The 121,896-nt window shown below is 44.7% G+C and overlaps 6 protein-coding genes across 12 annotated transcripts; 3 read left to right on the top strand and 3 right to left on the bottom strand.

The window, feature by feature from the left end:
• The first annotated feature begins 934 nt into the window (after positions 1-934).
• On the top strand, positions 935-28,091 carry col4a4 (collagen, type IV, alpha 4). Its single transcript, XM_041045471.1, has 47 exons — positions 935-1,050; positions 4,698-4,858; positions 5,203-5,242; positions 8,772-8,843; positions 11,269-11,403; positions 11,562-11,606; positions 11,716-11,832; positions 12,062-12,130; positions 12,585-12,620; positions 12,717-12,779; positions 13,106-13,141; positions 13,396-13,437; positions 13,687-13,767; positions 13,874-13,918; positions 14,048-14,110; positions 14,252-14,296; positions 14,547-14,600; positions 14,792-14,852; positions 15,265-15,369; positions 15,534-15,689; positions 15,853-15,942; positions 16,296-16,456; positions 16,534-16,606; positions 16,722-16,828; positions 16,973-17,156; positions 17,309-17,377; positions 17,461-17,568; positions 17,647-17,715; positions 18,194-18,343; positions 18,680-18,841; positions 18,975-19,142; positions 19,222-19,365; positions 19,575-19,682; positions 20,093-20,271; positions 20,449-20,512; positions 20,691-20,765; positions 20,932-21,039; positions 21,268-21,375; positions 21,875-21,946; positions 22,453-22,581; positions 22,719-22,826; positions 22,909-23,064; positions 23,232-23,480; positions 23,672-23,788; positions 23,886-24,074; positions 24,382-24,665; positions 24,962-28,091. Exons 2-47 carry the CDS (start codon positions 4,812-4,814, stop codon positions 25,199-25,201), a joined length of 4,983 nt encoding a protein of 1,660 aa, XP_040901405.1. The 5' UTR covers positions 935-1,050; positions 4,698-4,811; the 3' UTR covers positions 25,202-28,091.
• A 1,193-nt stretch (positions 28,092-29,284) lies between these two features.
• LOC121186807 (tumor necrosis factor alpha-induced protein 2-like) lies at positions 29,285-63,129 on the bottom strand. 2 transcript variants are annotated; one of them, XM_041045607.1, is made up of 15 exons: positions 63,090-63,129; positions 46,585-47,100; positions 46,139-46,377; positions 37,847-38,109; positions 37,491-37,757; positions 37,184-37,302; positions 36,767-36,881; positions 36,269-36,379; positions 35,663-35,763; positions 35,459-35,575; positions 34,896-35,031; positions 33,727-33,849; positions 33,341-33,496; positions 33,089-33,210; positions 29,285-31,919 (listed from the first exon to the last, which is right to left on the bottom strand). In XM_041045607.1, exons 2-15 carry the CDS (start codon positions 47,061-47,063, stop codon positions 31,628-31,630), a joined length of 2,640 nt encoding a protein of 879 aa, XP_040901541.1. In that variant the 5' UTR covers positions 47,064-47,100; positions 63,090-63,129; the 3' UTR covers positions 29,285-31,627. The 2 variants fall into 2 exon arrangements, with proteins under 2 accessions (XP_040901541.1, XP_040901540.1); XM_041045606.1 differs by lacking the exon at positions 63,090-63,129 and adding an exon at positions 57,726-58,050.
• A 2,440-nt stretch (positions 63,130-65,569) lies between these two features.
• Positions 65,570-68,445, bottom strand: LOC121186810 (claudin-19-like). Its single transcript, XM_041045610.1, has 6 exons — positions 68,305-68,445; positions 67,425-67,672; positions 66,700-66,864; positions 66,466-66,547; positions 66,263-66,376; positions 65,570-65,918 (listed from the first exon to the last, which is right to left on the bottom strand). Exons 2-6 carry the CDS (start codon positions 67,639-67,641, stop codon positions 65,822-65,824), a joined length of 675 nt encoding a protein of 224 aa, XP_040901544.1. The 5' UTR covers positions 67,642-67,672; positions 68,305-68,445; the 3' UTR covers positions 65,570-65,821.
• A 2,360-nt stretch (positions 68,446-70,805) lies between these two features.
• On the bottom strand, positions 70,806-75,017 carry LOC121186808 (presenilins-associated rhomboid-like protein, mitochondrial). Of its 2 annotated transcripts, none has more exons than XM_041045608.1 (10): positions 74,887-75,017; positions 73,726-73,945; positions 73,502-73,642; positions 72,802-72,850; positions 72,572-72,667; positions 72,217-72,366; positions 72,041-72,111; positions 71,618-71,719; positions 71,436-71,533; positions 70,806-71,036 (listed from the first exon to the last, which is right to left on the bottom strand). In XM_041045608.1, the coding sequence occupies exons 1-10, from the start codon at positions 74,961-74,963 to the stop codon at positions 70,913-70,915; spliced, it is 1,128 nt and encodes a 375-aa protein (XP_040901542.1). In that variant the 5' UTR covers positions 74,964-75,017; the 3' UTR covers positions 70,806-70,912. The 2 variants fall into 2 exon arrangements, with proteins under 2 accessions (XP_040901542.1, XP_040901543.1); XM_041045609.1 differs by having other exon boundaries at positions 73,726-73,942; positions 74,887-74,983.
• Positions 75,018-75,703: 686 nt separating this feature from the next.
• On the top strand, positions 75,704-83,105 carry LOC121187674 (protein MB21D2). 2 transcript variants are annotated; one of them, XR_005894614.1, is made up of 3 exons: positions 75,704-76,042; positions 79,192-82,319; positions 82,360-83,105. XR_005894614.1 is itself a non-coding variant. In XM_041047031.1 (2 exons), the coding sequence occupies exons 1-2, from the start codon at positions 75,796-75,798 to the stop codon at positions 80,454-80,456; spliced, it is 1,512 nt and encodes a 503-aa protein (XP_040902965.1). In that variant the 5' UTR covers positions 75,704-75,795; the 3' UTR covers positions 80,457-83,105. The 2 variants fall into 2 exon arrangements, 1 of the variants encoding a protein (XP_040902965.1); XM_041047031.1 differs by having other exon boundaries at positions 79,192-83,105.
• Positions 83,106-94,921: 11,816 nt separating this feature from the next.
• LOC121187083 (fibroblast growth factor 12-like) lies at positions 94,922-114,528 on the top strand. 4 transcript variants are annotated; one of them, XM_041046183.1, is made up of 6 exons: positions 94,922-95,120; positions 95,384-95,472; positions 108,373-108,483; positions 109,406-109,509; positions 112,023-112,221; positions 113,190-114,528. In XM_041046183.1, exons 1-6 carry the CDS (start codon positions 95,089-95,091, stop codon positions 113,339-113,341), a joined length of 687 nt encoding a protein of 228 aa, XP_040902117.1. In that variant the 5' UTR covers positions 94,922-95,088; the 3' UTR covers positions 113,342-114,528. The 4 variants fall into 4 exon arrangements, with proteins under 4 accessions (XP_040902117.1, XP_040902118.1, XP_040902116.1 ...); XM_041046182.1 differs by lacking the exons at positions 94,922-95,120; positions 95,384-95,472 and adding exons at positions 104,883-105,081; positions 112,706-112,708; XM_041046184.1 differs by lacking the exon at positions 95,384-95,472 and having other exon boundaries at positions 94,973-95,120.
• The last annotated feature ends 7,368 nt before the right edge of the window (positions 114,529-121,896 follow it).

The raw sequence follows: 121,896 nt of genomic DNA, 5'->3' as shown, positions 1-121,896 counted from the left end.
AAAACCAATGGGATATTGTGTTTTGCCGCCACTGTTGCACACCTCTGTGAAGAACAAAACTCAATCAGGGATTAAAAGACCAAATTCTGACAGCCAGGAGGACATGTCTTTGCTGTGGAGGAGGTCACACATTGGATTCGTGCCCACAGAGAGAAGATGGGCTTCTTAAGAGGAAAGGGTGCCTGTTTCGACTGTTTGTGTATTGGACACATCAGCAAAGATTGGAGAAAATGGATTTCCTGTGCAAAATGTGGTCTCCAACATCCGAGCATACTCCACATTCCTCCAAAGGAAAAGGAAAATAACTCCACGCGAGCAAAAATGAAATCAGAGGTGGTAGTGGACAGTGTGTGATAGCGATTGTAAACTCCCCATTGTTCCTGTGCAGGTTAAGACCAAGAAAAGCAACATGACCATTACCACATGCTGGGCTGGACTGTGAATGGACCTCTAAAAGTATTTTTGCGAAGTCGTTACAGCCACAGATGGACCTGAGTAACCTCACAGCTGTTTTTATCACACAGGGTTCTTTATTAATTTTCATCAGGAACCAATACTCAGATCATTTACTGAACAGAAAGTAACAACACTACAAAATCTGAATGCTCCATCTTGAGTACAGTTCTTGTTGAACAGAAGTGCAGTAGTGTAAAGATGCTCTGCTGTACACGTGTGTGTAGAAGTATTTACCATCATTCTGCTTTATTCTGCTGTTTTTTTACTGAACTGTTATTAATCTTATATTCTTGTTTAAAAAAGTGTGTCAGATTCACTGCAGCTTCTGTTCAGTGAAGCCTGTGTTAATATATTTCCTTATACTGTTTTTCTAGCAGTAGTCTATTCATCACAGAAAGACGGCTTTTATTTTGGCGGGCGGAGGCTCGGGGGGCGGAAGTGTTTGTGTCTCCTGCAGGTGTTTGCTGTCGAGTGTTGGGTTGTGCGTGCAGCGCTACGCTGCGGCTTCAGTTTAGCGGATAAAGTTGAGACTTTCCCGTTTGTGCGTCTCTGACATGAAAACCGTGTGAAGCTTCAGACGGAGCGGACCTTCAGGTAAGGAACACCTGTGTGTGGCTCACCTGAGCCGTTTGTTTCCTGCGTGTGATGTTTGAATCAGCTGTCGCAGCTCTGATGATCGATTCCCGATCAGCTTCTTAACCGTTAATTAACCGCTCACTGTGGTCTTGATTAAATGCTGACGCCATCGAATTGATTAAGGAGTTAATTAACTAATCAGCTGATAGGTTAATTAATGAGGCGCTGAAGAGGGGGGAGAAGTAACGGAGTACTTTTACTCAACTACTGTCGCACAGCCCAGTTCACTGCAGTTGTTCACATCCCGCTGACTTTATGCTCTGAAACCACCAGTTATCGTCAGTGGGAATGAAGAGTTGTTACAGGTCAGAGATTTAATTTTTCTTATTTGAAGAGAGCTTTGTTCTGCGGCTGTAAGTTTTTACGGAGTGTAAAAGATGATTTAATTTGTGTTTCTGTTGTTGAAAAAAAAAAAAAAAAAAAAACTCCATGTTTCCGCCCTCAGACTAAAAAACAAAACAAAACAAAAACGTGCAATGGTAAAATTATCTCGGTTTGGTGGTGAGGTTTGAGGTTTTATTTAAGTTAAAGTAGAACTGATAAAATACCTGCATTCATAGTTATAATCACATTAAAGTTTTGTATTTGAAGTTATGCAGCTGAATGGCTTCTGTCAGTTGTATTGTTTTATTGGATCATTAATACTGATTCAGTGTGTAAATTGTATTTTGCTGTAGCAGCTGATCATAACTGCAGTTAGATCTGTAAGACTTCTACATGTAGAGCAGCAAAAAGTTGTATATTTCCCTCTGAAATGTGGTTGAGTGACAGCAGATAAACTCCAGTAAAGTAAATGTACTTTAAAGTAAAAGTACTGACTCTCCAGCTCTGTCACCAGCTGTGAGTTTGTCAGGTTTTTCAGGTTGTTCATTCACTGTACAGAGCGATGTCTGTGTTTTCACATTCATAAGTTTCTCTGAGCTCATCTTAATTCTCACTTTAAAACCTGGACGCACCTGCAAGATTTATGACATCACTGCTATCTGCAGCCAATCAGGGTTCAGAACATACCTTTCGCAGTGTGATGTGGGAATTTGAAGCTTCCAGGCCACACAGTAGGCCAGGGCGTCATTTCCATGGGGGATGGGGGGACTGGGGCATGTCCCCCTCAGGGAGGAAGAAGGGACAGCTCAGGGGAGAACAACCAGAGGGAAGGGCTGAACCCCTAGACAGTGATGTTGGAGGAGAGACTTTTCTGGAGGGCAGCGGCGAAGGCAAAGCTCCTCTGGAGGAAGCACAGCAGGCCAGTGGTGGGACCCCGAGCAGGATACTGGGGTTCAGGGCAAGATGCAGATCAGGCAGAGGACTGAAAACTAGAGCTGGTACCCGGCAGCCACAGTATGGAGCTGAGGTGTCAACAGAACTGGGGGGGCCCTTCAGTTGAACCCCAACAGGTGGATGGCTGAGACGCCCTGAGGACCTGGGATGACAGACAGTGACTGGAATACAGGGCAGGAGGACCGATGGTCTGGTCGAGCATTGGTGGAGACGGCTGACTGATGGCGAGCAGAGATGTTGGCTGAAGCTGGCGAAGCATCGGCTGAGGAGGCCGACTCTGGAGCAGGAAGTACGTCGGTCATGCTGCTGGGCAGCAGAGGCTCGAGGCTGCAGTGCAGCTGACGGGCTTCACCTCTTTGTTGGCCATGATTCCTTCTTAGCTGCAGGTGGACTTCACTGCAAACCAACCAGCTGGGAAACAAGCTGAACCAATGTCCGGGGTGCAGGTTGGTCGTTAGCCAACTGGAAAGCAAGCTGGTTACTAGCAGCGCTAGTGCTAGCTTTTACCGTGGTCTCACCTGATCTGGAAGCAGGCAGAAAACTGCAAACTCATCCTGAGGGTTGTAGTGGCAGCCAAAAATTCTGTTACACCAGGAATCTCCATTAGCAGTGATTAAGAAAACAGTCTCTTATCCATCAGGGCCCTAACCCTTTTCTAAAGAGCTGGGGAAACAAGCTGCTTTAAATAGGGGGAGGGCTGATGAGAAAACTGGGAACAGGTGTGTGAGTGCCTGGGGAAGGTCAGGTGACTGGGAATGGAGGGCAAGTCTGGGGACACCTGGTGGTTGGATGGAGAATGGCTATTCATGGAAATTTCCAGAGGAAGTGAGGTTGTGGTTGAAGCTGACAGAAGCAGAATGAGTAAATTTAACAGGAGCAGGGCAATATGTTTTTTTAAAAATAATTTTTATAATCAGTATTCTCCTGAAAATGCTATTGAACATTTGAACATCAGTCAAAGATCAGACAGGAGGGAACAGAAGCAAATACAAAATTTAATAATAAGGTCTCTTTTAGTGCTGGTCTGTTGTTCTTGTGTCCTCCGTCTCCTTTTATACTTCAAGTCCGTTAAAAATGACACAGTGACCCTCAGCGATGCGCTCAGAACTGTGCTGTACAACACTTCTCTTTTTCCTCCTGTCTCTACCTGTCTTTCGTAAAGACAAACAAACAGATAATCAGTTATTTCTCTGTTGGCTCGCTGACACCAGACAGCGTAAATATACACATGAGAAGCATTAAAGCACAGACGGACCTGCTGTCAGTCACCGTGGTTTGATTTCCCCACCTGGGTCCTGATGATGCAGGATGACAAAAACTGTCCAATCAGTGAGTTTCCTGCCACGTGACTTGATGTTTACTCCTCGCGGATCCTTTGTCAAAGGTCAGTGTGAACACAAACCGGACCAGAACTAAAATGTAGCCATGGATTATTTTTTCTCTCGGTTTGGACTAAGTGAAGCGAACAACTGGTGAGACCTACGTCATTTGGAAACAGTGTCGGTAGAGTTGGGCCGGTATATTTTCCAGGATCAGTTCGCCACAGAGTTCACCTCAGCTTGACTTATCTGACTCTACTTCAGCCGGATAACCCTCTCAGTATGAATACTCTTTCCTCTGATTCACATGAAAACAAACACGATGAAGACAGAAACCACTTCACCCACAGTTGTGATATCTGTCGTCACTGATCCTGGTCTGAATGATGTGTCTTAACAGAGCTGCGTTATCTGTAATGATCATCATCATCAATCACTGATGTTTGGTATTTTATTGCATTTCTCACTCAGTGTTTTAGTCTCATTGTCTCTGTGATGTGAGCACGTTTTACCGGGGACATGTGCCGTGTCTCTCTGCTGATCTGCTGATCATTACTGTGGTGCATCTTCTGCCTTCTTATCTTCGAATGGTCTGTGATCTTAAGCTGCTGTCTTACAGCTGTTGGCTGAACTTAATCTCATTCAAAGTCTATTCATGAAAAGTGCTGTAAAAATAAAGTCTGACTGATTGATTGATATTCAGGAAAGATAACAGAAGTAAAAAAAATCTGAGTGGGACAACCTGAAGGCAAAATGTCTCTTTCAGTCAAAATAAGATCACGTTGTCTAAGAAGACAGAAGGACGCTGACAGACTGATCAGTTAACTGTTTCATGACCATTTGTTCGATCAGACGTCACGATGAATGTGATGAAAATTCCTGATCTGCTTCCTTTTCCTCAGAGGACGAACCCTTTTAGATTTCGATGATCGAATATTGTTGTTCGGATTGTGCGTGGAATGAACTCTGCTGTGTCTTCACTCTCGGTTTGCCTTTGTGTCTCTGCAGGACGACCACCGGTGTCGCAGCATCGGAGCGACCTCATTGGCTGAGATCCATCTGGAGGTGGAGTCAGAGTGAGGGCCGTGTTGTGGGCGGGACTTTCTCTGAGCAGGGGACAAGATGCTGCTGACTTCCTGCTCCGCCCCCAGCAGCTACTCCTGGCTCTGGTAAACGAAACAGTGAAAAACACGTAGAATAACAAGTATCGCACACAGACGCCTGCGTCCTGAGGGTCCTCATCACAACACATGTACACAAATATATTAGTGTACAAACAAACATGAACTTGCTTGTGGTTCTTGAAGATGTTTCACCCCTCATCCGAAGAGTGGTGGAGGACGGTCTCTTGGTCAACATCAAATTCAAACCACACTGTTATCACTGACTGATCACTGATCAGTCAGAGCTGCAGTCTGTTGGTCCAGGTCATAAAATAACCTGCTGGTGTCTTTCTCTTGTTGTTGTTGTTGTTCTTCTTCTTCTTGACTCACCTGTCTGTTTCCTCCTCCAGGTGTCTCCCGATCCTGTCATATATTTCAGCAGCTCTCGCGGTGAGTTCATCTCTCTCTCAGTTAAAGCTCATCTTTGGTTTCTTCAAAGGGCTTTTATTGTGAAGGAGGAGAGGGTTCAGAGTGATGGACAGTGGGTAAATTGTGTTGTGGTTTCTGTGAGCTTTGAAGGATGAAGACACTTCATTGGACTTTGTCGTCACTGATCAACTCTGTCTCTAATGTGAGCTCACAGTGATGTGGGTGTTTCCTGCTGATGCTGATGAGACTCAGCTCTGCTGCCTTTGGGGATATTGATCAGTGTTTCTGAGACTGTCGATAGGAATGACTTATTGACCCTTATTGGGTTCTGATTGAGTGAAATACTCAGGTTCTCTGATCCCTGCGTTATTTCTAACGTCAGCGTGCTGCCTGCATGTCATCGCAGTTTGTCTCAGCTGTTTTGTCGCTGCTTCTTGTCTAATACTCAGTGGAAGTGGACTGCAGATGAATTTGGTGCATAAATAAGGTCTTACTTTAAAACAATAATGAATTTGTTTTTTGTTCACTGATCAAAGTGTCAGACATTTCCTTTTATTTTCGACAAGTAAAAAAGTCCACAAGTAAACACCTGTAGACACTGTAACTGCATACGACCTCTAATGTGTGTCGGATGAAGACTGAGTCTGGTTTGGGAGAACCACCTGTCTGGGTCATTGCTGCACAGCGGTCAGGTGATTGACAGACAGGTGTCAGGTGAACTCAGGGGGGATCGACCTGCACGTGGGGGTCGGGGATCACCTTTGTGTCTCTGTTATTGTGGTGTCCCACAGGGATCAGACCTGGGTCCTCAGGTTCTTCATTGATTTACATGAAAGAGATCAATATGCAGAGGTTAACTGTGATGGAGGGATGATGGTGAACTGATCCAGGATGAACAGATGATGTAGAGATGTCCCTGCAGAGGTGAAGAAAGTTGGTTTTCTTGTCTAAACTTTTCTGCTCAGTCTCATCACCCTGTCGGGGTCGTCAGGTTCAGTCTGTCTGTGAACAGCAGCGTTGCCAGCCAATCAGCTGCTCCGCTGTCTGTTCAGCCAATCGGTGACATTGTGCTGTTTCAGATGGAGGGATGATGGAGGGGATGGTGGGAGGATTGATGGTTGATAGTGAGAGCTGGCTAGAGCACAGATGGTGAAGATGGAGGATGCATGGAAGACAGCGTGATCTCAGGGTCGCGGCAGCAGATAGAGCAGTGATGGAGGATAAATGGAGGACTGATGGAGGGAGGATGGTGCGAGCGCAGACTTTCAGAACAAAGTCGTGACAGCAGATAGAACGATAGCCACATTCCTGCTGCTGATAGCCACGCCTGACTGATAACCTCGTTTACACAACGCTGCAGGAATGTGGCTGCTGCACAAACCGTCTGGGGCCCACAGAAAAAAAAGCACTCAGTGTATCAACAGGGACCCTCGGTGTGGGACGTGTGAGGGGGGACAGTGTCAGGTTCTTGTTAACAGGGGTTCCCTACCTGGTCTGTGTCTGACGTACCCCCACAGCGCCATCAGACAGCGGTGGAAGACGTACTCTGATCCTTTGCTGATCTGATCTAAAAATACTCCATTACTTTCAAAAGTGAAAGTACGACAGTTTTGTCAGCAAAATGTACTTGGAGCCTCAAAAGTAAAAGGACTCGCTCTACAGCAAAACTTTATTAACAGTTAGTTTAGTCCAGTGTTTCCCAATCTGGGGGTCGGGGCCCCTCCGAAGGGTCCTCAGTTAAAACTGAAGGGTCGTCAAATGAATCATGGGAGAGGAAAGAAGAAAAGTTCTTTAGTCTGCTTTCTTTATAGACGATGGTCTAAACTTTTTTTGTGAAATATTGGATCATTTGAACACTTTGACGCATTAACACACGTTTTATTTTGTGATGCACATAAACATACGCGCGTGTTTTGCTATACAGCATACATTAACCAACAAATATGTTTTATTATATGACATACCTGAACACAGGAGCATTTTATTACAGGTTATGACATTAACACGCATGTATTTTATTAAATGGTGTACGTATACACTGTTAATGAACACGTGTGTTTTACTGTACGTGGTACATGAACAAACACGTGTGTTTTGTTTTATGTGGTACATGAATAAACTCACGTGCGTTTTGGCTCCAGCTGCAGCCGTTTGCTGAACAGTTTAAAGCTCTGATGGTTTGATTTATATCTGATTAACAGAGGCTGCGGCGCATGTCCTCATTCAAATGGTTCAAAGAGTGTGTGGGTCAGAAAAAGTGAAGCATGATTGTCACTGACGTTATCTGATAACCACGTGCACGCACGCACACACTTACACACACACACACTTACACAGTCAGCTGTCTGCTTCTTGAGAATCTCAGAGATGCTTGTCTTTCCCTGCAGTGTTTACATTCCTCACTGTCTGAAAACAGAAAATACACCCAAAACACAAAACTCACTCTGCTGCTGTCTGAACAGTTTTTGGACCCAGTCTGCTCCCACAGTACCTCCCCACTAGATAGTTTAGGGAGCACAGTCATTAACCTCCTCCAAGTCCACAAACCTCCGCTGTCCCTGGAACAGTTAGCATCCGGTCCACTATTTCAGGACCAGGACAGAATCCATATCACCTCTCCTTGCCCCTATTACTATACGGTTATTGACAACCTCAGCGACCTGTGACAGGGAAATGGAAAAGACTTCTCCCATTCTTCCAGCTCTGTCAGACATGTGGGTCAAGTTCAGGAGTTCCTTCCACCGTCCAACAATATTCTGTCCTTCTCCTTACCTGAGTATACAAGACATATGACTGCAGATCTGATGACTACAAACTCACTGCCCTTTGTCCTCAGGTAAACTTATGGACAGTCCACAGAGGTCTAATAGTAAGTCGGCACTCAGATCAGGCAGGCAGCTCATTGTCACAAGTCCAATAGGTCGGGTCTCCAGGTAGAAGTCCAACATGTGGCTTTATCTAGGAAGGCCTTTTGTTCTCAGGGAGAACTGCACACCCGCTCACCCACCTGCTCGTCTCAACCTGGGCAAAACCAGAGTCCAGCCCCTCTCCGGGAGTCTGGTTCCAGAGCTGGTGCTGTGTGCAGGTTACCACTGTACCTCCTGAGTAACTTGGATGATGGTATGATGTAGAGCTGTGTCGATAAAATCGATTCTCCTCATTTTATTTTGTAAGGATCGATTCATACGTGCTCGCGTACGAATTCGCGTCATCGAATTTACGCGCGTGGTGTGAAGCTACCAAACAATGAACATGGCGTCAGACAGTACGCAGTGCTTACTGTCCGACGTAATTTAGTAATGCCCAAGTTAGCACTTTTTTATTTTTAACGTTAACTAAGCATTGCTTACTGTCCGACGATGTTCATTGTTTGGTAGCTTCACACCACGCGCGCATGCGTAAATTCGATGACGCGAATTCGTACGTGAGCACGTACGAATCAATCCTTACAAAATACAATGAGAATAGGAGAATCGATTTTATCGACACACCTCTAGTATGATGTCACACTGATGTCATGGTGATGTTTGTGTTCGCTTTTGGTTTCCAGGGCGGCCAGACGGAGCCGTGCGCTGGACGGGACTGCTCCATCTGTCAGTGTTTCCCGGCCAAAGGAGCCATGGTGAGACTCTGCCCACAAACGCACAGCAGCCAATCGAAGGCCCGCTGCAGCGTGACATCATCATAGCTGCAGACCGCTTACTGTTAACAGACCTCTGACATCATTTCCTGTCGGCTCGTAAACCACAGATTGTGAAGACGCACACACAAAAACACATTCTGAACTAAGGAGCTGCAGGATGAAGGAGTGTTAGTGAGGAATGTGTTGGAGTTAAATAGCAGCTGTTTACCTTAAAGTGAGTCAGCAGATTCCACACACACACACGCGGACACACACAGACACACAGTCACACACACACACACACGGACACACACACACACACACAGACACACACACACACACACTCAGCAGTGTGATGTCACATGTTTCTTCTTTCTGTCCCTTAACTCAGAGCTTCTGTTTCCAGAAACATCTTTCAGATCATGTTAACAGATAAGGACAAAATGACCGAGTGACACATAGTTTCCACGGTTGTCATAACAACGTGGTCATGTCACAGCCTCGTCTAGATGTTTGTGTCTACAGTCAAATCTGGACCAGTGTGTGACAGACCAGGCTGTGACTAAAGACAGAAACATCTGGACCAGGCTGTGACTGTCCTTAGTCACAGCCTGGTCCAGGTGTCTGAGCTGGTGTCTGCTTATTGAAGAACTTGTGTAAACTTCAGTGTCATTTCAGTCAGGAGCCAATCAAATGGCTCATAAAACACCACATGACAGTCTGTTGTCGCTACAATCAGCTGATCGAGAAAACAACAACAACAACCAAATTTATCTGTCAGATTGCCGCCCAAGTCACAAACAGAAACCTGTGTGTGAGTGTACATCTCTTAGTGTGTGTATGTGTTTCAGTGTGTATCTGTGTTGGTGTGTGTGTGTGTGTTTGTACAGCTGGGGGCAGCAGACAGGCAGAGAGGATTGTGGGAAGGCGTCTGTCTCAGTGATTTCACAGTTCGGTGGTTTCGGAGAAAGAGGGACAGAGAGAGGACTAACAGAGATCACAGCTGTCACATCTCATCACACACACACTCAGTACACATCACACACACACTAACATGTGCTAACACACACATACACACATTAATACCCTCACACTTCACATCACCGATTCACACACTAACACACGCAGTACCAGAGCTCGACTGAAAAATCAGCAGGTTGATATTGGTCAACAGTGATTTTATCTCACCGCAGATTAATCAGTCGCAGTCAGTATCAGTGTGTGTGTCAGTGGATACACTTTAACTCCCCTAGTAATTATTAATAATCACTAAATGAACATATATATACAGGATCTTGTAGGTGTAAGCAGATATAAGGACAGTTTTATTAAAACATAACTTCTGTGAAGCCTCTGAAACTGAAGTTCATGATTGATAAAAGCTCTAATCATATTTAATGATAAATGATCAAACATCACATGAAAAAGCACCTGTTCAGGTAACTCAGTGTGTACAGACATTATAGACACACACACACACACACACACGCGCACACGCACACGCACACACACACACACACACACACACACACACACATACACACGCACAGCTGTAGGATCAGGTGCGCTGCAACATCTGGACACCAGAGACAGAACGTCCACTGATGTGAGACATTCAGCAACATGTTTTAATTTTAGGATTATTGTTCAGTTTTGTTTCTCGTCATCAGTGAGTTTTCAAACTGGATTTGGTTCATGTTGACACTTTTTTACCTAAAATTATCAATTAATTATTGATTATTATTATTGATTGAGCAAATTTATCTAACTGTGCTTCCCGTTCTTTGTGTGTGTGTTGTATGTATAGTGTGTGTGTGTGCATTTCAGAATAATGCGATGGCTGCTGATTTAAAGGAACATTCCATCTGATTTAACATCCTGACTGTCTGAGCTGCTGTTCAAACACACTAACTCTGTGTGTGTATGTGTGTGTGTGTGTGTGTGTGATTCTGTGCCTGTGTTGTTGTTGTTGTTGTGTTACACTGCCCTCCTGTGGTCAGATAACAACATTACACGTCAGAGTCTCTTTGGCGCACTAACATTCCTATTTAATTTATTGAGAGTATAAAGTCCTGTTAGCGTCCCCTACAGGCTGCAGAATTCACAACAGTTTAACTAATCCAGGCTAACATGCTAATATCAGGCTAAAATAATCCTATTAATTCTCATCCGGCTAAACGGGCTCCTTGAAAGCAGTTTGCAGACTGATTATTATCTTGAATAACAGTGTGCTCACATTTTGAAATAAAGGCAAAATGAGCAGAATTCATATCAGAGCATTCATATGATTATGACTATGAGCCGATCATGTGATTGCAGCTACCCTCCCGACATGCGCTCGCCTGTCAATGAGCTGTCCAAACGTGTCCTACCAGTTTTTTATCAGGTTCCAACAGGTTCTAACCTTGTTGCTTGTATTCTGCAGGGTGCTCCAGGTGATCTGGGGCCACAGGGTCATCAGGGCGTCCCGGGCTTTCCAGGTCCTCAGGGGCCTCCAGGAGAAAAGGGCCATAGAGGAGATGAGGGGCCGACAGGAGCTGCAGGACTGAAAGGAGACGTGGTGAATAAACATCGACAGTCTGATCTGTCCTCATGATGTCTGTTTTTATATTTCTTAAAGTTTTGTTCCAGTTTGTTAGTTTGTCGGACCAGTCCTGGTCTCCACAGCCTGCAGAACCCTGTGACTTATTTCATTTAACACTTTGTTTGATGTCTCAGGGAAATATCGGTGTTCCTGGTTTTCCGGGCTTAGAGGGTGTCCCGGTAAGAAACCCCGCCCCCCCCCCCCCCCCCCCCCCTATCCACCTGTCAGCTCCTTTGATTGGTTCATCTCTAGTGATGTCAGACTGTGAGTTTGTGTTTCTGTGTTCAGGGACATCCGGGTCCACCTGGAGGTCCTGGTTTTCCAGGTCTGGACGGATGCAATGGGACCAGAGGGCTGAGAGGAGATACTGGGCTTCCTGGAGAACAAGGACCTGATGGAGAACCGGTCAGTGACACTGATCAATCAGGAACAAACTCTGATTAGAACTGTTTCTTTCTTAAAATTTTCCTAAAATTATATAAAGTATCAGCGTCCACACAGTGTTTCCTGTGGCAGTAAAAACAGAAGTGTTAAAAGTGTGTACAGGTATCATGTCATCAGAGCATCAGGTTTTGTTTACTGTATGTAGTGCGGTATATTATGATCACCAGGGTAACTGTGTTATGTTCTGCAGGGTTTTCCAGGACTGAAGGGATTCCCAGGAGATCCAGCAGTCTACTTCATACAGTACCCTGGAGTACCTGTAAGTACACCTGTGCTATAAACAACACCTGAGACTAAGCCAACAGAACTGGAACTTGTGATTTTCCTGAGACTTTGTGGCTTTAAAATAAAGCAGGCAGCAGGTAGAGACAGACTCGACTCTGGAGTACCTGTAGTACTGCAGCTTTCGCAGTCGTTTAATCTGCTGATCGTTGTCTTAACTGATCAATGAAACATCTTCAGATGTCTTGATTTGTCTGATCAAAGATAATCAGTTTATTTACCTTTTTTTTTTTACTTCCATCACTAAAATAGTTGCAGTTTAACTTTCTGTGGATCAGTGAGTTGACTAATTGTTGTAGCTCTAAACTCAGTTAATACACACTCACAGATTATAGGGTGTTGTGATGTTCTTTACAGAGTAGTTATACTAATAATACTGATATACTGATATACTGATACTGTCAGTGTGTGTGTGTCTTTGTGTCTGACAGGGAGACCCCGGGCCCAGTGGACTTCCTGGCCTGCAGGTGAGACCAAGTACACAACAGCAACAACCACAGCAGCATGCAACACATGAACCTGTAATAACACTGACAGAGAACCGTGTGCCTGTCTGTATGCAGGGTGAGCAGGGTCTGCCTGGTCCGAGGGGAGTTGTGGGTCCAGCAGGACTGGACGGAACCAACGTGAGTCAAAACAAAAACAGAAGCACAACTGATGATAATAATAACAATAATCATTATTATCATTATTATTACTATTATTATTATTACACCTGATAACAATAATAATGATAACGTTAATAATGATAAGAATAATTCATATACATAAACACAGTTTGTACATGTCAACATAAATATTCATCATACAACTTTTGTAAATTCAGACTCAATAATCTTCAGACTTTATTTCTTTAAATGTTCTTATACAATTTGTAAAGTAATATAATGAAAAATAACATTGTTATTGTTGTTCTTACATCTAATGATAATACCTGGCTGCCTCTGCACAGGGTTTCCCTGGTCTGCCTGGTTCCAGGGGTACACCTGTAAGTATCATACCATATTATTGTGATTTCATTATTTGTTAATATGCTTTGTTCTGATGATGTTGCTTGTAATTAACACTCACCCTCTTTCACATGAACGCGCTCGTAGCCAGATGGATAAACACAGAGTTAACAGAGGCAATGTTTGGCTCCGTGAAGCCGGATAATGAAACATATCCTGGGTATGTTGAACTTGTTTCGTAGTTCAGGCCTCTGGTGAACCTCTGACAGGTGCTGATGGGTTTGTGTTTCAGGGAGAAAAAGGTCGATCTCTGCCCGGACAGAAAGGAGACGAGGTACAAACATTCAGATTTTAGACGGTTTTTCTTCTGACCACACCCCCCTCAGTGACACCTGCTGAAAAACACCTGCAGTGACGCCACTGGGGGCGTGGCCACGAGAGCAACTGTAAGAGGAGTTTTAAGCTGAACTGAGAGGATTTACCTTTTACTGTTACCAGTTCTTCAGTACTATATAGTCTGTAGTACTTCTACTCTGTACTGTATAGTACTGCAGCAGTCACAGTAGTACTGTATTATCTACAGGGGGATCAGGGCCTCCAGGGGCCTCCGGGACCATTTGAGTATGTTGACCCTCCAGAAGACCTGTACATCAAAGGAGAAAAGGTGCGCAGGACTTCAGTCTGTTACAGCCAATCACATTACAGCTGCTCTCCTGCAGTTCTGCTCCAGTTGGGTCAGGTTCTAATTGTGGGTTCTGTTGGTTCCTCAGGGTCTCCGAGGGGTTAAAGGAATCTGTGGAGTTCAAGGGCTGCCGGTAAGTTCAGATATCTGATCAAACCTCTGGAACATCTGGCTGAAGTTCACATGAACATAATGTGTGTGCACACCGCTGTGTGTGTGTGTGTGTGTGTGTGTGTGTGTGTGTGTGTGTGTGTGGTTTCAGGGGCTGGACCCTCTCCCAGGAATCAAAGGAGAGAAAGGGATTCTGGGATTCCCTGGGCTCAGGGTGAGTAATTATCCATCTGATCCATCTTCACATTATTGTTATTGTTATCATTATTGATCAGTATTGATCAGTCCCAGTCAAACTGTAGATTACAGGTTTTCATCAGTGTCTGTGTTAACGTGATACGTTTTTGTGTTTCAGGGATTTTCTGGCAACCCTGGGCTCCTCGGAGAGACGGGTTTCAAGGTGGGTCAACAAAGCACACTGTAAAAAAAAATGTAAAAGCTAAAAAACTAAATTAAAAAGATAAATATGTTACTCTGTCTGGTTTATCAGACCTTTTTAATCAGGTCCATCAAACCGAAAACAATTAAGCTTATTGGACGACCTGCAACAGACCACACAAGGCTTGAAATTTTTATTTGAAATGTTGATCATTCTCGTGTAAATTCAAACATTAAATGTTTTAATGGAGTGTGTCTGTTTGTGTTGTCAGGGGATTCAAGGAAGTCCAGGTCTTCCAGGTCTGATTGGACGAGAAGGTCCTAAGGTTAGTCAAACTGTCTGTCTGTCTGTGATGTTTCGGTGCTGACCAATCACAGACAGGTAAATCCAGACACCTGTGCTGCAGGGTTTTCAGTCTGCTTTGTTGATGTATGAGCCATGTTGGTTGATGTCAGACAATGAGAGATGAGCTCCGGCTGTGATCATACAGTCTATAATGAGTCTCTCTGTCCTCAGGGTGTGATGGGAGATCCGGGTCCTAAAGGGCTTCCTCAGGAGGCACAAATAACACACCCAGGTACAGATCAATACACACCAATCGATCAGCTCATTGATGATGATTGTCTGCTTGGTATGATGTCATCACTGTGGTCCAAAGACGCATCCTATCAAAGTTACTGTAATTGCCTGTTTCCCACTTGTGAATAGTGTTAACACTTCGACATAACATCCAAAGCCCCGCTCAGACGGGACGAGCCTCGCGGGGGTTCAGCATCATTTCCTGAGGATATCATTATCTCTGATGTCCATCCAGAATAAACCTCCAGAAATCCACTTAGAAATCAGAGGAAAGGAGGCTGCGGAACTTCATTCAGAATCCCCCTGTTTTTAAGTTTCCTTCAGTATCTTTACCAACCGTCCAGCCATCTCATATGATGGGGCATAATCTCATCATTCGGGTCAGATGTCACCACTCCGGTTTGTTCCAGGTGAGGTTGGGGAGAACGGGCCCCAGGGACTGAGCGGCCCTCCAGGAGACATGGGGCTGATGGGAATGCGTGGACCCCCAGGAGCCCCCGGCAGATCCATACCTGGTCAGTACCTGAAAACCTGCGAGGCAGCGTTGTGTGTTCTGATGTCTGGTCTGACTGATGAATATAAGACAGTGGCAGTGACGTTCAAATTAAACCCACAAAAGTTTCACAGTTTAATAAATGTGAAATGAGATGAATAAAGTTCTCTGATGATTCCTCCACAGGAGGGCCAGGTGCTGTGGGTCAGAGAGGAGCTCCAGGATTCAAAGGGGACAGAGGAGATCCAGGTCAGGTCTTTACAGAGGGACCCACACCTGGTGAACCTGGAAAACCAGGACGTCCTGGACTTAGAGGAATGAAAGGAGAACCAGGGATTCCAGGTACCAAAGAACTCTTGCTCACCTGTGGTCTCACATCTGTTCTTTAACTCCAGACACACCTGGTGATGTCATGATCTGAGGTTATTTAAAGTACATATACTTTTGTTATAATTAACACAGATTGCTTAATGCTGTCGTACTTACTACTAGTTTCTCTCCTCAGGTCGTTACTGTGTTCCTGGAGTCCCAGGAGAATCTGGAGAGCTGGGACAGCTGGGACCCCCAGGGTCTCAGGGCTTCCCAGGGTTTAAAGGTCATTGTCTGAACTCTGATTGATATTTTATGGACTAGTGACACATTGAGCGTGTGGTTTCATATCCGTGGTTCCCAGGTGTCCACAATGTCCCATCCGACTGACACCAGTTGGATTACTGGTCTTTTTTATTTGTTTTCATTGGAGGTTTCCTCGGGTTCTTTTTTTAATAGAACATTTAAAAACAGTCTTTATAGACTTTACAAACTGGGCAACAATCAACACACCCTGATCAGATGTCTTCAGAAAGAACAGAGGCTCCACAGAGTCTGTGAGGCTCTTATCCTCACAGACTCCACAATTTAACTCTTCAGGTTTCTGTTACTGTTTTTAAATCTACCTGTTTGTTTTAGGCACTCGTGGCGACTGTTCTTGTGGAGCTCCTATTATCCTGAGGGGCCCCCCCGGCCCTGTGGGTGACCTGGGGGATGCAGGGACTCAAGGACTCCCCGGGGCCCCAGGGCAGAGAGGTGAGAAAGGTTTACCTGGAGACACTGGAGAGCGTGGCCAACAGGTGAGTTATCGAACAACAGGGTCAGAGGTCATATAAGCAGCCCAGAGTTCGCTGACTGTTTTGGATTTTGTTTGTAGGGTCTGGTTGGATTTCCAGGCGTCAAAGGGTTCAAAGGTCAGAAGGGAGATTTCATCGTGGTGGATTTTAAAGGTGAGTTTATCACCTGTCTGCACACCTGTCTTGCGTCTCCTGAATTCACCACACTGACTTTAACCATAATGTCATATCAGTGTATCAGTGGCTTTGATTGGGCTTTTGTCTCCAGGTGAGAAAGGAAACAGGGGCCAGCAAGGCCCTGCAGGCAGACAAGGATTCACAGGGAGGAGAGGCCCAAATGGACTCCCTGGGGCCCCTGGAGACCCCGGTCCACAGGTCAGTCAGATGCTCCTGGTGAACACACAGCCATAACACATCCAAGACTCATACGTTCAGAAGATATCCTTATCTTTGATGTCCAAAGTATCATGATCCAGTCACAGGTGTCTATCTATAAATCTGTTCCCTGTTTCTTGTCAGGGGGAAAGTTTTACCAGCTCTCCTGGAGAAAGAGGCTTTCCAGGATTTCAAGGGCCAAAGGGACTTTCAGGACCACCAGGATACCAAGGAGCAGGTGTAGTTGGAGCAATAGGACAGCGTGGGACCCTTGGGGACCAAGGACCTTCAGGACTCCCGGGTCTCCCAGGGTTGAGGGGGGCTAAAGGTAAGAATCAACCTGAAGTTGACTTTAAATAAATATTGTAAAATCTGTGAATGTCTTTCATCACCTCTCCCAAAACTCATGGTTCTTTCCATGACTCCTCCACTTCCTGTTCGACTTCTCCACTTCCTGTTCGACTCCTCCACTTCCTGCAGGTGACACTCTGCCCTGTGCATCCAGAAACCCCGGTCCCCCTGGGGAGAAGGGAGACACTGGAGACCAAGGTAAAACATCTGTATCTGTTCCCCTATCCGATCATCTGTGTTTCTGACTTCCTGTTCAACTGTCTGTTCACCTGTCTCTCCAGGTTACCCAGGACTCCCAGGTCCCTCAGGTATTCGTGGCATCACTGGACCTGATGGAATTAAGGGAAACAAAGGAAACTATGGATTTCCGGGAATACCTGGAAAACTAGGTACCAGAGCACACCTGTCTGATATCTTTATGTTATCTATAACAGCATGTTTACATGTTTCCTCTTCTGCTCCTTCAGGACCTACAGGTATTGTTGGAGATACAGGAGAAGAAGGACCTGAAGGCTTCAGTTATGGAGGAGATCCAGGTACAGTCACTGTCATTACGTGTTGACTCCTTTCAAAGTGAAAAGTGGTACCTGACTCTTATTTCATTCGTTTTACACAACATTCACTCTGCACAAAGTCTCCTTAAGTGGAAGCCAATCACAAATGAATTCTGGAGTAATCTGTAATCTGACCTGAGATGAAATGACCAAGAAAATTAATCACAAAAAGATTTGCTCTGTTACAGACGACAGAAATCCCAAATCACACATCTGAAAGCGAACACACCTTAGTAAATAGATTACACATCAGTGTCTCAATAAAGCTTTAACTGACAGCGCTACAAATGAATGTTTACAAAAGTTATTAACACATACAGAGTCCACACATGGGAGGGTAAGATAAAATCCTGCTGGGTATGAATGTGATAACATTTACAGATGCTGATTCAGATGGTCTGGACTAATAATACGTCTTCATCAGCTTTGTTTACAGTATGTGTGTATGTGTGTGTACCAGGCTCTCCAGGGATCCCAGGCTTTCCTGGACTCAGGGGCGCAGCAGGGGACTCTGATGTTGGGCCCCCAGGACCCATCGGTGTCCTGGGAAAACCAGGTGCTCAGGGACCTAAAGGAGTCCCTGGACCCCCTGGCAAAGATGGACTACAAGGTGAATTAATGGACCTGAGATGTACATCAGAGTTTATTGATCCATGAGTTCTTGTTCTGAGACATGTATTTACTTTGTATACATCAGTATTTCAGGTTATCATCTTTCCGTCCTGGTGATCTGACTACATCAGGGTGGGGGAAAAAATGGTTTTGTTTTGATACAGCACATTTTTAAAATGTCTTTACTGCATTAGAACGTTATGATAATGTGGTAAAATGTGGGTCGACTGTGAGAATGTCAGAAAACACTGATCTGACCTGAATCAGTGAATCGGATTCACTTGCCGTGATTTCTAATGTGATACCAACTCTGTTATTTTCTGTGTTTGTCCAGGAGTCCTGGGTCTGGCTGGGGGACCTGGAGCGAAGGGCCAGAAAGGACAGGATGGAGCTCCAGGTATAACTGGTCCCCCAGGCCCCTCACCTAACCTCTGTGACATAGGAAAACCCGGTTCTCAGGGCCCTTTTGGCCCTCAGGGACCCATTGGACCCCCAGGTAAGCTCTTGATTTTACATAGTTACAGTTACAGTAGCTCTTTGTTAAAAATGAAACTCCCCCTATAGAAAAACAATAAATAAATAAAATATCAGCATCGCCCAGACTGTGATTACATCATATTTCATTTCAGGTTTTCAGGGGGAGAAAGGAGAGATGGGGGAGGTGGGTCCTCCAGGTTTTGGCCTCCCAGGCCCTGCAGGTAAAAATGGCTCTCCGGGTTTCCCAGGGTACCGGGGGACCCAGGGTTCCTCTGGCCCCATTGGAGACTCAGGACTGCCAGGGCCCAACGGTCCGAAAGGTGAGCTCCCACCCACCAACGTTCCTGTGTTTAAATGTTTGCAGATGACACAGTCACTGAAATGCTCTTTGTGTTTCAGGTTTGTTGGGGCCTCAAGGCAGGTATGGAGGGCAAGGGGTTTCAGGACAGACCGGTACTCCCGGTGCTCCAGGGAGGACAGGTGAGAGAGGGTTCAATGGACGGGATGGACCTCAAGGATGTGAAGGGCCAAAAGGAGAGAAAGGTAAATTTGTTAAACTTGTAAAGTAAATTTGTTCTATGTGAAATACAGGAGACGATGAAACATGTTCAGAGTGTCACAGTAAAACAGAAATCAGACCAAAATAAAAAAAATACATATTTATCAGTAACAACATAATTATAATTTCCAGCTAAAATCAGTCCAGACTCATCTGTTGCTGTTTTAAGGACTTTCCTGTGTGTCCCCTGCAGGCTGTAAAGGTCTCACAGGGCCTCCAGGACAGTTCACGTGCGTTCCCATCAAAGGAGCAAGAGGACAACCAGGACCCAGCGGTAACAGCGGCTTCCCTGGATCACGAGGTCAGAGCAACATCATGACTCTGTTACCATAGAGACTGGTGTCAGGGTGTGATGTCACACAGGGAGTAACAAGGTCAGATGCATTTAGGTACTCTGGGAAAATTGGAAATACCGTGTCTTTCTCTCTACACTGAGCTGAGTCGCGTCGTGTCGAGCTGCATCAGGTCGTGTCACATTCCCTCAGATTATGTTGAGTCAAGTCATGACGCGTTACGTCAGGTCATGTCAAACAGCATCAGATTATGTCGAGTCATATCAGGTCGTGTCAACTTGCATGAGGCCAACTTGAGTCAGGACGAGTTAACACTATTCAGGGTTGTAATGCTCAGGCACAGGGCGCGAGGCTGTGGTTGTGTGAAAGTAACAGTAACATTCAGTTGTGGGATGAACTGAACACATCTTCTCTGCAGGAAATCAAGGTGTGCCAGGAGCTACGGGTAAGCCAGGGCATCCAGGCATCAATGGACCCCGAGGCATCACAGGACCCCGAGGACCCTCAGGACCCTGCGGTAAGACAGGACCTCCAGGACCACCCGGATGTAAAGGACCTCCAGGACTCATCGGCTTCCCCGGGGAGACCGGAGATCCAGTAAGATGAAAACAGACTGCAGCTCATCACATGTGCACGCTGGACAGTCCACGGTCTTTGTTACTTTCATATTTCAGTTATAAGATTCAAAAGTGGGTATAAACAAAGAACTACAGCTTTGTTTTCTGATTGTTTGAAAATGTTAAATTATCAGTATGTATTTGATTGTGGCTGCAGGGTGACCCGGGAGTTCCAGGGAAAACTGGAATACCTGGTCTCCAAGGATGTCCTGGACAGAAAGGTACAAGGTCAACCCACCACTATGATCCAACAGATTTATTTGAATGAGGACCGAGATTATTTTTAACACTTCACACATGAAACAGAAAGAGACTGAAAAGATTTAATCTCTGACCTCTTCATTGGTTCTGCTCTTTTACTGTGTAGGTTGTTGTTTAAAGTTTGTTTTTGTGTTTCAGGTGATAAAGGAGACTCTATTGGTTGTCCTGGTATACCTGGAGAAAAGGGGCCTCCTGGAGACTTCGGGTCCTCAGGTGATCATCTGGTTCTGGCTCCACAGCAGTGAAAGGAGAGAAGAGAGAGTTTGTTATAAAATATAATCTTTACCTATTCAGAACATGTTTTGTAATAAAGACGATTTATTACAAAACAATTAAACAATCATTGTTTCTGTATGAATTAGCTGTTTGTCTTTCTCAGGATGTCCTGGAGATCGAGGAGATCCTGGACAACGTGGTTTTATTGGGGCACCGGGACAGAAAGGATGCAAAGGAGATCTTGGCCACCCTGGAGACCCGGGTCCACCAGGTAAACAGGCTCACCTGGACCTCATCATTATTTTACCTTTACTAACGTGGCTGAGTGATGCGACCTTGTACCAACCAAAACCACAAGATAAAGTGGGCAGATGTGCTGGTTTTCTCCAACATCCAGCAGACTGGGAGAGAGAGTTAGACACAGTCATGTTTAAAGCTGCACCATGAAATAATAGCTACTGTCCCTAAACTTGTTGTCTGTCTGTCTGGTTTATTTCAGGTGTGATTGGTCCCTCAGGTCCCAGAGGTCGTCCGGGTTGTCCGGGTCTTCCTGGCAAGGCGGGTGCCAATGGTCCTGCAGGACCACAGGGCTGCTCAGGACTCCAAGGTTAGAACTAAGACCAACTAAGACCTGCTGTCGTGTCTGCCATGTTAGAGTTTTAGCTCAGTGAGAATCAAAAAGCATGTAACTAATCTTTTTCTTCAGTGGATGAGGGGGAAGGTGGACCCCCATGTCAGACACAGCCTCTCTCTCTCTCTGCAAGAAAAAAAAAAGTTCAGTGCATCGTGCAGAAAAACTGAATATTATTTTCACTTTGGTGTTTTTACCTGTGCAGCTGCAGCAGTGTCAGGCTTGTCCGTCAGTTCCGTGGATCACAATGAAACTGCCAGTTGTGTGATGAATGCAATTAGAAGCCAGATGTGCTGAGTGAAAAAAAAAAAAAACACAGTTTTAAACTGTGATGCCATCAGAGTTTATACTGAATATGCATAAACTGATTCTTGATTTTATTTGTACAGTTTTCTATAGTTGTTTATTGATTACAGTGTACAGATGTGAATCTGATTACAAATTTTACTTTTTCTGAATGATTTCGTTGCATCAGGTCCTCCTGGACCACTGGGACTTCATGGACTAGACGGACTAAAAGGAGTGAAGGGAGACATGGGGACCAGAGGTGAGGTAGTCCTTCTCCTCACATATACAACCACTGAATATCATGTGACCAAAGTGGAGTTCAGCAAACCGGTCCCAACAACAGATTATGTGTTATTACCCTGGCAAGCTAGCAGTCAGCCTTTGTAAATCCCAAAGATTCAGGGAAGGCCAACACAGGTCACCGTGCTGTATTCTGTTAATATTTTCAATTTCTGAGAAAGTCTTTCCAAAGCAAACATATAACTTTATCTCGGAAGAAAAACATAACAGAAATGTAACTTCAGTCTCGAGTCAGGTTCAGATCTCAAATACAAAGTGGGTTACGTTGGGTTGGGCCTGAAAGGTGCAGGTATGACTTTTGGACTTTGTCCAAACCTTGGTGTGACAGCAGATTTAAACCCCTGGTTTGTCAGAGTTAAGTTGGAGACATAGGTTTAGGTTTTGACTTGATGTTTAGTTTGAACATTTCACTGACACAACAAAAAAAAACCTCTCCCCTAAATGTTCATCTGTCTGTGTTTTTAGGTCTGGGTGTGCCGGGTCCTCCAGGTCTCAAAGGTCTTCCAGGGGATAAGGGTCCTCCAGGTCATCCAGGTCCTTGTGGTCCATCCCAGGCTGGACAAAAAGGGCCGAACGGCACCCCGGGACGCAAAGGTCTGTAGCATGGTTATTCCCCTCAGTGATAGATGTGTCAGACCAGTAGTGATTTGAACATCACAGTTTACCCACTGATCCATCTGAAGATCCGAACTCCAATCTCTGTTAGTAATGTGTCTTTATGTGTTTTTTAGGACCTCCAGGTGATTGTGGACCTCCAGGTCAACCAGGACCAAGCTGTGAAGATCCAATCCCAGGCCCTTGTGGAGATCCTGGTTGTCCTGGACAAGATGGAGAGCCAGGTCAGACTTTCACATTCAGGTTTTGTAAACTTCAGCAGATAAATCACACTGTATGACCTCTGACTTGGATTTGGTATGTCAGGTTGTCCTGGGCTCCAGGGAGATCCAGGCCCGAACCCTTGTATACCTGGGGATGATGGGGACAATGGGGACAGAGGATGCCCGGGGCCACCGGGGCCAAAGGGATGTCTGGGGCCGAAAGGACCGCCAGGCTGCCCCGGGAGTCTTGGAGTGAAAGGTCAGATTCTGAGATATATGAAGATACCTGACCATCCTACTGCAGACAGATACTGATACATCCACACCTGTGTGTGTGTGTGTGTGTGTGTGTGTGTGTGTGTGTGTGTGTGTGTGTGTGTGTGTGTGTGTGTGTGTGTGTGTGTGTGTGTGTGTGTGTGCGATCAGGTGAGAAGGGGTCACAAGGTCTGATGGGAATACCTGGTAAACGGGGTCCTCCAGGTTGTTCTGGTCCCAAAGGGCCTCCAGGACCAAAAGGATTTGATGGGCCTGTGGGTCTAAAGGGAGAGACTGGAAGAGTCTCACCCTGCCCCCCTTACCCACCCCCTGACAAGGGCCCCAAAGGACTCCCTGGCCCATGTGGTAAAAATGGAGAGCCTGGCCTCAAGGGAGAAGATGGCCTGAAGGGACCCAAAGGTGAGCAACAGGAAGTGGACCGGGTCCCATGCCGACTGTCTTCCGTTTACAGTGTTTGATCCCCAAACCAGCTCAGGTTAATTTAGTAGGTTAATGAGCAACAGAAGATGAAGTTAAAAATAAAACCTTCTAATGTGAAACGACAAATGTCAGTTAGCTGATTATTAAGATGGTTGGTTTGTTTGTTTCAGGGATGAAGGGAGATCCCGGAAATCAAGGACATTTAGGCTTTGTGGGGCCCCAAGGTCCCAGAGGAGACCGAGGAATTCCAGGCCTGCAGGGGGAGACTGGAGTAAAGGGAGACAAAGGTGAGACCTCCACCTGCCAGAGTTGTTTGTACAGTTATCGTGTGTGTTATTTGTGTTTTGTTGATCTAAATCCCTGTTTGCGATCTTTGTGTCTCAGGTGTTCGTGGTCCAGTCGGTGAACGTGGTCGTGCAGGACCATCTAAAATCTTGAACTCGGGCTTCCTGTTGGTGAAGCACAGCCAATCAAAGATTATTCCCACCTGTCCATTAAACATGAAGGCCCTGTGGAGTGGTTACAGTCTGCTGTACCTGGAGGGTCAGGAGAAGGCTCACACTCAGGACCTGGGTACATATATAAACATATATACAGACACACACACATGCTAAGGTCCCCATGCTGTTACACTAAAAATTGTACTTGGCCTCTTTCATGGTTTAGTTTCACAGACAATTCAGTGTCTGCCAAAATCCTCATCACCTCAGTCAGTCACCTCACACCCGCCCTTTTCCATGCATGACTTACGCCTTTGAGCTGATGATCAGTTACCTTCATGTGCCTGAGCTTTTGCCCAATCACCAGGTCAGCTCCTTCACCAGGTGAGGTTGTTAACAGATTTGTATTTGATTAATATTTGTATTACTAATATTTCCAGGTCAGGCGGGGTCGTGTATGCGTGTCTTTTCCACCATGCCGTTCTCCTCCTGTAACATGGGAGCCTGCTCTTACGCCAGCCGTAACGATAAATCCTATTGGCTGTCGACAACGGCAGCCCTGCCCAGCATACCTGTGGGCGGACCCTCCATCGAAGAGTACATCAGCCGCTGTGTGGTGTGTGAAGCCCCCTCCTCACCTGTCGCACTGCACAGCCAGACCTCCAACCAGCCAGACTGCCCCCCCGACTGGATGAGCCTGTGGACTGGATATTCCTTCCTCATGGTTTGTACTGCAGCACTGAAAGTACAACTGACGACAGTACTGATGTTAATAATACTAATAATTCTACTAATTCTTCTACACCATGTTACCAATACTGAAAATAAATGATTAATGCTACGGATTGAAACAAGATAGCAGGTACTGCCAGCAGTAGTACTCTAAACTAAACTTAAATCAGGTGCTGTAACACTATTGTAATTGTTACTGCTGCTAACTCTGGGGGTTAAAATATGACATCTGTCGGGAGGAAGTTCGTGTCTCTCACCTGATCATGTCACTTCCTTTGTGTGTTGCAGCATACAGGTGCAGGTGATGAGGGTGGCGGCCAGTCTCTGACGTCATCAGGTAGCTGTCTGACGGACTTCAGGCCACAGCCCTTCGTGGAGTGTCAGGGGCCTCGAGGAACCTGCCACTACTTCTCCAATATTTACAGTTTCTGGCTGACCAGAGTGGACACGAACACGTCCCCCACACTGACCCAGGGCTGGCAACAGAGGGGGAACATCGGGAGGTGCAATGTCTGCATGAGGAAGTGAGGAGGAGGAACACCACCTCCTCCTCCTGCAGGAGGGAGTGAGGGGGACGCTTCGCCTCCTCCTCCTGCAGGAGGGAGTAAGGGGGCGCTTCACCTCCACCCTCTGCACGAGGGAGTGAGGAGCTCCTCCACCGAGGGGGTGCACAAGGCAGGACTCGGTTATTTGTCCCTGTGAATAGAGACTGTCATGTTAAAGAATCAATCAACCAATCAATCAATCAGCCAATCAAACACTCAGTCAGTCTTATTCAGATCAATAGGAGTGACCCAGAGCAGCACAAATGATCAAACCCATTTATTTAGTCTTTTTAGCGAACGTCACAGACAGATGTTTGAACTGAGGTTGTCTGATGTCGGCGTTTCACAGCAGAGTCGTGATGTATCGATGAACAGGTCATGTGATTAAAAATAAGCAGCTGGGCCTGAATCACCAAACCAGGTCGTGGATCTTAACAGTCACCTGTTTTCTTAGAATAAAGAGAGCTCCTGATCCATTTCATCACCTTTATGTTAAACTAAAAGAAGCGTTTACTGACCGTCACTGTTTCTCAGATGCACTGAAGCAGAATCAAAACCCAGCAGGTGGATTACTGACCTGACAACATCATCAGCGACTTTATTTTTAGCTGCGCGTGTCCAGTCAGTATTATTTTTTAAATTCCTGAATATGAACATGTTAATATTTGTATCTGGTGCAGTCTGTGCGCTGGTGTGATTTATTCTCAGTGTCTGACACAGTGTTTTATTTCGCCACAACAAAAACAATGAGCTGTTGTAAAAATGAAAGACGCAGCTGTTTTATCAGTATTTTTGAAAGGAGCTGTTGTGATGGATAATTAATAATTATAAATAATTTGTTGATGCTGTTAATTAGTCATCAAACATCTGAGTTGTTCAGGAGCTGATAATCCTCTTTATTGCTCGGCATTCACCTGTATTTGTGCCAAACACTCTGTTTCCTGTCCGCATCATCATTTATTTACAATTGTCCAAACTCATGAATTGAAAACTTCTTTTAGTCCCCGTCCCGCTTTGTCTTTTTTAAGTTCAGGGAAAGTTCAAGACCGCCGACCTACGGCAACATCCACTGAACAGTCACATCTCGGTTGTGATGTGGTTTTATCTCAGTCAGAACTCTGTAATATCTCAGTTATAATTTATTATGACTGATGATAATTTCATTTAAACGTTATTCAGCCCCAGTTTGAACCTGGTGATGATGATGTGATCAGTTTAACTGAAGAACTTTCGATTTGTTCCACGTAATATTTATTGTTTTCACTGTCGTCGAGTGAAAGCCTTGTTTTACCTGGGTCAGTTTCTGTGATGTCACACCCTGTAAAAGCCGATTGGTTGGCGTGACATTCTCTTGTCACCAGAGGACAACGACATACACCCGAGTGAACTTTAGCCCCGCCTCTAGCGCCGCCCACAGCCCAACCAGAAATGCACTGAAAGCGCACTCTGATTGGTCAGCTGAGAGGCAGTGACTGCGTGTCATTGGTCAGTCAGTATTTTGTGAATAAGTAGGGAAAGAATTGTGTGAGAAGCTGTGAACACATTTGACCTTGAAACGTATTCTTGTTCCAGTTTTATTTCCGATCAGACGAGTTTGGGATCCTCCTCTCGGTCTCTTTTTAAATGTTTCTATGTTTCAGTGTAAAATCACAACGTCACATTTTAACACAGAAATGATTTAACTCAAGGTCTGTTTAACACTAAACCGACAAGTAGTGACAATCTGTCGTGTTACAGAGTCGAGCATCTGAGCTGCAGCACAGAACCAGAACCAGGACAAGTTCAGAATTAGAGGTTGATGTTCTACGTTTTTATTTCCCACATTCGTTTGTTCTTAATGTTGTAGATTTTAATATTTCTTTGTGTAATAAATAATTTTCACTTGAATATTTGTCTGAAAGTTTCATATATAGACAAAACCAAAGGACACAAATCAGTGTTTTAATATTTACAACAGAATGAACTTAAGAAAATGTGTTTTTAAAAAAAACAAGTGACTTCCAGTTTAGGAAAAATCTTTTGTGAAATCTTCAGTGGTATTTGTCTGATTTCAGTTTACTTTCTATATCTGGTCCTGTTTCAGTTTCTGGTTCTGGTCCTGGTTCTGCCACTGTATTATCTCTGTGATTTGTAAATATGTTTGAACTCAACCGTTTTATATTTTTACTGTAAATGTCACCAGAGTATTTATTTAGCCTGAAATTAATGTTGGTGCTATTTGATGTTTCATTTGTTCGTTTTTATTTTATTTTGGTGAATGGTGACACGGGTGAAGCCCTGCCCCTCTCCATCCTCCGCCAAATTAAAATGACAAACATTAACGCATATTCCTCTGACTAAAGACAGACTGATTTTTATTCCACTGTTCTGTTTTTGCTTTTTATTTATTTAAGAATTTATCAGGACTGAACTTTTTTTAAACTGAACTTTTAAAAAAATCCTCGTTTTCTGTTCAGATTTTTAAATTAATGAGCAGTTGAAACATGAATACTGCAGCATTTAAAGATAAAACAAAGACTTTAACTACAATTCCCTTGATGCTTTGAGAGGTTTTAGTTTAAATGTTGAGTTCAGTTCAGCAGTAAATCCTTGTTAATGTGAGATTCTAACAGAAAACACCAGGTTAAAAGAGGATTAAAACAAAAAAGACTAAAGAGAATAAAATGAGAAAATCAGGTGTCGCAAGTGGGCGGGACTTCGTTATTACCTGAGGAGGATAAAGTGGGGGAGGTGTTGCTGTGTCTTCATTCTGTTTTTATTGTATTTAAATCTGTCTGGTATTTTAATCTCTGTAGGAGTAAAATTCCCACTAACACTTGTGAAACATTTTACTCTGTGGACGGACGACTTCAATAAATCGCATCAAACTTTCACTCTGACTCTATTTCACGTCACGTGCTGATAAAGTTTGTGTTTGTTCTGAGGAAAATCTGATGACGTGAGTCACAGTAGAATTTGGGTAGGAGACATTTTACACAATGAACTCAGTAAAACTTGACCACAAACCTCCAAAAAGTAAAATACTAAATTGATATCAGATATCATACTGATTTGAATCATCAGTAAGATATCTGATATCATGTAAAAAATATTTGTAAAATATCAGATCATAATTAGTAATATATCCAGAAAATGATCTGTAAAATATGCAAAAGATATTAGTAAACTACCCAAAATAAATAAATACATAAATAAATAAATAAATAAAAAAGTGTTTATAATAATGTGTATAAACACTACTACCCTGTGGTCACAATGAGTAACGACACCTCTCAACTATGACCACTCCATCCATCCATCCATCCATTTTCTACACCACTTGATCTGTCAGGGCCGACACGCAAAGACAGACAACCATACACGCACACACTCACACACTCACACCTTAGAGTTGCCGATTAACAGAATGTGCATGTTTTTGGGATTGTGGGAGGAAGCTGGAGTACCCAGAGAAAACCCACACAGGCACAGGGAGAACATGCAAACTCCACACAGAAGAGCCCAGACCGGGGTTTGAACCTGGAACCCTCTTGCTGTGAGGCAACAGTGCTACTGTGACCACTCATGATCAATAATAAATAAAAACCAAATAAAAATAATAAAACATAGACAAATAATGACAAAGGAAAAATAAAATCCAATGCAAAGAAAAGTTAGAGTGAAATACTTACAGAGACTTGACGAGATTTTTGGAAATATTATTTCCACATTTTTCAGACACTTGTGAGAAGTTTCCCTTAAGTAATGAGATTATTACAAGGAACTGGGAGTCAACCCACCGATCTTCCAATTAGTGGGTGACCCGCTCTACTTCCTGAGCCACAGCTGCCCACAAGTATTGTTCCCATCATGAGAGCGAATAGTCTGTACAACGTCACATCTGTTCAGCAGGGGTCACTGTGGAACAACACAAAGAACCGTTAGTCATTGTGGTTCACTACTGTTGAAAACAGTGGCGTTGCCTTCAGAATAAGAGCTGATTGGGGTTCATGCACAAAGGTGCAGTCACGGCCGGATTAACCTCCAACAAAAAAAAAAAAAAAAAAAAAAAAGGGCGGACAGTCTGTGATCTGAGCTATTTTATTCATTCAAAGCTGATCTCTGTACAGAAAGATTGATTTCATACATCCACATTTACAAGAGGAAGAGAGATGAAGAACAGACAGAAGAGAAGTGTCTCTAATCTGAACTGCATCTCAGCTGAAAAAGATTTTTGGGAGGGGAGATCTCCAACATCGAAGCGTCCTTGAATGCACCACTGTGATATTTCAAAACAGTCAACTGCATCAGCACATGAAAAGAAAAGAGAGCGACTGTAAGGGAGATAATGCCAAAAAAATCAGGGATGGTTTGGAGAAAATGATCAGAAGGAATTTGAACTTAGTTTGCAGTTTATGAGTTAAAATGTTAAAAGTGAGGAAACGTGGAATAAACCATTAAAACATGAGGAGAAGTTTATTCCCGGTTGGTCCTCAGTCAGTCTCCGATGAGCAAGTGAGCCCTGCCTCTCCTTTTGTTTCTCCACATCGAAACTTTGAATCAACACCAGATATTCTGTAATAAAAGTCTATTATTCTACCACCAGAAAGAAATAATAAATCTCTATCAATCTCTAAATCCCACATATATGATAAACCTCATCACACCGCAGAGCCTCAACTATAATCACTGCTGTAAATACACAATCAGCTGATAGAGACTCACATCTTTGTCTAGTACCTTTGATTAAAATGTCTTTTTTTTCCTCTTGTGCAACACTAAAACTACAAAGAGTCCCGTTTTTGTCACGAAGCATTTCCAGGTCCTGGGATTATAAAACTAAACTCCTCTGAAACCCTGAAGGCTCGAAATCACCAGAACAAATCCTGAATTTCATCTTGCATCCAGCAACTGGTTCTCAGTCCAGGTCCAGGTTCCTGATCCTGGCTGGAAAGAAAGCAAAAGGGTCACTTCAGCAGTCCTGATGATTCAGTTCTGTCTGCTTCAGTCCTCTTGTCCTGGTCTTTGTCCCAGAATGCACTTCAATCCAAAGTCCACCTCAGCACAAAGAACTGCTTTCCTTTTATTGATCCTCTGTAAAGTGCCATTCAGGTCGAAGTCCAGGTATCCTGCCGCAAAATGTTGGAACAGTTTGTTCTGATGTCAAACAGCAATGCTGACAACGAAGCAACAAATCAAATTACGATCTGGATGATTTGGATGACTTTAAATCACATGACTGTGACTTTATGTATCACCAAGGCCTGGTCACAGCAGTTTTTTCCCATTCCCTACACAGTGGTCTTTGTCATGTTTGAGTTCTCCTCTAAACGTCTCACATGGTTTCAGTTCAGTAACTGTTGATGAAATGATCCAATATTTCACAACAAAGTCTAAAAAGCGAAAACAGATCAGAGAATCAGGACTTTGTTTTTCTTCTCATTTCGTCTCCCATGAATCAACAACCCCTCAGATTTATCTGGCGACCCCGGGACCCTGACCCTTAAGTAAAGGGTCTGAAGACTTCGTCCACCAGTTTGAATTTCATGTAGGTGCAGATTTGAGAACAATCACATTTCAAGCTCCGGACTTTAAATAGTGTTAACGTCGTGCTGTTTGTCAGTCAGAGAGCCAGATACTCTTTCTCGTAGTGTATTAGGTGTGAAAGAAATATTGTGCTGAATGACCGAGAAAAATACAGGTGATGTTAGCCAGCTGGAGAAGCTGATTAAGCCCCAGTTGATAAGTTGCTAAATACTGTTAGTCACTCCAAAACCAAGCTTCCAGCATCACCTGTTTTGTGAGGACACACAAGTGAATTTTGTTGTGAATTTTTTTCTGATGTGACCAGGCCTCAACGTCGAAGCTTCGTTTTTTTTCCCCACAGGTGAAAAATGGGGAATGGAATGTGGAATCACGTGCGAAGCTTGAATCCAAAGAAAGGATTTTCCATCGTACATTTTGATTTCATCAGAAGAAATCCCAAAGTCCCAAAGTGAAGTTTTACCAGAATATTCCTTTCTGCCTCTGATCCAAATCTGTTCTCCATGTTATGTCCTTTAATCAGTTCTCATCATCATCATCACTTCTCGTCCTTTTGTTTTCCCCTCAGCAGCCGGAGAGCAGATTATTTTCATCAGGAGTCAAAACGCCTGGACGTTTAAACCATTTTCAGCCCATTTCTCCTGTTTTTCCTTCAACATGACGAACTTCTCCAGAGAGACAAACGTATTTTTGGTGGATTCTCTTAAAGCAGCAGCCTGATGGAACAATTTGGTCAGAGATGGTTTAGTGGATAATTAATCATCACTGTTTTGGGAGTTAAGTTAAAATTAAGAACCACCCGCAGGATGTTGGATCTCAAACGCCCACAGTTTTGCTTCCAGTCAGGAGCTTAGTGGAAAAACTCAAATCTCGTGATCCGGGCTTTTCAAAGAACATCGTCCGGGTTTTCCTGGACGGGCGCTCGGGTTTTACGTCGGCGCGGTCGCAGCGTGGTGAAGCAGGACGAGACTGTGAGGGCAATGCGGCTCACACCCACGTTCAGGCAATGGACCTCTGAGGTGACCGGGACCTCGGAGAAGAGGGCGCGGTCCCGGGACAGCCGGGCTGAGCTGCCGCCGTCGCAGCTCTCGATGTCTTTGACGATGTTGAGGATCTCCTGACGCTCCACCTGCCGAGTCATTCCCCGGATGTTCAAAATGGCCGACACATGCTTCTTCCTGAACACAGAGAAGGAAAGACACAGAACCGAAACAGAGGAAACAAGCTGTGAGGAATCAGGATTTAATGACCTTTTTTTGGATGTACAGTAAATCATGGGCATTTTGAAATGTCATGAATAAAACGACATCTGCTGAAATTAATGTGCAAGTCTCCCAAAAACAGAATCCAGCTAAATCCAGAAAATTCCACCTCAGGGTGCCCTCACACCGCAGCGAAATAACATAAGACCTACACGCTGTGGAGATAAAAGTGCCTCCGTGTTATCGTTCGCACCTCTCCAACATACACAAACAGCACAATGATGGTTAAAACACGGTTTGGTGAAGCTGTTTATTTGATCGCATCAATCTGTTTATTGATCGCCATAAAGGTAATGTAAAACATTTGCGTGTCACGTTATTGTGTTGTATATTAATACAACACGGGACATTACACTGTGTCTCCCAGGACACAGTGTGGAGGTAAATACAATCCATACGGCTATTAGGAGAACAATAACAAGAACACTGGTCTTTATATAGAACACACACACACACACACACACACACACACACACACACACACACACACACACACACACACACACACACACACACACACACACACACACACACACACACACACACACACACACACACACACCTCAGTGGGTTAAAGGTGAAATTTCAGAGCAGCTACGTCACAATCAGAGAGGAAGGAAAGTGTTTGTGTGTTTATGCTTTGTCTTTAGTTTCTCTCTCTCACACACATACACACAGTATATAAATACAAATACATTACGTAAAGACGCACAGATTATGTGCTCTGAACAGGTATGAAAACCTGTTGAGTAACACTCGGCCCTCGTTTGAAAGTTACAGAGCTCAGTTAAAAGACACAAATCGACCACAAAGACACAAAACCAAACTTGTTCTGTTTAGTTTCTGTGCTGTTTAAAAAGTTATTTTAAACAGGCGTCAAATCAGTTTTTAAGCTGCACTTTTATTTATCTTGATGCATGAATCTGATAATTAGGTGTGACGTCTGTGTAGCTAAGCTGCTGCAGCGTGGTGCTCAGAACACGTCTGTCATGGTGATGTGAAACAGGTGGGGAAAGTGACCCTGCCAGTGTTTTGCAGGTATGTGGGTATATTCATGGCTTTTTAAAAGTTTTATGTGTTCGTACCGGACGTCTGGAAACTCTCTGACCAGAACTCCCACCTCCATCTGGATGGAGGGGACGTCCTCCAGCTGGATGATCTCTGAAATGTGAGCCAGAGCACTGTCCAACCAGCTGGACGGAGACTCCTGAGAGACAGACAGACGGATAGCAAAGGACTGACCATTATTCCATCGTAATCCATGAAGTGTAGAATCCAATTTCAAAAATGAAAGGAGGTGGTGAACATCATCATGACCTTTGACCCTGAACACTGACCAGGTCTTTGAAGAGCACTTTGATCTGTCTGCCTTCATCTCTGAGCCGGCCGGCCATCCTCTTCCTCATCTTCATAGAGGTGCAGATGATTCTGCCTCGCATGACTGAGCGAAGATATTCCATCACCACCCGGCGGTGGACCTCCGCCACCAGCAGCTGAGGGCGAGAGACACAGAGAAAGACAGAGAAAGACAGAGAGAGAGAGAGAGAGAGAGAGAGAGAGAGAGAGAGAGAGAGAGAGAGAGAGAGAGAGAGAGAGAGAGAGAGAGAGAGAGAGAGAGATGGTGATTACACCAAATCAACAGTATCTGCTTCTCAGTTCGGTGTGAGACAACAGGACTGACCTGTTCTCAGGGTAATCAAGAAATGTAAATCAGATGATGCACCTGGTACGGAGGACTGTCCATCCTGTGATATTTCTTAAAGTGATCTTTGATGAGAGCTTCGATCTGGTCGTACGGCTCCGTGTTGCTGAGCCACTTCCTCTTCACCAGCCGCTCAAAGAACGGCTAAAAGACACACACACACACACACACACACACACACACACACACACACACACACACACACACACACACACACACACACACACACACACACACACACACACACACACACACACACACACACACACACCTATTGTTGAAAAATCTATATATTTAAATTTACATTTAATATTCTTTTAAAAAGACATTAGAACTGAAAATTATCCATCTAAAAAATAAATAAATAAAAACAAATAATTTCCCTTGGGGGATCAATAAAATATATCTATATCTCTATTAGTCAAAGATAAGATGGTAAAGCACAAAGCAGTTATTGATCTGAAATGATCAGGCATCTACACAGTAAACTAAAAATGATATAAATAGGATTATAAATCACAGCAAGTCTAGATTTTGTTATATTGACATTATTATGGAAACCAACAACCTGCACCCAGTGTAAAGGCAGAAACACACAGGTTTGTTCTCAGATGTCACAGTGAAGTAAAACATGAAGCAGCTTTTAAAATGTAGAGCACGCGTTTGGAAGGAACCAAATTTAAACCTAAACTGTTAATTAGACTCATCTAAGCTAAACCAACCACTCAACATTACCCAAAACTATAAACTGGATAAAACAAAAATATAACATTCAGCTAAAATACAATACTATATAAACTAAACAACACCAGATTAAACTATAATCTAAACCTAAACTTTAAAATACACTAAACAAATCTACTATAAACTCACATAACAGAACATAATCTAATCTAAACTATAAACCAATCCAAACTACACTGCATGATGTTTACAGAGCTTTTCTCTCTGTGTCATCGACTCTTGAGTGTTTGAGCAAACACTCCCAGGATGAATTCAGAAAGCTTTATTGGTACAGAGACAACAGACGTGACCTTAATGCAACACAAAGAGACAAGGAGGTGAAGTGGCTGAAGGACAAACACTGACTCAGTCATAAAGATACTGACTGTGTGTGTGTGTGTGTGTGTGTGTGTGTGTGTGTGTCAGTGTGTACTTGTGTGTGTTTCAGTGTGTGTGTGTGTTTGTACCCTGATGTGCAGGTATAGGCGTTCGGACAGGACTCTGACTCCCTGGTGAACGATGTGGTCCAGAGCTTTATTGGCTCGACGCAGAGAGTCCTCGCTGACTGACAGATCACACTGAGCACAGCGCTGCACAAAACCTCTGCACACACACGCACAGGCACGCACACACACACACACACACACACACACACAGAGCCATCATCAATATTACAGGTCAATGAGACGAGTGAATCTGATTTTATTTGGGGAAAAAATGAAGGAACACAGGTTCTCTGACTCCGGAGACTCAGGTCTGTGAAATGCAAATAAAAATATAATGTATAAGAAAGACTGAGGTTAAACAGGTGAGACAGAGGAAAATGATCAGATACGTCTAAAAAGTTTAAATTGCATCTTTTCATTTGTACAACAGAAACTATGGAGCCTCAGAAGGGTCACAGTGGGTTAGTGTTTTGTTTTTGTTTGTGATCAGCAGTTAGTGTGTTAGTTCAGTCCAGATCTATTTAGCTGCCAATCAAGGGAAACTCTGCAGACACCTCAGTAGCAGCTTCCCTGTGGGTCTGTACCTGAAGGGAGGGCAGCAGTTGACCAGGGCGATGGTTTTGGACACGTATCCGTCCTCGTTCTCTCCAAACATGCCGCACTGCATCCCTTCGTGGAACATCTCAACTTTACGCTGGAAACTAAAACGAGCGAACACAAGAATCACAATAATGATCGTTCTCAGCCTCCACGGCCTGAAGAAGCTCTGAAAACCCGTGTGTGTGTACCTGTAGAGGAAGTCGGCCAGACCATTGAGGCTGCACTGAGCCACCCTGGAACCCAGACTCCTGTTGATGGAGGCAGAACGTTCCAGATCCACCTGCAGCCTCTGACACAAGAACAGTATGAAACTAGGAGTTATAGTAAAAAATAAAATCAGATAAATGACATGACAATAATAAATAAGACAATATAGTTTGTATGCAGCATTAACTTATACAATTATATTTAAAAAAAAACTGTAAAACCAAACTGCACAACTGCACTACACCAACACAACCAACACTTAACCCACATCTCACATCACATCTCTGGTCCCAGATCACTGTTGGCCACTAGAGGACAGCAGCTGAATCCAATGACAAAGTGTGTGTGTGTGTGTGTGTGTGAGTGAGAGAGAGAGAGAGAGATGAGGAAGTGCCCAGTGTTGACTTTGGCTGCAGTTGAAGGACAAACTCAGAAAACAATCAGTGCTCAAAATGCAATGGAATCCACCTTTACGTAACACCACTTCACTCCGATTCAATAATCTTTATTTAAACAGACAGGAAGCTCTGATCAGAGCTGCAGTGTGGCGTCAAACACACGTGTGTGGAGGGGGGAGGGGGAGTTACCTGTATGACGGTCTTGGCCAGAGTGATCTGATACTCCTCGATGTGGAGCGTCTCCATCCATCTCTTCTCCTCCTCGTCCAGGACCTGGCTCAGCTCTGTCGTCACTTTAGCCTGCAAAGGGAGGAGCCGCGCATCAAAACAAACACACCTCAAGTTTAACCACAAGCTCCACATGTTCAGACTCAAATCATAACCTTAGATTTCCTTTTTTTCTTTCGATTTTTCATGTTTGGCTTTAATAATTTATGGAAGAGAAAGATCATTTATCTGGTTTTATTTTGAACTAAAATTGGTAAAATGTGGTGGAAAGTAATAAACGATCTTCACAGTTCTGCCACTGACAGTTCATGCAGCAACACGCCTCACTGACACACTCCAGTTTCATATATTTGTTTCCAGATGCTGCCTTAAAGGGCTGTGTGTGAAGTTTCTACTGGGACTTTAAGGTTAGGTGAAAGATTGTGTATGTGTGCATGTGTGTGTGTATGCATGTCTCACCCTGACAGAGTTGAGACAGTCCAGTTCCAGTCTGTCCACGGTCTCTGAAGGCAGCAGAGGACTGAGCTGAGAGCGGCTGAATGGACTCGTGATACACACAGTCCCCAGAACGTCTCTAAAACAACAAACGCACACACAAACATGATGTCTGACCAAACACACATTCACAAAGAAACCATCTGAGGAACTCAAATCTGTTTTCACTGGAGGAAATAAACATGTAGTTCCTGTACAACAGTTCCAGATGTGAAGGAAGCTTCATACTTTCTGACATTCAAAATGTGCAACACATCCATATCTGAATGTGATAAGAGACTTTGAGGAGGCTGATATGTGAAAGAAGTACAAAACCGAAAAGGACAGAGAAGCAGAACCAGTCCGTCATTAAAAATAATACGATCAGATAAACTTGTGCACCTGTTGTATATGTTGTGCAGCCAGTCCAGCAGCGAGTAGATGTCGGTGATCTCCAGCTGGTTGTCGGTGATGGCCTCCAGTCGCCTAGCAACCGCCTGGTGGTAACTCTGCACGTATACCTGACAGGTGAAAAGTTAAATATTCAAGTTACATGAGGTCAGAGAATCACGTGTGATTCATCCTCTGAGGATCATGAATGTTTCCTACCCTCTCAGGCTGTCAGTGGAGATTGTAATCCACAAATCTCAGGGTTGTTAGTTGATACAGACATTTGCAAACTGATTTTTCTGTCCAGGTGTCATCTCACCTGGAAGGGCTGGTACTCTTCGGGGTAGATGGACACCACATTCCTGTTGGCAGCCCCCAGGTCCTCCACCACCCGGGCTCGGAGCCGGCCCAGGTATCCGTCCAGTTCTCCGGCTGTGAACTCTGCTTTCTGAGGCAGAGAGCTGTCAGCCGCCTCCTCCACCGCCTCCCTCCACCTCTGCTTCAGCTGACGAGGCCTTGGGCCCCCAGGGGCCGCTCCCTCTTTGAGGGCCCAGTCTTTATCAGCCTGCTCTTCCTGCTGCAGCACCTGTACACACACACACACACACACACACAGGTGAGGTAAGCACTGATACCTGTGACCATGAATGTAACCACTGCAGCAGCAGCCCTCACCTGAACCACCAGGCCCAGGTTGGGCCCAGCTGTGGGGGACCTCAGAGACTCCCTGACCACGGCCCACAGCTCCTTCTGCAGCTCCTCGTAGAGCAGTTCCACGTCCTTCGCCTTCCTCCGCCCGCCATCTCTGGTGCTGTCCTCGGGCAGCGTCACGGCGCCACGGTCAGCGGCGGACTCGTTACACTCCTGCTCCAGCTCCAGGATGTGAGAGTCAGCCAGGAGCAGGTCCCGCTTTTTCACCAGCTGCAGGATCTCCAGGACTGAAGGACACAGAGAGACACAGAGATATACAACCAGACCAGACCAGACCATCAGCCAAAAGAGTGTTCGAAACTTTTTCTTTGCAAAAGACGAAGTGACACTTTGCCTTTTTTCTGTGCAGGTGCAGGAAGAACCAGAGATGTAACTAATAAAACTATAAAGTTTTAATATTCATTCAGTTCAGCAGTCATTAGGGTTAATGTCATGTGTAAAGCTTCTCTCACTCCTGTTCTCACACACTTCTCCGTGGACAGCAGCAGAGTCCTTCCAAGGTACTCCACAACGAAACCTCTTAATTCTGACTGATTAGCATTAACAGCTGTTCGTCAAGTCTCACAACACACACACACACACACTCAGCTGCGTGCCCCCTCCGACTCGGCTGAGCTCTGGAGGTGGGTTTGTTTGATTTGAACTTCAAAGCAGCCCTCGGGAGGACAGACAGAGGGACGGAGCCAAGGTTCCCACAGAATCGCTCACAGAATCTGGTTCTCTCCGCAACACTTCTCACTTTTTAAGTGTCGGGGGGAGATTCCTGGACGACTTCAGCACATTTAGATTCCACACACTGAGCGTGGAGACCGTCTCTAGAATGTGGGGACACATGTCTGCGGTGAATATTCTCAGATATTATCAGACCAGCTTCAGGGCCTTTGTCAGTACGCCAGGTTCCAGTGTGTGGACCAAATCTAAACCAGGACTTATGAATTTAGAGTTTATCTGGTTTCGTCCACCATAGACAGGAAACTAAGGAGACCAGGTGAAGTAACCATGATGGAAGAGAGCACCGATAAATCATTTGACTTTTCTGACCACTGAACTGAAACAGGGTGTAGCTGGGAAGGACAAACAGTCCCCAAAGACGTATGGTCCTCCAGAGGCCACAGGGCTGGTCTGAGGTCAGCGTGAGGTCGTTCAGGGAGGATCCTCTCTGACTGTCAGAGCAGATGATGCCACAGCAGCACTGTAATGACATCGTCTGACAAAAATGGACAAAACATTTCGTTTCATGATCTCCATCCAGACTGTTTCTGTTTTTTTCTGACGGACGTCAGAGATAATGATTTCCTCAGGAAGTGAAGTCGAACTCAATCATCAATCAACAAGTTTCAGGTCTGTGAGTTCAGATCTGACTCAGGACTCTAATTCACCTCACACAGTGTCCTTGCCGTCTCCTTAAGCTCTGCTCTTTGTCCTGCTGAGTGTTCATGTCTGTTACAGACCGGGGCAGGGTGAAGATTTCACGGATAAAGAGGTGACTCAGAACTAACGTCAGCTTTGCACAAAAACTAAGGAAAAATGTTTTGTTACAAAGGGAATTTCAGAAACAACAAAATAATTCTAACAAAGTTTCCATGAAGTCAAACAGACATGATGCAGGATAATCGGGGGGGAAATATGACTCAGCTTTTCATCACATCATCAGGCTGCAGCAGCCAGATAATACACACTGTCAGGAAGTACACACACACACACACACACACACACACACAGAGTGGGACAGGAAATGATGTCTCCCATTCTCCTACATCAACTGCTGCGTCAGAGGAGAGCTTTGCCAGGGCTACTCTTTCAAAATAAAAGTCCTCTGTGTGTGTTGGTGAGATAGTGAGGATGCGAGGCCTCCAGATGTTGTTGTCTCGCTCTTCCTCCTCAGTGCCGACACAGGAACGAACACAAACACACACACACACACACACACAGAAAGAGAGGAAGATCATCTCTATACACAGAACAATGCAAGCGGAACATCTCGGCTTTGAACTCGCACACATTTCAGTCTTTTCTGTTATTTGTTTGGGTCGACAGCAGATCAAAGTTCGGTTCCTGCAGCAGTGAAGAGGTCAGAGGTCATCGCAGCCAACAGACACAGAATAAACCAAACAGATTAAATGACTTTTGGACTTGGATAAGACATTTGATGCCAACATGGTGTAAAACACTGCAACAGTCCCATTTGTTCGTATCAGTCCTGTCAAATATTTCTTTTGTTGTAGCTTAATAAGTAATTAATTCTCTATTTAATAACCTAACAGTGCAGATTTTGCCAGACAGCAGACACAACAACTGAAGAAGCACTGCAGCAAGAGTCAACTCAGGGCTTAAAACCAAGTTTGATTGTTAAAAAAAAAATCAAACTGTCTAATGATAATAATTCAATAATTCAATAATTCAACGTATTCAGGAAACAAAGGACTTTTACAACCACCGCTTTGGACTGAGCCACAGACCTGAGACCAGAGTCCACACTGCTGGTTATAGAGTGGAGGTTAGTTTTAATAAGACCACTGGGGGGAGGTAACCACACACACACACACACACACACACACATACACATACACACACAGACATGGTGTGACCACTGTAAGGTGATATATCAGCACTTTCAAACCAGACGACACTGGAGCTTGTAAAACACAGCTATAACAACACACACACACACACACACACACCTTCTACCCCTACACACTGGTCGGTGAGCCCCTCCTCACAGAAACACAGCTCTTATTGTTCAGTTTCAGTCTTTGGAGGAAATCTATTCCAGCTGGGTGGATGATGAAGCCCCCGCCCACCTCCACCCTCTTCCTCACCACCACCTCCATCTCCGTCTCCACCCTGTCCATGTCACTAAACCATTAAAAACATGTCACTGTGAATTTAACATGAGCTGCAGCCTCCACAGCCGAGTGTGGACGTAACGAGCTGAAGGTCTCTTTAAGCTGCAGTTCCTCTAACAACCACCAGGGGAATTCTGAAAAACTTGACAGTTTAAAAAGTAAAACGCTCATTTTAGTTCCTGAGTGACTCCTTCTCGTTAGTTTTAATTTACAGAGGGGATGAACAGTAAACACTCCATGTTTCTGACAAAAAAAAAGTTTAGTTCTAAAGCTACATCACGTGTCCACATCCAGCTGAAAACACGACGCCTGAAATGCCATCATCTCATAAATCAGTTGTCTAACGTCACGCAGACGCTCATCTGGAGGGTTGTTTGAGTCCACCTAATGGATCGTAGACCAGCATTCCCTCTCTTTTAACTCTGTGTTTGTTCTCCACCAGGTCCTGAGGTGAAATATCTGGCTCTTTACTTTAAATTTACACAGATGTGAAAACTCTAAGTCTCTTTCAGATTTACGTAGAGGTGATGTCTGAAGTTTCAACCGCACAAAAAAGACGTGAACGCACAGCGGCCTCTGCAACCTGAAGCTGCTGAGTCAGATTTTACCTGCTCAGATCCACCAGTTTAAGATGGTATGTTTAAGTGCCCACGCATACCCTGTGTGTGTGTGTGTGAGAACAGAGGCAGTATTGTGTGTGCGTGTGTGTGTGCAGACTGTAATCTGAACTCCGTTTTCACATTCTTGTCCTCTCCCGTCGTCGGTCGGTTCGGTCGGAGCAGAGCTGCTCCTCCTCCATTCAAACTCTCACTAAAGACACACGACTCAGCAGCTTCACACCTGAACTGTGCTGATGAAAGACTCCACAGAGTCTCCACGGCAGAGACGAGTCTTTACCCGGGAACTGGGGGGGAGATACAGTCGACTCTCTGAATTCAGTCCATTTAGATAAAAACAAATAAAACAACCATTTAGAGACTTGGGGCTGAAACTACCATTATTTTCACAGGGGTTCATGTGCCGCATATTTGAACGTCTAGCTGATGCTTTTATTGTCTGTGGAGGACCTTCGTAAATTTCCTGTGACCTCTTCTTCTTCTCTTCTCTCTGTGTTTGAGGCCTCAGTACTATTTTCCTCTCACAGCTGAACACCTGTTGACTGGCCCTGACAGGCCTGAATGTGAGCCTCTTCTCAGCGCTGAGGCCAACTGTCCCATCCAGGCTGACAGGAGAACATAAACCTGAGTGTGCTGCTTTTGGGGACTTTTGAAGTGGACTTCCTGTTTCATATTTCACTTTCCACCTGAAACCTGCAGCAACACGCCAACAAACAACCTGCAGAGCTGCTGCTGCTCGTCATGGCATGGCGGGGCTCTGTGGTAATATGACCATGGATTAATGAAACACACACACACACACACACAGGCAGGAGTTTGAAGGGTAAATTCCACTGTGCGTGTGTGTGAAGAACACTGAGCTGTCCTTCTCTTCACCTCAAACATAAACTCTACCTGGAGACAGAACAAAGGTCAACGTGAGCCCAGCAACAAAAGCACCAACAAAGACGTCACCTGATCTCCAGGTCTGAGTCAGAACACTACGAACAGAGTCTCACCCGGATCATCATTGTCCAGGAAACCGGACACCAAATCTGAGACACACATTTGAGCATCAAACAGTTTGAGATAAATTCCACAGCTCTGTAGAGAAGCAGCGTTCCTGAGTTCTGCTTCTCAGCGGCTGGATGGTGACATGGAGGTTAACCGCGAAATTAGTTACAACTTCACGCTACAGCTGTAAAACATCTGCCCTTTACTTCCAAATCACAACCAGGAGCATGAAACAGGTTGTTTCAGACACACCAGCCCGTTACACAGTGTCACACAAACACATCCAGCTGATTCAAATCTCATCACCGGAGGACTCTTCAGATCTGTTCAGAATATCTACCACCGTTTTACAGTTCTTCCTTCAGTTCAGATAACAGATGAATCGATATGGGAAGTGTTTGACTCTTCATCTGTGAACAATCACACACTCCGCAGCAGCTTCACATCAGCACTGATGGCGACAACACAACTTTAATTCTCAGACACAAACACGGGTCAGAAGTCAGAACAGTTTTCTCTAAACAGAAGCTCAGACAAATATTTGATTTCATAACAGCTCACTTCTTCTCTGTGTGGGCTGTCGAAACCACAAAACATCACAGCTGTTTCTCTCTCTCTCTCACTCACTCACTCACTCACACACTCACACACACACACACACACACACACACACACACACACACACACACACACACACACACACAGTCTGTTTACTCTCTTAAAAGATACTTAAGGTTCATTATAACTTGTTTCGTCACATGCTTTTGTTTATTGACATCAGTGTGATATTTGCAACGTTTTGTTGGGGGGACAGTGATGAAGTCCTGGACCTGTTTCCAGGATTCAGTCCAGCAGTTCCAGTCTGATCTGAGAAACACTGGACACTGAATTAACAACTGGAAAACTAAATCACAGAAGCAGAAACTCAATAAGAATAATTTAAACAAGATTTTGTTTCTACAGAATCTGTACAACATTAGCTTCTGTGACAGCAGCCACTAACTGCTAACTGCGGCTAACACTGACTTCATTTGGTGAAAATAATGATGTTAACTCTTTTTGTTTATTTAATGATGGCTCAGACCATTTCACTGTCCCACAGTCATCATCAGCCCGTGCAAGAGGATGATGGGACTTATCTTCATCCAACCCCGTTGCACAGCGGAATGTGGGGGTGGCTGTGTCGATGTTCCATAACTTCAGTGTAGGTGTGTGGCTGATGTATATCTGTCAGCCCAGGTCTCAGGCTCTGCACGCTTACATAAGAAGACAGAATGCATGAAGAAAACAATCAGGAGAGGACTGAGACAGACCGGGTCAAACGCAGGTCAGACGTCCCAACGCACCTGAACTCACCACAGGAGGGATGTCAAACAACAGGAAATGCTCGACACAGGAATGATCGTGTACTGCGCTGATGAGGCTCTGAGTTTCCTTTGGAGCTTTGTCACGAGTTAATGGTTAATGGTTTTTGTTTGAAGTGCAGGTTTTGATATGGTGCAGGTTATGGTGGTTTTTTTGATGCAGGGCAGGTTTTGATGCGGTTACCTGCACCGCTGAACCACGAGCGCCTTTGTTCATCACTGATTTTATAATCAGACGCTTCTTTATGTGAAATGTCTTCACATGAAGCTACAACGTGATCCAGGACACTGACCCACAGCACAGGACTGTGTGCGTCTGTTTTGTGTCATTGCAAAACAGAAGTAATGGAGTCAGGGTTGTTTGTACCTGCATCACGGTTATGTACTATTTACACACACACACACACACACACACACCATACATGCACGCACGCACACACACACACACACGACACTCAGCGTTCAGTAGGAACCTGATCTGCTGATCCGGTGTTTGAGCAGCATCTGAAAACAAGCCCTCACCTGACATCCAGAACTTTCTCTGCACTTTCCGCTCAAACTAACACTGAACTAAGACTTTGTGTTCATCTCAGTGTGATCGCTGTACTTCAAACAGCACATTGTGTTCATCAACATGAGACTCAGGATCTGGCTCCTGGTCAGGTGTCTGTTATTGGGGACCGAGCAGACCAGCAAAGACCTTTAATTTGACTAAATTCTGTGTCATTAGGAGGCTCAGTGGATTCCAGTGTGTGTGTGATCACAGTAATAGCAGCTGAGAGCGTCCGTCACCATGAGTCTGACGGTGTAGCAACATGTCAGGCTGTTTTCTGTAAAGCTGAGATTTTAACGTAATAACTGTACTGTCAGAGCTTCCTACAGCGTCCCTGAAAACAAATCTGCTTTAGTCAGAAGACGTTTTAACATTTGCATGAATCAACAAAGAGCCGAGGAGCCACGTCACACAGCAGAAACCATGTTTAATGACAGAGGACAGAGGTTTTCACTGTCGTCTGTGAGCTGAATCGATCGGGAGTCAGGATACTGCCTGACAAGTTGTACGTTCTGTGATTCATTTCATTTATTAATATTAACCTTAAATTTGTGTGGCTCTGACTGAGAAGCTATTCATCTCTGTCTATGATTCTTTCTGTTGCTGGTTACATAAATAACCCTCACTCCAAGCTCTTCCGCGAAGCTTCACTGCTGCTTTCTTTACCTACAGTTTAATACTGTTAATTTAATTTAAAACTGAAAACACCTGCGACACAAGTGTCCGGTTACACAAAGTTAATTCAAAACTTCCGCCACAATTACAACAATGTTTGATAAACCAATCACAAGGTTCACTTCAGTAATAAGTGTCAGGAGTTTGGTGTTTTTCACCGAATGTCCTGTCAATCATATATCTTTAACTTCCAAACACTAATACTGGATAAGCTTCAAAAATCCAGAATCAATCAGACTCAAACATGAAAGTACACATGTATGTGTAAACACATATGAACAATCAATCAATTCATCGACCAGTTAATCGACAGTTTTGATAACTGATTGATCATCAAGTAGTTAGCTTCTTTAGTCGTCTGTGACTATAACTGAATATTTTGAGGCTTTGTTCTGTTGGTGGGACAAAGCCAAACATCTGAAGACCCCACCTCTGACATCTTATAAACCAAACGATAAGTGAAGGAATTATTGACAAATTAGTTGATAATGAAAATAAAGGCTGTGCAGATACAGTATTTATCAACCATCATGGTTTGACACGGAGGGAGTCACTGTTTCAACATGTAAACAAGGGTGTGGAGGAACTGAGAGTGCACACACACACACACACACACACACACACACACGCACACACACACACACACACGCACACACGCACACGCACACGCACACACATTTGAATCATTCATTAGAAAATAGCAGAGTAAACAGGGTGCGATAAACAATAGACGCCCTTAAAAATTTCCAGGACCGGCCCAATACTTATGATCTCACACACACACACACACACTCCAGTGTCCTTGCGGAGAATTACAGCATCTCATTGTAACCCAGTTGGCTTCAGGGTCACCTTCACTAACCTGTCTGTCTGCTCACACCTCTGTCTGTCTCTCCTTTTCCCCCACCCCACCCCACCCCCACCCTTCACTGTTGGCGTCTGGGTTTAAAATAAGCTCTGACTGTGGACAGATGATGATAAGATCAGTGAAAACAAACTGGACGATAAAAATGGAAGACAACTTTAACTACAAAGGACAGAGAGAGAGAGAGACAGAGAGAAAGAGAGAGAGAGACACACATCAAACCTCTGCTTTGTCTACATCCACCCAGTCCTCAGCTCCACTGTTGGCTGAGGGAAGTGACTGTGCTTCATGAGAAGACTCAGGGCTTAATCGTGTGTGAGTTACGTCCTCTTGGTTTTCTTACCTGATAGCGGCTCTCTGGGCTTCACCTCCTCCACCACCTCCTCCTGCACCAGCTGCTCCTCGGGGCCCTGAGACGAGTGGTCGGCCATAGACTCCCTCTTCAGCTTCCCCAGACCTACCATCTTCATGAAGGACAGGCGGCGGCTGGTGGAGTCGCACTCGCTCTCTGAACAGTTCAGCTCGCCGTTTGTGAGCGAGTCCTTGTAGGAGCCGAGCGTGTCGCGATATTTCCCTGCAAACCTGGAGACAGACGTGAAGGAGCACGTGACACAGACTCAGTCTCTGCTCATCAAACACCCTGATCCCTCCTCACCTCCCACAAACCCACATCAACTCTCCCAGTATTAAGTTCCCTCATCTCCCTTTACCTCAACAAATTTCAAAGTATCCTGATCGATTCCTCTTCCCCTCCTCCAACCCTCCTTCCCAGTTTTTATCCAAAATTACCTGAGAAGACTTCCTTCAGAGCTCCTCCTCCCCCTCTTCTTCTTCTCTGCAGGTGAAGGAGTACCCTGCAGCGACCCCTGTGGGGAGGGAGTTGCACTTCCTTTGCTCCTTGCCGACGCTCTCAGGGTCTTCCCCAGCTTTCCCAGACTCTTCAGCGGGGACTTAAACTTGAAGGAGCCCTTTGATGAACCTCCTCCTCCTCCTCCACTTCCCTTTTTCCCCTCGTTGGCCTCGTTCTCATCCTCCTCGTCCTCGAACGGGTTGCGGTCCCTCGGTACGTCGCCATCCAGGAGCGAGCTGCCGGGTGCCCAGTGGTTGCCATGGCCATCGTTGTCATGGATGCTGTCGTCATCGTCGAAGGGGTTGTGGTGGTGATGGTGGGGGGTTATGTTGAGGCTCATCCTGCGGAGGATCAAAGCGTTGTCTAGAGTCGGACCGCCGCCTTTCAGGCGCACAGGGAGGTTCTTGAGGATGGGCATAATGGAGCTGGGGGAGGGGGGACAGGGAGGGAGGAACCTGGGGAGGGAGGAGAGGGAGATCAGTCCATCAACAGGACATCTGCTTTGTATCCAGGTGACATCAGTTATAGAAACAACAGTGAAAGACAGAAACAGTGAGAATGAAACATGTCTACAGTCCATCGAAGAAAATGTACAACCAGTGTTTAACAGGCTGAGAGAAACCAAAACAAAGGATAATTTGGTCTGTTTGGTCCAGCTGGAACCCTAAAGTCACACCCAGACGGCCGTAACTCAAACTCCCTGAACAAAGCTGATCTGGACAGACCAGGACGGTCACAGCCGTCTTAGAGACAAGCTCAGGCTCAACGTCAAAGACCTGAAACTGAATTTCTTAGTTTGATATAACTGTTCAGTCTATTTCTACTGGAGAGGCTGAGGTTTCCAAACCACAGCATAAGATCTGCTGATCAGAGAAGTGACTGAGATCAAATTTGCTGTTTCTGCGTCGATGCTGTAAAAGCAGCATCTGAAATGAAGCATTGCCAGAAAGATCGGCTCCTCCTCCCCATCTCTGGCCAGACCTCCTGGACTTCCAGGACGTCTCAACTAATCAAGACACCACAGGTGTGTGTATAAAGGACAACGGTTGACACACATCGCGCTGCCAGTGCGAGAAACAGCCTTCACACCCAACTACTGTGAGTCCAGTAGGTAAAGTTTAACTGCTCATTTCTGATTGGCTACCAGGCTCTGTTGGCAGTTTAGTCACTCAAGGACAACTGGGACATTTTGAAAACTCATCAGTTACGCCTGGGAACACCTCAAGGATCCCTTGAACCCTCTCTGGACTCTCTGACTCTAAACCAAACTAACCATGGTAACAGAAAACCCTGCTCTCTGATTGGCTGGCAGGTGCTTAAACATAAACAAGTGCCACAGTTTAACCTTCGTTCAGAGATCAAGGTGTACTAACCTGCAGGTAACCATAGCAACAATAGTGATGCTGGACAGTTTAAAACATGGGGGAGTTTTTAAAGTCTGAGATCCTTTGGTGAGTGAACATGGCCAAACACAGTCACATGACACATGACGACATTTCATGTGTCATGTATCACCTGTCGTGTAGAGTACGTCGCTGACCGAGCCGCTCCTCAGTGAGGAGGTCAACAGGAAGTCAGGTCCCGCCCAGTTGTCCCCGTGGCCATAAACCATTTAGACATAAAGTCATCAAACATTAACAGGTTTTCACAGAGATCAGCTCCGTGTCACAGTCTGTTCACTTTAATGATTCACAGGAAACGACTCCAATCTGCCCTCAGGCTCAAATAAACTGCTACGATCACTCTCATGGTGACAGTTTTCAATGTGCACATACTGATACTGATAATGGTTTGTTATGGTGGACATGGTCTAAAACTTTATCAGGAGGATTTATGTGAAACGCTCTGTGGGGGACAGGAAGTGGAGGGTCCGGCTCGCCGAAACATTTTTTGGTAAATAACATAAAAACACATTAGTAAAACTATTAAATTTGAAAATCTGCACCATGACAGACCCAGTTTTCACCACCAGGGTCAATGATCTAGATCATTCTGAATATTGTTGAGATTATATTCAAGCTCTTATTATGATTTTGACTCCACCAAATTAAAGCAGCCTGAAAAGTTACAGGTGAAGAAACACTCTTTAAAACACAGTGACACCGTGCCAGAACGATTATTCTCATCATCAGATATTTTTGCTGAAAAACTTAAAGCGGAATCACTTATCAAAATTGCTGCTGACTTTCTGTTGCCTGACTTATTGATAAATCAACCAATCATTTCAGCTCGAGTAAAACAATATTACACTGGAAAAAAGGCTGATCTATCGCCATGGTTACAGAAACCGTTCGAGACAAAAAAGAAATTGTGAACGTCACTCAGAGAGTGGTTCAGAGTGTGTGTGTGTGTGTGTGTGTGTGTGTGTGTGTGTGTGTGCGTGTGTGTGTGTGTGTGGACTGGGAGCGGATGTTGTTCATGTTGTTGGTTTCCAGTCTCACCAGCTCAGGACACACTGCTGCTGCCAGAAATAGACTCACACACACACCTTCCATAAGGAATGCACTAAACACACACACACACACACAAACACACACACGCACATATGAACACTAAAGACACACTGGTGCTCAGTGTGTAGGGCCAAGTGGGAAGTGATTCAGCGGTGTTGGTTCCATAAATACCCAGCAGCCCCGGCGGCAAGCTCAGGAAACCCATGCGGAGCCCGGCGGCGCTCACACACAGCCTGTTTTCTTCAAGAGGGTCGCAGGGCATCGCGGAAGCTCCTGGACACAAACAATGGGAGCGGAAAGGACAGCGATAGTGTGACGGACTGAGGCGAGGACTCCTGGGTCTCTCTGCTCACCGCTGGGTGTGGTCCAATCACAAACCTCCAGAATACCAAGACCAGGGTGGTAGTTTGTTTCTTTTCTAGCAGGGATCAAACCTGAAGACCAGCAGAAACCTACAGTCCACAGCAGGGCTTTCAAACCCAACCCTGACCCTAAGCCCGTCACCCGCTCAACAACACAGCAGCTGGAGCTCCTTCCCAGAGCCATAACTCAGTCACATCTGAACACTCAGACATGATAAACACATTTATAGATTCAGTGCAATTTACTCTTCCTGAGGATGTCATTATCTGATCTCTAACGTGAATAAACATCCAGAAACACGTTTTGAAACCATAGAAAAAAATAGCTACAGAACTTCATTCCGAATCCTCCCATTTTTAGCCAAAAAAAAAAACATGCATCAAATTGTGTTTCATGTTCAGACGTTATTTTTCTTGTAAATTACAGATTAACAAAAAAAATACTCTGATTAAACAAGGAAAATACACAGACCTGTATATCTATCTTTAGTGCTTGCTCTGGGGTCAGGCTCTGGGTCTCTGTAAAGCGCTTTGAAACAATTTTGATTGTGGAAGGCGCTACATAAATAAAATTGAATTGAACTTAATTGAATTGGTAGAACTGGTCATAATTGGTCGTACGTAAACGGTGGTCAGAGGATTCACATGGACAAAGCTTTGTTTCAGTGACACAAACCAAAAACCGCAGCTGTAGAAAGGTTAGAGCAGATTTACCCACGTTACGGCTCAGTGTTGGTGAATATGTGACTCTCTCTGGCCTGTGTGGTGATTTCTGGCATCAGCAGTCAGCGCTCAGTTAAAACCTCAAAACCAAATCACCAGATCTGAGCCTGAACTTTTCTAAACACAAAGGCTGTCAGATGCAGCCACACGCCTGACACTTCCATTCATCATCAGCTCCGCTGACTCATCAACGATGGCTGAACGTGATCTGGTTAGGTTTTTTTTTTTTTTTTTTTTAACAAAAATCCATTTATCCTCATTTTAACTGAAGATGAAATATGTGGTGCTGGAGCAGTGAACAGCATCACAGAGGGTCAGGAACATTAATCCTGACGGTTGTAGCTTCGCTGGGTGTTAACAGTTAAACTGCAGACCTCAGGACAGCCTGTGGAGAGGGAACAACAACCTCAACTGAATCTATCACCACAAAATTATCATTTAAAATTGTTTGTGTTTTAAAACACGGCGTTCTACAGGCTGCATTTCAGCACTGGTGCTAAAGAACCGCAGAATTATCAAATTGCAAAAAAAATTCAGAAAGAATGTAAAACCAAGGTCAGACAAAGACAGAAGTATGTTCATGTCATCGCAGCTGTGACAGAAACACACACGTCTCCAGAGTTCACTTAAATACACCCCGGGCATGTTCACACACACAGGTACGCTGTGGCTCTGACCACTGGGAGGGAAGTCGTCAAGAGGTTGAGGTGATAACACACCAAGAAATGCAACACTGCACCAACAACAGGCAGAACATGGAGGAAAATAATGCAGGTGACGTGACGCACACACCGCGGACACACACGCTGAAACATTTTAAACCATCAGATCCATGTGTGTTTTCCTCACACATGTGCAGACGTGTTCAACACAATATTTAAACATCGTCTGAAGGTGAGGAGGTCGTGACCTTTCAACTTCACAAAACACAAACAGGAAACCAGGAAAAGAAGCTGATATTCAATCAGACGGAGGCACAAACCTCAGCCTTGACCTCCAAAATGGGTGGAGAGAGAGTGTGTGTGTGTGTGTGTGTCATGACTAATGGCGATATAGATAATCAGCTGATGTATGTCTGCTGGAGGAAACAGTGAGAACAGTCTGTGCGTTTAAAATAAAAAAAAAAAACAGGAATCATTTCATTTACGGCGCTGACAGCTGATCTCTGACTTCCTGCTCAAACTTTATCATCCTGTCCTGTGTCACAACTGTGTGACTGAGATAAACTGATGCTGCTACAAACAGCGACCAAGACTTTTCAGATTCCGCTGAAAGAAAGAAATATGATCCATCATATAAAGTTTCCCTTAAAACGTCATGTACAGCCGCCTCAATGTAGATTCAGAGGACAGACGGGATGGACGTCAACAGGATCTGAATTATCCTTATCCAAACGGTACACAGCCATGGCAGAACGTCACACGAGTGAGATGCTGGTGACTGACAACGTGCCACGTGAGTGGGTGCTGGGGCAGACTTTTTTTTAAAAAATCTGTAGAACCCGCAACTTCACTGAAATCAGTTTGTTTTTCCACATAACTGAACGAGGCAGCAGAGAAATCAGGCTCTGAAAGTTAAACGCTGCTTGTTTCTCAGCTTGTTTCTGGATGTTGTTCTGATTCTTCACTCACAGAAAAACACCGGTTTCCCACAGAGCCGCAGACCGAGCTCGCTGATGAAGGTCAGTCTGCAGCTCTGAGGTTCTGGTGCTTTCTGTTCTCTGGGTTTCCCATCAACCAAAAGAACTCATTTTATTTTTAACGACCTTTCAGTTGATGGAAGTCTTGTTACATAAAGCAGTGATTTCGTACTTCACTCCCATGAAGATGGAGGAGTTAACATTTTGTCCTGCTCGTCTGGTCTCTGGATCAGGGGGAAAGTTTTGCTGGGATAAGCAAATGTGCCCTTGAGTAAGGCCTTAAACTCCCAGCTGGCCCAGTGGAGGTGTTCAGGTCAGGTGTAGTGTGAATGTGTGTGTGTGAACAGGGGGTTTCCACTTTGGATGTTAACGAGGTGCTGAGGCCTTTACTTAAAGACGTGATGTTTAATTTCTGAAAAACAGCACAAACACAAACATGGGTCCAGCGTCACACGCTCGTGGACACACACACAACACAATGTTGTATTGTTGTATTGATTGAATGATTGATTAAATGAGCAGAATTCTTCCTCTACTGCAAATCTTAACTAAACCGGAAACAAATACCAATAAATAACAATAAAACAGCGTCTGACACCATGAAGTGATCCTCCCTGTTTTATCCAATCCAGCAGACGTGAAAGTTCAAGTTTTGTTTTAAAAAAAGTCCCGTCCACATCTTTATGAAGATAAAGCTAAACCTAAACCTAAGCCTAAACTTAACCCACTGAACAAAGAAGGCAAATAAATGCTGTATGATGTGGATCTGTGACCTTGTACTGCAGGTGATTTTATATTTGGCCTCTGTGTGCAGAGACTTTCAGGCCTAAACTGATCAGAGATCAGACTGTGTTTCCAGTGAAGAACATCAGAGTAGATGATTGATGAAAGCTGAGCTGCTCTGATAAAGAAGAACTTTAGTGGCTCCAAAGTCCCATCAGCCACCTCTCCAAGAAGAGTGGCTGGGTGGAGCTGATCCACGATGATTGATTATCCGTTTTAAATGATCACAGTCCAGAGGATTGTGTCATCATCATGAGAGACGGCAGCAGCTAGGAGGAGGAGGAGGAGCACAGTGTGAATGAACAGCATCAACACGAAGTGAAACCGCTGAATTTAAATAATCTACCGCAACACAAAGCTAACACAATTCCCATCATGACAGGAGCAGGTAACATGGACGGATCAGATTCTGACACCACTGGACACATCCTGAGTCTGACCAACAGTCAACAGTCGTCTCTCTCTGACCTTAACTAAGCTTAGCCCGGTCATTTCTGTTCCCAGACCTAATTAAACCAAATGAACTGTAGAGGTGACACATCAGAAAACCGTCATTAAAACAAAATTTAAAAAATCAGATTCAGCTCCACAACAAATTAGACAGGGCCCAGGGCCCGAGCCCAGTTTGTCCATTGGATAATCGGCTAAACCAGTGGTCTGAGCTGGCAAAGACAAAAAAGAGTGTAAACACAAACGGTGTATTTTGTGGTTTGGTTTCAACAGGACTTCTTGTTGAGATTAAATTTGAACAGGACTCTTATCATTAACTAGTTAAGGTCAAACATTTAGCTTCTGTGACCCTGAACGTTATAAATCCTTCCTTCTTCCTTCTTTGCCAAACAGATATGAAGAGATTTAGAGAAGTTTTTTTATTGTTTAACATTCAGGACACACACAGGAAAGACTTCACTGTGACATCCAGGAATAATAACAGCGGGTTGTGTAAGTTTGCCCGGAGGCTGAGGACAGACAGATGGACGGTGCAGACAGAGGGACGAAAGCTGGTACCAGCAGGATAACTGGGCCTTCAGAACCCCACAGTGGACTTTAAATGGTTTTAGGCTGATTATCAAATAAGTCTCATTACGGAGCGAGTGAGGTCACAGTTACCCACGCTGCATCTGTCTTTCATTAAGTTAAAACTGTCCGCTCAGCAGTTTTCATGAGGCAAAACAGCTGTCGAGAAAAATGTAATATTATCTCTGAAGAGGAGAGTGTGTCTCTGCAGCTGAGGCAGGAAGCAGGTCACAGAGACCAGGACCCTGATGCTGAAATGTCTCCTCTAAACTTCTCACATGATTTCATTTAAATAACTTTGGACCGAAGCAAAGACTCAGCCCAGAAAAATGAATTTAAATTCAGTTCTCACACAATTAATCATCTGACGACCCCTCAGATTTATCTGGTGACCCTTTGGAGGAACATGATCCCTCAGTTGGGAACCAGTGGACTGAACGATCGACCTTTATATAAAGTAGTTAAACCAGGACCACGACATTACGAAAAGTAATTTCCTGTAATTCAAAAATCAGTTTATCTGTAATTACCCTTGTTTACCACTAGGAGAGGCTCTAAATGTCAACATAAAAAGAAATGGATAAATCTGAGTCTATGTGAAAACCAGTTCACAGACAAAACTGTGAGTATAGTTAATAAATGATGGTCCTGGTGTTTGAGGGTCTACGGCTGTGAAACAGTTGTTACAGAGGTTTACTGTTTACTGGACGCGAGGCTCCCCTCCACCCAATAATCAATAACCTCAAATCATCGAAGCCGGAGGACACTGAGGTTTTAAAGTCCACAAAAAAAAAAAAACAACTAACAACAAACAAGAAAAATCTAAATATTTGATTCCAGGGAGTTCAGCAGATTTACAGCTACAGCAAATCCTCAGACCTCAGACTGAGCAGGAGAGAGAGCAGGGACCGACCCGACGAGCGTAACAACAACACAACCTGATCTGACATCTGAGCATAAACACCTGAACCAGCATCGTCAGCATCACCTGGGCTCTGCCACGCTATGGCTGAACCTGTTTGACGCCTGCGTCACTTTTTTTTTTTTTTAGCGCGCTGTGTGTGTGAACACAGGACAGAGCGACGCAGCAGCACATGAAACTTTATGTTAATGTTCATTTTAAAATGAAAACGTTCACTTCACTTCTAACTTCCATGTTTTACTGCCACAGAACATGTGGCAGTAAAACATGATTCATGCTTATGAAACTCAAAGGAACATTGAGATCCCAGTCTGGTTCAAGTCTGGTTCAAGTCTGGTTCAAGTCTGAAGCTTGGAAATTAAACTTCTTCATTAAGTTCGACAGCATTTTATCAAATCTGAATCTTTTAGGTATGTTGTGTAGAAATGTTGTGGGGCAGTTTCATGTGGTGTGTGCAGGTACGACGGTGCGTTTGAGCCCATCGTGGCTGTTAAAGGTCATAAAGGCTGATCACGGTGAAGGTGCGCCGTCTGCTCTGTGTCCTTTTCCATCAGGACACAGTTTTATTATGACTGATGATCAGTAAAACTTTAACTCATCCAGGGTGTGTGTGTGTGTGTGTACAATGTAAATATAAAGAAGGCAGATAAAGCAGCAGAGAGTTTAACTAAAGACTAATTTCTCATGAAGAATTTGTTTTTAATTATTTGAGAAAACGTCTTTTCTTTTTTTTTTTTTTTATCCCTTCAATCATCTTGTGATTCCTCCTTGGATCTTTTCCAGGGTTAAACACTGTGCTTCCTGTTTCATTAGAAAACTTACGACAGTCTGAACTTTATGGACATAAACTCACTCTGCAGGTTTTGTCCCTGCAGGTTTTTTTTGTTTTTAAATATTCCTGGGTTTTTACTTCAGGTCCTGCTGCTCCATCAAACCTGAACAGCTCACTTCACTTTCCTTTATCAGCGTATCTGAACTTGTTTTGAACTCAGACTAAGTACTCGACGATGAACAGGAGATTTGTGAATCTGCACCGAGGTGTGGAATCACCTGGTTCTTTCATTTAAACCTACAGGAACTGAGGCGGTGCTTTTATCAAAGAGAGGGAAGGTTTGGAGAAGGTGTCTCCTGAAGACGAGAGGAGGACAGAAACTGACTGTGGCGTCGCGTCCGTGGATCATATGTAAAGACGTAGCACTGAGGATAAAGCAGAGTGGTACGGTGGAGAGAAGTTTAGTTTTGACTGACTCGCAGTCAGCGACAGTAAAGGGGTCAAAGGTCACACACATTCCTGTGAAGGACAGAGGAGAGTTCACACAGAAGCAGAAGTTCTGTCACTTCTGGTTCTTTCTTCTGTCGTTCTGCAGGAAGTTAAAGCGTCTCAGTCAGCAAATGAGAACCCGGGGTGGCTGAGGGGTGGGGGCAGAAGGTGGAGGGCATATTTTTCTTTATGGTGAGCGCTGATTTGCTTTATGTGTTCATGTGTTCATTCATTCATTGATTCATTCATTCATTCAGTTATGTTTTACAGTTATTCAGTTATTTTACTCTGGAATCAATCCAAGCAGCAAATTAGCTCTTTGGGGTGGGGTGGGGTGGGGTGGGGACACTCATCCTGACTCGAACACTGTGAGGTTGAGGTCAGTGAACGCAGCGCTGCAGTGTGACTGAATCAACCCACAGTGACAACATGTCAGAGATGCCTCTCTGCTGCAGCACAACACAAACCCTCTGTGGACACAAACACGTCATGTGACCGGCTGACGTCGTCAGTCGACATGTCTGATGAACTGAGGATGACTTTGTCTGTTGCTTAAAACAACAACAGCCAAAAGTTATTTAACCTGTAGAGAAAATCAGTTTCTCTAACGTCCACGCAGCGACAGAGTGAATCCAGAAAAACAGATCAAACTCAAACAGATTTCATCACACACTTATCAATTGTTCAACCTGATTCACAGATTTTACTCAGAGAAAAACTTCAGAACTTTCAGTGAAGCTGTTTGGCTTCACAGGTCAAATCACAAGTTTGAAGCCTCGACTGTATTTTACTGATATTTTAACAAACAGTTCAGTGACTCGATGCAAAGGCTGTAAAATGATTGAGATCTGGGGTTTTTTTGTCAGAATACTGATTTGTGATTCTTCTTCCTTTAACTGCGATAATAAATGTTCCTTTATATAAATCAGTTCCATTTAAAGCGCAGAATCGTCATCGTGCAACATGGGACAAAACAAACAGCAGGAAAATAGCATTTTAAAAATTAAAGCTAAAACAACAACGTTCATGTTTCACAGCTGAGACTAAAACAAGCTGAAGAGACGGAGACAGTTCTCTGTAAGTTTTCAGTGTCCACACTGACTGACCTGAGTCATTCGGTTACTGTGAGCCCTCAAATCTTGGCTGTATGTGTAAATACAGCTTGACGCCCTGGGTTTTGCCTGTCAGGCCGCATGCTGGCTGTCCTCCCGTATGGCTGGAGGTTGTTGGGGCAGAATGCAGCCTGCAGACAGCACTCAGGACAAACGAAATGATGGGCGCTGAACTTCAGTTTAGCGTAATCACTTATTTGCTTGTTTGACTTAAATGTTTTGTTCAGAAAAATCCGCCAGGATCCAAACCAGACCGATAACTACATTTTTCAGACCCAGTGAGGCTTTAACCAGAGACACTGACGTAAGAACCGACCTCTGGCCTCACCTGTCCTTCAAAGTCCTGATGAATCAGTGCAATCAGACACACCTGAGTCCAGTCAGACCAAACTTCTACAGCAGAAAGCAAATCTTTCAAAATCCCCCCAAACACCAGAAACGTCCAGTTTCTGCTTCTCAGTTCTCTTTGTCCCTGATGTTTCTGAAAAAATCCCCGTGAACTGCAGAGAAAGACGTTTTCACTCATTTCTAACATTTTTATCATATCGACTAAGTGATTAATCGAGAAAAAATGAAAAGTATTAACAAATAAAAAAACTCTGTCAGTTAATTAGAGGCCGAATCTTCTTTCCCTCTTCAGAAAACTTTAAACCACCAGAGCGAATCTGCTTTTTCTGCTTTAAAAGCCGAAAAGTGTTTGCGGTGTAAAACACCTCAGTGCGCCACAAATCACGCTCACAGGACCAAAACTCTGTGTGCGCAGTGAAGCCGTTAAACCGTGAGCTTAACCGTTAAACTGTGCACTTACTGCGGGGACTCATGGTGTCGGACCAGCGGCTCAGACCGTCAGCAGAACCCGGGCTCAGGGGGCGAACAGCGGAGCTGGATCCAGCCTGGTCACGGCGCCTCCGTCCTCTGCTCAACTGGCGCTCAACAGCGACAGGAGGTGTACCGGCCGCGATGCGTTCAGGCGCGGTCGGAAATGTCGAAATCATAAAGGGGAACGGCGCGTTGAAGGTTAACAAAGCGGTGATTTATTAATTTGGCTTCACGAAGTTTTCGATGAACTTTTCCTTCGTGGTTCTGAAAAGCGTTCTTGAACTAGTGACCCCCCCCCCCCTCATTTTAATGATGACAGCCTATTAAAAAGGCTGTAATGGGAACTTAACTCTGTCTCAAAATATTACTCCACTTGTACACTGAGAGTTTTCTTGGCTGCTGCACCTGTTCCTGCTGTTTCCACTGGCTGTGAAGGAGCCCTTCTCACAGCAGTTTCCATGTAATCTACACTCAAGTGGCACTAACCCTCACATCTGTACACCTGTTTATCAATCAGCCATGTCACGTGCCCCTGAACAATTGTCATGTGGCAGCAGTGTATAAAATCCTGCAGATACAGGTCTGGAGATTGAACAGCACGTCCAACCTTGAGGTGGATGGACTACAACAGGAGAAGACCACGTCGGGCTCCAGCCCTGTCAGCCCAGACCAGAGGCTGCAGAACTGGACAGACTGGAAAAACGTAGCCTGGTCTGATGGATCTGGATTTCTGCCGAGGCTGCAGATGGTTGGGTCAGAAGTTTGGCATCAGCAGCGTGGACCCTGACGTTTCTGTTAGTTTCATGTGTTAATGCAAGGAAGGTTCCAGTCTCCTGATGTTTTCCTCTTTTAATGGTTCATGTACATCAGCATTTTATTCACTAGGCTGTTTTCCTCCATCGCTTAAAGCCGAGTAAGTGTCTCTACAGGAGGAACAATCAGTGATTAGATGTTCTCAGTCCCTCCTCTGCCTCTGGTATTTTGTGTGAGTGGACACCTGGGAGTGTTTCATGGCTATTAGGCCTTGGCCATGTACCAAAAAAAAAAAGAAAAAAAAAGAATCAGCCCCTCTTGGGTCCAGGTCTGGTCAAAGTCTCACCCTCAGGTTTTTATTTTCAGAGTCAAACGATTTCCTGTTTCCTGTTTTCTCCTTTTTCTCCCAATCACTTAAATCTGTCTCTTTTTATTTAATAGGGACCTTAGTACTTAGTACTCTGTGTGTGTGTGTGTGTGTGTGTGTGTGTGTGTGTTTGTGTGTGTGTGTGTATGTGTGTGTGTGTGTGTGTGTGTGTGCATGTGTGTGTGTGTGTGTACATTCCCGTATTTGAGAGTCATCGGTCAGTCAACTGGTAAACATGCATGTCACAAAAGAGCTGACACAATACTCATTAACTCTGCATTCAACAAAGGTCAACACACACACACACACACACACACCAGTCACCTTGCTCTGAGTCACAGACGACCATTTACTAGAAATAGCCAGAACTTCACATCCTGCCGATCAGCTCGATCAGCTTGATCACCAAACGTGTGTTACAAAATAAAACAAAATTGAAAATAAACCACCTAGATTTATTCACTTTATCGTCATGTAAACAAGATTCCATCTCCGAGACCAATGCTCGCCCTCAGAGGGGAATTAAATCATCCACCAGATCATCATCAGAGGCGGACGTGAACCGCCAAAAAGCTGCTGAGATAGAACCGCTCTGTCCAGGATGAAGACCATGGACACTGACTGAGAGCTGATCTCAGGACTGTTAACAGCTGAGACAACGGTCACGCCTCACATCTCTGAAAACGTCAGGTTTCCAAACAGACTCTCTGCCAATGAACTGATCTGAAAGGCCACATGACGACAGCCTCAGGGGGAAATTATACTGACTCCAAAGCTGTGAAATGCATTCTGGGATATGTGTCTATTCCAGCCACACACAGTCAGCTCCCAAAGGTTCCTGATAAAACGGAGTCAGACCTCCTCATGTCGCCTGAGCAGATCGTGGCTGGTGAAATTCGTGTTGTCTGATCAAACTAAGCAAAGCTCCCAAACTTTCATCAAAGCTCATGACGAGTTGTGACGGCAGCTGTTCTCCGTCACGGCTGCTTGAAGATCCGTGGACTGAGCTTATCACGTCCACTCATCACAGAGGACATGTGGACGGCTTTAAGGCTTTATCTGACTTCAGTCTTTCCACAACTTTCCCTGCTTCTCTCTAATTTCAGGTCAGATCGTTGCTCCATGAGGGCTGTTGCACAACATATCTGCTCTGTGCAGATGCAGACACACACACACACACACACACACACACACACACACACACACGCACACACGCTCTCACACACACGCAGTCAGTTTACGTGAGTTCTCAGCGCTGCCTCTCACGTCTCCTTATCTTAACGATCAACAGAAATTCTCTGGGGTCAGGAAAGTGCCGGCACAGTTTCCCAACTCTGCTCAGAGACTTTGTTGAATCACTGGTGAGACAAACAAACCCAAACTCGTCCACACTGAACCTCGAGTGAGGACAATTTCATCATTGTCTCCCACGTCTCTCTGATTTTTCCTGAGGGGTTTGTTGGACCAGTGTTCCCATGGACTGAGACAACGGGCCCCACACCTGTCGTGTCTTTTTGTGTCTGTTTGTGTGTCTGTGGTGATTTTGAAGTAGTTTGTATGTCTCTGTTGTTGTTTTGTGACTCTTTGTGGTCATTTTATTGATTTTCTTACAGAAAATATTTCCAGTCATTTCACACAGAGGATCTGGATCAGAGGCCTGATGCCTTGTGCTCACGTCGCTCATTTAAAATGTGTGTAACTGAGAAACACAACAACAAAAACAAAGAAAACAAACCCATTTTCAGAACCAGCTGAGCTGAGACGCTGTTGTTGGAGTGATGATGTGTCCACTGCTTTGCCTGGTAACTGTCTGTGTCTGTAAAGTTATTTGTAAATCGAAACCTTGAGTTTCAGCTGTGAACAGATTCAGATTATTGTATCAGGAGAAAGTTGTGCAGCTGAATCAGCAGCTGTAGATTTATTAAAAGAGCGTGTTTGTGTTTGCGTCAGGTCAGTGGGTGAAAAAAGGAGAAGTCCATCGAGTCAGAAGTCAGTGTGTGGCTTTGATTTTGCTGCTGTCATTGGTTTAATGGGGTTTCACATTCAGGCTGTTCAGAGGCAGAATCGAAACACGGTGTAGACGACACTCTACACGATGCTTTACACCAGATTTAAAAAACTACAGACCCAAAGAGACAAAGACCAGTTGTCTGGAGAGACTCTGCATCTCTGAGCTGCAGCTTTTCTCCGCAGTCTCTGACGTCACTAAGTGTTTCTGTAAAGGTGTCACGTTTTAAAAAAGAAATCATTAAGTAAATAAATCGGTCCATTCGTCTTTGAAACAGCGCTGATAAAGCCTGTTTACTCTGCCATTTCTCAATCTACGTTTCTTCTCTTCTTTCTTTGCCCTTTAAACAGCACACTTCTCACGTATTGAGTTTGTCTTTATCCAGCGCACACACACACACACACGATGTTATTGGTTCAAGAAACCACAGACGTGTTTGAACACTGAATGTGGAGTGACACCACATAACCACAAAGCTCACGCTCTGATTCTGACCTTTGACCCTGGACTAAAGTACTGATCCTGGGTCAAACTCAAACGCATCCGAAGAGTTTTGTGTTGCTGCCTCGTTCAGGCCTCAAATCAGACTGGATGTTACGGTCCTGAAACAGGAAGTGGGGTCTGACGGCACAGGATTACTCCCAGAGTGCACTGGGTTCAGTAAGTAGCAAGGAGAAAAAAAACCCTGAAAGTTTGGACAGGACTCTGGGTGAGCAGGTAGTATTGATGACCTGGACTCACCTCAGACTGTATCAGTCTGTCACCACACACACACACACACACACACACAGAGGAAGGCGTCAGTCAGCACGCACACCCAGCTGAGGAAACACACTCAGCGGTAACAGGAGATACTTTACTGTACCGAGCAGGATGTCAGGCCGCTGTTTAAGAGCAGCAGTAAAACTTTTTTAAGATTTCAGTTTCATCTCTGTGAGTCCAGTTCAGAGACCGGTCTGTTTAGCCTAGCTTAGCACAAAGACTTGAAGCAGGGGGAAACTGTTAGCGAGAACAAAAAACTGCTCCAGAGCATGTGTGCAGGTGAACATAGAGACCTGGTGGCGTTTCTGCAGGCGGGTTCCATCCTCTGTGGAACATGAACATCCACCAGAGTCTGAACCATCAGCTGCAGAAGAGAGATAGATGAGCGATGGTATATGAGCAAATGCTAATGCTAACTGAACAGGAGCGAGTCAACGAACAAACGCACACAGACACACAACCAGAGATCCACCTGCATTTTCGTGGAAAACTGGTTTTCTGGATTCTGGTGAGAATCCTGGGGAACACCAAGACCTCAGTGCCTGATATTCAGCACCAGTACAGACGGAGACCCAGGACAGTCCAGGAGACTCATGCTGGTCTGGATACAATATATGTGAAAACTGGACAGTGGAGCCAAAGTCATCAGTTGGACCCTCTGAGTCTGTTAACGCCTTCAACTGTGAGTTCAGCTGGTTAAACACTGACCGACCCTTTATGCTGACACACACACTGCTTCACTTCTGAGGACATTGCATTTGCATTGACTTACACTGATTCCCTGGTGATGAGCCCTAACTCTATACTGCAACGTTGTGAGGACCTGCTTTTGTCCCACACTGTCTTTATGTCCACAGGAAGTTAGTTATTGTAGTTTGGCTGCTGATCAACACAATCAGTGACACACAGCTCAATGAGGACATTCGGGAAAGCTGCTTTAACCGTCAGCTCCAAGCTCCAGGAATTTGTGTCAAAAATCTGAGTCATGACTGAGAGAGATCTGAACTCACAGACCTGAAACACATGTTGATGTGATTCAGTTTGACTTCCACTTCCTGAGCAGATCTTTATCTCTGATGTCCATCCAGAATAAACATCCAGAAATCCACTCAATCAGAAGAAAAGAGGCTGCAGAACTTCATTCAGAATATTCCTATTTTTAAGTTTCCTTCAGTATCACAGTAACCCAGTGAGAGTTGTCTGTACATCCATGGGTTCACTCCAAACAGGAGCTGCTAATAGATAATTCAGTTTACTTAATTTCTCAAAATGTGAACAAATACAAAAAAAAAAAAAAAAAACAGGGCTCAGGTTGTAACCCACAGCGTAACTCACTGAATCCATGGCAACATTATACTTCCTGTTTCTTGTAAAAGTTTACATCTCTTCATGTATGTGAAGATTTTTTTTATGATCCTGTGCTGAGTAATTACACAGACACAGACTGAGGAAGCAGCTCTTACCTTTTTCTTCTTTTCTGCAGAATAAAAAAAAAATCCACGACTTCTCCTCAAGGCTGAGACATCTCTGCGTCCACACAGTGTGTGTGTGTGTGCTCGTCAGTGTGTGTGCACGGTGATGTGTGTGTGTGTGTGTGTGTGTCAGAACGTCCGGGTCAGCTGCTGTTTTGCCGATTGTTTAAACTCCACAGTGAGTTCCAGTCGCTCCTGTCTTGTCTCTGATATTTCTCCTTAGGTTCTACTGTGTTCTATTATGATTCCCTCAGGCCTGATGTTCCTGTAGATGATTCTACTGTCCTCAGGTCAGTTCTACTCTTCTTCTGATCCTTCTGCTGCAGGTTCCTTCCTCCTTCTCTCTGTCTGATGTTGTGTTCACCAGGTTCTACTGAGTTCTACTGTTCTCCTGTCCGCTGTGTTCTCCTCCTGATGTTCTGTCTGACTCTACTGGTTTCTACCCGTCTCCCCTCGCTCCTTGTTGAGCTCTGCTCCGTGTTTCCTGTTTGTTTTATTTTCTAGCTGCAGCAGGAAATGGTCATCTTTTCCTCTTCCTCCAACCACCACCTCCCCTGTCAACCCCCCAGTAACACACACACACACCCTGGACTTCATGATTGGTTAAGAGCCTCTGTCCCCCAGACTGGAAGACACACAAAATGACATTGTTTGTTGTCTTACCTCGCTCAAAGGCACCTCAGCAGTGTTTCTACCGTCCCTGCTGCTGGGAACTAGCATCAGTGTAACATGGAAACCAGCACAGGCACACATATGTCCGATCCCACATAGAACCCGACCGTCACAAACACGACACCCAGCAGCTTGTACCGACTCATTCTCTGCAGAGACAGAGACAAAGGACAAAACACGGTTTGGCTGACATCCTGGATGAACTGTCTACAACAACAACCACAGAAATCATGATAATATTAACACATTTTAGTGATAAAGAGACTTTAAAGCCACTCAGAAACTCTTCAGTAGGTAAACGATTTGCAAAAATAAGTTACACACAGAATAAGACACAGTCTCATATAAAAGATTTGCAGCATCTAAGTTTTATGCTGCAACTAATGATTATTTTCATTATTGATTCATCTGCCGATTTCAATGAACTGATTCATGGTTTAGTGCATGAAATGTTAAAAAAATTAAAACACCTGTCACAGCTTCGCAGAGGTGAAACATTTTGTCGCCAATGAGATGTGACAAAGAAAAGCAGCCACTCATCTCATCTGAGAGGCTCATCGACCAATCGATTAACCAACCGATCGGTTCAGCTCTAGTTTAGCCAAAATCTCCTGCAGGTGTTTGTTTGTGCAGCTGAAGCAACACAAACACAACTTGAACACACGTCTCTGCTGGTCACAACATTTGATGGATGCTTTCTGTTCAAAACAGCATCTTACGTTGTTGTCACAGTTTCAGAAAAGTGTGTCCCTGTCCTGATTTCCAGTTCAGTGAGGACAACCACATAGTCTTTACCCCATCAGTGCCCCCAGACCACCTTCAGCCCCCCCTCTGTTCCCCAGTGGAGGAGGCTGTTAAAGTTCTCATTAATATAAAAATGTCTTTTTCAGTCTCTTACTTATATTACAACCTGACTTTGGGCCAAAATACATTTTCATGTGTTGTTTTAAACAGAAAATCCTCTTTTCTCAGTCAGAGCTTGACTGTGCGTCTCAGGGTGGAGCCTGTATTCGATTCCCCTCCATTTACATGTGATGAAGGATTTTGGAGCCGGCAGCCAGTTTCCCTCCTGTCAGACCTGCAGCTCTGCACATTAAAAACAGAAAAAGGACAAATCATCGATCAGTCACTCAATCAGCTGTTTGAAACATGAACCAAAAGCAATTGTTTGACGTTTAAATGTTAATCATTTAAACAGAATCATAAAGAAACTAATTAAATTTCTCACTGAAACATCTTTTTGTTTGTTTTTTTAAAACTGATTTTATGTAAATATTTTTATAGTATAGAAAAAAAACATTATCAAAACTTTATTTATTGATATTCTTTATTTATTGACCATTACTTTCTGCTTTTTGGCAAATTTTTAATGTATTGATTTATTTCCAGTTCATGAAGAATACCTTTTTTTGTATATGCATTCATTACCTGTGTCCCTCTTGGGCCTCCGTACAAAAATGTAGCTGACCTCCCTCCCTCAGATTTTTTTGCATGGTCTGTTATTTTTTTTGTTTGTTTTTCTATCAAAGAAACATATTTTCTGAAGCTGTTCTTCATATTTTTAACAGATGTGCCGTGATGATCATCGATGATGATCTGTCGCCCCCTGGTGGCACTGATGGCACAGAACATGAGCTCATGATAATGAGAAGTTCTCATTATCATGAGAACTTCTCATGATAATGAGAATTACCAGACAGTGAGGTTCTCATTGAGAACCTCACTGTCTGGTTTGTTACATGCTTTAGGAACCTCAGCTTCATGAACCACAGAAACACTCAATGTGCTGAAAATAGGAACCAGATTCAGGAAACATTTTATTTACAACAAAGTCTAAAACATCTAACACTGATGCAAATAATCCAGGCAGAAATCAAAGGATCTGTGCCCTTCACAATAAAATTTCTTTAAAAAAAAAAGAAACCTCATCATCACACATTGGTTTCATTTCGCATTTAGAAAAAAGGTTTTTGATCCTGCATTAGACTGTGATGTTTCTGTGCCCGTGGTCTGACGGGAGATCGGACAGGAAGCAGCAGTGTTTGGGGGGTTTAGACGTAAGCTTTGAAGCTGCTGCTGTCCGAGGCCGGAGCTGCTCTGTAGATGCTGTGTCCTCGGCTCGCTGTGGAGTAGTTGTATGTAAACTGCCTGCAGGAGAACACAGCACAGACTGGCTTGTGATGCATGTTTACAGTCACTGAAGCAAAAAAAAAAAAATGTAGCTTGATTCTGAAAGTGGCAGGAAATACAACCAGAAATGTCAACAGCTGCAACACTTTGTGTCTGTGTGTTTGTTTTTCCACAGGAAAAAAAAATAAAAACAACACAAACAGCAGAATGTGGTTCAGATCCACCACATTTTACAACAAGTCTATTTCACTTTGGGTCCCTGGTACAGGATATCAGTTTGTGTGGCTGATGGTGCCCCCGTGTGGACAAAGCCCGGTACTGCATGAAGCAGGATGTGTTCCTGTGTGGCGCTCTGGGTTTACCTTGCAGGGGGGGCAACGGGTGTCTTCCTGTAGGAACAGCAGAGCATAGATCCTCCCAGTATGGCCAGACAGGAAGCCGCCCAGCCCAGATACAGACCAGTACCCAGCTCAAACCTGTAGCACCATCACACAGTGTCATCATCACCGTCAACATCATCATCACTGACAACAAGATAGTGTGTCTGTGTGTGTGTGTGTCTGACCTGACTCCTCCGTGGAACGGGTCGTGGAATTCGTGGATGACTTTGGCAGCGTACCATGACACTGCCGTCAGAGTGAACACACCTGAGAGAGAAAACACACTGAACATGAAAACAACACGTGCATCTGTGTTTTTTTTTTAATCGCAGGTTTGATGAAACGGGGCCCTGAGCAGCTGGAGATCAGACAGATCTTTTTGGAAATGGGGTCAGGTGTTCTCTCCTGGAGCCACATACCAGACAGGATGAACATGATTCCTCCGCTCAGGACGATCTGGCCTTTGGCGTGCTCTGAGGCTCTGCCGATCTTGGTGCACTTGAGTCCCAGCACAGAGACGATGATGGAGGCCAGACCGACCAGCAGGGACAGGATCATCAGAGCCCTGCAGGTCTGCAGGTGAACTGTGACAGACCAGCATGTGAGACACATGATAACGGGCAGATTCCTACAGAGGACTGAAAATATTTCTGTCTCACAGTTATAATGAATTCATAAATATTATTCACAACTTGTTTTATGGCCCAGAGAAGACGCATCAGATAAATGAGGAAATGTTTTATGATGTGAGAGGATTTTGTGACCTTTTGACCTCATTTTGAAAATCTGTTGAACTTTGAACTTTCAAAGTATCTGACCTGATAAGGTTTATTCCAACATTAAAGGGAAACCACAGTAATTTTAAAAAACGTGGTATTTCAATATGAATTTTGACTTTTAGACAAAATATTTTTAAAAAGAAACGGTGTCTGTTTTGGTGTAAATGTACATGTGTTAAGTTTTTGTTTCCCATTTATGGATTCACTTTGTCAGACTTTTTATGTTGTAGGTGTAATGTGGTTTGTCTGTGTTTTGAGAGGTTATTTGTTAATATAATTTCTTGATAAACTCAAATGAAAATAAAAAAAAAAAATTTAAAAATTAAAAAAAGAAGAACACGGTTGTGGTGTGTCGGAGTCCTCACCCGAGAGTCCCAGCACCGTCTTGAACTTGCTGCACTGGACCGACCCCAGCGAGGTGGCAGCACAGCTCATCCACAGACCTTCAAACTGCCACTGGCTGCTGCTGATCGACTCCACCTGACTCCGCACCTTCCACGCCTGAGAGGACGTACAGCTGGACTGCAGACACCAGGACACCACCCCCAGAATCAGACCCACAACCTGCAGGCCCACTGCCATGCTGCCTGATGTCTGTACGCACACCTGGAAACACGGCGGGATGTCAACAACACCAACCAGCTTTGAGACCAAACAAAGTGCAGTATGAGACACTGGAGGTGGAGACACTGCAGCAGACTCAAAGGACCATGATTATCCAAACAGCAGTGTCGGTCATTAATTGTGGGGTTCCTCAGGGTTCTATTCTTGATCTGTTATATTTCTACTTTACTAATTAAAATGTTGGTCTGCTATTAGATGGGACTTTCTCTTACAACAGGTTGTAAGACCAAACAAATTCTGGTCCCAGAGGGTTAACTAATACAGCGAAGAGTAGAGCACAAGGTTTCAGCAAAGTTTAATCAATTACATCATGCAATCTTTTGGTTGTTGTTCTGCCCGTCTGACCCCAATGACCTCCACGTCCCGATTTCCCCAACAGCCCCTCAAACTTAAAAGTACTTACTGTTTCAGACACACGTGCTCTGCTAGAATCATACAAAATGAAAACCTGAAATACATTTGATGATAAGTTCTGTATCTTTACTGTCTAAAGAACGAATAGTCAAAAATTTAGACTGAGAAACGCTTCAAGTCGCCGAACACATAAATGAGTCTGAGCTGGTTTTGCTTCTGTCCCGTAGAGGTCGGTGTTAATCTGTCCAGTCTGACACGTCACCTCTTACCGTCAGCTCAGATCAGGAGGTCGGTGTTTTTGTTGGTCTCAGTCTCTGCTCTGCGTTGTTCTCTCCTGATGTTCGTCAGGTTGGTTTCTGTGATGTGGAAGAGTCTCGGTGTGAACCTGATCTGGTCCTCAGAGGTCTGTTGGTATTCAGGGTCAATGAACTGTGGGGAAAGGCTGCACCACCGCTGAACACACATCAGTATTGACGTTCGGGAATCCCAGAGTTTCACCTCTAACTCTGCAGGTTTCAGCCTCAGAAATCTGGTAAACTCAATTACAAAAACTGTAAATGGCATTTTTATCAACACATGTATACATTATATATATTTAAACAAACATACATATACATTTATATTCTTTTCTAAATCCAAAATTAATTTCATTTGTTTTTTTTTTTATTTTTATTGTCTTGTGTTTTCTGTGCTACATAAACCTGCCTTGCAATTGTATTTGTAGGAGAAATAACTAAAATAATGAGAGAAGTATTATTATTATTATTATCAGGTCCGGTCTGAGAGTCACACACAGATCAACAGTAAACTCTGCTGTGTGTTGTTGTCTCGTGTGAGCTGCAGTGTTTTGTGTGACAGTTTGTGGACTTCAAACCGCAGACAGTTTCTCTGTTAAACTGACGTCACGTTTGCAGGTTAACTCCCAAATTTATCGGACTGATTAAAGTGAAAGTTTAAATTTAAGAGAAAGATAAAAGTGAGAATTGATTCAGTTTTATTTTCTTCTCACAAATTTAAAAGATATTTTTTATGACCCTGGAAACCTGTTTTCTCAGTCACCTTCTTCTTCCTCCCTTTTTGTTTTTAACGGGAGAGATTTTCTTTTTTTGTCGTGGGCGGGGTTCAGTTTGAAAATGCTGATGTCATGTATTTCTGTACACCAATCAGGATTTAGCAACACTTGTCCTGCACACACACAAACTACTCACAGGCCTGAAAAGAGATTGGACGAGAAGCTTTGTTTCTAAACTTTAATTCTGTTTTTAATGTAGCAGAGAAAATATTTCAGATTTGAAGCCAGACCTCGAGGGGCTTCAGAGAACTCTGCAGCACCACAGGACCTCAGCTGCTCTAAGCACATCCTGCCCTCAATGTGGCTGTTTTTGCTGACTCCTGTCTGCAGCAGTGCAGAGTTAATGTAACTTCACATTTATAGAAAGCGCTTTTCAAAGAGCAGACTGAGACTGTGGATATTTTCAGTCAGTTATTTCTGTGGTTTGTAGTCTAATGATGCCGCAACGCTACTCAGGCATTAATGAAGCTGGCTAAACTTCTTTAATCCAGTTCGATTTTCAGCTAAAAACATATTTACAATATACTGTGATGTGCTGAACTGGTATTTTGGTTTTATTATTTGCTCCTGAAGCAGCTGAGGGAGGAGAGCAAAACCAGGACAAAAAAAAAAACAGGATGAAAACCAGCTTCTCTTCCCCAAGAGTCAGAGACAGAGGATGATGACACAGCAGAGAATCACACCAGTTAAATGTGTATTCATGAGAAGATGGAAGCTGCTGCAGGAATCTTTCCATAACCTCCACGATTCCTGGAGCTCACTTCAAAACCTGCTCTGACTTCAGGCCTGAGCCAGAGGTACAGACAGAAGCAGTGTGTAATTCAGAAAACAGCAGTTTTTACGCCTCACCAGTAACGACTGCTGTTCGCTTCAGGGCTGTTTTCTGATTGGACGTTACACTGCTGTATTCCCCTCCCCTCTTTTTGTCTGCACTCGTCCAAGCGGTAAAACATTAAACGCATTATTTGTTTGTCTGACAGCACAGAACAACCAGCGTTACACTCACAGAGAGCAGAGCAGCTGCACAGTCAGAAAACCAACAAACACTAATAAGCAGAGCTGAGAGGAAACGACCTCACCTTCTTTCTCAGTCCTGAAAAACTAATTCTGTAATAAAAGTCAGTGGTGCCAGAGCCCTGAACCAGAGTGGGTCTTCAAACTACAGGTACTGGATAGACTGTTTATTCACTTTTTACACGCAGCTCTACAGAACCGACCTCACACTGGACTGCGTAAAACATGCACAATTCCTTATAGCCTGAAATCACGGATCAACCAACAACAACAAAGAACAACAATCGATTGATCGGGCGAAAATCAAACCAAACAGGATCTGGTTCGTTTACTCCAGTGGACGTTAAACTGCTGTTCTCCAGGTTTTTATCTTCAGAAACTGAATCTCCTCAGACTTTTGTAATAAACAATGGTTCATCAATTACTGAGCGATCATTTTCAGTCCCGGGTGTAATGGTACGTCTGTGCTCTGACTAAATAACGAATGTGTTGAGGAAACAAAATGTGGACAAAAGCAGAGGACAGAAATCTGAATCAGTCATGTTTTTAAAAATATGGACACGAATCCTTTTGTATGCAGGTGTCGTGTTTGTGTGATTTCACCACCTGAAACCATCAAGATTCCCGCCTGTTTCCTGTGAACTAGTCCCGGGGGGAAGCCGAACGGTGCAGGGATCCTGTGTTTGCTGCAGCTTCTTTCTCTTCTCTGCACATCTGTACATTTTATACTTTACATATCTTTTTTTTTTTTAATTGTTTTCCCGCCATCAGTCCCAGCATTTCAGCGTCTCATATGGAGCCTCCTCCTCCTCCTCCTCCTCCTCCCGGTCCTCGCGTTCTCAGGTTGTGCCAGATTTTGACAAAGGGCTCTCGATTCTTCCAGATCAACTCATGACCGAACAGGATGTACCAGCTGGAGGTAGATGGGGGTGGGAAGAGGGGGAGTGGGGCAGAGAAACAATCAGGCGACATGATGATAAAAGTCTAAAAAGCCTTTACAATAACTCAGACTGAAAAAAAGTTTATTTTGAAATTCTAGACGTTTTCTTTTCTCTCCACCTTCATTTCCTGTAAAACTGGAATCTCTACCTGGAATCATTTGGTTCAAACCTTCAGTGGAACAACTCACATTAATAAAAGAAGCTAAAGAAATATTTCACCCGCATGTTTATGAAAAGAGGTTTAAAACTGACACAGATCATCATTTTCTGTGGTCTTTGTGCTAATGGAAGCGCTGAGCATGATGGGAAATGACACAGCACAACAGCCGAGCTGAGCGTTACGGATATAAACAGTTCCCGCAGTGACTCACATTCCAAATATGGCTCCGCCTAAATGAGCGGCGTGGTCGAAAAACTTCCACCCCAGCACCAGGCCTGCTGTATCCATGGCAACGATGGCCTTCAAAGCCTGCAGGGACACAAGGGACAGAGGATCCGTTCATAATGAAAAGAGAGCAGGTGACTCGGCTGAACCAGGTGAGGAGAGTCTTACGTTGGCAGCGGTGAAGGTGAACATGGGGAGGAAGATGATGGCCAGTTTGGCTTCTGGCATTTTGGTACAAACGGCAGCCAAGATGGTCATGATGGCTCCCGACTGAAAACACACACACACACACACACACACACACACACACAAGCATGAAACCAGTGAGATAAAACATCAAGACTGATTTATGAACATAACTTTAACTCAAAACAATATTTAGACCAACCTCTTTCCACTATTTCACAAGAAAGAATCAAAGATTAGAAAAAAGTCCTGAAAAATAAAAGCAATTTTTCTGATTTTATTTCTCAGAGTTTGGGAACCACTGCTATAAAACCTGTCCACATGTCCACTCAGCACAGTCTGTGAACTGAAGTCTAAAAATGATTCCAGTAAAACAGAAAACAAAGCAGTAATATTGTTGCTCACCGCTCCCAGAGACGGGCCGAACCTCCCTGTGGCCATCTTACTCACATAACTGACAAATGTAGAAATAACACCTGCACAAACCGACAACAAACATCAGTGACTTTAGACAGTTAAGACCAGAATCTGTCGCTGCTGACTGACAGTCCAAGCTGGTCTAACTTTTTCAGGCACTGTACCTGCAGACAGGTAAACAGCCAGGAACTGCTCTTTGCCCAGCATGGAGACGGCGCTGGTGGAGAAGCTCCAGAGGACGTACATGTTGGCGGCCATGTGGAAGAAAGAGAAGTGACTGAATGTGGAGAGAAGCATCGGGGAGCACAGAGTCTCTGCAGGAGGACAACAAACAACAAGCACCATCAAAAAACAGCTGCAGGGTTTTAACTCGCTGTTATGGCTTTGACTTTCAGCAGCTGTTTATCAGCTGAATCGAAAAAGTTACACATGACTGTCGATCAGAGTCTGACGCCACAAACACAGCACCTTCAAGACTGAAACACATCTGCTTCTAATGCTACGAGCACACAGACTCACTGGAGGCGGGGTTGGAGGTGAAGTATTTGATCATGGAGCGCTGCAGAGACGGTACTCTCCAACAGCAGAGCACTATGGCGTTAGCAGCAATGATCCCTGGGAAAAAAAAAAGGATAAAGGAGACGGGGGGGGTCGTCAGGACTGCTGGTCTGCCCAATGTTCTCGGATCACTGTGTGTGTGTGATCTTATGCTACTTAAACACAAAAATCTTAAAACCCAATCATCTCACCTGTGACCGTTCTCTGACCCTCGCTCAAGCCGTTCCACCATTGGTTAATCTGAAATACAAACAGCCAATCAGGGCTCAGGTAACAGGTAAAATGAGAATACTGAGAATTTATTAAATTTAAAGTCATCAGTTTCATTAAACCTCCTCAAAATCCAATTAAATAAGAACAGCGTCAGAGTAAAATAACATCATTCTTTTCCTCGTCTTTCATATTTCCTTTATTTATCCTCTAGTTTTTAACGTTTAATTTCCTGTTCTTTATGATGGCACTGTTTTTACCTCTTTGTAAAACCCCTTCGTCTTTCTTCCTCCCCTGTTCATGTACATTTAACCTTATTATTCTATGACTTTTTATCATAAGGTTTTAATTCCGCAAAGAAAAAAAATGGAAGTGCATCTACTGTACTCTGACTCTGTAACGCTGCCGCTTTGTGCTGCGCTTCAACTAAAACTACACCACTGACAACAAGCTTCTGGCTGCTGTCTGCAGGACTGAAGATAAACGAAGGGAAAACTTTGACTGACAGTTAGAGGACCACATGACCATGGACCAGCTGATCTGAGCGCAGCTTCCTTCCAGCTTCATGGAGAAATTCTCAGCATCTGAGCCTCAAACAGAAACTTTCAGATTTCTGAGTCAAACAGTGTCCCTCACTCCTTTTCCTTCCATCCTCGCCTCTTTGTTTTTCATCCTCCTCACCTCTTTGCGAATGTCTCCTTTTTTCTGAGGTTGCAGCCTCTCCATCCAATCAGCTCTGATCTCTGTGAAGAGGTTCTGGACTCGGAACTTGACAGACTCATACTGCCAGATGGCCGCTGAGCCGAAGGAGCAGCCTGTAAACTGACATGGAGTTAACACCTGTCCGTGACATCACTCTCACCTGATGACGCCACTTTCAACAGAAACAGGTAAACATCACCTACCCCCACAGTGAAGACCAGCGGCTTGAGGAGCCGACTGAAGGCCCGGGGGGGGCTGGGTGGAGCCTGCTGGTCCCAGTGGGGGGTTGAGGTCCGGCGGTGGACCACACCCTCAGAGGATTCTGTGAGGGGCTGTCCCACTTCCTCCTCCACCTTCTTGGATTCTGGTTTCTTGGTGGCTTTTCTGAAGCCACATCTCTGCTGGAAGCTGTGAGGCCACCTGCTGGACAGACAGAGAACTTCAGGACAGTTGCACACACAGGCAGCAAACAATTAATCAATTAGGTAATTGACAGAAAAATAATTTTGACCATCTTCTAAAATGGAAGGCTGCTGTGTCGTGCGTCACAGTTTACCGAGATACCTCTTTGGTCTCTTGCTCACTTGGCGAAGTTGTAATTACATTTTCTACGCCAAACGATTGATCATTTATCCGAAAACTAATCAGCAGATGCACTGACAATGAAACCAATCTTTACTTGCAACTCCTCAAACAAGAAACTGGTCTGTATCAGTGAATAAAAATAATATGTTTGTAATATTCAGGAGCATAATGAGATCGACAGTCTGGCCAGATATAAAGACGCAAATCATAAGATTTATTAACAAATATTTCAGAAACCACTGCACTGAGCACGTCTGGACCAGATTACCACAGATCAGTCAAATACTCTGTAAAACACAGTTTCAGACTTGTTTCCATGACCAAACTGACCTGTTACTAAAGCGGGAAAAGCTCCCATGGTGGTTTCAGCATTGCAGCTATATTACACATTCTCAGTTTACATGTTATGAAACAATAAGAAGTGTAGATCTAACAGAAACAAACAGAAACACACACTGATCTGTGACAACAGCTGAGACACGTCCCGCTCTGACCCTGTGACAGCTAAAACTGGATATTAGAAACAACTGTTCATATAATTAGTTGATACATTAAGTACTAACAAACGCGGACACATCGAAACGGAAACAACTTAAAACAGTCAGAACCAAACAAACAAATAACGAGCGGCTAGCTCTGTTAGCTGCCCCGCTAACGTTATCCAGCTAACACTGGTTTAACTAATTGTCCTTGACGCTAAAGGAGCTAACTCCAAGCAGCGGAGCTCCGTCTGTCTGTCAGCCGGGACAGGCGGCCTTTCACCGTCTGTGCTCACTAACCTGCCGCCCTTCACGGAGCTCCGTAAAGCGTCTACTCCGGTCAGTCTGAGCAGGACGGAGCAGCTCCTCCACGCCATGTTGGAGCCGGTTGGAGCCCGTTGACCCCGACCCCTGCAGGTCGTTCACTGCCGGGTCAAAGCGGAGCTTCGAGGGCCGAGCGACCCCTGGAGGACAATGGCGGTACTGCGTACCTGCAACAACAAAAATGAAAGAAAAGTTAGCGTTAAAAACACATACCTAATCTTCCGTCGATGACTTTCAAAGTAAAATATAGCAAAATTACAGCCACTATTCTATTTTCAAATGAAAACTTAAGAAATTATTCGTTTTATGTATGAATAATTAAACAGAAAATAACATATATCATATATCGTATATCAATACCTAGCAATGCTCTCAGTAAGCAATTTTAAGTTTAAGTAATTTTACAACAACAACAACAACGCTGGTAATAATAATAATAATGATAACAATGATACATGTGTATTTACTTAAGGACATAGTAGACAAAAATAGAGACAAAGATCTGAGACTGTGGTTTTAGCTGGTCCACTTAATTTTGTTGTTTTTTACTTTCAAACGGTTTTCCATGAAAAACTGCTCAATTTAAACCCTAGTGAATATTTAATACTCACATTCATTCATTCATTATTGGAATTTATCTTTCATTTAAACTGAATTATTTTTCTGTGTTTGTTTGATAAATGTAATAAAATGAAACAAGTGAAAGTGTAACCCGCCTCATGAGCGGTTTATTTTGAAGGCGGTGAGCAGCGGAAATAGAGCCGTTGTTTCCGGTGGTTGTGTTTGGTGTGGTCTGGCTCGGCTCGGCTCGGCTCGACTCGGCTCGGTAAAGACCATCAGCTGTAGGTCTTCAGTAGTAAACCAGTGTGTGACCGCGGAGGAAAGATGGCGGCCCCAGCTCTCTCCGGTCGGACTGGCTCGGCGGGCAGTCTCGGGAACAGCCCCACCTTGGCCGCTGGCAGGCTACCGCACGGCGGCGGCGTCGGGCCCGAGCTCGACTTCAGGTCGGCGGCCCGCATGGAGGACCTGAACCGACTCATCCAGGAGTTCAGCAAGCACGACCAGCGGGAGTACGACGACCAGCGGGCTCTGGAGATCCACACGGCCAAGGACTTCATCTTCTCTATGCTGGGTGAGGAGCGAACACACCGAGCGGTACACCGTTAGTTAACGGGAAAACACACCGGGCTGACGGGGTTTACGGTAAACGGCGCTGGCTCCCGGTAAACGGAGGCGCTCTCAGACTCCAGGACCCGTTTTATTTATGGCGGGCGTGACTTTACATCTTAGCCGCGATTCACATTTAATCGTCAGGATGTAGTTGTTTGTGCCCTGAAGGTGTTGGGGCTTGTTTACCTGTGCACAGCTCAGGTGAGACTGATGCAGACCTGCCCCGCTCCCTCTGAGGGCATCGCTGTGGGATGGGGATGGGAATCAGGGATGCGTTCAAGGTTCTCAGAACAAAATGTTTCCTCCCATATTGTGAGCTGTTATGTGTAGACACATCTCGGTGTTTCCCGGTGTATCACCTGACAGTTCACCGGATTCGGTGGCTCATCCGTTTCCCACCCCTCCACACAGCTTTGATGCTGTGTACAGGGTGTTCAGCATTTCAGGTACAGGTGAGAAGATGAACTCTGATCCGAGACGTCCCCGTTAGATTAACAGATCCATGAGTCTGCAGGTCTGTGAAACACTGAAAAATGACCCTCACAACGTCCCAGAGCACAAGGTCACGCCTTCAGATGTCCTCTTTTGTCTGACCCAAAGACCCAAAAACCCAAAGACATCCGGTGACTGTGAGGAAACAGGAGCCTGGAGGAATCCGTGTTTGACAGATTTGCTTTGAAAACGGCTGAAATGATGAATCCATTATTGTTTGCTTCCCGTTAATTTTCTTGTGGTCGACTGATTTGTAGCAGCTGTATTACCTTTCATCACGGAGTAAAGTGCAGAAATGCTGCGTTCATGTTACATCTACCTGGCCTGTGAGCTGGCACAGGATTGTCCAACACCTTGCCTCGCTGGATGGCTTTGATTTGAGTTGTGCTGGTCGACCCTGAGTTTTCTGCTGTCGACACCTGTGCTTAGTCAGCACAGAGTTTTTCACACGAGTGAAAGTCGGTCTGAGACAGCGCTCTGGATTTAGACTTTAGAGTGGTATGACAGTGGAGCTGTTCACACATGGGCAGCTGTTGCTTACAGTCATGTATTTGCAGGCTGCAGACTCAGTGATGCTCATGAGTGTAGTTTGAGCTTAAACGCCACAGATGCCATGAGAGACTGTAGCTGGATGTGAGCAGGATCTCTGGGTGTTCTCAGGTAGACTGTGGTTTATTTAAGCATCTCATCATCTCGGATTTCAGAGATGGCACATTGATCTTTGACAGAATCGTTAGCGCAGCTCTGAAAGATCAAATCAGGCGTCGTTGACCCTTCCTGCTGAGCTAATGGCGTTTGAGACAGAGTGTGTCCTGACAAGGCGAGGTCGCTCCGCCGCTTTAATAAAACTTTATTAGCAGCAGAGGCGGTTCTGTCGTCGTGATCAGTGCGAGAGCAAGAGGAAACAGGAGGACGAACTGCAGGAATGTGAGATTTGATCAGTGAAAACACTTCCTGTCAGAGACTTTCATTATGAGGCTGGATCGCCTCCAAGAACTGGAGTAACAAAGTCACACACACACACACACACACACAAATACACACACTGCAGAAATGTCTATCAGGCTGAGCCACACAGTTAAATTTAGTCATTTTATTCTTGAACATATTGATGGTCTGCCAACAGATCTGTCAGGTTTGTGTCAGGTTGTTGAAATTTGGCCATCATCACCATGTGGACAGGTGTGTCTTATCCTTTCTGACGTCCAAACAGAAAGAACGAGTCCCCAAAATGTCCTGGCAGGAAACAACAAACAGTCCCGATGGTCTCACAGCACGTGTTTGTCACGTGGGTCAGAAGTGTGGCGTTCGTTTGGATCAGTGGGGAAAAAAAATGAGTGGGTGAAAGTTATTTCATTGCTGTAACTTTTGTGAAATGGGCTTCAAACTGAACAATGGACTGTTGAGATTTGGACGCTGAGTAATTCTGTTTCTCTCTGAGAGTCTGTGAGCTGCCGTTTCCCATAATACCCCTCTCTTTGTGGACCCACAGAGTCGATTAAATGTGTCCTCCATTAACCATCATAAGTCTTAGAGGTAAAACATGAGTACAAACATAAATTCAGTAAAAACCTACATTAAACACCGAAGCATCACCTGTGTAGATTAAGTCTGACACAGCTCGATCTTTTAAAGATGCATTGATGACATGTTCCTTCGTTATAATTTATTGTGAATTTATTGAGTAGAAGAAAATCAATGTAAAAACGTGGAACACTGGGACAAAACCAGCAGGAACGTGAAGGGAACAGCTTTGTCTTTGTTTAGTTTGTTTAAACTTTGTTTATGTTTTCTGTACAGAGGTTTAGTGGTAGTGAATTGTCGTGCTCACACAGCAGCAGCAGGAAGCTGAAGAGCGAACACAGCTAAAAAAAAAACACACCAGTATCCAGATCAGGGTTCAGCGTGTGATCTGAGAAACAGTGAAAACCACCAGACGAACAGCGTGTGTCCTCGCCGCTACAGCACAGGAATGCAGCCATCAGCCAGGAAGTGTGTGCGTCTTCACTCTCAGCTCAGCAGAGCGGAAAACCAGTCCAGACCGATCCAGTCCGACTACTGAGGGAGAATACAATGACCTGTCTGGTCTGATGCAGTTCAGGCTCTTTGAGCTTCCAAACCGACCCAGAAACCAAGCAGCCTGAGCTCAGCGTAGTAAATTGATTTTCCAAAACAAGACATCTGATCTGAAAGGGACCTGAGGACAGACAGACGGTCTGAAGTAGACCTGATCGTCACAAGACTGGATCCAGACTGTGTTGGGCTTGAACAGACCAGATCGGCAGCAACAGCAGGATCCTACCAGGCCCGATTAGACTGAAGAGACTTTGGACCATCGTCAGCTGGTGGTTGTATAGCTGGGTGGGGCCACAGGCTCACTGGGCTTCTGCTGACACGCCGACTATGTTGTTGTCTCTCCTGGTGCATTAATATTTGACTCCAGCTTTATAAGACTGTTGACGGACGTTTATAAGACGGACGTTAATGAAATCCCGAATGTACAGTCATTCCCAGTTTTCATAAAGCTAATAAAAACGTGCTGTTTGTTTGTGTCTGTATTTGAATATAATATGAAGTTATAATTCTTTGTGTGTCTGTCTTTCATCCTCTGTCTCTCAGGAATGGTCCAGAAGTTGGACCAGAAGCTCCCGGTGGCCAATGAGTACCTCCTCCTGTCGGGTGGCGTTCGGGAGGGCGTGGTGGACATGGACCTGGACGAGCTGAGCGTCTACGCCCGCGGCACGGACTACGACATGGACTTCACTCTGCTGGTCCCTGCGCTCAAACTCCATGACCGCAACCAGCCGGTGACCCTGGACATGAGGCACTCGGCCCTGGGTCACTCCTGGCTCAGCCTCCGCCTCTTTGATGAAGGAACCATCAACAAGTGGAAGGACTGCTGCACCATCGTCGACCACATCAACGGGACCACCAACTACTTCTTCTCTCCGACACTGGTGGCTGACTGGTTCTACCAGTCCATCTCCCTGGTGCTGCTGGAGGTGCAGAAGAAGCCGCAGAGAGGGATGCCAAGAGTGGAGAAGGTGGAGAGGAACGGCACCATCATCTCCGTCATCCTGGGTGTTGGGAGCAGCCGGATGCTCTACGACATCGTCCCCGTGGTGTCGTTTAAAGGCTGGCCTGCCGTCGCTCAGAGCTGGCTGATGGAGAACCACTTCTGGGACGGGAAGATCACGGAGGAGGAGGTGATCAGCGGCTTCTACCTCGTCCCCGCCTGCTCCTACAAAGGCCGCAAGGAGAACGAGTGGCGCCTGTCGTTCGCCCGCAGCGAGGTGCAGCTGAAGAAGTGCATCTCGTCCAGCCTGATGCAGGCCTACCAGGCCTGTAAAGCCATCATCATCAAGCTGCTGTCCCGCCCCAAAGCCATCAGCCCCTACCACCTCCGCAGCATCATGCTGTGGGCCTGCGATCGCCTCCCTGCTAACTACCTGGCGCAGGACGACTTCTCCGCCCATTTCCTGCTCGGCCTGATCGACGACCTGCAGCACTGCCTTGTGAACAAGATGTGCCCCAATTACTTCATCCCCCAGTGTAACATGCTGGAGCACCTGTCGGACGAGACGGCCATGCTGCACGCCCGCAAACTCTCCTCGGTGCGCTCCGACCCGGCCGAGCACCTCCGCACCACCATTGAGCACGCCAAGGCCGCCAACAGGCTGACGGTGGAATTGCAGTGGCGGGGCAGCTCCAGCAACCTGCCGTCGCCGCAGTCCGACGCAGGCGGAGAGAACCAGCCAGACGACCGGCTGGCCAAGAAGCTTCAGCAGCTCGTCACGGAGAATCCAGGGAAATCGATCTCAGTCTTCATCAACCCGGACGACGTCACGCGACCGCACTTCCGCATCGACGACAAATTCTTCTGAGACTGCGAAATGTTCTCCCAGACCTCTTCCTCCCCCTCTTTCTCTCTGCCGTCCTTCCCCTCGCCTGGTGCCCCGCCTCCTCTGAAACTTTATTTTTTACATTTTTTTATGTTTCTCAGCCACAGAGTAAAGTGAGGTGATCGTCTAGTTGTGTCTGCCACAGTTTTTTATTTTTATTTTTCTATTCCCTCTCCCCTCTTCCCTCCTCTTTCACTGTGTGCCCTGTGTTTTTTTACCTGCTGAATGCCTTTTAAATAGACAGCTGAATAGCAGCAGGTTTTTAAAAAAAAAAAAACTGAAGGATGAGGCAAAAATCCACCTTCAGATGGAATTCATGTTCTCATTCGGTTGTTAAATGTATTTATCAGGGATCCTGGAAATGAGACAAAACCACCACCGCCTGAAAACATAGCAGACGCTTGTTCAAAGTATATTTTGGGTTCACTGATCTAGTTAAGGGTCAGACTTGAAGTCTGGAGTAGCCTGTAGTAATCAGGTAACATGAGGTTAATATTGTCCACCTTAAAGTGTGATGCAGTTACCTCTGAAAGAATCACAGCTCATATTACACCTTTGCTTGTTAAAAAAGGTTAAACTGGAACTGATGCAACACCGTCTTATAATTATGTGAAAATACTGAGAAAGGTGATAATGAGCGAAGGATTTCTGTTTTTCCAAACAGCTACGACGTCTTAAACTTAAAACACTTGAAACTCACTTCGTTCATGGTGTCACATCAAACCTGGAACAGAAACGAGACTGGACCGTATAAGATTGTACAGAAGTTCAGGGGGTGGGGATGCCAAATGGCACTCGCTGTCTCAGAGCCAGTTCAGATAACAGAGTTGTGTTTGAAGGTGGATTTTGTCCTTCTGAGGAATGTCTTAGTCCCACTGGGGGATGACGGTACTAACGTCTTAGAAACTAACTGTAAATAGAAGAAGACTGAACACTGACGTGTGTAGACAGAACGTGAAATAGAGACTGATGATGGTGATGATGATGATGATGTGTGGACTTCTTTTCGTCTAACTTTGCACAGAATGTAAAAAACACTTTTCCTCTTGATGGTGGACGTCGTGTTCGTCCTGATTCTGAAATGATGTATCATATCATTAGACAGGTGACGCTTTACTGAGGAACCGTCGTACTGCACATTTTAACTGAGTGTATTAACCTGTGGAACAGCAGCAAGGACACAGTGACTCTGACCACAGAGTGGCCTGGTTCAAACATGCAGCCTCGCTCTAATGGAACTGGATTTCAGAAATGCTGATCTGGCCGTGTTCCTCATCCAGGACCTGGTACAAGTCGTCTTTTGCGTGCAGGTGTGAACCGAAGTCTGTGTTTTTAATTCATTATTCAGACGTGAAGCTCAGCTGCTGCAGTTTAAGTCTTCTTCTCCTCGATCACAGAACATTTTATAAGATTCAGTAAACTGCTGATGTGAACATGAGCTTCCACATCGACTGAGTCCTTACAGCCACTTTTCTCCACAGTTTAAATCTCAGGTTAATCTGCTGCATTACGACGTCACCTGGTAGAGTGTCACAGAATATCTCTGTAGACATGATATCACTGGCATCACTTATTTCTCTCACTTTCTTCCATTTTGTTCTGATTAGATCAGAAGTGATCGCACGTTTCGATATGCTTCACTGTTTCTGTACGACCTCCTGCTTTTTGTTTTGTTTCGTTTTTTTTTTACCCGACTGATTTATCGTCTTCAGCTGCTTTTTGTCTTTTGATGTTTCGAGGATTCGACTCAACTCAACCAGCTCAGGATGCGAATTGTGGAGGAACATTTGGTCACAGAACACATGCACACACAATCCAACATGATGGAGGTGAACGGGTGAAAAGGTTTGTGTGATTCTGGCGCAAAAAAAAAAAAAGAGAAAAGAGACACATCATAGATTTGGGTCCTGAACCTTTTGGTCCTCGTCATGATGTAGCATCATGGAGTAGCATAGTTTCTGAGCATCATGGGAGTTGTAGTTGGTCCAGAGCTGGTTGTGTTGAAGCTGAGTCAGTCCCATATTTTTGTTGTTGTTTTGTTTTTGTTTTTTTGGTTGTTTCTGTGTTAACAACTGTCCCAAACATTTCCAGAAAAATGCCAAAAAAAAAAACCTGCAGACATCTGACCGGCAACGTGATCTCCATATCCTCATCCTCAAGTGCAATTAGTGAAACTACACACACAACAAATACACACACACACACACGCACATACATCATGTAGCATTAAGACTAAAAGACACTAAAAGAAATTAAAACTGGTTTTAACAAAACCACAAGACCACAAGACACTAAACCCTCCACAAACCAACACAACACTAACACACACTCAGAGGTTTTTCACACCATCAAAGTGCCACACACACACTCCTGCTCGGTGGAAATGTGATCAATGTGTTGTTCTTCTGAGCTTCATGACCTTTGACCTTACTCTTCTCTCTGTTCAGAACCTTTCAACTGTGAGTTTTTATTTTCTCTGTATCTTGCTGCTCTGTTTTATCTGATGGATTTCTTTATGCAATGTTGATGTGGATGGGTTGGCCCTTCAGATGGCAGCTCCTCCCCCGTATGTGAAGGTTCTCCACTATAATTCACTGTACAACAGAATCATCATAAAGTCTTTAACCAGAAGCTCTCTCGGTCTGTTCTCAGTGACTTACTCTAAGTCTTGTCTCGAAATAAACTCTCGAGTTTAAGCTGTTAGTTAGAAACTGGACCTTTAGTCAAAACAATCCACCGTAACTTTAAGTCTTACCTGCTTGTTGCCAGATTTTAGTCTTGGTACAATAGTGACATCAAATCTGATGCGATGATAAGCAGAATTAGGATTTAGTGTGAAGTAAACGCAGGTTGAATAACAGAGGTCCCGGATTTGAACCCTGAGGAACTCTGCTCAGATTTAAGATTGTCAAGTGTCCCCTGAACATGGCACTAATTCCCTATGAGCTAAAACAGAGCACTCAGAATGGTATGTACATTAGAGATTAACTTTTGTGCAGCAGTAATTATAAACGCACAACTTGTCTAGTGTGTGTGAGATAATAAACCATACTCAAAAGTTCTCTTGTGAGCTAAAATTAAATTGTAGATTGAGCACAATATTTACAAGCTGTTCTCGCAGCTTCTCCCATTTCAGGACGTCTGTAGAAAAGAGGTAAGCAAGGCAGAATTCAGCCACTGTGACTTCACTGCTGCTGCACTTCATGGTCAGTGGAATATACTAAACATGAATGGGAAGATTAAATCCCATCAGTCAAGTCCCCTCCATGGCACGAGGACGACTCCCGTGGAACTCCTCCGGTTAGGCTTTGTTCAGGTGAGCTGTGGGGAAGGCCTCACTCCTGAAACCATGGATGCGTGTAGTAAACTCCAGAAAAACCAAGGCGGTTAAAAACTTTCTAATTTGCTGGTGTCCTCATTGTTTTAAAAACATCATGAAGTCCTGTCAGAACTTCCAGTGTCCTCCAGCCGGAGGATCGTCAGATGATGTCTGTACCAGTTTACTGATGTCCTTAACATTGAAGCAGCTCCTGCTGCCACAGGGGGGCAGCAGTGAGAAAATGAACGTGTGCAGCTTTAGGCCCCGACTGAGAGGAAGCAGCTCAAACAGCTGTGGGTGCACTTGATAAAATCAAACCCTTGTCTGATCATTCCTCTGAGTCTCGGTCCAGCACACTGTCGGTCCACTTCATTCAGGACCGGGTCAGGTGACCTCAGCCGGGATCGTTCAGTCTATGTGTTGACTAAGCTGGGCAGATTCTGACTTCACTGTCAGGCATCCGATTCACTTCCTGGACGGGGGGTAAAAGTCTGTAAAACCAATAAAGCTGCAGAGGACGCTCATATGTTTTGTGAAACTTAAATCTACATGAACTGACCTTTCCGGTCTGTGGCCTATGTCCACCTCCAGCAGCCACTTGACAATTCATCTGGAATTAGGTTTGTTTGTATCTTTTAGCTCAGTGTTTGGTCTCTACCAGCACCTGAGCAAAATCACTGTTAATATATAAAGTATTGATGAGTTTTCACACTGTCCTTAGAAACGTGAATAATCCCAGTATCCAGGACGTCAAACGCAGCATTCCTGTCCCCTCCCCCTCCGCTCCTTGTTTCCTCTTGCCTGCTTGTTTTTGCTCCTTGTCTCCTGGCCTCCTTTCCTTCCCTCTTGTGTCTCTCCGCTTCCTGTTGTCTCAGCACCTGTCTTCCACCTGCTCTGTCTGTTTTGCTCGTGCTCATTTCTTCCTCATCGCCATCAGAGTGGTTGCCGTGCCAACAGGAAACCGTCCGTCATCCTCCAAATATAAACACAACATATGCTGTGAACACACACACACACTGGAGTGTGCTGCCACCACTGACCAAGTTGTTGAATTTAAAGGAGCCTCAGAGGAAACAGTCACTTTACAGAGGTCAAAGGTCAAAGGTGTGGTTTGTGTTTTGTGCTCATCCTCATCATGTTGTTTACATTTGCAGTTTTTTTGTATGTATGTTGTAAACAAAATCACTGTAACTCAAACACACGTTTGCATGATTTACGGTTTGTATAAAATTAAATTAAATTAAATATAACTGAACAGCTAAACGCGTATGAAGCTGAGGACATTTATGTCTGTGAAGACATTTCTGAGGGGGTGAGTTTCCCTGGGGGGCGGGGGGGGGGGGTATTACCTCTGATAATCATGAACAGGACAGATTATAACCACGTGCCTGTCACACAGAGGCTGGGGGTGAATGCCCCCACCCGACATCCTTACCGCCCCCTCATATTAAAGGTTCCCTCCTCACACCATCATCATCTTCATCAGCATCTTCATCATGTCACCTTAAAAACTCCTCCGGTGGTGACGTCACTGTGCTGTCCTGGCTCGAGCTGCAGCAACACGGCGCGAGCAGAGAGAGAGAGAGAGAGCGAGAGCAGCAGCAGCAGCAGCGCGCGGACACGGCACAGGTGAACGCACGAGCCTCAACGTCCGCAGGAGGAAAAAAACAGCGAAGAAGAAAAAGAAGAAGAAGGAGAAGAAGAAGAGGAGGAGAGCCGCCGCTGCTCTGAGGAGGATTCAGAGAAAAACACCGCGGTTTGTTTCTGTTTTTATCCGCGCGGGTCGGTTCCTCCCGGTGCCTCCCTCCTTCCTCCCTCCTCCACCTCCTCTTCCTCCTCTCTCCCGCCGGTATCGATCTATCAGCGGCTGATTACCGATCAGATTTTTCTCTGACTCGACGCTTGTTGACCACAACTGATTCAGGAAGGAAGGAGGGAAGAAGGAAGGAAGCAGGCAGTGGATTTCTGACGGGGGAAAGAAGACCACCTCACCGAACCGCACCGGGAGATGGAGGGCAAAGAGAAGGCACCGGCAGGTAGGAGACGGGTGGAGGGGTGGATGCTGATGGAGGGATGGGTGGAAGTTTCCTAACGCTGGAAGGATGAATTGGAGGAAGTTGGTGATTTTGCCTGTGGAGGGAGGTGGATGATGGAGGGGTGGAGATGCTGATGGGATGGAGGAATGATGGATGGATAGAGGGAGTGATGCATGTTGGGTAGAAGTGTACTGCAGTATGCCTGCTTGCCGCTGCCGCTCACATCCTGAATGCAGCTGCACTGGAGCTTTTAGGTGTGGTTATTATGGGATGGGGTGCAGTGTGTGTGTGTGCGTGTGCGTGTGCGTGTGTGTGTGTGGTTCTGCTGTGTGTTTGTTTTTAACCATACGCCTGAAATGCTGAGAACAGTCTGATGCAGCAAAACACAGAGAGAGAGACAGACAGGTGGGCTAAAGGAGAGACAGGAGGCTTAAGAGACAGAGACCGATAGACATACAGCAGGCCGGAAAGAGAGACAGGATGTAGCAGGCAGACAAGAAAGAGCATAACACAAAACAAGACATTATGACGGAGACAGATAACAGGACAGAGAATGACTGGAAAGCTGTGAGGGAGACAGGCGGCCAGAGAGAGGGAGAGTTGTGAGGCCGGGAGACAGATGAGGTGCAGAGAGACAGGTATAAGGTCTCACAGAGAGAGGGGGCAGGTAGGAAAGATCAGAGAGGGAGACAGGAAAGTTTGACAACGATAAAGGGCTTAGAGACACACAGGAGAGCTGAGAGACAGACAGGTTAGAGAGAGAGACTGGTAAACAAAGTGGAGGGACAGATAGGAAGCTTGACAAGTGACAGGACTGATAGACAAACAGGAAAATAGCAAGACAGAAGAGAGACAGACAGGAAAGTCTGACAAATGGTCTAAGAGACAGACAGGACAGTTGGAAGACAGACAGGAGGGCTGAGAAAAAGACCAAGAGGGGAGCTGGGGAACAGATATGAGGTTTGAGGGAGAGACAATAGAGCAGAGAGACAGACAGGAAGAGGATAAGACAGGGACGGTGAGAGACAGATGACAGAGAGACAGAAAAGAGGGCAGAGGAACAGAGACAGGTGGGTAGACAGGCAGACAGGACGGTCAAATGACAGACAGATATGATCAAAGTGTGTGTGTTTTTGTGTGTCTGGGTGTGTCCTGAAGTCCACACAGAGAGATGCATTCTGGGAAGCGTAGTTCTTTTCCCACAGAGACTCTGGGTTCAGCCTCTGAACCTGTGAACAGTCGCAGTCTATGGTCTCAGTCCAGAGGCTGCTCAGTGGGACAAGTTGCTGGTTTGACTTCTGGTGTGGACTTGAGTCCTTGAGCAAAGCTTTGACATGGACCTGCCCGGGCTTCTGGACTGGGACTGGTTCCTCATCAGCCTCCGTGCAGTCACCGGCCTTCCAGACAACAACAACCAAAACAAACCGAAGCTTAAAATCACAACCGCTCAGCATCGGCTCAGATGTGTTCTCACCAAAGAGCTGATGTTTTTACTCAGAAACCCGCTCTGTGTGTTGATCCTTCCGTTTTTATTGTTCTTATTTTCACTGTAAGTTTATTATATAGAAAAAAAGCTTTTTATCATCTGTCTGTTTATCATTTGTGTTGATGTTACAGGGGGAAATTATCTTTTCATCAACCTTTGTTTTAGTGATGTTTAGAAAGAATCTGACCTCTGACCCCTCTGAAGAATCTGATCAGACTGTGGACAGGTCTGCTCCTCATCTCCTCTGTTTTTGTTGTTTGTTTTCTTTTGTTGACGGGGCATGGATAGACAAACAAAACCTATCTTCTTAGCTGTGTTACGGCTGCACAGGTGACTCGATGAAGCCTCCGCAGACTGATCTGAGCTCAGTTTGTGTGTTTGTTGTGTTGATATTGTCGGTGGCTGTGACACGCGAGGCCGTGGAAGTGGACTGAAGAGTGCGTGGTTTGTAAGCTAACAGCTGTGTGCAGGTGTCTGTACCTGGCTGACTCACCTGCTGCTGACTGTCCACGTGCAGCTGCGTACGACAGCGTTTCTTTTGAATTCTCATTAGCAGAATGACGACGCCCTGTTCGTCCTGTGGGTTTCTATTTTTCTTGTTCAACTCTTTTTCACGTCGACCTAAGGAATAAAGATGAGTCATGTTTTACTCGTTTTGTGATAAACAGGAAACATGTTTACAGTTTAACTGATAATGTGACTTCACACAGTTTTACATTCGCACATTAGAGCCACTCACTTGTTGAATATAGAAGAAACAGAAGTTCCCAGGATAAATTCAGAGAAGAGCTTCACACAATGCTGGTATTGATCTGATCTGATCAGTTCTGGACTTTGTGAATGGAAATCAGATGAAGTTAGATCAGATCAGTGCTGATGTCCAGCTCAGGACCTGAGACCTGAACTCAGCAAATCTAATTTCTCCTGTTCAGACTGAGCTGCATTCATTAGAATACGTGAATATAATCAGTGTTAGGCCTCGTTACTGCTCATCAAGTGTTTCTGTATCCAGAAAAAATCCAGAGGAGATTTAAGACACAGTCACAAACCGGATTCCAGTCTGTCTCTGTTTTCTCGTCTCCATGTGAACCTGAATCAGGGCCGGTGGTGATGCACCTATGCACCTGAAACCAGAGACCGTCAGAGACCATTTTTAAATGGGGTCTTACCGTTGCTGTAAATAAGCAGACTGAGGTGGTTTCCTTTAGTCTTGATGTTTCTGGACAGGATCTGCCTCTGCAGCGTCTCACGGCTGTGAGAGGAGGCCGAGTGAAAAACTGTGCTGATGTCAGTGAAACGTCTGCGACGGTTTAAACTGAAGAGATGGGAGTTAAAAGCCGGAGTGAGTCAGCTCTCTGCTGCTCATGAGACGGCTCAGACCATAAACGCTGTATAATATCCCCGAAACTGTGACTCGCTGCAGTTTCCAACCCACCTGAACTGTGATGTGATTCAAGGGACAGTTCAGCGTTTTGATGAATACACTCTGTCTGTCTGACACTGAGCCCTTCAGATGGAGACACACTCAGCAGCAGCTGATCAGCTTAGCCCGGCGTAGCAGTGTGATGCTCTCGATTAAGCGATTTCTTTGCAAAATGTCAGGAAATAGAGAAAAATCCCTGCTAAAATTTGCTGCAGCCCAACGTGACGTCTTCAGATGTTTGAACAGCAGATGCAAACCTGCAGAGATTCAGTTTTATTATCACGTATGACAAAGTAAAGCTTCACACAATCATCATCGTCGTCATACCTGAGGAGCTGGAAGCAGCATGTTTAGCTGATTGTTGACTGATCGCAGCTCTGGTTGTCAGTATGCTGTGAATATGTTTTTGTGGGAACGTGTCAAGATGGGACACGTTTCTTTAAAAGAAAAATTATCCTGTTATAACAGGAAATCATGTGATTGTCTTATTTTACAAACGTTTGCCGTACTTTTGCCCAGAGACTAGAAGCAGGCGGTAACAGATGGTCTGACCCTGTGCAGGGGAAACAGGATCCAGCCACCAGCAGCTCTGAGCTCCCTGATTAACACATGACATCTTGTTTGTTTAATCTGGACCAAAACCACAGTGTAAAACCGACATGTTGTGGTTTTACGTGGGATCGTGGGTCAGACTTTTTCTTGGCAGGAGGCGGGAACCTCCTGCCGACACTGTGAGGTTTCCAGGCTGTACACAAAAACCAGAACCTGTGCTCACTGTGGAGAAAATGCTAGATCTTTAAACCATCTCTCTGGGTCACACTTTACCTGCTCACTGAGCCCAGTTACAGGAGCTGAGAGGAAGCTCTTTGTTCGCTGTTTGAGAGCAGTTTGTTCTTACACAGAAAATGGAGGATGATTTATTTGAAATGCCTGATTTCATGATCAAATCAGTCACTGTCCGATCTCAATGCTTTGTTTTAGACAAATGTGTCATCTGTACATTTTCACGAAGACGCTGACGCTCTGACAGCGTCCACGGTCCGATCGGATTATTGCTGACTGATCAACACTAACACTCAGGGCACAGGAGGAGATTTGTATAAAGAAAATGAATATCAGCTGAAATATCATTATCAGATTTCTTCAGCTCTCAAATAGAAATATCAGTATCAGCCTCAGGAACCCTGAGCGGGACACACCCATCGTCTGAGCTTCGATTGCAGCTCGTTGAATCGGCTCATCTTCTTCTGCAGCGGTTTAAAGTTTGTCTCCATCGACCAGTGAGCTCACATTCTCCCAGCAGGAGAGGACAGGGACAAGCTTCACTCAGGTTTTACTGTGAAATGGCTTCACTGAACTTTTGCTTGGTCAGGTGAGTGACTTCTTCCTCCCGTCAGGTGCAGGATGCGTTCACTGTGAGTGGAGGACAGAGCTGTCAATCATCTGATCCACAGCCCAATGATCTGAGCTTTAATCTCTGTCCCAGCTGCTGGTCCAGTCTGGATCCTGTCTGTCTGCTGGATCAGCTGGTCTGTGATTGACAGGTGGCGGGACAAACGTAACCACAGAGAACAGTAGTGTGTGTGTGCGTGTGTGTGTGTTTGAAGTCATCTTCAGTTTCAGTGTGTTTGTTTACAGCAGACAGATCAGCGTGTCGTATTGATTCTGGGATCAGATCCACACAATTCAGGACTGTAGTGACCTGCTGCCCAGAACGGAGTAACCTGAGAGACTGTGTGGACACACACACACACACACACAAACACACACACACACACACACACACACACACACACACACACACACACAGAGTGCTCTAGAGGAGTTGTGTATGTCTTGTCGATTTCTGGTTGTGTTTGTACTCATCAGCTGAGAAACACCCAAACTCTGTGTGTGTGTGTGTGTGTGTGTGTGTGTGTGTGTGTGTGTGAAATGGAAAGTGCCAATAAAACATTATGTTGATCCAACATCTGAGCCAATCAGCTCTCAGCTCAGGGGAGAGCCTGATTTCCCATCATGCCTTGAGGTCTTGCGGTCTGCGGCCGCCTTCATGGGGTGGGGTTAATCTGAATCTGATGGATTCTGCACAGAACCGTATCGCCCGCTGTAACCACTGTGAGCGCGGGGAAATGTAATCACCGAGCCTTCAGCTGACTGACGCCTGATGGTCCGGGTTCCTCACTGCTTCGCTCGGCTCCAGTGTCAGGGAGAGAGGATTTAACAGCCCGGAGCCGCAGCCTGTTCTCAGGTTAAGTCAAAATGAACACTGGTTTAAACACACACTCCTCCCTTCCTCCACTCTGTGGGAGATGCCCATTAACAGCAGGAGATGCTGAGCTCAGCACAAACAGGCTGATGAGTGTGCGTGTGCGTGTGCGTGTGTGTGTGTGTGTGTGTGTGCCCCTCCCTGTTTCATGGCCTTTTGTTCTCTTTACTGGTTTTAGTCTCTGTCTCCATCCTTCCCAGCAGCAGCTCTCAGCTTTCCACACATTTTAAACAGAATTTCATGGTTTAGAATTTAATGTAAATTTTGTAAAAATCTTCTGTGTCGAAAATTTAAAAAAAAAATCATCATCAAACAGCTGATAACACATTACATCATGCACATGTCTGTTCAAAGGAGCAGGCGCTTCAGATGTCTCAGGGGCTCAAGTAACTGCTGACACACACAGAGCTCGGCTGCTCATTTAAAGGCCTTTTTTTCTGTTTTTCTTTGGATTGATGGATGATTTGAGAAGATAATTTGCATCAGTATTAGTTGCAGCTTTAATATAATTTAAATTTTGTGTAAATCCAGAGCTGCACAGAGAAAATGAAGGCGTACAGTAACCGGCTGTAAGTCAGAGGCTGGTTTTCTGTCCTCATACGAACAGTTCAACGAAAAACAATCTGTCAAACATTTCAGAAACTCGTCCTGAAACCCGGCACACATGCACATGTGTGTGTGACCAGCAGGTTTTGGTAGTTTTGGTGAGGATCTGTTCGTTAACTGTTAAGTTTTGTGTTAAATATTAAGTTTGCCCACATTAGAGCAGAGGATACAACAGGAAACAGAAGCAGCAGCCGTCAGCTCCTCTGAGCCTGCTTCAGTGTTAGCATATCACTCAGTTTAATCGATGCCCAAGTGTTAGCGTGCGGCTAATGGATGCAGTGATGGATGATGATGCCTAAATTCCCATAATGCGAAGTCTGTGTTGACAAACCGGACGGTCAGTACAAACGTGGTGTGGTCCTTTAAGAGCATCACCATGGAGACGGGCGAACGGGAGAATGTGTGTTAGAGAGAGAGGGAGTCAGCAGACCTCTCAGTTATTTATGAGGCTCTTCTGTAAATGGTCTCTGCAACACACACACACACACACACAGGAACTTGTACTTCTGTCTTTGTGAGGACACCCGTTGACATAATGTATTCCCTTGCCCCCGTGCCCCACCCTCCCCTCCACCTCCCATCCTAATCCCAGGATCCTTGTCTGTAAATCTCTCTGCCGTATCGGTGATGGCATTTTTACGAGCTCCTGGAAAAGGCCCCGCTGAAGCTGAGTGTGCTGAGCAGAAGACGAGGTTGTGCACTTGACGTTGCTCCACTCGTTTGTGGTTGTGGCCTCTGCAGCTAGCAGCCGAGTCCGGAGGGGTTGTTGTCGTTGTAGTGTACGTCATCTGCTTTGCACAGAGTCGACACACAGCTCACGTTCGTTACTTTGCCATCGACTGTGTAGAACCCAAACACGTCTTTGTTGCTGTGACTGTTCTCTCAAGAACATCTTAACATTACTTAGTTTACCGACAGGTCAGTGAATGTTTGGGGTGAAACTGGCAGCCGTGGATTTTGTAACAGATCATTACAGTTTGAATATGAACTTTTCTGTCGTGTTTGAACAAATGTTTGAATTATTAATTAAAGACACACACACACACTCTGTTGTTGCTCGGGGTGTGAGTAATTCACTGCCCCACCCACACAGCTGCAGAGCCACTACGCCCCCTGAAGGAGATCTCACCCACCCCCTCTACACACACACACACACACACTCACACACACACACACACTCACATGCATGTGTACTGGTTGCAGTACTCCTATAAAAAATGCAGTACAGCAGATACATTAAGAATCATCCATGACTTGTAAATGAACAAACTGAAGAGCAGTGACACGGGATGGAGCAGTTACCATGGTTACTGCAAGTGGGGGGAGGGGGTAGTATGATAATTAAAAGTTTATAATAAATAATATATTGAATATACATCAATCGGTTGATTATAAATAATTAAATAATGTCAGATGTCAATAAAATAAAAGACAGCCACAGAAATAATGATGATACCAGACAACAACAAATCCATGCGGTGTCGGTTGCTATGGCGATGCACAAAAGGTGTGGCCGTTGTAAAGGCAACAGAAGAATCCTGCAGTTGCAAACTGTGCGTTTGAGCCCGATAAGCACTGATGGATTATCAATGACCTGAGGATCAATACACCAACAACCTGACGATCGCAGGCCCATATCTGAAGACCTGACCCTGATATCGGATCATATATGTTTTCTGATTGATTCTACTTGGTTGGTTATGTTTTCCAGTGACGTGACGCCTTCGCACAGACAGGAGGCTTTAAATCTAGATGGGTTATGGGATACAGCTGGTTCACAGCTGGATCCGCATCAAGACTCTTTTGGGTGAACCCACGAACACAAAGCTGTTTTCGGATTGGAATCACTTCAGGGCTGCAGCTAAAGATTGTTTTCACTACTGATTAATCTGCCTGTGACTTTGTCGATCAGTCAATGAATCTAGTTCCTAAAATGTCAGAAAACACTGTAAGAAATCTATAATTTCCACGTTTTCCCAAAGCCCACACCGACTTATTTAAATGTCCAGGATCAGTCGGTGATGAAGCAGCCGGTGTGATGATGTGCAGCATCTCTCTCCTCTGCTCTCTTCCCCCCTCCGTCACACCCGGACGCCTCGTCTCCTGCTGCTGTCTGCCCCCTGCTGGTCAGACCCAGAACAGACTGCAGTGACACAGCAGGAGCAGCAGCATCAGGCTCCAGCTGACACACAAACACACCACACTCATGCATAGAGAGCTGCCCAGCCCACATGATCTAACAAGACAACACTACTGAACAGAAACCAGATCAGAAGGCAGCACAGAAAAGTTTTCTCACCTTCATCATCGAAGCAAAACGTTTCACTGATGAAACCTGTTTGCTTATTTTGCTTATTTGTAATAATATGGGAGAAAAGAAAAGAAGAAAAATAATCTACAGAGGGTAAAGAACTGTAAGACATGTACACGTGTGCAGTGTTACACAGAGCGCGAGATAAAAGTACTGATCTAAATTATACATTAGTGCAATAACTGCTTCTCAGATATTGATCGTGATATTACAACTTTAAAATATTCATCATCACTTTACTGCCATTAGATCCATTAGAGCTTTACTGCCCCCATTTAAAGTATTTTACAGGTCTCTGATATGACAGTGCAGTACTGGTCTGTAAAAGCCAAGGTCAGCGTGTATAGATGCTGTCGATATCTAATACTTCTGCTTTCTGAGCCGCTCCAAGCTTTTTCTTGTGATCTCGACTTTAAGTCAAGCTGCAGGGATCAAACGGCCACACGCTTCCTCAGCGCTGCATGTTGGATGGTTGAACGTATGTCCACGTTAAACTGGTTACGTCTCGACCATGAAATGCGGATTCCCTCTGCAGCTGTCTGTCTCCTCGCCAGATGTTGACTCTGATGTGGTTTTTCAGAACCAGTTCTTTTCTTGTTCTCGCTCAGAGCTCGTACGGTGTTTGCTGCCTGGGTCACAGCTGGTTGGTCTCTGATATAAATAGTTGCTTTCACCTTCTACTCGCTGGTATTTACACTCTCAGAATAACAACCTCTCCTCTTACTGCAGGATCACATTCTCGCACAGGCCTGAATCCGGAGCAGGACTCCAGACCTGAACCCAGGCTGTCAGAGAGTCCCATGCCTCCTGCGGTCGCTGCTCCTCCTCCTCTGTTGCGGTAACAGGAGACAGTGAGGTCGAGCACCGTGAACCTGACTCACACACACTCGCCGTGATTTACACCAGGAGCCTGGAGGACGACACACGGCAAAACGTATGTCATAACTCAGGCTCATGGCAGGATCCTGTTTCACCACAACACTCCTGTGACAACAGGCGCACTCACTGACCACTTCAGTGGAAGAGGTGCATTTAAAAGCATCAGCAGCCGAGGCTCATTAGTGTCAGAGGGACAGGGCAGAGACACGCTCAGGGGACAGAAAAAGCGAGACCGGAGTCCTTTGTGTTTCCTGTAGCTCCCGGTGTCGGTGAAACAACAGCTGGGCCATGTGTGGTCACGTGGGCGTGAGCTGTTGGAGGTATGTGACAGAGCAGACAGAGGCAGGCAGAAACCCAGAGACCATAATGACTCTCTGATCCTCCTCTGAGTGTGTTTGTGTGGGGACTCTGCTCGCTGAAGGGACTCGCTCATTGATTCGCTTCCTCAGTGACTGACTGATTAACTGACTGCCTGTGGACTCCTGCCATCCCTGCTCTGAAGCTTGAGTCTGGTCCGAATCTGATCTCTGAGCTGAGTCAGGTGTTTTGTTTTTATTTTTTTTATGATGACCCGTTACTACAGCCTGTTCCGTCGTCTGCTGTCCGGTGAGAGTAAAGAAGAGGAGGCAGACGAGGAGGAGGGCAGCGCTCACAGAGAGAGCAGCCAGCAGGGTGAGTCGGTCTGCTCCCACAGCACAGCACAGCGCTGGGCTTTACTTACTGTTGCCCTGATGGAAATCTAAGCACGGCAGACTGATATGATCAGTGGGTTTGAGTTTTAATGACCTTGTGATGATCAGTGAGAGCAAAGGGAAGACGTAAGCAGGTTGACTCAGGTACAGGATGTACTGGAACTTCAGAGTTAGTTTGTCTGGTTGCGCATTTTATTCTATTTCATTTTATTTTCAGATAAATCCCTCGAGAGGCACCGTCTCGTTTGTTTTGAAGAACGTCCTCAGACAAAAAAAAATAGAATTTAATAAATAATAGTAATGAACCACACATTCCTCACCTCCGTCACAAGCATCATCTGCTCAGAACCAACAAGAAACAAAATCATCACATCACGACAGATCTGAGTGAGTCTGATGGTGCTTCAGATTTTAGAGGTGTGATGATCTAAGGTTCACTCAGAAGCTCTGTCACAAAGGGCAAATGTTCAGAGGATAAAAAACACAGACGACTAAATATAGACACCGGAGATAAACTAGGATAAACAGACGAGCATGTCGGGTGACGGCTGGATGTTCAGGTGTGGTTTCGTCTCTTCACCTCATTGTTTTATGCATCTCGTGTTCAGGTCTGTGTGTTTTATGACAGCAGATATAACAAACATGGAGCTTATGTATGTCGTCGCTCTGCACTGCAAAGAACATGCAAATAATTTACAAGAACATGCAAATACACACAAATCACGTGTCCACAGGTTAAACTCAGCGCAGACTGTGAATACCAGAGTAATACATACACAGAGTGTATATATAAACGCCATCTACACACTGGTCTTTAAGTGAACACACAGTCAAAGGTAAAAGCTGGTACACAAAGATCTCCACATGGCCCCGCCCCCTCCACGCCTCTCCTGATGTTAAAGTTCGATTATAAATATCAGTGTTAACATCTCTGATCGGGTCTCAGTGTCTCACACCTTCCTCAGCTCACAGCCAACGACTCCTCACTTCACAAATATCTCTTTACACACACACACACAGCTCTGCATGTGTTGGTCTATGAAATATAAAGAGATGACACTGATGTCCTTCACTCATTGGACTTTATTTACAGTACATTATTACAGCTGCACTGACAACAACCAACCCAGCAGCAGAGCAGTAACTTCAGTGGTTTATGTTGTTTACCACTAAACCTACAGACACAAACATCTGATTTACGATCAGCTCATGATGTTTGATGACGCAGACAGGGCCGCCGATATTTCATCCTGCCGGCTCTTTGTGGGGGGATGCGTGCGTTTTATACAGGTAAACACCTGAGCAGGGACAGAAAAGGTGCCACATACATGTTCACTGACATGTCACAGCCTCCTGACCTGAGACCAGCTACAACTGTGTCTCAGGTGATTAGTTACTGACTGCGTGTGTCCGTGGATGTTTTTGTGAGTTTTAAAAAATGCTGTAGAAATAAAACCTGTCTTGAGTTAAAGTGTTTTTATAACTAAACCTAAAAGAAATCAGAAAACATTCAGAGACTGTTCTGGACCAAAACCAGGAGCTAAAAGAGGCTGAAAGGCTGACTGTGATTCTTTATTCAAACACACTTTAACACAAGATCAAAGCTGAATCTTAAACATCATTTCCACGTACGACCTGAGTCGGTTTTGTGGGTCAGAGGGTCGGCGTGTTCTCGTTTCCGTGTTCCAGACAGCTCCGGTTTCAACGACACAGAAAAACAGCGAGAGAACAACATTTTTAGACCCGTGACAGAAACAGAACGCACCACTAAAATTACCTCCAACATCTCCGCGCGTGTGTGTGCGTACGTGTGTGCATGCATGTAGGCGTGTGTGACCTTGACAGTGATGTCTCAGTTATATTTACAGGTTCATGTATTTCTGTCTGAGCAGCTGTGAGTTTCCTCAGGTCTTTCGCTGAACCTCGGTCCAGTTTAATGAAGTGTATGAATCCTGATGATGATGATGATGATGATGACAGTGAAGCAGAATAAGTGATGAGTCATGTTAACAATAATCAGCTCCTTGCAGGCTGTCAGCACTCGCAGCAGATTAACTGAACAGCTATGTTTTGGTCATGTGACGTTGGTCAGGTGGTCCATATAGAAAAAAACCTGCACAGCTTCAGTGTGTCCACGTCTCTGTCTCCCTCTGCTGATCACACACAGCATCTCACCTCCTCTATCCGTCGCTCCACTAACAGTGAATACAGACACGGATGCTCCGAGGCTGTCCAGGACTAGGGGCCCAGGGGTCAGGGGCCATGGACCCTGGGTCTTCACCTGTAAAATGTCCCAGAGACAGACAGAATAACTAAAAAACAACCACAAAGAAGCAGCAGTAAGTGCTGTAGTATTAGAAGCAGCAGCAGTACCAGTCTCATTAGCAGTTTGGGAGCTGCACTTGTCCTGATGTCCAGCAGATGGCAGTGTGTCTCCAGTCTCCTGCCACACACCAAGCTCAGGAAACTGGCTGCAGCTGATTGGTCCAGGACTGATTCAAACTTTATTCATCACACTGTTAGAAACAGAGACAGTATGATGACACTGGTGCTCAGACACAGCTGGTGTGAAGTGTTCACACCTGAACGGAGCGTTTGTCTTTTCCATTCCCAGGAATTTAACCTAAACCTAATTCTGTCCTTGACCCTAAAACCAGGTCCCAAACAGTCCTTTGGAGGAGTGACGGCCCGACAAGAGGTCTTCACTTTTTAAAGAATGACATCACGGGTCTGAAATTAGCTGTAAATCAGAAAACAAGCTTTCACAAAACATCGGCCTGTTTTCAGTGTGAACAACAAAAACCTTTGACTCAAACCTGGTCTGTGCTGTGCTTCAGGGAAGAAGACGACTTTGAATAAACTGGCCTCCAGTGTCATCTTCCAGCTGCTTTGGCCTAAATCATGGAGCTGCTCCTCATTTAAAGGAGCTAGGCTAGCAGTTTCCCCCCGTTTCCAGTCTTTGTGCTAAGCTAAGCTAAGCATATACTGGACCTATCTCTGTACCTCATACACAGGAAAGAAAGAAAATGTTGGATTGTTCCTTTAAGGAGGAAACCAGTCCTGCAAGATTTCAGTCTCCTCAAATCCAGGTCTGAGGAAAATAGTCTTTATATTTCTTACGTGAGATGAGTCATCAGCAGAAATTCGACTGTAAAAGGAGAAGAAACGTGGATTCTGTTATAAAAATGTGATTTGGATATTCGTATGTTTGGTGTTTAACAATAGACAGAGGAACAATGCAGCGTTCCTGAGCTTGTGAAGCCGCTGATGTGCAGCAAGCGTCTTTGTTTGGTTTGATCATCCAGCCGCTGTCCTCTCCTCCGCCTACACCGCTGTTTGCTCCTGTGCTTTTGCCTCTTTTCTGGGTTTAGCTGCAGCGTGCGAATGTGTCAGTGTTTATGTGTGTGGGGGTTTACAAGCTGAATGAATAGATGAAGGAGTCAGTAACAAGTCATCTCCTCTGGTACAACATGTTGGATCCTCTCTGTGTTTAGATTAAGGAATGATTCTTACATGAGTTACCTTTAGAGTACAAGTCTGGTGTTAACACATACTGAACATGTAAATATTTAAAAACACCTCACATGAAGTTAATCTTTTTTCAAAAAGGACCAGTATCTTCCGAGGAAATAGTGCATTTGTTGGGGACTATTTTCAACGGAGGATTAATCCCCATTTGGTGCTGTGGTGCAGTGGTTTCCGAGGTGGATGCGGTGGTGCCCTGGGGTGGGACGGGCCAAGGTGCTGCGTTTTTTTAAAGGTATTTTTAATAATGTTTCATCACATAAAACAAAAGAAAATACATTTTTTCTATTCCGTTTTCAAATGTATGAGAAAACGCAGCCGTCAGAGCAGCCGGAGACAGATTTGTCCCTGTAAACTCGTTCGTCTCAGCGCTCAAACGGTCTGAGACGTTCAAAGGAAGTAAAATTAGATCGTACGGTGAAAACAAGCGGCCTCACAGCTCGTCACGAAGAGGGGAAGGTAGCCGTGCCACACCCGAATGTTGTTTACGGGAAAAACTGTTATTGTTGCAGGATGGTGTGTGTTCATGGTGTATGGTGTGAACTGGGAGTACTGTGTTGTCAGTCTGTTTAATGGTTTCATGGCCGTTTAAGTTTCCTGCTGACATTCTGCTGCCCTCTGATGAGGCAGTTTGACTATTGATTAGGAAACATACCTGAACTGCACACACACACACACACACACACACACTCCTGCTCTGGGTGTTAATGAGACGTGGGATCGGTTGCGGTGCTGCCACAGTGGATTTCCTGTCCTTCAGTCCGGGACACCCCCACCCCACCCCCCATGTGACTCTGTGTGTGTGTGTGTGGGGATATAAAGTTATCAGACTAACATTATTCAGCAGGTAAACATTCTCTAGGGTCTGGGACTATGAGACCGGGGTGGGTCAGTGTGGTCCTACAGGTGGTCCCACAGACTTAAAGGACATGTTTTTCTCAGGTGTGTCTGTAAACAGTGTCACATGATCATTACTCGCATCCATACTGGCTGTGAGGAGATCCCCACTCTCAAAGATGGAGGACAAAGTTTACAGTTTAAGTTTAAAGTTTATCTGTACGGCGCGAACGTTCATTAAATCAACAAACGCTGACTGACGTTTCCACCGCTGAGTCACCTGCTTTGTGTGGCAGGTGTCTCAAAACTTTAATCACAGTAAACGCAATATCTTTGGGTTTTGACCTCTGACCTTTAATAAACCGAACAATCAAAAAGAATAAAAAGTTAGTTTCAGCCCTGCGTGTTGATTGGTCCTCTGTGGAGCAGGAACACCTGCAGCAGAGGTGACAGGATCACTAGCAGCTGATGGTCAGAGTGAATGAGTGAATGATGGAGATGAAGGTGTTTCTCTTCGTCCTCCTCTCCGTCTCCGCTCTCAGTCCCACTGAGCAGGTACGAGGACGCAAATACACGACAGTAATTAAAGACGCTGACCTGGTTCTTCAGCCGGGAGTGTAGGCCTACATTCGGCATGATGGTGCATTCACTGACACCATGTCCACGTGCCAGTGAACTCACAGACTCGGGGCCTGGTTACCGATGACGGCTACTGATTTTAATCCTGTTCAGTTTGGGTTCGGTTCAGTCAGTCAGCAGGATCCATGAAACCTGCTGGACACGCCGGCCTCGGGCCCAGAAACACGCTGATTAGATGTGGAGGATTAGTTTTTAAGCATCAAAGTGTTCGCACGTCACGTGACCGAAGCTGAAATATTCAGTTTACTGATAATGTTTCACGCTTTTCATCGGGTCAGATTCAGCGAATGTGAGTGATGTCGGAGCGTTTCGCTGTTCAAACAGCATTTCATGATACAAGAGGATGAGACTTGGTTCCAGATCCTGAAACACGTTTGCAGAGACAGAAATTTAATTTCAGGCTTACACACGCCTGGTTTGTCATATAATGTGTTGCTGTTCTCCCCTTTTTACTCTTTATTTACGCAAAAAGATAAAAGAAAACATCCTTTTCCCAGACTACAGGCGGCAGTTATCATCTCTAACACCCAGCCTCTCCTCTCATGTTCCCCATTGTCTTGTTTTTTTCCACTGAATTTTAGGTAACTTGTTTTCCTTATTTTCCAGGTTATTTCCCGCAAACTTTCCTCATAATTTCCCAAAACCCAGCTGATAATTATCTGTAAATTCCAAAGTGTTACCCGCTCATTACATTTGAGATAAAACTTCAGAATCCACCTGTTTCCTGGAAAGACCAACAGAAATTCTTAATTCAGATTCTTTGTGACTTTGACATCATTGATCTGTTTGGCGATCGGTAAATATTCATTTTATTGACGTTTATGCTTCATGTTGGTTCAGTGTAAAACGGGTGTTGCTGCACTTTTTTTGGTATCTGATTCATACGGCTAATGATTTTTAGAAGAATCAGTGAATTACAGAATTCATGATAAATTCATGTTACTGACCAACACGTGTGGAAGTGCTGGACCACACTGGAGTCCGACGTGAACCCAGGCAGCTTGGTGACGCTGGTGTGTGTGTGTGTGTGTGTGTGTGTCGGAATAAATCTGATTGGCTGGTGAAGCCTGGCGGCTTTTGTTGTGTAGCTGCAGTGAGATGTTGTCACAAACAAGCGTCTCTGTGAACAATGACAAACACTCCTCTTCACTTTCTTTCCACTTCACTGCCTCTGTCTATCACACGGTGGACCCCAACACACACTGAGTGTGATGATGAAGATGGTGATGATGACTCCGTGCTTGTTGTCAGTGACTCATCCTTTCTGGAGCTGATAATTGGATTGTGTAACGAGCTCTTCACAGCTAATTGTCCTGTGCTTCATCATGTCACCTCTCACTCCTCCGGCGTCCAATCAGCTCTGAGGTCCGGCCCACTCTTCCACAGGTGGCTGAACCTGTTGAAAAAGGGACTTGCATTAAGAAAATGCAGCAACAAGATATTAGTGACAGCTGTCACAAAAATTATGAACTCCCATTAAAATATTGCAGAGTTGTCTGAAGTAAAAATGATTAAACTCTGGATTATTTATTCATCATTTTTCCAATTTTTGCATTTGAAATGAAATGTCATGAAAATATGACGCGTTTCATTATCTGGATACGGAATGACCCATATCAGAATTTGAGATTCTGGTCGTATCCCACAGCCCCATGTGTGATAAACAATAACAGACCGGAGGCTTTGCTGAAACAGCAGCAGGACGAGAGGACACTGGCTGAGAGCCAGAGAGTGCTGATACCTGCAGGCTGCGAGTGTTTCATCACTCCGAGCAGATTTCAGTGCAGATCTCATGGTTATTCAGCCCTGACAACATGTTCGTGAGGCTCCTCTGCTGCTGTAAAGATGCAGCAGGCATAAAGATGGTTTTATGTAACCCTGCAGTCACAGCCTCCAACAGGAAGTGTGTGTGTGCAGCACTGCAGAGTGTCTCCCATCCAGAGGCTCGTAGATTTTATTTTAGCTGGTTTTGACATGGATTTTGATTAATGCATGAGAGGAGCTGTTATTAATGTGAACTCTGGACTTATCAGCTCATGTGTTCAGGTTTTTAAGAATCTGTCATTAGCTGATGTTGAACCAGGATTGGGAGAAAAAGGCTGGATGAGTGGAAGGGGAAGGTTTTGCTCTTTGTCAGTATCAGAGATTTCATTTACAGATACAGGATCTTTAACCAGCTCAGTGTAAAATCATCCAACAGACGTAACTACACTGCCGAAGGTCAGGATCTGTTCAGAAAAGTAAATCCACCATTTTCCACACATCAACTGTGAAATCTTCACTGTTTTGCCAATTTTCCGGATTCTGTTATTATTTTTGAAATTTCACTCAGCAGCCTGTAAACTTTTGACCAGAGGCTCATTTATAAGCTGAAATGTAAAAACTCTTAATTAGTGATGAAATTTATTGTTCTTTTTATTTACGTTGGAGCTGTTATTTGCCCGTCAGTGCATTCGTTCCGTTCTCCGGTGATTGAGATACACGAAACAGAGCCTGGCTTTTTAAATCGGATCAAACGAACGCGCCTGCAGATTTCAGTCTCGGCCGTGAATCCGCTCAGAGTTTGATGCTTTTGGCTCCTGGTGTTTTTTTGTCAGTTACCAAACAGCTTCAGGTGCGTGACCACCTCCGTCCGGACTGGAGGAGGACCGACCCTGATTCACACATAGCTGAGGAAGACGAAGACGGACACACAAAGACAGTGAATGAAGAGTCTTTATCTGGATTTTATCTGGAAACACGTGAAAACGTGTTAAAGTGTGAACTGAGCTTAATGAACTGATCCAGAGTGAAACTCCACAGCTGCTCTGCATCAGGCTGACGGACTGAAGGTAGATCGGTCTGATGTGGGAGCAACATGAAACATCAGGCAGAATATTTTTAGGAGCTTCTTCCACACCTCCACCTCCCGTCTCTCTATCACTCTCTCTCCTCTCTTTGACTGTTCCTCTCTCTCTCTCTCTCTCTCTCTCTCTGTCTCTCTCTGTCTCTCTCTCTCTTTCCTCTCTCTCAGCCTCTCATCACATTCAGCAGCTCTCAGGCTGCGAGGACGAGGACGAGGATCAGGCAGGAGAAAACAGTGGAGTAAAGTAGAGCAGAGAATAGAGTCTGTGAGTAATCTGCAGCTTTATCGTCTCCTTTGCTGGATTTTCTCGCCGTCACTCTGGGATTCGTTTGAACTTCGCTGGGTTTGTTGAACGCCGTCGCTGTTTTCTTGCTTCAGCTCTTTCTCGGTTTCTGATTCCTGCTGATTCTCTGAAGACGTCTTTGAAAGTTGCTGACGGACCGATGTCGACGATGGATGAGTGAACGGGCTGCCGTTTTTCAAAAAAAAATGTCCTGAGAGACATGACACACAGCATGGGTCATCCTTTGATTCATGTGTTCACGGATGTTTCATCGGTGCGTAGAGTCTCCAGCAGCCATGTGCTTCCATCGAGAGTCTGAAAGTCTGCGTCGTGGCTTTTTCATTCACACGAGTTACTGCTGTTTTTCGTGTTAACGAAGAAATGTGTGTCTTCTGCTTCAGACTCCATGAGCTGAGGACACCGATCGATTGATCAACAATTACTGAGAACAAAATCGATAACGAAGTTACTAATTCGTGATTTGTTCTTCTTTCCTCGATAAATGTTCTACACCTTCTTTTTTTATTTGTTGACAAAACAATCTCAACTCAAGGTCCTTGTTTGTTTGACGGAGCTTTTCACCGGACCACATGGTCTTCGTGGAACTGTAGATGTCATACTTCCCATTGTCCTGAGAACTTTGACGAATCGTTGGCACGTTTTTATTGATTATTGTGAAATCAAACTAACATAAAGTTAAAATTTGTTTGAACGTTTCCGATAATGATTCTTCAACTGAAGAGAATTTGAAAGTTTCTTGTGTTTATTCGTCATGACTGAAGCTTTGTCGCTTCCTCTGGTGGAAACAAAAGCTGCGAGATGTGAATGTATACAAACGTGTCAACGACATAAACTGTTAAAGGAGGAAGAAAGTCTGTTTATTTCTCATCGTCTGAGCTAATTCATCTGGAAACTTAAAGTGTTGAAGAGGACGGTTTTTCAGAGCCTTTGGTTTTTTTCCCTGTTGGAAAGAAATGACACCTCTGGTGAAACTAAAGTGCATTTGTAAAACATGAACATGTGAATATCAGGCGTCGGCTGCTTCTCACAGTGGATCTCCAAAGCGTTTGATCATGGACCGACCATAAATAAGAGCACATTTATCACAAAAAAAAAAAATTCCCCTCAGACTCGTTGGGTTCCACCAATCATTGACTGACATGTCACTTCTTTTGGACTAAAAAGTGAACGTCCTCAGATTCGGGACACAGAGCAGGAGCACATATTTTGTCCTCAGTGGCTCCGTCCACCTCTCGGGGAGATGGCGGCCGCCATCGCCAGCTCCCTGATCCGACAGAAGCGTCAGGCCCGCGAGTCAAACAGCGACAAGGTCGCCACCAACAAGAGACGCTCGAGTCCCAGTAAAGACCCGAGGTCTCTGTGTGAGAGACACATCTTCAGCGTCTTCAGCAAAGTTCGCTTCTGCAGTGGAAAGAAAAGACCTGTCCGCAGAAAACCAGGTGGGTTCGTAAACTCAGAACCGTGTTGTTTTACATGTCACTGCCGGTCATGTATACCTTTTGATTACTGTTAGCCTGCAGATGTTAGCATGCTAACGTGCTAAATTAAAATGGTGATCATGGTAAACATTGTCCCTGCTACACATCAGCATGTTCATGTCAGCTGTGTTCAGATAACATCCAATGTCAAAAACACATTTTTAGTTTGAGTCCACAGGAAACTGAAATACAGCCAGTGGTTGTATTAAACACTGTATAATGTTCATCTGCGATTTAAATTATTTAACGCTGGTGTTAAATAAATATCCACGGTGTGTATCCAGCCTGTGCAGTGATGGTGTCAGCAGGCTGTTTCCCTCTGGACCTTTCACATCAACAAGCTTCGGTTTCCTCCTTCAGAGCAACGAGATAAAAGTCGACGTGAACTCGAGCAGAGTTTCCTCCTGAGGAAACGTTTAAGTTCTAAGTGAGCGAGAGGAGACGCCGTGCGATGGGCCGCTGGACGGATTTCAGCATTTACACATTCATGAGCTGCATCTCTCATTAACCGACATCCTGCCGCAGCGACCCCCGCCTTCTGTTTCCTTGGCAATCCAACAAACAGCTTCTTAAAGTAACAGTTATACAGAGCTTCTGCTTGATCAGCTCCTTCACAGTCCAGAGACTTCAGCTTCTTTAACTTCTTCAACTTCTCTCCACGCGTTTGTACGGAGCAAGTTATTAAAGAAATCTCCGCAGCTGATGAAGCAATCGCTGAGTCACCGGGTGTTTTTAGTGCGGCGTCAGCACTTTGTCTTCCATCAAGGCTTCACCATCACTGAGTCTGAGATTTGTTAGAAGTAATGGGTAGATGAAACCCTGCTGAAGCTTTCACAGCCACAGAGTCACAGCACCGTGCCCTCTGAGCTCAGTCCTGAATTAAAACGTGACGGTACTATGAAGGCGTCAAAGCTGCTGACCGCATCTCGACGCGACACTCAAAATCTGCCACAGGTTCCTGTACCGTAAAAATACACAGGCTTTTAGGGTTTTTCTGGACCCTGTATCTGAAAAATGTCTCCAGAGGTGAAGCTCCTCTTGAACAAATTCAAGCTTCAGTAGATACGTGATTCAGTTCTGATCCTCAGTGAAGAGGAAATCAAACGGTCCCCACAACCGAAAAAAGGAAGTGCTGATAAATTCAGTATAATGTTTTATGTTTTTAATGTTAATGATTTCCACATCAGTACAACAACAGAAGCTAGAAGGCTTTTAATGTGACACATCTGCACAGGAAGTGGCAAGTTTAATTGATAATAACTTGATGAAAATCAAAATGAGCCAAACAGAAGTGAAGAGTCCACTTTGAGGATTCGCTGCTTTTAATCATTCTTGTTAATCAACAATCCATCAGTCGTCAACTGGGGCCCTGATGTTAGATTTGACTTGTAGCTGCCTTTTGTTTCCTGCTGACTCACAGTGACTCTGACGTGGCTGACAGTTATTGATCAACCTCATGATCAATACCTGCTGCCAGCCGCTGTTCACGCGTTCCATTAATTCATAATAACTATCTTCACATGATCCTTTCTTTTGTGAGAGGGATGTCAAATATTCTTCTGAATGAGAAGCATAAAAACATCACTTTCTGTGGCTGAGCAGATTTTTATTTTATTTGTTTTTATTTTATTTTTTATCTGTTTTTCTTTTTTTTCTTTTTTTTTTTGTTACAGTCGAATAGCTCAAACAGTTTCGCTGTGATTGGGGTGAAATTTGCTAACCGGAGGCTCAGGTCTCGTCTTTTCGTCTCGTCTCCGTTTGGGAAGCAGCATGTGATGAGGTGTGTTTTTCCCTCCACAGGCTCGCGGATGTGTTAAAACTCACAGTGACACACACATTTATAAATATAACTTCCTTCAGAAAAATACCTCTGGATGTGGATCAGTGATTAACGCCCAGATGTTTCGTGTCAGAGGATGAAAGCAGTTTGTCACAGTCGCCGTCAGCGCTTAAATCATCATGATGTCGACTGTAGATCCAGTTTCTCTTCAGTCTTTTCAGTCTGAACCTTCTGATATTATCACAGAATATTTAACATTTCCTCCCAAAAATTGACAACGATGAAGAGAAAATGAAATCAGTTGTGACAGATTTTCATTCTGATGGGACGACGTGACCATTGGAGACAAAAGCTTGAAGGAGGAAAGTTGTAAATGTTGAGTCCTGCAGTTTTTGAGTGTTTGTGGACACTTCTGTCTGTCCCTGTCTGTCTGTCTCTGTCTGTCAGTGTGAATGTTAAGTAGCACAGCAGCCTGCTCCACATTAGCCTCTCTGTATTTTGGTCTATTTCTGCCAGAGATGAGTCCTTCTGGCCCACATTGTCATCTGGAGCGTTCATCGCTTCAGCTTCCATCGTGTTTACGTCCTCAGGCCTTCAGCTGAATCATAAAGCCACACAGGAAGGATTCGGTCCATGAGTGGCATCAGGGAGGGGTTTTTAATCAAAAGCAGGATGCTGTGGTTGTTGACGGACGTAAATGATGACGCTGTTTTTAAACTTGGAATTTGGAATTTGGATTTTCTGCTCACCGCCATCTTTGTCTGTAGACCCTGTGAAATTTTCAAAGTGGACCTACGATGAGTTCACGGTACTGATGAAGGAGATTATATAAGATTAACTGAGGCTACATGAGATGAGAGATCTCGTTAGAATAGTTTATATGAAGTGAAATAAGATCATGTTACATTGGGTAACTTGAGTGAAAGTGATTATATAGATTATATAAAAAGAGATCAAATAAAGGGACAGGAGATGAGGTGAGATAGTATGAGATAAGGTGACGTGAGAAAAGAGATGATCTGCGATAAGAGACGAGGAGATGCGATATAAAAGCAGATTTTATCAGAGGAGGAATAAAGTACAGAAGAAGTAAATATAGAGCGCGTACTGTGATATGAGAGTAAAGTGACCCGGGAATTGAACCTACATTAGAACACAGAGAAGCTCTGGAGGGAAAGTGGTGTGAGGTGAGGAGGTAAAGTGTCCATAGACAGACGCAGAGGATGAAGCTGCTGGAGCAGAAGAAAAAAACCCCGCACTTGAATAATGAATGTGAGAGTGTGTTCAGAGTGGACAGATAGTGATGATGGGTTTGTCGGACTCAGTATCACTGATCCTAAACCACCGGCACAGGAAAAACGCTGTCATGTAAAAACAACTGTGTGTGTGTGTCCTGTATTAACCTGACGTCTCAGTGTGTGTTTGCTGCGGGAGTCTGACGTGTGTGTATGTGTGTGTCGTTGTTGTTTCAGAGCCTCAGCTGAAGGGCATCGTGACGCGTCTCTTCAGCGAGCAGGGTTTCTTCCTGCAGATGCAGCCTGATGGAACCATCAGTGGAAACAAGGACGAGAACAGCGACAACAGTGAGTCTCTGCCAACTGAACCTGCATTTAAGAACCAGTAGGAACCAGTCAGCGTTTTACTGGGGCCTGAGTGTTTCAAAGCACAGCCCACAGAAAGTTAAACACAAACACAAAATGTGTTTAGCTCATATCAGGCATTACAGATTTAATGGGAACAGATTCTTGATTGTTATCGTGACGTGTGGCCCCGTGCTCAGGACAGTCTGTGTATATCACAGCAACGTTTTAAATCAGGAACTGATGGACAGGTCAATCAGAACAAGTCGACAACGTCACAAATCTGACCGGGCGTCTGATGCCAAACGTTTTGGTCGGTACCAAAAATCCGGACGTGTGATAACCAGCTGTAGATCCGGGTTTTTCTGCTGGATGAGTTCAGGATTACAGATCCTGCTGCTTCCTTTAAATCCTCTCCTCTGGTTTGGAAAAGAGAAAAAGAGGACAAGAAGAGGAGGAGGAGGCGATGTTTTGGATGTCCCTCTCTCTCTTGCTTAGATCGTCTCTGTCTCTGAGTTAAATAAAGGAGGATTAACAGCAGCCATCGCCACAGGCCTCTTCCTCCTCCACCTCCTCCTCCTCATCCTCACCCACACTGCAGCTCTCTGTCCCCGAGGATTAAATCACCTCTCATCACTTCACCCCCTCCCTCTTTTATTTAGTGTCTTTATTTCTGTGGGTTTATCTGCTGGAAGCACAGCGTCACACGCAGCAGGCTGGAGATGGATTGAGGTTCTGCAGTCCGATCGCGTTTTACTGTTGCCTAAGCAATATGACTGTTATTTAGTAGATTTAAACTTCTTCTTCTTAACTTAAATTCCTTCTGCCCCGAATGAAGCTTTGTATGAAGGTATATTTGACCTGTCTCTACAGCTCGCTTTCTCTCTCTCTGTCTCTGTCTCTGTCAATGTCTCTCGCCCTCCAGCTCTGTTTAACCTGATCCCAGTGGGTTTGAGGGTTGTGGCCATCCAGGGAGTGAAGGCTGGACTCTACGTGGCCATGAACGCAGAGGGATTCCTCTACACATCGGTAAGAACACCTGTCCGTCCATCCGTCCCTCCCCTTCTGTCTGTCTGTCTGTCTTCCTGTGCTCACAGTAACAAGATTTTTGTTTTTAGTTCACGATTTTGTTTTTCAAGATTTGGAGGATCTCAGGCTCCAATCAAAGCTAAACAGTCAGTTTGTTACATAATACATAAAAAAACAACTTGTTTTTTATGAATATCAGATAAATATATTATTTATTGTATTTTGTACATGCAATGCACTTTCAGAAGTTAACAACTCAAACTCCAACACGTAACGCATCAGACTGTGTCTCCTTCACAGTAAAAGCCCCGTGGGTTTTGCTCACTGCCTGGCTTTCAGGTGACGGGCTTTTAGTGTGAAATAGTTTTAAAGCTTTTTAAGAAGATGACTTTTCCTGTGAAGCTGTTAGAGGACTTTTACTGTGGAGGGGTTGCTGTAATGCAGACCTGTGAAGCAGGTCATAGATTTTAATTTTTTTATCCGTTCAGAAAAATCAAACGTGGAAGACAAACAACATAAAGCAACACAGACGCTGCAGCTTCTCGTGCGCTCCTCGCTGTCTTTGTAGATTCATGGTGTTGTAAACGATTTTGACTGAAGATGAAGTTACTCACCAGGCTTCTCATTTTTTACAGAAGTATTTTTTTTTAACCTTCATGATCTCAGACATGATCATATTTCACATATTTTATGTCAAACTGTCTCTGAGCCGACAGATCAGGTTCTTCCCCTTTGAGGAAAGATCCTGTTTTTGTTTCAATTCATTTTAAGACACAAACCTCATAGAAAAAAACATTATGGTACAAACAGATCCATTTATAGACACCATGTGTTTGAAAAATCTTAATAAGACAGTTTAGGAAACAACAATAATATTGATAGTTAAAGATGATAGTGAGCAGGACAGCCCCGATCAGTCTGCGGTGAAGCCTAAATACAGCTACAGCTGTTGTATTGCTACTTCTCCTCAGTAAGTTCATCCACCATCCATTATTCATATCTGTTCCTTCCATAAAACTTTAAAATGCTATTCTTTAGTTGCTGTGTGCACAGCACAAGAAAGGAGATGGAGTGATGGAGGAGGAGAGAAACAGCTGAGATGATACAGTAGATCCTCTGTAGTTTCTCTGTGAGACGTGGATGTTCAGTCCTGTTGAATCCAAACACACTTAAAGGCATTAAAACACGAGCACTTTGTCATTTTTAACAAAGATGAAATGACAGTTACTTGGAATAAATTCGGTGACAACATATCCCATGAGTCCTAGTGTTGTCACGCAGCCGTATCCTCACGGGCACGGTTAAGAACAGGAAACTCTCCTGTTATTCTGATGTTATTCCAAGATGGAAGGAGGCTGATGTGAGCTGTTTTATGTATTTATGATCTAGGATATGACATAAACGCTCCTGTGACATAACCTTTTAGCACAAGTTGGTTTTCAGATCAATAAACCAAAACAGAGTCTCATTATATGCAGATGACGCCCTGCTTCACGTCCCAAACGTCGACTGCTTCTGGAGTTTCCAGACAAAGTTTTCACTCAGTTGCATAAAGTTCATTTTTTAACTTCCCTTTTGTGTCTCCGGTAAATTCCACATTACCCACCAACCCTCAGTGTTTTGAGAGGTGATGCATCTCACCGCGATCCGTGGGTCTTCACTGCTGCTCTTCTGCTTCATGTGCAGACAAGCATTCACATCAGGATCACATCAGGTCCTCGGCTGTAGTTGGAGATGGAGGATGCAGCAGTTTCTCTTCCTCTTCCTCTGTGCAGTTATGTAAAAACCTCACATCTTTTTTTTTCCTTTCGTGGAGCTCAGCTCCTTCACACAGACAGTTGAAAGTAAAGCTGTGCTGAGTTCTGGGAGACTTTGCTGTCCAAAGACTGTTTATCTGAATTATCACGTCTTGATATGTGATGCAGGCAGCCTGCTGGGAAGAGAGATAACAGCTTTCATCATCTATTCCCTCTGTTTCCTCGCCACGCCTTTTTCTTCTTCTCCTGGTTTGTGTGTTGCCGTCAGTAGTCATAGATTGAAGCGAAAGCCTCGGCGGCCTGGGTCAGTTTGGCCTGTACTTCAGAAACTGTGTGTTAAATGTCAGAGCAGGTTTTTGTGTGGCTGTTCTGCTCTGATTGACTCTGCTCCTCCTTGACCACCTGTCATGTCCAGAGGGCACCGCATACACACCAACACACACACACACCTGTTATATCTGAAGGGAAGTACAAAGAGCTAAACTGGGACTTTAAAGTGTCCCGGCAGAGTCAAGTTCGGCTTCAGGCCGTCCAGACCACAACTGGTTCTGTCTCATCCCTTGTTTTAAATTTGACGTCTGAATCTGACGTCAGCACCAACCAGGTCCTCAGTCTCATCATCAGTCACCTGAAAAAAAAGGGTGGTGTATAACAGGGGCTGTTTTTTTTCTGTTTCAAAATAAAATCCCTTTAAAGAAGCACTATAACTGGCTAAAGACGTTGTTTTCTGTGTGTGTTTGTGTGTGTGTGTGTCAGGATGTGTTCACATCAGAGTGTAAGTTTAAGGAGTCTGTGTTTGAGAACTACTACGTCATCTACTCGTCCACGCTGTACCGGCAGCACGAGTCGGGCCGGGCCTGGTTCCTGGGCCTCAACAAGGACGGAGTCATCATGAAGGGAAACCGAGTGAAGAAAACCAAACCCTGCTCACACTTTGTCCCCAGACCCATCGAAGGTGAGACAAACACACCTGTGGACACCTGCTCTCTCTGTCTCCTCCTCCAGAGACTCGTGTTTCAGTTTCAGCACAAAGACAGGTCAGGATGTCCGTAGCCTAGCTTAGCGCAAACACTGGAAGCAGAGGGGAACTGTTAGCCTACCAACCTTCCCACATCTCCAGGTCTGTCTGATTTACCTGTTGGATTTTGTTTATTGGACAGGTGCAGAAATAGTGTCTCATCCGTGCTGACCTAGTTTTCTTTTGGCAGTTTAAATTTATGGAAATAAATGAATAACCAAAAAAAAAATTATTTGGACTTTGAGCTTTTTCTGGACAGCGTCTCTAAAGTCTGCTGTGGACCCGAAGCAGCTGCCGGCAGGAGGACTGCTGACGAGCTTGTTGTTAGTTAAAAAGGACAGAACATGTAAATGAGACAGACTGAAAGTGGCTGGAGAGTGAGGAGCTCGCTCAGAGGTGAACCGGTGAGGTGGGAGCAGAGGTCGTCCTGCAGGAGCTTCCTCTGGGTTTGAGGACAAGGTGAAGCTCCAATATCACAGATGGAGGTTTAACAGGAAACATGAAGCTCCGTCTCTGCTTTCAACTGCTCTGTCTCCCCCTCTGTCCCCCCCTCCACCCCCCATCTTCATTTAAAAATATCTGATAACTATCACCTTCCCCTTCCTCTTGTCCTTCTGTCCATCTTCTCCTCTTCCTCTCCATACACCATACATCTTACTCCTAGCTTTTCTTTCTCCCCCTCGTCCTCACCCCTCACCCCTGATCTCTCCCTCCTTCTTGTCCCCTTCTCTCCTCTTCCTGTACAGAGGGACATACATTCAGTCATAGTTTTGTTTTGCCGATTATTACTGATGTTTTTGTCATTTTATTTCTACCTCTTCGTATCCTGTGACTGCACAATGCTCCATAGAGGTTAACAGAGTGTTCTTTGTCTCACCCCCTCCTCACCCTCCTCATCCCTGCAGTCTGTATGTATAAGGAGCCTTCGCTGCACGAGCTCGAGGAGAAGCTGCTGAAATCCTCACGGAGCCCAACGATGAACAGCGAAGAGCGGGCGAGGAGTCTGGAGCGTCAGCAGCAGCAGCCGGAGGACTCCACAGAGCAGGACGGGTCATAGCCTGCAGCGCCCCCCGCAGGAAGAGGAGGAGGAGGCGAACTCCCATTTTAACACTCCCTCTGTTCAGCAACAACAGCAACTACAACCACACCAACTACAACAACCGCCACGACGACAATGACGACGGCGACGAAAACAAAGAAAAAAAGAAGCTTAAAAAAAAAAAAAACGGAAAAAATCTTCTTGCTTGTGATGAAATATTTTAAATCTTGGGGGTGGGGGGTGGCGGAGAGAGGGGCTTGTTTGAAAACGAGAAAAATCAGGACGTTGATGATGATGATTTACATTTTATGCAAAAAGCCCTGCTGAGACGGCGCCGGGAGGCTAGCACACCTACTCTTCATCGCCACATTGTAATCATCATCATCATCTTCATTTCTGTCACGACGATGACAAAATGTTTTCCGAGTCGAGCGAGCGCTGAGAACTCCAAAGCTTTAAGCCATGTAGAAACTTCACCTCCTTTTATTTCTTAATGAATGCAAAAACTTTCGCACTTTCAACACGTCGTGCTTCTTCTTCTCCATGTTGTTCAATCCAATCAGAAAGAAGAGTTTTTTTCTGTTTTGTCTTCTTCAGCGGCCACATCTGGTTTGTTTGTTGTTTTGTTTTGTTTTTTTTGTTGGGTTGACGAATTGTGAGTTTTGTTCCAGACACTGCCGATAAAAAGGGTCAGAGGGGAAAGAACGAATACTCAGAGACTTCCTGCTCTGTTCGGACGTCAGGTCAGTCAGGTGACGTCTGGTCCACGTGATTTGATAATCGATCAGTCCAACAGCCCGTCGGTCTGTTCAGTACCTGCAGGAGAATCCAGGTGTTTCAGTCTGTTTCACGCCTGTCGATCATTGTACCAGTCCTCCATCAGGTTTTACATGAATCTCGTTCCTTCTGTGCAGAAGTTGTTTTCAGTTCTTTTCTGTGAAAATCATATTGCAGAGACCAGAAATGTTGTGCAGAGAGATAATCTATCCTAAGGTGCAATAAAGTCACCTTTGGATAGATTATTAAAGGATTAATGTAAATCTAGAAACGGCAAACCCACCAGTCAGACGGTTAGAGGCTAAACCCGGGGCAGCCTGTTGCTGAGCAGCACGTGGAAACGACTGCGTGAAGCGGACTCAGTAACAGACACTGGCAGAGACGTGTAGTGTTTATGACGCCTGCACCACATCAGATGCTTCATATAAACAGAAACAGTAATGAAGACAGCGCCAGTGTGTAGACCTGCATTCAAGAGGACAGGCGCTGAGTTTTGACATGTGTCAGACGCTGCCAGTGCTCGCTGCCCTTAGACAGACGCTGTTTGGAGAGAAGTTAGTGAGTAAAGCAAGCTGAAGCTGGAAAAGCTGGAATTTTTTTGTCAGTGTTTATTTCATCTCCATGTCTGAGCTGAGACCACATTCAAAACCCAAAAGACAAACAGTGAGGAAAGAAAGGATCACATGACTGATCTCTGATGTCAGAGGGTCCACACACACCAACACAGACAGCTCTTACAACACACCACATGACTGGAGTGACGGCACAGTTGTCTCAACTGTGGCGGTGATGCCGTTATCTCCCCGCAGGACCAGTTTCGTAGAAATGAAGTGAAACCGACTGGAGGGAAGGAAACTGATGTAAAAAGTGATGATGACTGGGAAAATGATCAGCGGGACTGTGAAGCTGACAGAACTGAAAACACAGTGTGAACAGCTGCATCTCTGTGCTGCATTCAGGGTCTGACCAGATGAGAAGTTGAGTGTTTCACGGTGTTGAGAAGTTGCAGGCAGAAATGTTGCACGATGCGTTTCCAAAAGCGTAGCGACGCCCCCGCAGCCGTTTGGGGGATTTAAATGATTTATTGAGACACTGACATCTTGTGTTGTGTAACTGCGATCCGGTCTGAACAGGACTGAACCGAGCAACGGGCCGACCCCGTTACCTGCCCTGCACGGGCGTGTTGAAAACTCTGTATGATACGGTGTGACACTGAGGGGTTCCGTGTGTTGACGCAGCATGAAGCACATTCGTGAACACGGTTGTGTGTTTTGTTTTCAGCTCAGCAGACTCGGCCCGCTGAGCTCTGGTTGGTGCCACACTCGAGTTCACAGGCCGGTCACATGAAAGAGGCCAGGTTTACGTTTCGATCGACCAATGGTTGTGTGATCACCTGATGATGTCATCAGTATTACAGCTTTCTCTCCAGCGTCATGATTGGTTCTTTGTATTAGCAACTGATTATTGACATTTCTGGGGAATTGAGCAGGTTTTTAATTGAATGAGCAGCAGCTGATTATTAGCTGTTGATTGATTGATTGCGATCACTCAGAGGCACCTGGATTCTCAGATGAAAAAATCCAATTTGGGCTTGAAACTGATTTTTGGTTTTTGGTTTTCATGCCATAAACAGAGTTTAACTCTTTATGAGCTAAATAAGATTTTACTTTGCTGCTTTCAGATCGTGACGCCTGCCGTTAAAACATCATAGAAACCTGTATTTTCTGTTGCTGTGGGGTTGAAGCAGACAGACAGGTGAGCCAGGTGAGTGTTGTACATACAAATTTATCAGAACAGTTCCAAAAGCTATGAGCTCCTAATCGCGGTGCGTTAAATAAAGCTGGGAATTCTCGGCCTCTAAGCTGCAGCTGGAGGGATCAGTGATGCCATGTGTTTGGCAGATAAATGTGTGTCCTGTGGGACTCTGACATGCGTATGAGTATGTTGTTTCTTTTGATTTGTGAAAATGAGGAAATGATGTCATGTTGCAAATTTGTTGAGGCGAGCCCCAACTTTTCCTCCGTCAGACGCAGGATGAGGTCACTGTTGGGAAATATGAAGATGAAGAGTTTAGAGTCTCTGAAAACATCACGTTGAAACCCTGTGTCACTGCGCTGAGCCTGCACAGGTAGCTCTGTCACCTTGTGGGTGCAGGTCACAACTCCCGGTCTCCGTGGTAACCGTCACTTCGAGGTGTCTCTTGAGGTGTCGGCTGATGGGAGGGTCTGGTAACACGTTTAACACTGCCCTGCTTCGTTAAGATGAAAAGCACTGCCCTGAAACTGAGCTGTATCAGTCTGACCTCATCTGAACTTCATGAACAGCACATCTGAAAAACAAAACATAAGAACAACTTCCTGCTGTCGGGTGAAAATCCTTCCAGAATAAATATCAGTGTGAGGCAACAACCCTCTAATCTCCGTTAAATAATAATAATCCTTTTGTTTCTTCTAAACTAAAGATTTGGCTGAAGTTTAAAATTCCTCGCTGCGCTCATGACGTCCAGACCTGCAGCCAAACGTGAAATCAACGTGGACGGATGGACGTTGGTGGACGTGAAGGACCAGCAGGAAGTTAAGAACTGACATTTTGTCGGTTTGTCATTTTTCAGCACAGCTGTGTGGTCGGGATGGACTTCACACTTCACAACATTTCACACTGAGATAGATGGATAGATGTTAGAGAAATTTCCTTTCAGGCTGGTTTCAGTTCATTCATACGAAACGGAAAACGTGACAGACCGCACAGTGCTGAGGTTTTTTTTCAGTGTAAAATTCAGACGTTCAGATTAAGCGGCTGCACTGCCCCGTCCAACCTTCGTCACATTTCTTCTTCTCTTACTCGAACCCTTTACTCCTCTAACACGTTACCGACCAAGTTTCCCAAAAACATCTTCACCATTTCCCAGTTTACAACAAGTCATCATCCATTTCCTGTGTTTTAGGAGACACAGGCCTTCAAAATAACAATGACCCGTGTTTCCTTCTCTAGAAGTTTTATCACTGCCTCCGTTTTTTTCTCAACAGGAGAAAATAATGTGTTTGAAACAGTTTTTGTTTGAGAAGAGCAGAATGTGTGGAAAATTTTTTTACTTTCCACAGATTTTTTTATTTCTTCAGGTTCAGACGAATCTCTGAACGTTTCTCATTAGTCTTCTTTGATTTGTGCTGTTTAACACAAATCACTACAGTCTGCAGACCGAACGCGAGACGGCGTCGTCTCTGAGATTCCTTCGAAAATTTGCATTTGAAGCGTTTGAGGAAAGTCCTTGTACTTTGTAAAATTATTTCAGTCCTCAGATGTTTGCGAAGTCACGAATCTTAATAATTGGAGTTAGAGCTGTATACATATAAAAACAGATATATGGATTAGTAGTAGTTACACAGTGTTTCTTCACACCTTTCATCAGGGATGAAAACAGGTTTCAGCTGCTAATTAAAGGCCAAATGTGTTAAAGAGCAAACGTGATACGAAGTTTGGTGTTTGAACGCATCAGAGATTAAAATCATTCAAAGATCATTTTTGGGAAACCGAGTCACCTCCCATCAGCCGAGAAACATCTGACGCAGGAAAGTCCAGCAGTCACAGACGTGAGCCGGAGTTCATCACGCTCAGAGACTCAGGCGCGACGTGATTATTTGCATGTGGACAAAAAGAATCAGAAACGTTATTTCACCCGACAGCTGAACTGTGATGCATGCTCCGTTAGCGAACACGCCGCCGTGTCTGCTGCCATTTTGATCTCAGTTAAAAGTGACAAAACCAGGGGGAGGGGTGTGGGAGGAGGCGGAGTCCGGATGGGCGGGGTCATAGAGGTTGACTCCTATTGGCTGCCACAGCCCAGGTATTTGTTTGTTTGTTTGGTTTTTGAATATTGTATTTTGTTGATTAAAAACGGACCGATGGAGGGAAAGGAACGAACCAATCACAATCCACCGCACTGCCTCTGAGAAAGTCTTCCAGTTTAGGGTTTTGGGTCGGACCTCGAGGATTGTAGAGACCAACAGAAACACTGACAGTGATTTACTGTTTTCTCTTTGGTCCACTGGGACGCTAAACGTTAAATGACGAGTGAATGCTCTGCTCCTCATGTTCCCGTAAGCTTCAACACAACCAAACCTCTCGACAGGAATGTTGTAACACGAGTGTCCTTTCTTTACATCTGCTTCTCCGCTGTAGTTCTGTTCAGGAGGTCGTAGAACCAGAACAGACCGAACTGAGACCAGGCTGTAAAACAGCCTCGCTGCCTTCACGTCACATCACAACATCATCAAGTTGTCAAAAAGACGTACAGAAGAATGATAGTGCCAAAAAATGCTGGGTTTGGAAATTAGGATCATGGTTTTAAGCTTTTGTTCCGAAATCACTGCTGATGATCAAACATGCTTCTGTGATCTGAAACAGAAAGACGTCACAGATTTTTTCAGTCTGTGATGGAAAACTGACAAATACATGATGTTTGTAATTCTCAGTGACGATGGCATCTCCATTTTATCCACTTTCCCATTTTAGAATTTTTCTTAATGCTCTTTTACCACTACAAACCCCAAAATACCGAAGGACAATAACAACACAAAAGTTTAAAAAACCAAAGAAAATAATCTGTGTTGATTTCCAAAACATCAGCAGTGATCTGACAGGAAATGAGAAATTAGAAAATGTGTATTCAAATGTCTACATTTTTAAACATTTTATGAAAAAATAATTTAATTGTGGAAAAAATAATTTAAGAAATCAAACATTTTTGGGGGGAAAAAAGCAGAGAGTGAAAAATCATGTAGAGATGAATTTACAAACGAGACCATCAGAAAAACAGGGTGAATCACATCACCCTGTCACAGACTCCCCACCTTCTGTCAGCTGTGCAGAAATGTTGTAGAAAACATTTGAGAAAGTCTAAAAGTTTTAATCCTGCTATAAAAAATAAAATGGGGCAGTTTGTACTTGTGACTTAAACGTGTGTTTGCATGTTTCCAGCTTTGAATCTGACTCATGTTCACACAGTCAGTTTACGCTGTCGTTTTCTTTGTGCGGCGTCACTGTCGTTTCATATTCTGAGCACAAACTTTATTTAGACATTCTTAAATCTTTTCTACACAAAGTCTGAAATTATTTTTGTCATCTCACAAACACAAACTCTTATTAACCCTTAACTGACTGACATGATATTGACACCATCGTTTGACACGTTGATCACAAAGAATTTAATCTCACCTCACGCTGCGTTCACATCCCTTGGGACAGAACATAGAACGATTCCCACTGTTATGACCACATGAATGTTGACTTGGAAAATGGGAATTACAGAACTGTCCACAGGATGTGAGCGTGGCACCAGTGGCAACAAAAGAAAAATCCTACACGTGGTTTCTGAGCATGTTTTGTGTTCATGCTAAATCTGTTGTCACCTGAAGGCAGCGTCTGTATGTGAACTGCTTCCTGAGAAGGAGAAAGCGCAGAAAGGGCACTCTGCGGTTAAAGTCTGTGATTTAAGAGAGAACAGCAGGTCGACTCTGGTTTCACATCCCGATAAATTTACATAAAGGCCTAAAAACTCACGGATAACGTTTCTCAGTATTTTCCATTATTGATTAAAAAAACCACGGAATCACCTCTTGAAGTCGTCGGAGGCCTGTGAGTCGACCTGCTGACCTCCCGCTCTAACTTTAATCCAAAAACAGTCAGAGACTCAGCGTGTTGGGAGTGCTGTCGCTGTCGCATGGGGAAGTCTGCAGTGCTGCCGACGTCCACCGACACAAAATGATGATGTCATTACGAAGCGACAGAGGCCTGAGGATGACGAACTGTTGCCATGTTGAAATGTTTTTGTCAAAGCCTGAAATCTCTTGATCTTTCTTTGTGTTTGCTGATGTTTGCACCTTTTCTGAGACACCTTCATATAACGCATCATATATTAGAAAAAAGTCATCGCAAATACGCAGCAGGATGAAAAAGATGATTGAAAAATAAAAAAAAGAACGGTATAAAAGCGTCTGTGTTCGCCTGGTTTGTTCGTGAGTTAGACGTTTGTTTCTTCTATCTGTCAGCCCTCTCCAGGTTTCTCTTTACTCTCACAACAAGAACCTCCAGTGTTTTCATTTATTCAGCAGCTGGTGTTTCTGTCAGACTGCTCTGCTCATTCAGCAGAGGAAAACCTGAGGACGGACAAAGCCACTGACCTCAGTCAGAACCAACAAGTTCCGAGTCGAGACCGAATCCTAGACTCTCCCTCTGAAATGACTGAAAAAAAGTCTGCAGACTAACGTCCAAATGAAGTCCCAGATTCAAGTTCAAAAGTCCACACAGCCGAGACGTGACATTAGACCACAGGTCGTCCTTTTTCCTGCAGGTGAGACAGGAAACAGAAAAATCACTGTCTGTCCACTTCCTGTCCGTTCACCTTTATACAAACTGTGTTTGCCTGCAGTCGGAAGGAACACATGAAGCCACAGGAACCTTCATCTACAAGTGTACAACATTAGAAAATAAAAGCATAAATACAAAGGTCAAAGGTTAAATGTCCAACAATAAAACAGGAAAAGAGAAAAGAAGGAAGCCATAAGAAGTCATCTGTCTGAGTTACACACTGTCCTGTCCCTGTTTGTGTTCTGAGTGTTTGTCTGACAAAGTCCATGAAGGTTGAAATGCTCCATCATAAAAGATTCAGGAGCTTTCAGCCTTCATCACACTGACCTCCTCATCTTTTCTTTTTGTATTAAGATTCACTTCACTGAAGTTTTGATTTATTTATATTTTTATTCATGAAACGTGTTGTTATTCAGCTGTTCAAAGGAAAAGAACATATAAAGAAAGGCCTCTGACTCATGTGAAACATTTTTCCTATAAAAACAGCTGAACAGTTGAAAACATTTTTCACTGAATCTGTTTTATCCTGTAAATATAAATTTCCAGGTAAAATTCCCAGATGTGGAATAAAAATGATTCACATTTAGAAAAATTTCTCTCACAAACAAACGAATGTAGACTGAGCAAACATGAGACTCACTGATGAGGCGAATATTTTAGACTGAACGTAACATTGAGATCTGTCTGAACTGAAGACAGATGCTGAAGAACAGAGCAGAAAACAGACTCTGGGCCCGACACTCGTCACAGTCTGAAGTGTTTTTGTTGCTTTCGGCTGCTGCTTCTTTAAAAGCCCTCTGTTATTCCTGAAGTGAAGTGAAAAACACGGAGTCAGACAGACGAGCTAAAAGCTCACAGAGCGTCCATCCACTCAGCAGAAAGACACTCAGCTGCTGGTTTCCACTTTACAGACGACTCCTTCTAATGTTCAGATGTCTTAAGAGCCTCATCCAACTTTAACAAGCAGCAACACAAAAACACAACTCAGCTGCTGCTGAGGGATTCTCAAAGCATCAGCTGGGAGCAAAACGACAAGAGATGGAGGAAAGTAAGATCTATCTATCTATCTATCTATCTATCTATCTATCTATCTATCTATCTATCTATCTGTCCGTCTGTCTGTCATTGACTTCACTGTCACAGGCTTCTTCTCTGCAGCTGCTCCACAGTAAAAACAGTCCAGTCTTTTCTATCTTGAGATTCCTGGCAGCAGAAGGGCTTTTACTGTGAAGAGGCTGGAGGGCTTTTATTTTGGTGCAGCTGAGGAACTTTTATTTTGAAGCCGTTTGGAGGCGTTTACTGTGAAGCAGCTTTCTGTTTATGTGTCTTTTAACCTTTATTTTTTGTGACTTCTTTTATTGGTAAAAAAAAAAATGTGTTTGAAATAAATTTCAGCCAAATCACGTCATCCAGTCATGTTCACAGATTTC

Source organism: Toxotes jaculatrix, chromosome 9 (genome assembly GCF_017976425.1).
Source record: "Toxotes jaculatrix isolate fToxJac2 chromosome 9, fToxJac2.pri, whole genome shotgun sequence".
In the NCBI taxonomy this organism is placed as follows: Eukaryota; Metazoa; Chordata; class Actinopteri; family Toxotidae; genus Toxotes; species Toxotes jaculatrix.
Note: the sequence above shows the minus strand (reverse complement) of the source record. Positions and strands in the feature narration are given on the sequence as shown.

Excerpts from the sequence above, each read along its gene's own strand:
- LOC121186808 (XM_041045608.1), bottom strand. The coding sequence starts at position 74,963 with ATGGCGTGGAGGAGCTGCTCCGTCCTGCTCAGACTGACCGGAGTAGAC. Across the intron at positions 72,851-73,501 it reads AAGGAGACATTCGCAAAGAG|ATTAACCAATGGTGGAACGG; the intron begins GTGAGGAGGATG and ends TTTGTATTTCAG. Across the intron at positions 71,720-72,040 it reads TCGGCCCGTCTCTGGGAGCG|TCGGGAGCCATCATGACCAT; the intron begins GTGAGCAACAAT and ends GTGTGTTTTCAG.
- col4a4 (XM_041045471.1), top strand. The coding sequence starts at position 4,812 with ATGCTGCTGACTTCCTGCTCCGCCCCCAGCAGCTACTCCTGGCTCTG. Across the intron at positions 13,438-13,686 it reads CCGGACAGAAAGGAGACGAG|GGGGATCAGGGCCTCCAGGG; the intron begins GTACAAACATTC and ends TATTATCTACAG. Across the intron at positions 16,457-16,533 it reads CTGGAGAGCGTGGCCAACAG|GGTCTGGTTGGATTTCCAGG; the intron begins GTGAGTTATCGA and ends TTTTGTTTGTAG.
- LOC121186807 (XM_041045607.1), bottom strand. The coding sequence starts at position 47,063 with ATGCCCATCCTCAAGAACCTCCCTGTGCGCCTGAAAGGCGGCGGTCCG. Across the intron at positions 37,758-37,846 it reads ACCTGGGCCTGGTGGTTCAG|GTGCTGCAGCAGGAAGAGCA; the intron begins GTGAGGGCTGCT and ends GTGTGTGTACAG. Across the intron at positions 37,303-37,490 it reads AAGAGTACCAGCCCTTCCAG|GTATACGTGCAGAGTTACCA; the intron begins GTGAGATGACAC and ends TTCACCTGTCAG.
- LOC121186810 (XM_041045610.1), bottom strand. The coding sequence starts at position 67,641 with ATGGCAGTGGGCCTGCAGGTTGTGGGTCTGATTCTGGGGGTGGTGTCC. Across the intron at positions 66,548-66,699 it reads AATCATGTTCATCCTGTCTG|GTGTGTTCACTCTGACGGCA; the intron begins GTATGTGGCTCC and ends TTTCTCTCTCAG. Across the intron at positions 66,377-66,465 it reads CCGTTCCACGGAGGAGTCAG|GTTTGAGCTGGGTACTGGTC; the intron begins GTCAGACACACA and ends ATGGTGCTACAG.
- LOC121187674 (XM_041047031.1), top strand. The coding sequence starts at position 75,796 with ATGGCGGCCCCAGCTCTCTCCGGTCGGACTGGCTCGGCGGGCAGTCTC. Across the intron at positions 76,043-79,191 it reads CTTCATCTTCTCTATGCTGG|GAATGGTCCAGAAGTTGGAC; the intron begins GTGAGGAGCGAA and ends TCTGTCTCTCAG.
- LOC121187083 (XM_041046182.1), top strand. The coding sequence starts at position 104,883 with ATGGCGGCCGCCATCGCCAGCTCCCTGATCCGACAGAAGCGTCAGGCC. Across the intron at positions 108,484-109,405 it reads GGACGAGAACAGCGACAACA|CTCTGTTTAACCTGATCCCA; the intron begins GTGAGTCTCTGC and ends CTCGCCCTCCAG. Across the intron at positions 109,510-112,022 it reads AGGGATTCCTCTACACATCG|GATGTGTTCACATCAGAGTG; the intron begins GTAAGAACACCT and ends TGTGTGTGTCAG.